We start from the raw sequence: 144,179 nt of genomic DNA on the forward strand, positions 1-144,179 counted from the left end.
GCCTGTACACTGTGGTCTTTTTGCTTAACACCGCGTGTGCTGCACAGTTCTGTGCTGCCGTTGCACGTGAGTTTATCATCCTGAGCTGGTCTTGCGCTGCTTCGTGGGAACGCGCAATATCAATTGCTCTTTCAAGTGTTAGATCGGCGCCTTGATTTAACAGTTTCTCTCTGACTTTTGGGGAGTTCGTTGCAAAGACTATGCGGTCCCGTACCATTTCGTCACTATTCGTATATCCACAGTCTTTCACAAGCAGTTTAAGCTCCGTGACGAAGTGCTCAAACGATTCATGTTCCCCCTGTATATTTCCCTGTATTTTTTCATGAAACTTGTACCTCGCGAAGATCGGGTTGGCTTTTGGCATGACGTACTCCTCAAACTTATCATAATATGACTGCAGTTTTTTCGATTCATCTGCTGACAATGTCCATGTATTATAAACATCACGTCCCTTTTCGCCTACCCACAGGAGCAGATAGCTGCACATGGTCTCTTCGGCCTTGTCGTGCAGCGGCCCGGCGAACATGAGCTGCACATGCTGACGAAATCTCCGCCATGCATCCGGCAAGTTTACAGAGTCCCAGTCCATTTTCGGCGTAGGAACCCCCGACGAATCCATCTTGCCACAATCAATAAAGTTCTGACACCATGTATTGTTCTTGTGTAGTCACTCAAAATAGTGTCGTACAAAGAAATAACTCAGAGCTCACACATACACGTCTCACTTCAGCTTTTACTCCATCAACCACCGGAACATGTGAGAGCTAACAACCAATCAGCATTCAGAATACCAATTACCACACATGTGGTCTGATAATATTACACAGACAAGTTTTTATATATTTTTATAAATATGATAGCATGACATCAGAGCAAGGTGGCCCACCCTCAGAAACATTTCTAACCGGCATGCATCTCGTGGTGATCACCATTGATCGGTTCTGCGCAGAATTTGCTCATCTCAAACAAGCCTATTCACTCATCCATAATCATTATTTCCCCATTAACATTATTAGGTCCATCAGCATGACGACAAGTTACATGATTCACAGTTACAGTTGCTCTCCACCGACTGCGCTGACCAAAAGCATGATAGGAAACGACTTGCTGACGACACAACAACCGTGACGTAATGATCTCTTTTAAAATGTTTGATTTTAATACCATGATTTTATGTGTATAACTCTAATACCATGATTTTATGTGTATAAATTATCTCTCTGTGGGTTATGTGATTGTTATCATATTTATAAAAATATATAAAAACATGTCTGTAATAAAAATGATTCATACACATCCTTCGAATGGAAATAAATAACAAATACTTTGGGTGTATTGTTCATTATGTTTATTTTCATGTAAAAGCAACAGAACTTAAATTACACCCATTTTATCAGCAAAAAAGCGTGAGTGTGAATCCCGCGATATCCGCCTTTGATCTCGTATCCTCATCCACTACGAGAACAGAGTACTGTCCCTCTTGCCTGCACTTTTTTTCACTCCTCCCCTCACTGCAGCCGCCTACTCTCGCCTACATTTCAGGCGAGGCTAGTAGGCGCATCTCAAACAAGCCTATTGTTTTGAGGAGATTAGCGACCCCTTGTGGCGAAAAAATACAGATTAATTGTGCCTTTAGTAATAATACTATAATCTATAGAAACACTGTATGACTAACAATATCTTAAGCACCAGAACCAGTCCTAAGTTCAGTTAAAATGGCAAATATGCTATGCATTCATACATTACCAAGTTTTAGTTCTATTAAAGTTCATTAAATAGTGCTTTATTATCATAATATCATATTATAATGCTCGATTGTCTGATGTTATAAGGGTGTGTATTATTTAAAAAGCTGTGCCATTTTACCAAGAAATTGTGAGGTTAAAAGGAAAGCACAAGCTTTTGGTTTAATGTGGTTGTGCTTATACTGTTGGACATACGGAAACAGAAAGTGTCCTGGTTCACGCCTCTAAATCTCCGATCAGCAGCGCTCAGAAACGCCGCAAATATTCGGAGCGATCGACGGATTTGTCCCTCATTTAACTAGCCTAAAGATTAAAAAGAGACCAACTAAACAATCGAAATCAAATCGCGATTTTGTGGTGATTTTCTTCAGGTATGTGAGTTTTAACTGAGTCACCTGTGGTTCACTGCCTATAGTTGCAAATTTTTTAACCTTAATGACTGTATTTTGCTCGTCATTAGGGGATTATTTAAGTTTTAGCGTTATTTGTAATTTAAAATGCCTGTTTCTGAATGTTTGTTTCAGTTTTGTTAGTTTCAGTTTTGCTGAAGACGTCACGTGCCTGAACTGTTTAAAGATATTTATTTTCCTAAACGACACGATACGACCATCCTCTATTCCAGCACAAATAAATTATTAAATTAAATTAAATAATTAAATAATATGTAGGTCTATGACTTTTAAAAGGGCTATTGAATATCATTTATGGATATTAAGCAAACATAACAACTGAACTTTTAAGAAGCATCAATCAATAAGCATTTATATGAACTAAGTTTTTTTTTTTTTTATATATATATAAAGCATTTTTATAAAGTAAAAATGCGGCAGCCATCTATGAATGAAGAATGTTAAAATCACACGATCTTTCATTATCATATATTTAATGTTTGTGCTTTGGACATTATTTTTCATGTACCCCTGGTTTCACAGACAAGGCAGTCTAATCCAGTCTAAAATGTATGTTTGAACTGTTTTAACTGTAAACAACTTCCACTGACATATCTTAAGATATATTGTTTTTTTTTTTTTTTCTCAAGATGCACACCAGTAATGTTTATAAAAGCTACTTAAAGGGTTAGTTGTGTGACTAATATATAAATGAAAATTCTGTCATTTATTACTCACCCTCATGTCGTTCCACACCTGTAAGACATTCGTTAATCTTCAGAACACAAATTTAAGATACTTTAGTTGAAATCCGATGACTCAGTGTGGCCTTCATAGGGAGCAATGATAAGAATATCAAAGTGACAAGAATATTTTCGGAACAACAACAACAACAACAAAAATAATAATAAATTGATCTAATTGGGCCTTTAAATGCCCTAATTGAACTTAGGCCTAATTCTGCTTAATCTAAGCCTGTGACACCAGGCCTCATTGTTTTACATAGGTCTGCAATTAAAAACTTGCTAAGTGTTACCAAAATGTAAAATGTTTAGATAGGTTTAACAGCATTAACTTACAATATTCAATTAACATTTCTGTACTTGCTTAAGTCTTGTCTCTGGTAGATTGTCAACAGTTTTTCTGTCGCACTAAAGCCTGTCAGGCTGTTGGGCGCATGAATACATTTACATTTCATTTAGCAAATGCTTTTATCCAAACAAACTTACAAAGACATTGTTTAGAACAGTACAAGGCAAGATCGCAGGCTTCTGGAGGGGATGTAGACTCATAAGAGTGGTTGAAGGCAGGAGGGTGCAGAGCCTGTGGCTGTTCTATATGCAAACATCAATGTCTTGATGTGAGCTGTAACTGTTTGCCAGTGCAGAGAGATAAACAGCGGTGTGACATGAGTGCTCTTGGACTCATTGAAGACCAGTCCTGCTGGTTTAATTGCACATGTTGGAAGTGCATTGCAAATAGAAATGAGAAAAGAGCCTGAACCAGAAGTTGTGCAGCAGTTACGAAGGGCCTGATCCTCCTGATGTTGTGGATTGCAAAGCTGCATCATCAAGATCTTTGAAGGTCAGCTGGTCATTAAAGATTGCCCCAAGATTTCTGAATGAACTTAATGGGATTATCGTTGATGAATGTATGGTGAAACTGCCCTGTATAGTCGAAGTGGCTGGGAAGACAAGAAGCTCTGTCTCTGTCTGCTAGGTTGAGTTGCAGGTGATGTTCTTCAGATGTCCACCACCAGGCATTCAGAGATCCGTGCAGCTACCGTTAGATCATCTGATTAAATTGAAAAGTAGAGTTGTGTGTCATCAGCATAGGTACAACAAACCATATGCCTGTGTGCCATTTGGGACAGGGCAAAAATATCCCAGAAATGGTAGTTGCCGACGACGTCATTTGGAGCTCAAGTCTGGTTTAACACGAAATACTTCTCGATTCATGAAAGGTGCTATTTTTTTCTCACAATGGGACACAAGAGAAATATTAATAAAATAAATCAAATTCATCTCTCTACTGTTATATTTATGACTGTCTTTATTAAGTGTAATATGAGGTCAGTTCTGTTACTGTCAATTGTTCAATTCAAGATTGGATTGTTTGTGTTCAAAAAAGCAAAATAAAAAAAAATAAATAAATAAAAAAACAAATTCATCTCTCATCGTCTCTAAGAGAATATGCACTGTTAATGCAGCGTGCCAAAAGCTTGGCCAGTAATATTTGTAATGTAATAATTGACTGGCATTTGAGTCTTCTTCATCCCCATAACTCTCATGCAAAGTTTGCATATTGTCAAGTCAAGTCAAGTCACCTTTATTAATATAGCGCTTTTTACAATGCAGATTGTGTCAAAGCAGCTTTACATTGATAACTGGTACATAATTTGGCTGCACAGCAGCTCTTAAAGAATAGTGTCAATGCAGGCAGATCAAAGCACTGTTGAATAAATGTCAAGAAAACTGCTGAATATCAAATGTCAAGTCAAATGTCAAGTGTCCCCAACTAAGCAAGCCAAAGGCGACAGCGGCAAGTGATAGCACTAGCTCGCCTTCATGGTTTAAAAAAATATATTTTCAATATTGCAACGTGGAATTTTTCTTTATCACCAGTTGCTCCCAAAATGATGGACATTGATTAACATATCGTCTGTGTCATTTCCCGTGATAATAAAATAAATTATTAAATAAATGAGTAAATAAACAACAAGCAAACTTAAAATTTTTGCTTAATTTCTGAAAACAATTTGCTGATGCAGGTACCTGCAAAATAAATAAATAAATAAATACATACATTTCTTGCCCCCCTAACTGTCAAATGTCGCCCATGCTGATTACCATAATGGTGACTTCAAACCAAACATTCAATTAAACATCAAAATAAACCTCATTTAAAAGTATTTCTGTAAATGTATGACAGAAGTAAAGTCAAACTTTAATCACTTAATTATCTAATTAATTAATTGCAGTTGCTTCAGTGTTACTTTAAAGGGCTAGTTCACCAAAAAATGAAAATAATGTAATTTATTACTCATGCTCATGCCGTTTCACACCCGTAAGACCTTCGTTCATCTTCAGAACACAAATTAAGATATTTTAGTTGAAATCCGATGGCTCTGTTAGGCCTGCATAGGGAGCAATGACATTTCCTCTCTCAAGATCCATTAATATACTAAAAACATATTTAAATCAGTTCATGTGAGTACAGTGGTTCAATATTAATATTATAAAGCGACGAGAATATTTTTGGTTGCCCAAAAAAAAAAAAAAATAACAACCTATTTAGTGATGGCCGATTTCAAAACACTGCTTCAGGAAACATCGGATCATAAATGAATCAGCGTGTCAAATCTGCTGTTCGGAGCGCCAAAGTCATGTGATTTCAGCAGTTTGGCGAGTTTGACACGCGATCCGAATCATGTTTCGATGCGCTGATTCATTATGCTCCGAAGCTTCCTGAAGCAGTGTTTAAAATCGGCCATCACTAAATAAGTCGTTATTTTGTTTATTTTGGCACACCAAAAAGTATTCTCGTCGATTTATAATATTAATATTGAACCACTGTACTCACATGAACTGATTTAGATGTGTTTTTAGTACATTAATGGATCTTGAGAGAGGAAATGTCATTGCTGGCTATGCATGCCTCACTGAGCCAATGGATTTAATCAGAAATATCTTAAAGGTGCCCTAGAATCAAAAATTGAATTTAACTTGGCAGAATTAAATAACAAGAGTTCAGTACATGGAAATGACATACAGTGAGTCTCAAACTCCATTGTTTCCTCCTTCTTATATAAATCTCATTTGTTTAAAAGACCTCCGAAGAACAGGCGAATCTCAACATAACACCGACTGTTACGTAACAGTCGGGATCATTAATATGTACACCCCCAATATTTGCATATGCCAGCCCATGTTCAAGGCATTAGACAAGCCAGTATTAACGTCTGGATCTGCGCACAGCTGAATCATCAGACTAGGTAAGCAAGCAAGAACAATAGCGAAAAATGGCAGATGGAGCAATAATAACTGACATGATCCATGATAACATGATATTTTTAGTGATATTTGTAAATTGTCTTTCTAAATGTTTCGTTAGCATGTTGCTAATGTGCTGTTAAATGTGGTTAAAGTTACCATCGTTTCTTACTGTATTCACGGAGACAAGAGAGCCGTCGCTATTTTCATTTATAAACACTTGCAGTCTGTATAATGCATAAACACAACTTCATTTTTTATAAATCTCTCCAACAGTGTGTAATGTTAGCTTTAGCCACAGAGCACAGCCTCAAACTCATTCAGAATCAAATGTAAACATCCAAATAAATACTATACTTACGCGATTAGACATGCTGCATGATGAACACTTTGTAACATCCATTTTGAGGGTTATATTAGCTGTGTAAACTTTGTTTATGCTGTTGAAGGCAAGCGCGAGCTCCGGGGGCGGGGAGCATGAGGAATTAAAGGGGCCGCAGCCTAAATCAGCGCATATTTAATGATGCCTCAAAATAGGCAGTTAAAAAAATGAATTAAAACAAACCTATGGTGTATTTTGAGCTGAAACTTCACAGACACATTCAGGGGACACCTTAGACTTATATTACATCTTTTGAAAACACATTCTACGGCACCTTTAATTTGTGTTCTGAAGATGAACGAAGGTTTTACGGGGGGTGGAACGACATGAGGGTGAGTAATAAATTACGTTATTTTCATTTTTGGGTGAACTAACCCTTTAACACTCAATATCTTAACACAGTTTGGACCTATATAGACATTGAGTACTGTTCATTTAACACTGAGCATTTTGCTATGTACTACATCTCTACAATGTTCTCCCTTGGATTAATTAGCAATTTTTTTGAAGAGGATTTTGCTGTGCAGAATGTTGAGTTAATAAAAATCAAAGGTCCCAGTTTTTAAACATTATTAAATTTAAATTAATTTGGTTTAAAAACTTAAAAACTTTTTTAAAACAGAAATTTGATATTTGAGCACTTGGTCACATGTGAGACCCACTGTGATCCCACTCCAATGACCAAACCAAAAGAACACTTAATAGTGCACCTAAACTGTTGTGTCCTCTCTCTCTGTCTGTGTGTTCATGCAGTGAAATGGCAGAAGCCAGCATTTCAGTGGATCAGGATCAGTTCACTTGTCCAGTGTGTCTGGATCTCCTGAAGGATCCAGTTGCGATTCCCTGTGGACACAGTTACTGTATGAGCTGCATCACTGACTGCTGGAATCAGGAGGATCAGAAGAGAATCTACAGATGTCCATTATGCAAACAGACCTTCACACCAAGACCAGTTTTAGGTAGGAATGTGGTGTTTGCTGAGATGGTGGAGAAACTGAAGAAGACGAGACTCCAAGCTCCTGCTGCTCTTCCAGCTGCTCCTGCAGTTCCTCACACTGGATCTGGAGATGTTCAGTGTGACTCCTGCACTGGAAGAAAACAGAAAGCAGTGAAGTCGTGTCTGGAGTGCCGAAGCTCTTACTGTCAAAATCACCTTGAACATCATGAGAATCTCTTCAGAAGTAATAGACACAATCTGATGGACGCCACTGGACGACTGCAGGAGATGATCTGTCCTCAACATGATAAAATGCGGGAAATTTACTGCCGTACTGACCTTCGGTGTATCTGTACACTGTGTTTGGTGGATGAACACAAAAATCATGACACTGTATCAACTGCAGCAGAACGGAAAGAGAAACAGGTACTGCTTCATACTGAATCTCAGTGACCATCTGTCCTCATCTGTTAAGTGATTTTTCTGTTCTGAAACTGAATTTATTTTTCATTTCTTTCAATTTTCATTTGTATTATGATCAAATAAATGCAGCTATGTTACAAAGCTAGCTTACAATTTTTTTTTTCCAAAAACATTTATTCAATTAATCATTTCTGTCTTCTGCAGATACATTTTGAGGAGATACAGAGAAACATCCAGAAGAGAATCCAGCAGAGAGAGAAAGATCTTCAGCAGCTGAGAGAGGCTGTGGCGTCTCATAAGGTGAGTTTGGAGAAGAAGTTTGAGTCTCAGTTTGGACTTTCCTCCAGTGCTGGAGCTCTTCTAGTCCCACTGAAGCCACTGTGTGATTGTGATGTGTGTAACAGCGCTCTGCACAGACCGCAGTGGAGGACAGTGAGAGGATCTTCACTGAGCTCATCCGCTCCATTGAGAGACGTCGCTCTGAGGTGATTCAGCTGATCAGAGATCAGGAACGAGCTGCAGTGAGTCGAGCTGAAGAACGACTGGAGCAACTGGAGCAGGAGATCGATGATCTGAGGAGGAGAGACGCTGAGATGAAGCAGCTTTCACAAACACAGGATCATGTTCATTTCCTCCAGGTAACACAGATCTTCTCAAACACTGAGGACTTTAACAAGCTTCTGGAATTACAGGGAGTTTGTGTTTTTGTGTCTGTAGAGTTTGTCGTCTGTCTCTCTCTCTGGATCTACAGACGGCTTCACTGTCAGTTCTCATCTGTCTTTTGATGAAGTAGTGAAATCTGTCTCTCAGCTCAGAGACAAACTGCTGCAGTTCTGCAGTGAGGAGACAGAAAAGATATCTGGAAGAGGTACTTTTATAGGGATTAGGTTATTCTCATTTATGAAATACAAATTTAGTTTATTTTTCTTCTTGATGCAGATGTGTGTTTGTTGTCTGTAGTAAAAACCGTCCAGGTCATTCTGGCTCATGAATATCAGACCAGAGAAGAGTTTCTACAATGTGAGTTGCTATGAAAACACACACAAATCTAAAATCCAGTCTAGCGGGAGAGTTTGACTGGTTTACACTAAACAAATGCTGTCATGCAGTTCAAGAATTATTTTTACTTAACTATGTGCATTTAAAACACATAGTCTGCAACAAATAAATAATTTAAAAAAATCATGAACAAAGTTTATTATAGATTAGTTGCATCTGAAGAACTGTTTTGTGAGTTCCAGACATTGATTTCTCATTAAATTAAAAAAGTACTATCAATAATTTTTTTTGCCTATATACAGACAATTGGGGCTAATATTGTTTGGATCACAATTTTCCTCAAAATATTTTGTTATGCAGAGGAAAAGTCAAACAGGTTTGGAGGTGTTTAATTGAGTTTATGTGCATGCCATTCAAACTGAGAGAGCAACAGAAAGTGGAAATGCCATAATTTCAACTAAAACACTAAATCATATTTCACATTTGTAACCCAGGAAATGCTATTTTTAACATGAACAAATAACTGTAAAATGACAGCAACACATTACTATTGTAATAGGAGGTAAAATACTTTTACCTGTTAAATAATTACTTTATACCTGCATGTTTAGCATTGATTTGTTGCAGCCCTAAATTAAATACTATATACATTTTAGCAAAAAAATTAACTATAATAGACCCACTAAAGTGTTCTATTAATGAAGTAAGTTCATGAATGATTGTGTTTTTCTCCATCAGATTCCCATCTGTTGACTCTGGATCTGAACTCAGTAAATTATCGTATCTGTCTGTTTGAGGAAAACACTGTGATCACTTACGCTGACACACGTCTGCCATATCCTGATCATCCAGACAGATTTGATTATTGGGGGCAGGCGATGTGTAGAGAGAGTGTGACTGGACGCTGTTACTGGGAGGTGGAGTGGAGTGGCAGAGGAGAGACATCAGGAGTGGATATATCAGTGGCATATAAGAGCATCAGGAGGAAGGGACGAGATCCTAAGATTGATGCTGGACGTAATAATCAGTCCTGGAGATTGTACTGCACTCCTTACTATTGCTCATTCTGGCACAATAACATCGAGACTGAACTCCCTGCAGTGTCCAGCCGTAAAATAGGAGTGTATGTGGATCACAGCACAGGGATTTTGTCCTTCTACAGCGTCACAGACACAATGAACCTCATCCACAGAGTCCAGACCACATTCACTCAGCCGCTCTATGCCATGTTTGGACCATATTATAACACAAGGGTGAAGCTGTGTCAAATGACAAATTAAATCAGACATTCTGTGTATTATTTTGTCTTATTTCACGGCTCTGTGGAATACTTGATTCTGATTGGTCAGTGGCACCATCCAGTGGTGTGTTATTCCCTGACAACAACCGCTAAAAACAGTTAACACAGGCTCATCCGGGTTACTGAAGTATGCAGCTTTATATGCTTGCTAGGAACGGTTCCCATTCATTTCGACCTATGTCGGACAGACCGATGTATAGGAATCTCGCTAGAGAGGCCAATCTCCTTTGAGTGTAACAAAAAAGAGCCAATGCACATTGGCATGCAATCATATGTTGCAGCTGCTTGCCTCGCAGCACGGGTATTTAATGAGCAGCAGGTGCATTGCATCTTCAGCTTTTTGCTTCGAAGCTGAACATATATGTCTGTTTCTACAAGCAAGTGTCTTCTAAGATGAGTCCAGCTCTTCATACTGCTCTTTTTCTCAGTGCAGGTGAACAGCATAGCAGCGGGGTCAAGTTTTCTCTTTCTTTTTTCTTTTTTTTTTCTTTTTTTTCCTAGCTGTTTTCACGGCTGGTAAGAGCAGCGTCTACAAAGAGAGGACCATCTCAGTCCATCTCACTGGCACATTTGGACCATCAGGCTCGGCTATGCAATTCAATTCGCCCGGCATCCCCCCAAGTTCTGGGGCGTCCACTTCACTGCAGTGAAAGCTGTCGATGCCCATGTCTTGCATGAGGAGATCGCGGTCCTACTGGTTAAGGACACGATAGAGCTGGTCCCTCCAGATGATATGAAGTCAGGGTTCTACAGTCCCTACTTCATCGTATCCAAGAAAAGAGGTGGGTTACAACCAATCATGGATGGGCGAGTTTTGAATCGGAGCCTCCACAAGCTACCAAAATGCTCACGCAGAAACGCATTTTCAAGTGCATCGAGGGTCAAGCATATCAGTACAAGGTCCTACCCTTCGTTCTTCACGAAAGTCCTGGAGGGAGCCCTTGTTCCCATGAAAGAACAGGGTGTTCGCATCCTCAACTATCTCAATGACTGGCTTAGTCTAGCTCAGTCGCGGGATCAGTTGTGCGAACACAGGGACCTGTTGCTCAGTCACTTCAGCCAGTTGGGCCTTCAGGTCAACTGTATGCAGTATCAGGGTTATGGACGGGCCCGCAACTGCATTGGCACATCAACTGCCTCGAGTTGCTAACAGTATGCCTTGCCCTGAGCCACCTGAAAGGGCCCTTACAGGGCAAGCATGTGCTGGTCCGCACAGACAACACTGCAACTGTTGCATACATCAACCGTCAAGGTGGTCTACGCTCCTGTCTTATGTCGCAACTCGCCCGTCATCTCCTCCTTTGGAGTCAGAAGCATTTATGGTCGCCCCGGCCTGGCTATGTGCCCAAGGTTCCTACCACTTCCTTCAGGGACCAGGTAGTGAGCCTGCAAGCACTGCCCCCCGGAGGAGGCAGACCCAGCCCTGACTTTGCTCAGTCCAGTTCACACTTTGCGACTGTACATAGACAGAACTCAGCCTCAGGACCTCAGATCAGCTCTTTGTCTGTTATGGAGGCCAGCAGAAAGGAAAGGCTGTCTCCAAGCAGAGGATGGCCCACTGGATAGGGGACGCCATCGTCTTGGCTTACCAAGCACAAGGCATGCCCTGTCTGTTCAGGTTGCATGCTCACTCTACATGCAACTCTACGGCCTCCTGGGCGCTGGCTCGTGGCGCTTTGCTGACAGACATTTGTAGAGCTGCGGGCTGGGCGACACCTAACACGTTCACTAGATTCTATAGCCTTTGTGTCAAGCCGGTCTCCTCCCGTGTTCTCACCTCAGGTCAGAGGCACGGAGAGGCCTAGGCTTAGTGTCGGCTTGCTGCGCTTACATATGGTTATTACTCCAGAGAGTCCCTACAAGGCATACCTGTACTCCGTTGCATCCTTGAGAACCTGATTTAGGTTGGGTACCATATTTGTGACCCTACAGTGATCCCATATGTGTAGTTCCATGGTTGCTCCTAAATGAAGCTTATGTCTTTCCGTCTGGGAGAACCCACCTCTCATCAGTTTGGAGTCACCCCAGTACTTCCATATGTAGTACAGCCCTACGTGGTTAGTCCATATGTTCTTCTCCACATAACTTCTTTAGGGAAGGATGTGGCTTCCGTAGCATTCCTTTCCCAGCGAAAGGGTACGCTTTCCCAGTGTTATCAAATAGTCTCACTGAATGAGATTTTCGGGAGCAGCAGTGATTGACACTCTATTTGTTAGCCCTGTCCCACCTTCCTTAGGCAAGGGGGTTCAGGTGGCTTACAACAGAACGCTGGAAGGGGGCAGCCCCTGTGGCGCTTTGGTAGGGATTCCTATTCGTCAGTCTGTCCGACGTATGTCGAACGTGACTGACTGAATGGGAATGTCTCAGTTACATAGGTAACCCTCGTTCCCCGAAGGATGGAACAGAGAGGTACATCCCTTTGCCACAGTCACTGTACCCCACTGATGCTGCCGCCTATCCTGTTCGGCTCCTCAGCGAAAACCTGAAGATACAACATACCTGCTGCTCATTAAATACCCACACTGCGAGGTGAGCAGCTGTGGCATATGGTTGCATGCCAATGTGCATAGGCTCATTTTAGTTGCACTGAAAGCAGATTGGCCTCTCTAGCGAGATTCCTATTTGTCAGTCTATTCAACATACATCTCCGTTCCCTCCAACAGGGAATGAGGGTACCTATGTAACCAAGATGTTTTTCCTCATGGAAGTTTTGCCTTTGGTGAGCTAATAAAATATTACAAAGCAGTCAAATTTTGTGTAGTTATTTAATTATGTCATCCGGTATTGCTCTCTCCTTTCATACAAACACAGCTTCTACCATTTTGTTACTATTGTTTTGTTCACTGTAATGGATTAAGATAATTATTTATTTTTTAATTATTTATTAAGATAAATATTAATTATTTATGTGGCAAAATGCTGTGTAATATGCTGTATGACTGTACCGTATCTCTTAAATGTGTTTCTGTCTAGTTTGAACTTGCCGCAAGAGCAACTGCTCTCACCGTGGATGTGGACTCAGATCAATATTTTGTGTCTAATTATTTACTTATGTGGCAAGTAGCCTTGTAATAAGTGGGATAATAAGCCGTATAATAAGCGTCGCTTCACATCGGGGTCCTGATCACCCTCTCAAGGTTTATTCTGAGATAACAACCGAATGGATGTACTTCATGGATGTACATTATCCCTTAATTATAACGTGATTAAACAGTACTAGTAAAAAATTATGGGGCTTATTTTCGCATCAAAAAATTCCACCAGTGTATGTGTAATAATCACAGATCTAATAAATGTAAGATTTCTTATTAAATGAGTATAATAATGGCTGTATAAGAGCACCCCATGAAAATTCTTGATAATGAATGTTGAAAATGTGTGGAAATTTGTTGTGAATTTGTCATGCACACTCAGCCCTTGAAGAGGATGTTTGTGTGCATTTTGAGCACCTTTGAGGAATTTCACTCTCGTCTGGCCCTTTTTTCGAGGGACTTGGGCTGGCCATCTGTGTCTCACGGTTTAGCCCGCTTACCCCTCATGTGACAAGTTTTTGGATGTTATGTCCCTCGGCACGGCGAGATTAGATATGCTTCGGAAACACAAGAATCTCGAGCCCCTTTGCGGTCGTCTCGATGAAAATTTCCTGTCGAAACATAACTGTCCATCTTGTATGTGCCTTCCTTTTTACCCAGATCTTCACAATGAGGTGTGGAGATCTTAGAGAAAGTCATATTCTGCCTGCATCCATGCTTCATACTGGATCTCAGTGAGTGACAGTTCATGTCATTTCTCTCATTTGTTAATGATTTTTATTTCAATCAGAGAAACTGATATATATATAATTAACATTTTTATATTTTCTAAGTTTTCTATTTTCTATCAAAACATAAGAGACTTCTTTCAAAAACATAAACAATTTCTTATCCACCCCAAAGTTTTGAATTAAAGTGTATTATTAATCATATTTTTTGGTTTTCTGCAGAGACATTTTGAGGAAACACAGAGAAACACCCAGAAGAGAATCCAGCAGCGAGAGAAAGATCTTCAGCAGCTGAGAGAGGCTGTGGCGTCTCATAAGGTGAGTTTGGAGAAGAAGAGAAGTTCGAGTCTCAGTTTGGACTTTCCTTCTAGTCCCACTGAAGTCACTGTGTGATTGTGATGTGTGTATCGCTCTGCACAGATGCATCATTTAATGTTTGAAATGGATGAGTACAAACTAATAGAAATGCTGAAAAATGTAGATGTGTGATTTATGTCTTTCTTTAGTGGAATTTGATGAAATGGAGACATTTCCACTTTGACGTGTTCACATAGCCTACCTAATGCTTTGTCAATGTATCCTCACGGCAGCTACATTGTCTGCTTGCTGCTGCTGCTGCATAAACAGAAACTGCATATTCACTAGCTGCTTAAATGCTAATTAATTCACTATGCATTAAATACAGTCTCACTAAACAGAATTGAATCAACACTGAGTTAACCATGCATATGTTACAGTGCTGGTGTGTGGGAGAGATGAAGCGTACACAGAGATCCACAATGATGGGTTTTAACACTCTGAGGTCTGAGGTATTGCCGGCGATACCACCGCGTTTTTTTTCTTACCAGTGTGAAAGAGACTCAAAATACTCTGTCGATGTTGCACATACAATTAAGAGTTATACACCATTTTAATCTGTGGAATATATTCTTTTATTTGTGTACATTCAGAGTAAAAACAAAATGTTGTGCTTTTTGTAAAATAAAGAAAACAAACATGATGCGTGATCTCTCGTCTCCCTCTGAAGGAAGTCCAATCTGATAGTTTTCTGAAAATGAACTGTAACTTAGTGAATACTAATCACAAAAAAATTACACTTATGTCTAAATAAACGTTGAGATGTCAGGTTTTAAATCGTGTAAGTCAAATCGAAAACAAATATTCTCTGTTTATGTAATCTGTATGAAAAGAGAGCCATGTCAGAAGTCCGTGATTCAGCTCATTATCCGCTAATGCGGCCACGCCCACGGAGGACCGCTATTCAGAGTCAAATTCAATCAATACATGCATACATCATCTCAATCGTGTATTTATTGTCTTCAAAAGTGTTTTGAATAGCCATAGTTAGCGATCTCTGGCCTCTGTTAGTTCCTTGATTGTCACATGATATGCCATGATTGTCACGGGTGCACACAAGAACAAGATGGTAGATCCAAGCGCAGCATTAGTGTTTATTGGGCAATCCAAAGTCGTAGTCCAGAGAACAGGCAAGGGTCAAAATCCAAATAACAGTCCACAAAAAAACAACAAGTCAGGAGTACAAAAGTGCACGTAACAAATACAACAAACCACAACCAAGGACAGAAACAACTGAGACTAATTAGACAGACACTGATGAACAAACACAAAACAGCTGGGTGCGATGACAATGAGATAATGAGTCCAGGGAAGTGAGTATTGGGTAATGTAGTCCAAGGGGTGAAAACAAGAGTCCAGGATGGAGTGCCCTCTAGTGGCTGACTAGGGCACTCTCACTAGTGATCATGACAATGATATAACAAATATAGAATAAATATTACTCCTCTGTATAGAAAATTGATATAAACATATGAGAATTCATCAATATTTCCAAATGTGAATGCTTACACCAGTGTAACTGGTAAACTTTGGTGCCCATTGAAGTCTACTATAAGGAGAGTAATCCTGGAACGTTTTCATCAAAAACATTAATTTCTTTTCGACTGAAGAAAGAAAGACATGGATATCTTGGATGACATGGGGGTGAGTAAATTATCAGGAAAAGTTTATTTAAAAGTGGACTAATCCTTTAATCCATATCACACTGACTAAACTAATAACACAAATAATTAGACACATTTTTATGATATACAGTGTGTGTAATCATACACAGAGCAGAGTGGAAAAAGTAAGTGAACCCTTGAATTTAGAAACAAAAGCTGGATATTTTCAAAGTGCTCATAAACGTATTCGTGTCACTGTGTATCCAAAGTGTTATTTTCTCCTGCATGATAATAAAAAAGTTTGTTCCAGTAACAACCATTAAATGCACTTTCGGTTCTGCTGATTCTCTAAACACACTTTTATTGCATGCAAAATCATATATATGCAAATGTGATTCGTATCTAATGTTATTTAATTTACATGTACAGCATTCACCCTCCTCATGTTCATATATTTTTCACATATTTCTTGCTCCATAATGTTTTGTTTTTGTTTTGTTTTTCCTTTATGTGATTACATAACTGCTTACATTCTTAATTATTCAGCTCAGAAACATTTTGCTTAGTTTTGTTTCGCCAAGAACACAGAAGATAAAATAAATTCTGAAAAAATACATGAGATGTAATAGTGTACTGTATATACTATAAAATATGAGGTATCAGCAAGTTAAAAGTAAAGCACATGTTTGAATTAATGAACTTATTTTGAATGAACTTTGTAACTTTGATTTACTGTAGATCAAATGACTTTAAGGAAGCAGAAATTGTAAGACTCCACGCCTCTATATTTAAAGATCTGTAACGATTAGAAAAGCTGCAGATACTTTCAGATTGATCAACAGATCTTTTGTTCTCTATTCAACTAAAGAGTAGGCACTGACTGTGGTGATGTTCTCTAGATACAGGTGAGTTCAGAGTCTGACATGCTGTGGTGTTAATATGACTCTTTATGAAGGGTTTATTAGATTTTTAATCTTATTCTGAATGTCTTATTTCATTTACGATTTTCTGACCAAAAGTAAACAGAAAAAATGGCTATTAAAATATAGAATGTAAATACACTAAATGTTTCCTTTGACAGAATTATGTTTTAATAAAATTATTTTTTGTCATTAATTACAACTTTTAGAGCTGCTGTAAACATTTTCTAAAGAAAATCAGAAAGCACAAGCTTTTGTATCAGGTAGTTGTTGTGATCAGATGTTGTTACACAGCAGATGTTTTCCAGATCTTTAGCAAACATTTTACAGATGTACCTGTGCTATCTAGATACTTTATCGATACACTACCTAGATAGTACAGGTACATCTGTAAAATGTTTGCTAAAGATCTGGAAATCTGGAAAACATCTGCTGTGTAACAACATCTGATAAACATCTTAGAAAGAGCAGTTTTACTTACATTCTAAACCACAAACATCTTACAGACATCTTATAAATGTCTATTTGACATCTGACAGATGTAAATGCAGATATCAAATAGACGTCTCTGAGATGTTTGTGTGCTATCAGGGTAAATACAATGGTAGAAGATGTAAATAGAAAATAGAGACCTCGAAATAGGACATACGTCTGATAATCTACATGTTATTATCATTGCCATTAACACAGGAAAAATGTGTAGTTAACAGACACTTTGCATATGCAAACAAAATTGCATTTGTTACATTATTTATTATAAGAGCTGATAATAAATAATTATTTATTTTTAATTGGAGATGCACATCGGAGTCGATAGCCATATGCCCTATTTTCATATAAAACCAAATCATCCACACATAAGATGAAGTCGACAGAAGCTCAAGTATCTTTCATGAAGCCCATTTTCATTTAGTATACAGATGTTACTTTAATTTATGGAGGAAACAAACCAAATTCTCCTCAGATTTTCTGATGAAGAAGTATACCGCCATATAAAATGCCATATAATCGCCTAAATCGGATTTGTGTTAATGAAAACTGTTCAAACTTGCACGCTTCATTCGAAAAAGTCTTTTATTTAATGGAGGTTGCATCACGGAAGTGTAAAATGAACTAAGGTCAGTAATGATGAACAAAGATTAATTTTAACTGCCATTATAATATTCTTTATGATATGTGTCATAAAGAATGACACATCTGATCCATATTCTGAGATTACTGAGTTCTACAGGTGAGTTCGAAGTCTGATTGTGACATTTGTGAGTCACCTGTGTTTTCCCAGCTGTCATTTTATGATTATTTTGCTCTGTATTGAAAGTGAAAGTGACATGTGAAGGCCAAGTTTACTCTAAATAAAATCAACTTTACTCTAAATAAATTGCATTTTTAAATTGAATTTTAATTATTCCTTCTCAATTTCTGCAAGTTATTAAATGTAACACATTCCATACTTTTTGAATGGGTCTCAACAATATATATATATATATATATATATATATATATATATATTTTTTTTTTTTTTTTTTTTTTTTTTTTTTTACAAATTATCTATCTAATAAAGTATCTATTGCAATATTACTACCTGTTACATGTACAATCTGTTTCTGGACTTGAGTTGCCACTAGTTTCCATGACTACTGATCACCCTCATTATCACCACCAGCTGTGTTCAATCACCCACCTCGTTTGTCTATGTATATAAGCCCTGTGTTTTCAGTCCAGTGTTGTCCAGTATCGTTCATGTGTAGTGTGGTTGTCTCCACATTTTACCTGTCTATGGATTACCTTCGTTGTGGATTTATTAAAGAGAGTTATACTTCTATTCTCCTCGCCGTGCGCGTTTATGCTCACAACCAGCTATTGTAACATTATCGCTGTTGTTGTTTAGAGCTTAAAAATATAAAAGTCACCTCAGATCATAACCAAACTGAACAAGTTCTGATCAAACATTTCTATTTATGTTTGTTCTGCTTTAATTTAAATCCTATTAAAACCTATTAAAACTAAGCAATCATGTTTCCACATCTTGGGAATACACAGCCCTGAATATATACTGTATATGTAAAGGCCTATTCAGACATCTAGTGGCTACAGTTTGGTATTACAGACTATTTTTTAGTCCTTTGATAAAGTGTTTTCGTAGCTTGAAGGCAGAGTTTGCACTGTACAACCATGTTGTTTGCATTTTCTTCTTTGAAAACAAAATAGCAGCAAAATGTCCATGAATTTAAAACATTTTTCCCCCTGGGCAGCATCGTTTCCACTAGCAGCAGTGATTCAATTCTGATTACGTAACGCCGTTACATGTATTCCGTTACTCCAAAACCCTGGCTGTGGTGCCCGGGGAGACACATATCATACCATTCAAACTCTCTAACCATTAGGCCATGACGGTTCCAAGGTTTCTTTAAGATTCGAATTTTTCAATATTTGGCACAATTTTTATGGCGTTTTAGAGTCTCATGTTAGAAAATGTTTGGAACACTAAATAGAGCACTTATAAACAAATCAATTGTGTGCTCTGTGTGTTCATATAGTGAAATGGCAGGAGCCAGTATTTCAGTGAATCAGGATCAGTTCACTTGTCCAGCGTGTCTGGATCTACTGAAGGATCCAGTGACTATTCCCTGTGGACACAATTACTGTATGAGATGCATTACAGACATCTGGAATCAGGAGGATCAGAAGAGAATCTACAGATGTCCATTATGCAAACAGACCTTCACACCAAAACCTGTTTTAGGTAGGAATGTGGTGATTGCTGAAATGGTGGAGAAACTGAAGAAGACGAGACTCCAAGCTACTTCTCCTGCACTGAACATTTCCACTAGATCTGGAGATGTTCAGTGTGACTCCTGCACTGGAAGAAAACAGAAAGCAGTGAAGTCGTGTCTGGAGTGTCGAAGCTCTTACTGTCAAAATCACCTTAAACAGCATGAGAATCTCTTCAGTAAAAGACACAATCTGATGGACGCCACTAGACGACTGCAGGAGATGATCTGCCCTCAACATGATAAAATGCTGGAAATTTACTGCCATACTGACCAGCGGTGTATCTGTGTGCTGTGTTTGATGGATGAACACAAAGATCATGACACTGTATCAACTGCAGCAGAACGGAAAGAAAAACAGGTACTGCTATAACAGTATAATGCAGCTTCTCTCATTTATTTTGTATTTTTTAGGTATGCACCGATAATTCTTTATATTTGAAAGATACATTGGCTGATAAATCTAAATCCAAATTTTGATATACTTTCAGAGCCTGATAACAAAAAAAAAGATTAATAAATCTTATAAGCAACATAGTGTGGCCCAGATCCGATTAATAAATCTTATAAGCCACATCTGGACCAGATGTGGGCCAGATCTGGGCCAACATTATGTTCCTGTCAGGGTAGTTAATGTGAATCTCAACATTTTCCAAGACATTTTTAAGATCGAAAGTTGTATATGTTAACATTAGTTAACACACTGTGAACTAACATGAACACACATATTTTATTAACTAACATTAACAAAGGTTATTGCTCTCTGTTAGTTCATGCTAGTTAATGCATTAACAAATAAGATACCAAAAAAATCACAATAAAAGTGCCAGTTATTAATAATAATGCCTCAATGTATTTGAAAAAAAAAAACTTTTTTAATATTACAGTAATAGTAAACATCTTTAATATTAAGCTACTTTTTCAAATAACATCATTGCTGTTTGAGCTGCATGTGCTGAAGCTGAGGCTGAATGAACACCCGTAAACTGAAGCGCTTTGCTAGAAGGTTAGTTAACGGTTGCTGAATCATGGCAACTAAACCCAAAGAATTTACAACATTTTATTACAATAGTACATACAATTATAATGTTATATATGCAATCCCAATCATAGTTATTATTGTTTTGCATTGCTGTTTGAGTGTGTGAGATTCATACACTGTAGGTGTATGAAAAGGTACGGTGCTGTCACTGGGGCTGTATACCTAAGGTACAAAGACAAAAAGGTACTAACATGTACCTTTAAGGTAGAAATATGCACTTTTAAAGTACTAATATGTACCTTTAAGGTACTAATATGCACCATTTAGGGGTAAGTAAGGTACAGAGATGTACCTTTTCACTTTTGTACCTTAGGGTACAGCCCCAGTGACAGCACCGTACCTTTTTTTCTGACAGTGTATGCTGATTCTTGAAATCTGTGTGTTTCTAAATGGAGTTGTTCAAAGTGTTTTTTTTTTTTTTTTTTTTTTTTATATCAGAACAACTTTAAAAAATCATTATGATTATATTGAAAATGCCAGATCTTAAGTTGTAGAATCACAGGGCTGCAGTAATCAGTAATGTAAATCTGCCGCAGAGATTAGGCTTTAAATGAGATCAGTGATTCATCACATGATGATTGTCAAAACATAACCAACAACACATTATTTCTTGTCTTGTATGGCTGTTATAACTCAGTTACAGCAACCAGACACAAATCTAATGTTAAAAAGTCAAGAGTCAAGAGCCCAACTACAACAAACACTGATCACCATAATGGTGACTAACATTTGACTCTTTCTTTAAAAATTCACAATATAGATGATTTTATTGTTTTTTGACCAAAAGCAGCCTTGATAAGCATAAGACACTTCTTTCAAAAACATTTAAAAGTCTTATGGACAAAAAAAAAAAAAAAAAACTTTAGTGTTGACTTTTGTTTTCTGCAGAGACATTTGGAGGAGAAACAGAGAAAATTCCAGCAGAGAATCCAGCAGAAAGAGAAAGATCTTCAGCAGCTGAGAGAGGCTGTGGCATCTCATAAGGTGAGTTTGGAGAAGAAGAGAAGTTTGAGTCTCAGTTTGGACTTTCCTCCAGTGCTGGAGCTCTTCTAGTCCTACTGAAGCCACTGTGTGATTGTGATGTGTGTAACAGCGCTCTGCACAGACCGCAGTGGAGGACAGTGAGAGGATCTTCACTGAGCTCATCCGCTCCATTGAGAGACGTCGCTCTGAGGTGATTCAGCTGATCAGAGATCAGGAACGAGCTGCAGTGAGTCGAGCAGAAGGACTCTTGGAGCAAATAGAGCAGGAGATCAATGATCTGAGGAGGAGAGACACTGAGATGAAGCAGCTTTTAGAGATAGATGATCATTTTCATTTCCTTCAGGTAACACAGATCCTCTCAAACATTGAGGTTTTAACCAGCTTCTGCAATTACAGAGAGTTTTTGTTTTTGTCTTTGCATTTGTAGAGTTTGCCATCTGTCTCTGGATTAACAGGCTTGGCTCTCAATTCTCATCTGTCTTTTGATGCTATAGTGAAAACTATGTTTCAGCTCAGAGACAAATTGCACCAGTTCTCCAGAGAGACTATAGAAAACATATCTGGAAGAGGTAAATACAAATTTATTCTCAGAAATGAATTCAGCACTATTCATTAAATATATAAATAGATCAATTACTTTGTGAGAATTAAACTGCAGATGTATTTTGGTTTCTGTAGTGAAAACCATCCAGGTCATTGGCACTCCTGAATATCAGACCAGAAAGGAGTTTATACGATGTGAGTTACTAAAAACACACACACACACACACACACACACACACACACACACACACACACACTATATATAGTATATATACAGTGGGTACGAAAAGTATTCAGACCCCCTTAATTTTTTCACTCTTTGTTATATTGCAGCCATTTGCTAAAATCATTTAAGTACATTTTTTCCTCATTAATGTACACACAGCACCCCATATTGACAGAAAAACACATTGTTGACATTTTTGCAGATTTATTAAAAAAGAAAAACTGAAATATCACATGGTCCTAAGTATTCAGACCCTTTGCTCAGTATTTAGTAGAAGCACCCTTTTGATCTAATACAGCCATGAGTCTTTTTGGGAAAGATGCAAGTTTTTCACACCTGGATTTGGGGATCCTCTGCCATTCCTCCTTGCAGATCCTCTCCAGGTTGGATGGCAAACGTTGGTGGACAGCCATTTTTAGGTCTCTCCAGAGATGCTCAATTGGGTTTAAGTCAGGGCTCTGGCTGGGCCATTCAAGAACAGTCACGGAGTTGTTGTGAAGCCACTCCTTCGTTATTTTAGCTGTGTGCTTAGGGTCATTGTCTTGTTGGAAGGTAAACCTTCGGCCCAGTCTGAGGTCCTGAGCACTCTGGAGAAGGTTTTCATCCAGGATATCCCATGTACTCGTCCAGCATCCCATCTTTCCCTCGATTGCAACCAGTCGTCCCGTCCCTGCAGCTGAAAAACACCCCCACAGCATGATGCTGCCACCACCATGCTTCACTGTTGGGGCTGTATTGGACAGGTTGATGAGCAGTGCCTGGTTTTCTCCACATATACCGCTTAGAATTAAGGCCAAAAAGTTCTATCTTGGTCTCATCAGACCAGAGAATCTTATTTCTCACCATCTTAGCAAACTCCATTCAGGTGCTTTTTTCATGTGTCTTGCACTGAGGAGAGGCTTCCGTCGGGCCACTCTGCCATAAAGCCCCGACTGGTAGGAGGGCTGCAGTGATGGTTGACTTTCTACAACTTTCTCCCATCTCCCGACTGCATCTCTGGAGCTCAGCCACAGTGATCTTTGGGTTCTTCTTTACCTCTCTCACCAAGGCTCTTCTCCCCAGATAGCTCAGTTTGGCCGGATGGCCAGCTCTAGGAAGGGTTCTGGTCATCCCAAACATCTTTCCATTTAAGGATTATGGAGGCCACTGTGCTCTTAGGAACCTTAAGTGCAGCAGAAATTTTTTTGTAACCTTGGCCAGATCTGTGCCTTGCCACAATTCTGTCTCTGAGCTCTTCAGGCAGTTCCTTTGACCTCATGATTCTCATTTGCTCTGACATGCACTGTGAGCTGTAAGGTCTTATATAGACAGGTGTGTGGCTTTCCTAATCAAGTCCAATCAGTATAATCAAACACAGCTGGACTCAAATGAAGGTGTAGAACCATCTCAAGGATGATCAGAAGAAATGGACAGCACCTGAGTTAAATATATGAGTGTCACAGCAAAGGGTCTGAATACTTAGGACCATGTGATATTTCAGGTTTTCTTTTTTAATAAATCTGCAAAAATGTCAACAATTCTATGTTTTTCTGTCAATATGGGGTGCTGTGTGTACATTAATGAGGAAAAAAATGAACTTAAATGATTTTAGCAAATGGCTGCAATATAACAAAGAGTGAAACAATTTAAGGGGGTCTGAAATACTTTCCGTACCCACAGTATATATATATACACATGCAGTTTTATAATGGTTAATGTGTTATATTAATGATGGAAAGGTCATTATCGACTATGTGTTTATCTCCATCAGATTCCCGTCTGTTGACTCTGGACCCAAACTCAGCAAATAATTAGGCTCCATCTTATCTGAGGGAAACACAGTGATCACTGTCGCTGACACAGATCAGGGTTATCCTGATCATCCAGCCAGATTTGATCATTGGTGGCAGGCGTTGTGCAGAGAGAGTGTGACTGGACGCTGTTACTGGGAGGTGGAGTGGAGTGGAGATGGGAGATTAGGAGCAGCTATAGCAGTTGCATATAAGACCATCAGGAGGAAGGGAGAGAGTAATGAGATTTTAGCTGGATGTAACAATCAGTCCTGGAGATTGTACTGCACTCCCACTTTCTGCTCATTCACACACAATAACATTGAGACCGTCCTTCCTGTAGTCAATGTCTCCAGTAGAATAGGAGTGTATGTGGATCACAGTGGAGGGATTTTGTCCTTCTACAGCATCTCAGACACAATGAGCCTCATCCACAGAGTCCAGACCACATTCACTCAGCCGCTCTATGCTGCATTTGGATTTAATAGAAACTCAACAGTGAAACTGTGTCGTCTAACCAAGTAAATTATATTTTCTAATTAAAAAAAACAAAAAACTACTGAATGTGTAATAATCACAAGTTTATTACAGTTTCACATTAAATTAGTATAATGGCTGTAAAATCTGAGAATGAATGATAATGAAACTGATAAGATTGTAAATGTTGGATTTCTGTATTTAGTGATAAATTTCGGTCTGATCTTAATTCAACTTACAGTTGCAGACAAACACAATCTGACTTAACACTTAAAAACAAAATACTTTATGCACAAATATATGTACTTTTCACATTTGTATTAATACAGTGAGTATCCTAATCATTCACAGTGCATGATGGAGAAAGTAAGGGTATTTTCAAAGGGTTCACAAACATATTCATGCCTCTGTATATCAAAAGCATTGTCTTCTGCATTTCCATAATATATACAATTCACACTGTCAAAAATAAAATATGCATATGTGATTAATATTACATCTAATGTGGTATTATAGGTCAGGCTCCTCATCTTCATATATATTTTCTGTGGATTTTCCTGCTTTATGTGATTTTCATGACTGCTCACATTCTTATTGACATGGGCAGGTTCAGCTCAGAGACAACATTCTGCTCAGTTCTCTTTTGGTGCCCGCAGCTGTATGGCTGTGCAAACTATGAGTGATATGAGTGATTTAAGCAGTAACTTTCAAAAATTCAGCTACTGCTATGCTGAGTCGTGTGAATAAGCGGACATCCATCTAGCACATGTTCACACTGAAATGGTTTCTGTGACTGCCCATGCAGTTGTTCAGTTATTTTCCTATGTGAACATAGGCAAGATGGGTGTCTTTGACCATTCGGTTGCTTTTTGCCGTTTTCAGGGTTAAAAGCATTTTAATGTGTCTACAGATGCCTTCATTCTGGTCAGGTGTATCATTTTGGCCTGAAGAGTCTTACATAAGTAGCCTATGTACTAGTTCCATGAATGCGAAATATTCAAGAAAATCAAAACTAAAAACAAGAGAAACAAGAAAATCATGTAAACGCCTCCTTGATTATGTCTAAACTGGGTGTATAACTAATAACACGCATATAATGGTACATTTCACACTTTCTGTTTAACTTTACTGTGTACTTTAGATCAGGCAACTCTTACGGGAAGCAGAAAGTGTCCATCAGGCCTCTTAATCACCGATCAATGCTTGGAAACGCCAGAAAAAGATGCATAGATCATCATTGGTCATAATTTAACTAAATATAATTGAACCAACAAAACAAACAAAAAAACAACAACAGCTAAACACTCACAGAAATCAATTCACAGAATGATTTTCTCCAGACACAGGTGAGTTCAGAGTCCAACTGAGTAACTGTTAGTTCACAGCTGAGATTTTTGGCTGCATTGTGCAGTTTATTGACAGTTTATACAAGTTTTACTGCCATTTTTATGACTTTTTAGACTTATCATTCTGAATGTTTGCTTTAGTTGTGTTAGTTTCAGTTTTGCTTAGTTGAACAAGCAGAAGTAAACAGAAAAATGTTTTATTATTGACCTGTCCAACAGCGCCATCTAGCGTAGAGGTCAAAAACACAGCATCACAATGGAACACAAGCGCCTGTAAACAGGAGATGGTCCTCACTGCAGAACATGAGATCCAGGAGGCGAGGTTGGATCCAGATCCAACTCCTCTCACTTTAAATATGAGAAGCATCTCGCTGCGGTGGACATCCGACCCGGCCCACATCCAAGTGTGACGTCAGAAGCCAGGCCAATGCCACCCTGCAACCGATTCTTAAGATTTTATTGGTCATCACAGTATTGATTGTCTACACCAAACATTGATTCCTAAACCTATTTGTCTCCACCCCCTGGATCTGGATCCAACCTTGCCCCCAGGATCTCGTGTACTGCAGTGAGGAGCTACTGGTAAACAACCTTGTGACCACATAGGGATCGACACGGCTGTTGTAACATTGTGTGAATAGTTTTCTCTGACCTTAGTTAAAGACATCTCCAACATCTCAACTAGCAGGATTATTCTGTTTTTGAACCCTTTCAGTTAAACTCAACGTGCATTCAACTAACAATATGATTTCCTTTATCAGTGAAGCGCAATTAAAAACATAATAGTAATGTTTTAACCTATGACTTTAAATAAATATGTTTTTATAATGTTGCAGAAATGTTGTTATCATGTACCTTATGGATAAAAAAGGACATTAGGTCATAATAGGTCTTATACAATTTACTTTTAGCCATTTCATTCTATTTTCAGTGATCTCAAAACACAGAGGAGACCAAGACAAGTGTGTCGACTTTATCCAGCCTTAATCTAAAAAAAGCTAAAATATTTAGCTGGAAACGAAAGTGCATTTCTGAGAAACTCCACATCAACACAAGCACAATTATTTATTTCCTTTTGCCGACTTGATTTTCTGCTGCTTGTCTGCATTACTGGAATATTCTTTGACCTTTTTTCCCGGACCTCATCTAACCACATTTTTAAACCCCTTCAGGGTTGATGCTTTTGCTACTTAATTTGGTTAATTTAACTGTAGGAGAGCTGATTATTTTTCCAAATACTGCTTGTTGATATTGGGAAAGTTTAATTCTTACAGAATTACAATTAGAGCGAACAAATTTGGTTTGAGTTAATCACGATCAATTTAGGGAATTTAAACCTTTCAGCTAACAAACTTTCATTCATTTAGTCACCTTTCAATCAATTAATTATGAAAACCAGTGACACATCTTTATTATGCTCACATACTGCATCAGCTATCATTAAAAAAAAAAAAAAACACTGTATGCCTTACAGTAAGTCACTCCCTACAGAAAAACCTGTTTCTCAAGCATGTTAATCAGGAGGATATATAAACACTCCACTTCAACTGTCAAACTGCAGTGTGTATCAATCTCTGTCTGTGAGTTCATACAGCGAAATGTCAGAAAGCCAGTATTTCTGTGGATCAGGATCAGTTCAGATGTCCAGTGTGTCTGGATCTACTGAAGGATCCAGTGACGATTCCCTGTGGACACAGTTACTGTATGAGCTGCATCACTGACTGCTGGAATCAGGAGGATCAGAAGAGAATCTACAGATGTCCATTATGCAAACAGGCCTTCACTCCAAGACCAGTTTTAGGTAGGAATGTGGTGTTTGCTGAGATGGTGGAGAAACTGAAGAAGACGAGACTCCAATCTGCTGCTCCTGCTCCTCCTCCTGTTCCTGCTCGTCGTCGTCATCCTCACACTGGATCTGGAGATGTTCAGTGTGACTCCTGCACTGGAAGAAAACAGAAAGCAGTGAAGTCGTGTCTGGAGTGTCGAAGCTCTTACTGTCAAAATCACCTTGAACAGCATGAGAATCTCTTCAGAGGTAATAGACACAATCTGATGGACGCCACTGGACGACTGCAGGACATGATCTGTCCTCGACATGATAAAATGCGGGAAATTTACTGCCGTACTGACCAGCGGTGTATCTGTATGCTGTGTTTGGTGGATGAACACAAAAATCATGACACTGTATCAACTGCAGAAGCGAGGACAGAGAAACAGGTACTGCTTCATACTGGATCTCATAAGAGATGACAGTTCATGTCATTTCTCTAATTTGTCATGTGATTTTCATTTCAATCATAGAAACTGATATAATTAACTCAGTAAAATTGTAAATTTTTTCTATTTTCTAAGTTTTCTATTTTCTATCAAAACATAAGAAGACTTCTTTCAAAAACATAAAAAAATTCTTATCCACCCCAGAGTTTTGGATGATAGTGTAGTATTAATCATATTTTTGTTTTTCTGCAGAGACATTTTGAGGAGAAACAGAGAAACATCCAGCAAGATAATCCAGCAGAGAGAGAAAGATCTTCAGCAGCTGAGAGAGGCTGTGGCGTCTCATAAGGTGAGTTTGGAGAAGAAGAGAAGTTTGAGTCTCAGTTTGGACTTTCCTCCAGTGCTGGAGCTCTTCTAGTCCCACTGAAGCCACTGTGTGATTGTGATGTGTGTAACAGCGCTCTGCACAGACCGCAGTGGAGGACAGTGAGAGGATCTTCACTGAGCTCATCCGCTCCATTGAGAGACGTCGCTCTGAGGTGATTCAGCTGATCAGAGATCAGGAACGAGCTGCAGTGAGTCGAGCTGAAGAACGACTGGAGCGACTGGAGCAAGGAGATCAATGATCTGAGGAAGGAGAGACGCTGAGATGAAGCAGCTTTCACAAACACAGGATCATGTTCATTTTCCTCCAGGTAACACAGATCTTATCAAACACTGAGGACTTTAACAAGCTTCTGGAATTACAGGGAGTTTGTGTTTTTGTGTCTGTAGAGTTTGGCGTCTCTCTCTCTCTCTGGATCTACAGACGGCTTCACTATCAGTTCTCATCTGTCCTTTGATGAAGTAGTGAAATCTGTCTCTCAACTCAGAGACAAACTGCTGCAGTTCTGCAGCGAGGAGACAGAAAAGATATCTGGAAGAGGTAAATACTAATTTATTATCAGAAAGGAGTTCAGCACCAATTTTTAAATTTTAGTGTTGTCAATCAATCAAAAAATAAGAAAAAGAAAAAAGAAAATATCACAAATGTTTCTGTAATTAATCACAAATAATTGCAACATTAAACCCATTTTAATAAATGTCAAATACTACAGAAACTAAATAAACTCAATGTAAAATAACCCTGCACAGTCTTCACTATATAAATTAAATATACAAACCCGATTCCAAAAAAGTTGGGACACTGTACAAATTGTGAATAAAAACAGAATGCAATGATGTGGAAGTTTCAAATTTCAATATTTTATTCAGAATACAACATAGATGACATATCAAATGTTTAAAATGAGAAAATGTATCATTTTAAGGGAAAAATAAGTTGATTTTAAATTTCATGGCATCAACACATCTCAAAAAAGTTGGGACATGGCCATGTTTACCACTGTGTGGCATCAACTCTTCTTTTTATAACAATCTGCAAACGTCTGGGGACTGAGGAGACACGTTGCTCAAGTTTACTGGTAAACAGCATTGTGACAACCAGGGATCGACACGGCTGTTGTAACATTGTGTGAATAGTTTTCTCTGACCTCAGTTAAAGACATCTCCAACATCTCAGCTAGCAGGATTATTCTGTTTTTGAACCCTTTCATTAAACTCAATGCATTAACTAACAATGTGATTTCCTTTATCAGTGAAGCGCAATTAAAAACATAATAGTAATGTTTTAACCTATGACTTTAAATAAATATGTTTTGTTGCAGAAACGATGTTATCATGTACCTTATGGATAAAAAAGGACATTAGGTCATAATAGGTCTTATACATTTTACTTTTAGCATTTCATTCTATTTTCAGTGATCTCAAAACACAGAGGAGACCAAGACAAGTGTGTCGACTTTATCCAGCCTTAATCTAAAAAAAGCTAAAATATTTAGCTGGAAACGAAAGTGCATTTCTGAGAAACTCCACATCAACACAAGCACAATTATTTATTTCCTTTTGCCGACTTGATTTTCTGCTGCTTGTCTGCATTACTGGAATATTCTTTGACCTTTTTTCCCGGACCTCATCTAACCACATTTTTAAACCCCTTCAGGGTTGATGCTTTTGCTACTTAATTTGGTTAATTTAACTGTAGGAGAGCTGATTATTTTTCCAAATACTGCTTGTTGATATTGGGAAAGTTTAATTCTTACAGAATTACAATTAGAGCGAACAAATTTGGTTTGTTCGACTGAGGAGACACCTTGCTCAAGTTTAGGAATAGGAATGTTGTCCCATTCTTGTCTAATACAGGCTTCTAGTTGTTCAACTGTCTTAGGTCTTCTTTGTCGCATCTTCCTCTTTATGTGCGCCAAATGTTTTCTGTGGGTGAAAGATCTGATGCAGCCTGGCCATTTCAGTACCCGGTCCTTCTTCTACACAGCCATGATGTTGTAATTGATGCATTGTGGTCTGGCATGTCATGTTGAAAATGCAAGGTCTTCCCTGAAAGAGACGACATCTGATGGGAGCATATGTTGTTCTAAACTTGGATATACTTTCAGCATTGATGGTGCCTTTCCAGATGTGTAAGCTGTCCATGTCACACGCACTCATGCAACCCCATACCATCAGAGATGCAGGCTTCTGAACTGAGCGCTGATAACAACTTGGGTTGTCCTTCTCCTCTTTAGTCCGGATGACATGGCATCCCAGTTTTCCAAAAAGAACTTTTGATTTGTCTGACCACAGAACAAGTTTGATTTGTCTGACCACAGAACAGTTTTCCACTTTGCCACAGTCTATTTTAAATGAGCCTTGGCCCAGAGAAAACGCCTGCGCTTCTGGATCATGTTTAGTTATGGCTTCTTTTTTGACCTATAGAGTTTTAGCTGGCAACGGCGAATGGCACGGTGGATTGTGTTCACCGACAATGTTTTTTGGAAGTATTCCTGAGCCCATGTTGTGATTTCCATTACAGTAGCATTCCTGTATGTGATGCGGTGCCGTCTAAGGGCCCGAAGATCACGGGCATCCAGTATGGTTTTCCGGCCTTGACCCTTACGCACAGAGATTGTTCCAGATTCTCTGAATCTTTGGATGATATTAATTGGGGGAATTGGTGATCCTCTGCCCATCTTGACTTCTGAGAGACACTGCCAGACTGAGAGGCTCTTTTTATACCCAATCATGTTGCCAATTGACCTAATAAGTTGCAAATTGGTCCTCCAGCTGTTCCTTATATGTACATTTAACTTTTCCGGCCTCTTAGTGCTACCTGTCCCAACTTTTTTGGAATGTATAGCTCTCATGAAATTCAAAATGAGCCAATATTTGGCATGACATTTCAAAATGTCTCACTTTCAACATTTGATATGTTATCTATATTTTATTGTGAATAAAATATAAGTTTATGAGATTTGTAAATTATTGCATTCCTTTTTTATTCACAATTTGTACAGTGTCCCAACTTTTTTGGAATCGGGTTTGTAGATTAATCCTTATTAAAGCTACAAAAGTTATTCACTCAAAAACAGTAATTGATTTTTTCTTTTTCTTTTTGGGCCTGTTTACACTGGGTCACTCAATGCATTGTCTCTGATCAGATATAACTATCTGATTTGTTAAACCTGTTCCATTTACACTTAGCCATATAAATGTGTCTCCACAATCTTCAATTCCAGCACTGTATGTAAATTCAACAAAGTTTACATCATTGAAAGCATCAGATGTTTACTTATAGTTCATTTGTCTGTCGATGGTCTACGGTAGCTGCTACGGTAGCTGTTCCGTGTTTCCTGGTTTCCCTGTGTTTTTTACTGTAGGGAAACACCCAATTAATTAATCAAAAGTGTAACTAGATTACATTTTTAAGAACTGGATTAACCGTAAATGATTAAGAATCAATATTTTAATACTTTATCAATATATTAAATATATTTATTCGTCCACCAATACTGTAAGGAAAAACACAGGAAGTAAAATTAGCTCAAATGAAATAATTTGTAGGGAATTATAAAGAGTTGTTTAGTTTAGGACTGAGCAACTGAGTCATCCAGCGTTCATTTGCTCGAGCCGTAATAAGCTCTTGTAGCGGATATGAATATCCAACAATCGTGAAAATACTGATTAGAGCACGGTAACTTTAAGATCGACATTTTAAGACATTAAATTTTAGAAGCACATAATACAAGACACTTTCCTTTAAAATCTATAAGAGACTTTATTTATTCTAACACAAACTAATCTAACACAAACGCACACATACATACACACATTCATTCATATGTGTTGCAGTAAGAAAGGAAATGAGAGAGAAAGAGTTTTAAGAGAGAGAGAGTGAGTGATATGATGAACATAATTCCTAGCAATGCACTTCAAAGACCTGAACGAACCATGAATCATTCATTTAAATGCACCAGTTCAGTTTTAATCTGGGGTACTTGCTTTAGTCGACTTTAAATGTGAATTTCCCTCGTCGGCGTGCAGAGAAGGGTTTTCCAACTCGATGATTTGTCGCAGGGTCTTAAAGGTCCATGTTGTGTAGTCTATGGGTAGAACCCAATCACGTTTGAGCTTGCTAGAAAATTAAGGAAGTCTATTTGTCGCTGGAGTTAAAGTTGAAGCGGAAAAACTTAGAACATGAGACTTTCAGTAGAAATGAAAATTAAGTAAAAGAAAAGAAAAGTGAGTGAAAGTTGGATGGCTTGAATGAGCTGCTTGTCTGTTCTTCTTGTTACTCCATAGTTCTTGGTTCTTGTCTTTTCGTTTGTCTTCTTGACTAGTCTCTCTTGCAATATGACTATTTAAACTTTGTTGTTTGTCACACCTCAGAGGAGTTTTGGCTAATCAGATATCGTCCTGTTTCAAAAGGGTTTTTCTCTGCCCCCAATCATGAATAGGTGTTACTTCCTGTCTCTGCTTTAGCAGAGAGTGCCATTTTAACATAATTTCTATTAAATTAAATATGATACGTTTTAAACAGATTTCATTTAAGTCAGGATTTAGAAAAGGGGAAAGAATTAAATCAATTCCAAATAAGGCATACTTTCAGTCAGTCATTCAAGAGTTATCACATTTACATGAATTGTGGGTGTTCTAAGGCAAAACTGGTTACAGGTAGTACTTGTGGACACATGATGTAACATGTATGCAGTTAAAAGATGATTGATAAGTCCATTTAAAATTGTTTGGAACACTTTTGATGCAGTTTTAGTTGTAGAACAGTCTTGAGTGTTTTTTTTTTTTTTTTTTCTGTGCAGTTCAGTCCCTTAGAGAAACAAAAGGGCCTGCAGTGTTTCTCTGTCTTTTGATCTGGTGAACAAAGACTCTTTATCTTCTAGGTGACCATTTGCTGTCACAAATAGCTGAGTTTGTCACTTCTCTTTCTGTCAGGAAACATGAATATCGTAAAAAGTAATAAGCATTGGTTTTCTCTGTAGATGGCTGGAGCCGGAACTTCAATTCTGAATTAGAATTATGTTTTGAAAGAATCATCTGAATTATTCATTTGTCTGGTTCGTCCACAGTTCCTACATTACATTATTTTTTTTTTAAATTAATAGTAGAAATGAATTTTTGACAGCCCTTATAAATATAAAAATGTTGTATGTTCAACTGCCTCTCAATGTCAGAATTAAATAGCAAATGTGTTTTGTTGTCCATAGTGAAAACCATCCAGGTCATTTTGGCCCCTGAATATCAGACCAGAGAGGAGTTTCTACAGTGTGAGTAACTACGAAAACACACACAAGCCTAAAATCCAGTCTAGTGGAAGAGTTTCATTTCAAATAAGTTAAAATCTGTACAATGGTGCACTTGATGAATTCATTACACAAAAGTTATTTGTGACTTGCAAAATACATTGTCAACCAGACAATAACACATCTTCAGTCATGATTTTGGACTTATTTTAATTATTTTAATTACTTAAAATGCAATTTATCATTTTCATTTTGATAGAATATATATGAAATGAAATTTAGGGTTTTACATTTTACATTAACTATATTTCATGCTTTTAATACAAGTTATGTAATTTTAACATGAACAAATAACTGTATTTAAAGCATATAGGCAAAATAAATGACAGTAACACATTATTATGTTAATAAGAAGTAAAATGTTACCTCCGCCCCAATATTTAGCATAGATTTTTTTACAGCCATAAAATAAATTATTTTTGATTGGTTGAAATGGATTTAAGTTTCATGGATGATTTTACCTTTTTTTTTTTGTAAAGGCCAAATTTATCATTATAAAACAATGATAGACCCACTAATGTTTTATATTGATTATGGAAGTTCATAAAAGATTGATTATGCATTTACCTCCCTCAGATTCTACTCTACTGACTCTGGATCCAAACTCAGTGAATAACAGGCTGCGTCTGTCAGGGGGAAACACAGTGATCACTGTTGCTGACACAAATCAGCGCTATCCTGATCATCCAGACAGATTTGATTGTTGGGGACAGGTGCTGTGTAGAGAGAGTGTAACTGGACGCTGTTACTGGGAGGTGGAGTGGAGTGGAGATGGGAGATCAGGAGTGGGTATATCAGTGACATATAAGAGCATCAGGAGGAAAGGAAATAGTAATGAGAGTGTATCCGGGTGTAACGATCAGTCCTGGAAATTGTTCTGCTCTCCAGACTATTGCTCATTCTGGCACAATAACATTGAGACTAAACTCCCTGTAGTGTCCAGCTGTAGAATAGGAGTGTATGTGGATCACAGCGCAGGGATTTTGTCCTTCTACAGCGTCTCAGACACAATGAGCCTCATCCACAGAGTCCAGACCACATTCACTCAGCCGCTATATGCTGTGTTTGGATTTGATATGCACTCAACAGTGAAACTGTGTCGTCTGACCAATTAAATTATATAGAGATTCTACTGATTATTTTATCATATTCACTACTATTATAACTTTTAAGTTAAATTGTACTGATTATTTTGTCATATCAAATTTTGAATCAGTATGAGTAAGATTTCATGGGTCTTATTTTAATAAATAAAAAACTTCTACACAGTGGAATGTATGATAATAAAATAAAGGTAACACTTTTTAGGGTCTTTTAACTAGTCGCTTATTAGCATGCATACTACTAGAATATTGTCTGTTTATTAGTACTTACTTATTAAACACATTCATGTCTTATTCTGCAAGACCTTATTCTACATTCTTAATCGTACCCAAAACCTAAATTTAACAACTACCTTACTATTATTAAGCAGTAATTTAGGAGTTTATTGAGGGAAAAATCAATAATAGTTTATATGTGTTCCCTATACTACAGTGTTACCAAAATGAAATTTATTATCAGATGAATTTAATAATTAGCGTAGTATAATATAATGAATGTTGAGTTTGATGTATCTCTTGTTTGACTGTCGACAAATCTCTCAATGAGATATTTTTAATAAATACAGTGGCAAGAATTGTTTTCTTGTGAAGTTTGTTAACCCCGTGATTTCTGCATTGCTCATCACATATGTGGTTTGATCTTGATTTAGTCAAGCACAATATGACCAAACTAATAACAGAAAATGTTATTTTTCACATTTTTATTATATACTTCAAGTAATCATTCATGGTGCATGGTTGAGAAAGTATGGGAGCCCTTGAATTTAGTATAAAACAAACAAACAAACAAACCTCCCAGCTAACACACGACGTAACAGTTACGTAATGTATTCGTACTTTTTGGTAATTTCATGACTTACTAACTGACAACGTAACTACGACGTCGCATGCCAGTAATTTCATTACCTTCAGATTACCATCTCACAACGTCGTCAGTACGACCCCTAACGTATAAGATTACCAAGGACGTTCCAGATACGTACTCTATTCGTAATATATCGGTAATTCCATGACTTACTAGTAACGTAACTACAACGTTGTATGCCCGTATATTATTACCATCAAATTACCATCTCACAACGTCGTCAGTACGACCCCCTAACGTTATAAGATTACCAAGGACGTTCCAGATACGTACTCTATTCGTAATATATTGGTAATTCCATGACTTACTAGTAACGTAACTACAACGTTGTATGCCCGTAATATTATTACCATCAAATTACCATATCACAACGTTGTCAGTAACTCCTAACGTTATAAGAAAACCAAGGACGTTCCAGATACGTACTCTATTCGTAATATAATGGTCATTCCATGACTTACTGGCAACGTTACAGCAACGATCATGTGCTGGTAATTTCATTACCATCATTTACGCGTTCTTTATATGTTATTATTACCAGAATTTGCCATTTAAAATGTGTAATTAACGTCAGACACAAGACTGAAATTCCCCTAAGAAAAAAAAAATTGCTTTTATATATAGTGACGTGAATACAGCGCGCGCCTCCACAAATGGAGTGCGCGCCGCACGCACAGTATGTTGACAAGAGAGTAAAGTTTTTTTCTGAGAGAAGAATTATTTTTCCGAGGTGATAACGAATAAATGGCTTTTATAAAAATGTATAAAGTTAACTTTGGAAAGATGCAAAACCTTTTTTTATTGTTATGTTTACGTTAGTGCTGGTGGCCGTTAGAGTTGCCATGGCAACCGGGAAAACATTCAAGCTGCTGGAGAGGACGGCGTCGACGTTTCTCCGTGTTTCTCGTCAGTTTTATAGCAATGTTCAACAACTGCGTCAGATTGGTTAAGTAACATTATCCACAGTCTACCTTAAGTACTTTATGTTAATATTTTTACCTCTGTGATTGATCGTCTGAATATATGTTGGCAAAATGGTACGATAGCATATGTTTTTAATGATACTGAGTGCAAAACGTCTTGAATGCTTTTATTTTATGTTTCGCTGTAGGCGATATGTTTTTATTTATAGTTTGGGTGTATTCATTATTTTTATTTGGATTTTGTTCATGTTCTGCATGTTTTTCAAAATGGAATTCATTTTGACTCACATTCATTGTTCACAGCTGTTGGAATAGCAGTTTGGGCAAATGAGGACTAAATTAGGTTAAACTACTGCATGTCCGCCCATAGAAAATAAATAATATAAAAATTACAACTGATTACCAATACACAACCAATGATACACAACGTTGCCACGACGTCGCAGTTACTAACTCAACGTCACAAAGTTACGTTGTGGCAACGTATCCGGGAATTTCTCTTGACAACTTAACTAGTTACGTCGCCACGACGAAAGTTTGGTCACCAATTACGTTGAAGTTACGTAACAGTCACGTATTTTGGTTAGCTGGGCTGGGTATTCCAACAAACACATTTTTGCCAATGTATATTAAAAAGCACCATCTTCTCCTGCATGATCATAATACACACATTTCACACTCATTTTGCTTTCGCTAACTCTTGTGTTTGTTCAAACGAAATTGTACTTGGATGATAAGATTGTTTTGATGCTCAATTAAATGCGTTTTGTTAAATTACACGTCCAGTTCTGTTTATTCTGACCCCTTTTTTATTACATGAAAATCAATATGCATATGTGATTCATATTACATTTAATGGGTAAATATGAGGTATCAGAAAGTTAAAATGGAAGCACAGATCAGGTGACTACGGGAAGCAGGAAGTTTCTGACTTCACAGCCTCTTCTCTCGATTATACGTCTCTTACTTTAGCTCTCTTCTCACCGACCAGAAGCGCCTGGAAACGCCAAAACACCTTCAGATCATGGACATCTTTTTCCTTATTCAAAGAGTCAAACAACAACAACAACAACAACAACTGGATAAACTCTCGCACGGCTGTTTGTGGTGATTTCCTGCAGATACAGGTGAGTTCAGAGTACACTGGGCTTTAATATGACTGCGTTTTGCTCTTTATTGAGTTTGTTCAAGTTTTTATGAGTTTTAGGGTCTCTTTTTTAATGTTAAGTTGTGTTAATTTCTGTTTTAATGAATCGAACAAACCGAAAGTAAACAGAAAAATGACCATCTCATCTGACATACTAGCTGTGTCCCAATTCAGGGTCCGCGCACTTCGAAGTGCATGAAAGGGGTGGGGTTTTGGAGTGGAGGGTTGCCAGGTCTGCGCAACAAAACCATCCCAAAAGTAGTGTAATCACAGCACAAGTGTAAAAGTATCCCAATCCCAGACATGGCAACAATAGCCGAGCGCCGTTACATGGCTATCGGCTGTGTGACAGACAGCTGACAGTTGACGTTTATGTGTGCATTTTAAAGTTTATGACTTTCATTGGGTTTTGACATGCTTCACTGCCGGCGACGACGGGACACTGAACCAAAATATGTATGGTTAAACTATGTAATGTTAGTTTTATATCATTAGCAACTAGTTAACCTTGTTTGCTTTTTATGTTAAATTATGTTAACTGTGAAAATATATAGCCTACATTCATATTTATGACGCAATTGTTAGCCTATTTTTACAAAAACTGTTTCTACGGGGCCATAATGTAACATAGAAGGTAATGGAGCCCTTTATACATTGTTGTGTATCTTTAGAAATAAATAATGGACAAATGGAGTCTTTAAACGCCTCAGATGTATAGTTATTCGCTGTCAAAGTGACGCCAAAATGAATGGGAGTCAATGGGATGCTAACGCAAGTGAAGTTCTGCTACAAGATGGCGGCACGCGGCCGACTTCAACTTCCGGTCGACTTCCTTGGGCACTGCTCAAGACCAGTGTTGGGGAAAGTTACTTTTAAAAGTAATGCATTACAATATTGCGTTACTCCCTAAAAAAGTAACTAATTGCGTTACTTCGTTACTTTTTATGAAAAGTAATGCGTTACTTTACTTTTGCGTTACTTTTTCTCACCAGGGCTGGGCTTGCTTGTTTGTTTGTTTTTTAATAACAACAAAAACGTTCTATTTTGGCAAAAAGGCCCTTTCACACCAAAAGTGAAATCAATAAGCCTTAGGCTGAAGGAAAAGCATATTTACACCTGTACAGTAGAGGGCGCAGCTCAAACAAACCTTTCAGATGTGCTGCCGTTCTGGATTTAAGAAGAATAGGATACAGGAGAAGGAAGTTCTAGTTCTTATTTCTAAATCTAATCTAAAGTATTTTTGCTTATTAGTATGGTTGAATTGAAGGTCAGCAGCAAAGACATTGGTTAATAATTTAGATTAAATACATAAAGTATATTTGTGTAATTTAATATAGTATTATTACAGGTTTGCAAAAATTCTGAGATTACATTTCACTGTTTTTATTCATTTTGAGGAATACTAAATGTTGGCGTGCAAGTGAGATGAGTAAATGCATGTTCACATTTAGTCTAGAACTACAATAACCACCATTGCTTACACAGCGCACACAATATCTCTGCACTGTATTCCTCTCAACATGGGGACAACATATCAGTCAATAAATGTGAAAAAGTAACTTGCGTTACTTATTTGAAAAAGTAACGTAGATATTTTGTTGTAAATTGAAAAAGTAATGCGTTACTTTACTAGTTACTTGAAAAAGTAATCTGATTACGTAACTCAAGTTACTTGTAATGCGTTACCCCCAACACTGCTCAAGACACTTCGCGGTCTACACTATCCCACAGTTCATTGCGCGCCAGTGACGACAGGAGTTCTGTGTGAATTCACATAAATGTAAGCAATGCCCCGTGTTCACCAATATCAAAATCAAACTGTAATATCTGGTTTTCATAAATACAATATTTGTCTCTGAGATGGAGTGCAGTTGAATAAAATCCTAAAGTAGCCTACTGTATTTTAATTTCAGACTTAAATACAGAATAAATGTATAAATATGAATGTATATATTTTCACAGTTAACATAAATTTAACATCATTTAATATAAAAAAAAACAAACAAGGTTAACTATTGCAAATGATATAAAACTAACATTACATAGTTTAACCATACATATTTTGGTCCAGTGTCCCGTCGTCGCCGGCAGTGAAGCATGTCAAAACCCAATGAAAGTCATAAACTTTAAAATGCACACATAAACGTCAACTGTCAGCTGTCTGTCACACAGCCGATAGCCATGTAACGATGCTCGGCTCATTGTTGCCATGTCTGGGATTGGGATACTTTTACACTTGTGCTGTGATTACACTACTTTTGGGATGGTTTTGTTGCGCAGACCTGGCAACCCTCCACTCCAAAACCCCCACCCCTTTCATGCACTTCGAAGTGCGCGGACCCTGAATTGGGACACAGCTACTGAATCAGGACAACGCGTAGGCTACTTTAACTTTGGTATTCATTATTATTAACAGAAAAGTTCAGCCCCTTTTATTAAATGAATAAAACGCTCTCGATATTTAGACAATCACACTTTTTGATAATTGAAATTTTGTTTTCCATAGTGAAAACTGTCCAGGTCATTCTGGCTCCTGAATATCAGACCAGAGAGGAGTTTCTACAATGTGAGTTACATGAAAACACACACAAGTCTAAAATCCAGTCTAGTGGAAGAGTTTGACTGTTTTAATGCATTAATGAAAATAATCATAAACTAATTTTATTATTAATTAGTTGCATCTTTGTGCAGTGACACTTTAGTACTTGGGTAAAGTTGGTTTTATATTCGCACATTCGGACTTCTGATAAATTCAGACTTTCCAATAAATGTGCAATAAATTAATGTTTGCGAATTTTAAGCAGCTACATGATATTGACAACCAACGATTGTCAACTTACAACATTTTTCACAGTCGATCAAAATAGGCAAGTATTGTTTTAATGGCATATTTACTTGTGAATGTCCAATGAAGTGTGATTAACAAGGCTTTTGAATACGAATGTCCGAATGTGTGAATATAAAACCAACTTTACCCAAGTCACATAAGTGATGGCATTTAAAAAAAAACACATGTAGCCAGACATTTTATATAGCAGCAAGCAAGTTGACATTAAGCTTGGGTTGAAATAGATTGCAGTTTTATTGATGCATTGATGCATTTTATTAGATGTACTCTCATTATTTGCTTATAATCACATTGATGGCTCAACTGGACTGAAAAGTTTCTGGTTCAGTTTCTGAACACGGAGACCGACACATATGTTGAAATATGTTGAATGTACCTTTGCACTCTGAATGTATGAATCAGAGTGCAAAGGTCAGAGTTCATACAGTATAAACAGATCTTTAAGAATGGGATTCATTCAGATTGATGTTTGCGTGTAAAAAAAAAATAAACAATTATGCATTTATCTTCATTAGATTTCCACCTGTTGACTCTGGATCCGAACTCAGTGAATAATTGGCTTCGTCTGTCTGACGGAAACACAGCAATCGCTTTCGCTGATACATATCAGCCGTATCCTGATCATCCAGACAGATTTGATTGTTGGACCGAGGCGCTGTGTGTGGAGAGTGTGATTGGACGCTGTTACTGGGAGGTGGAGTGGAGTGGAGATAGGAGATTAGGAGTGGATATATCCGTGACATATAAGAGCATCAGCAGGAAGGAAGAAGGTCCTCCGAGTGCAGCTGGACGTAATGATCAGTCCTGGTGTTTGTTCTGCTCTCCAGACTATTGCTCATTCTGGCACAATAACATTGAGACTGAACTTCCTGTAGTGTCCAGCAGTTTAATAGGAGTGTATGTGGATCACAGCGCAGGGATTTTGTCCTTCTACAGCGTCTCAGACACAATGAGACTCATGCACAGAGTCCAGACCACATTCACTCAGCCGCTCTATGCCATGCTTGGATTAGAAAATAATACAACAGCAAAACTATGTCGTCTGACTAATTAACTCACACAACAGTCTCATGATGAATCATTATCAGTGTCATAGATGTCATAGGCCTTATTTTCTAATCAGAAAAAAAACACTACTGAACACTTGATCACAGATATAATACGAGTTAAATTTCTCATCAGATGAGTAGCTATGGCTGTACTTGAAATGTACAGATTTAAAGTATGTACAGATTTTTTTGGTATTATAATTTATTTGTAATATATGGTCTGACACTTGATAACAGATGCTTTTTTGATGCTCCAACAATGCGATTCATTTAATCTTTAATTTTTATAATTATTTGATTTATAATTTTAATAATGATCATGTTAATCTAGAATCAGAGCTGTCAGAATTATAAAGACTATATAGACTATACCACTTTGACAAATTATGTTTGAAATAACTATTATTGCTTCTTACATCAACATCGAGTAGATCTATTCATGTTTTTAATTGTCTGTATCCTAAAATAAACATTAGGCCTATGTGGTTAAAACACTAAACAGTTGTTATATAGCCTAGTCTATGACAAGCGCTGAGCGCATCCGTCACTGGCTAAGCAAGTCGGAATCTCGTAATTACGGTAATTCCGACAGCACGTGAACTCACCTTGATGCCATAAGCGTGACGCGTCGGGTTGATCACCGATCGATCAGCTGCGCGTGGAAACGACACACACACACACACCTACACACCTTCAGATCGATTTACGAGGATCATTTGTCCTTTACTCAACTAAAAGGTCAAACAAAAACGAATAAACGCTCGCCGAAATCACAAAAAGCGCTGTTTGTGGTGATTTTCTCTAGACAGGTGAGTTCAAAGTCCGACTGGATAGTGAGTTCACAGAGTTAAAATGACCGTGTTTTGTTTTTTATTATCTAAGTTTTAGTGATTAGATTATTAAAGTTTTGGTGCTAGTTTTACGATTTTTAGAGTCTCATTCTAGTTTCGGGTTTTCTAACTTAACGCAGTAGTAGCTAAACACAGGCCTAGCTGTCGAAATGTTTCATTTGACAGTATTACGGTTTTGATGGAAATTATTTCACTAATTAAAACATTTAGAGCTACATTACTGCTCAGAAAGCAGGTCAAATCAGTCAAACGTGTTTTTCTTAAAATTAAAAAGTTTGGCTGCAGGTATTATTGAGATATTGGACTTGGGTAAAGTTGGTTTTATATTCGCACATTCGGACTTCTGATAAATTCAGACTTTCCAATAAATGTGCAGTAAATTAATGTTTGCGAATTTTAAGCAGCGACATGATATTGACAACCAACGATTGTCAACTTATAACAATTTTTCACAGTCGATCAAAATAGGCAAGTATTGTTTTAATGGCATATTTACTTGTGAATGTCCACTGAATGTCCAATGTAGTGTGATTAACAAGGCTATTGAATACGGATGTCCGAATGTGCGAATATAAAACCAACTTTACCCAAGTAGATATTGGAGCGTTAATGAAAACTGCCCAAACTCACTCTTTATATGTAAAGGCTTTTTATCTATCGAAGAATATATATATAATATATACACACACACACACACACTACCGTTCAAAAGTTTGGGATCTGTAAGATTTTTAATGTTTTTGAAAGAAGTTTCGTCTGCTCACCAAGGCTACATTTATTTAATTAAAAATACAGTAATAACAGTAATATTGTGAAATATTATTACAATTTAAAATAACTTTTCTATTTTAATATATTTTAAAATATATTTTATTCCTGTAAAGCTGAATTTTCAGCATTATTACTCCAGTCTTCAGTGTCACATGATCCTTCAGAAATCATTCTGATATGATTTGCTGCTCAAGAAACATTTCTGATTATTATCAATTTTGAAAACAGTTGTGTACTTTTATCTGAAATACAAAGTAACATTACTTTGTAACATTATAAACTACCGTTCAAAAGTTTGGGGTCAGTAAGAATTTTTATTTTTTTTAAAAGAAATTAAAGAAATATTTTTTTATTCAGCAAGGATGCATTAAATCATTCAAAAGTGACAGTAAAGACATTTATAATGTTACAAAAGATTAGATTTCAGATAAACACTGTTCTTTTGAACTTTCTATTCGTCAAATAATCCTGAAAAAAAAATATTGTACACAAATATTTTGTACAATTGTACACATTAAATGTTTCTTGAGCAGCAGATCAGCATATTAGAATGATTTCTGAAGGATCATGTGACACTGAAGACTGGAGTAATGATGCTGAAAATACAACTTTGCCATCACAGGAATAAATTACTTTGTAAAATATATTCAAATAGAAAAACAGTTTTTTTTTTTTTAAAAATTGTAATAATATTTCAAAATATTCCTGTTTTTACTGTAGTTTTAATTAAATAAATGCAGCCTTGGTGAGCAGACGAAACTTCTTTTAAAAACATTAAAAATCTTACAGATCCCAAACTTTTGAACGATAGTGTGTATATATATATATATATATATATATATATATAGTACCATAATTTTAGGAATTTGCTAAAAAAAAAAAAAAAAAGTGTCTGAGAGTTCAGTGAACCTTGCCGGACGCATAACCTGAGATTGCTGAGTTCAACATGTTCCTGGGTCAACATTTTTCTTGATCCTGGAACAACATTCAAATCAACCAATCAGATTTGAGGGACAAGTTTACAGATTATGTCAAGTTTAGGCTTAAACTCATGAATTAGTGCTTCTACATCAGTGTTATTCATCTATCATTCCCCTCTGATTTCTGGGATAACTTATGGGCAGGGGTAGGAATAGGGTTAAGACTAAATTTTCAAACTAGAATGTTGTTCTAGGATCAACAAAATATGTTGACCCAGGAACACATCTAACTCAGCAATATCAGGACATGCTTGACGGACATAATAGTTGCTTTAATTGGGGCTGTTCTTTTCTTGTCACAGTCATTTACGAGTGATATGTATATTTTAAATTTTAAATGGCACAATTTGGCAAAGTGGTTTGTATCAGTGTATTACTGTCGGTCGTTTAACAGTAATCAACAGACAGATGTTAAACGTTTGGATAATACCCTATATTACCTTACACACATTTACTCTTAAAATTGAAGCATCAAGCTGTAATTCGCACTCAGCTTCTGTGAGCAGTAAATACTTTGATTGGTCATCTCAGTCTTTTTGACATGGATTAGCACTATTAGACCACTAAGATGGAAATTTAAATTTTTAATTATTTTTTTGTCATCCTAATAACATTCAGGGCATTGCCAAGCAGTGTCAAGAGTATCAAATATTGGGGACATGTCCTTCTCAGTGTCTATAGATATTAGTGTGTTAATGCAAACAGCATAGCGCCAACTAAACGCTTGCTGAAATCAGACAAGCAGAAGGCGCTGTGGTGATTTTGTCCAGATACATGTGGGTGAGACTGACCGAGTCACCTGTGAGTCACAGCTGTGATATTCTGACTGTTTTGCTCTGTATTGACGGTTTAAGTTTTAGCACCATTTTTATAGCATTTTAGATTTAGAGTCTCATTCTGAATGTTTGGAGCACTAAGTACATTTATAAACTAATCAACTTTTGTGTGCTCTCCCTCTCTCTCTTTGTTAGTTTATGCAGTGAAATGGCAGGAGCCAATATTTCAGTGGATCAGGATCAGTTCACTTGTTCAGTGTGTCTGGATCTCCTGAGGGTTCCAGTGACGATTCCCTGTGGACACAGTTACTGTATGAGCTGCATCACTGACTGCTGGAATCAGGAGGATCAGAAGAGAATCTACAGATGTCCATTATGCAAACAGACCTTCACACCAAGACCAGTTTTAGCTAAGAATGTGGTGATTGCTGAGATGGTGGAGAAACTGAAGAAGATGAGACTCCAATCTGCTCCTGCTGCTCCTCCTGCTGCTCCTCCTGCTGCTCCTCCTGCTGCTCCTCACACTGGATCTGGAGATGTTCAGTGTGACTCCTGCACTGGAAGAAAAAAGAAAGCAGTGAAGTCATGTCTGGAGTGTCGAAGCTCTTACTGTCAAAATCACCTTAAACAGCATGAGAATCTCTTCAGTAAAAGACACAATCTGATGGACGCTACTGGACGACTGCAGGAGATGATCTGTCCTCAACATGATAAAATGCTGGAAATTTACTGCCGTACTGACCAGCGGTGTATCTGTATGCTGTGTTTGGTGGATGAGCACAAAAATCATGACACGGTGTCAACTGCAGCAGAACGGAAAGAGAAACAGGTACTGCTTCATACTGGATCTTCATGTTGTGATTTTTCTATAAATCAGAGAAACTGCTGCAATTAACTTTGTTTTGACAGAAAATAAAAAAGCCATTCATTTACATGATTATATGAACAAATTAATAATATTTCACAATATTACAGTTTTTACTATATTTTTTACTAAATAAAAACAATTTTGAGCATAAAAAAGAATTCTTTCAAAAACATTTTTAAAAAATCTTACTTTTGAACAGTAGTGTAGATTTAATCATATTTCTGATATGATTCTGCAGAGATATTATATGGAAACACAGAGAGAATTCCAGAAGATAATCCAGCAGAGAGAGGAAGATCTTCAGCAGCTGAGAGAGGCTGTGGCGTCTCATAAGGTGAGTTTGGAGAAGAAGAGAAGTTTGAGTCTCAGTTTGGACTTTCCTCCAGTGCTGGAGCTCTTCTAGTCCCACTGAAGCCACTGTGTGATTGTGATGTGTGTAACAGCGCTCTGCACAGACCGCAGTGGAGGACAGTGAGAGGATCTTCACTGAGCTCATCCGCTCCATTGAGAGACGTCGCTCTGAGGTGAAGCAGCTGATCAGAGATCAGGAACGAGCTGCAGTGAGTCGAGCTGAAGAAAGACTGGAGCAACTGGAGAAGGAGATCAATGATCTGAGGAGGAGAGACGCTGAGCTGAAGCAGCTTTCACAAACAAAGGATCACGTTCATTTCCTTCAGGTAACAGAGATCTTCTCAAACACTGAGGATTTTAACAAGCGTCTGGAATTACAGGGAGTTTGTGTTTTTGTGTCTGTAGAGTTTGTCATCTGTCTCTAGATTAACAGCCTTAGCTGTCAGTTCTCATCTGTCTCTTGATGCTGTAGTGAAAACTGGATTTCAACTCAGAGAGGAACTGCAGCAGTTCTTCAGAGAGACTGTAGAAAACATATCTAAAAGAGGTAAATATTTGTAAATATTTATTGCCAGAAATGAGTTGAACACCATATATATATATATATATATATATGTGTGTGTGTGTGTAGTTTAATTTAGTTTCTTTGTGAGGATTAAACTGCAGATGTGTTTTGGTTTTTGTAGTGAAAACCATCCAGCACATTGGCACTCCTGAATATCAGACCAGAGAGGAGTTTCTACAATGTGAGTTACAATGAAAAACATCTTGGTTATGTATGTAACCTTGAAGGAGGGAATGGAGATGTACGTCAGAAGTGAACCGAAAAATTGGGATATTGCTAAAGAGCCCTCTCACCTTCGAGTGTAACTAAATGAGCCAATGGAATTGGCGTGCGATATTTGCATACCGCGCACTGCCCCCGCAAGGCGGGTATAAATACAGAAGCGAATGCAGTCGCACTCTGTTTTTCGATGAGGAGACAACTTGAGTTGGATGCTCCAGCCTGGCACAGGGGGAGACACATCTGACAGGAACAGCAGACCGTGCTCTGCCAAGGGAAAGACACAGGCTCGCCGTAGGGAGTTTAACCATGGACAATACACATATGGGACTGCTAACGTGAAGGGGTCACAACATATGGCACCCAGCCAAACATCAACATCAGAGACAGATAGTTGGCCTGGCAACAGACACTCCGCAATGTCCGAGCCACGGGGGGTGGCGGAGGAACTCAACAGGGTTCGCCAGACGGGAACACACTGGAGCAATCGATGCACATATCTGGCCCAGGTGGCGGGAGTGGCATAGCAAGCCGACACTAGAACGGGTCCTTCACGTTACTGGCTACTGGAAGCGAGTACACAGGAAGATACCGGTTCAACATGAAGGCTATAGAATCTAGCAAACGTATTAGGTGTCGCCCAGCCCGCAGCTCTACATATATCTGTCAGCGAGGCACCATGCGGCTGCACCCAGGAAGAGGCCACTCCTCTAGTGGAGTGGGCTTTCAACCCAAGCGGGCAAGGCACGCCTTGGGACTGATAAGCCAAGGCGGACAAGGCGGATTTAGTCTCCACTTCAACGTATAGAGGTTCCTCTATGTGTCTACATCCGACTGGGGGAAATCACTTAGAATCTCCGCGTCCCATTCAGGGACCAGACATGAAGATTCCAAAGGTCTGGATGCGGGTGCCATAGGGTGCCCCATCTCTGAGTCAGAAGGTCCTTCCTCAGAGGAATGGACGAAGGAGGTGCTATCGCGAGGAGCGTCAGTTCTGGAAAGCAGGTCAGAGTGGGCCAATACGGAGCCACTAGCAAGACCTGCTCCTCGTCCTCCCTGACTTTGCATAGTAGCTGTGCGAGTAGGCTCACTGGGGGAATCGCATATTTGCGTAGACCCTGGGGCCAGCTGTGTGCCAGTGAATCCGTGCCGAGAGTACCCTCGGTCAGGAAATGGAACAACTGGCAATGGGCTGTGTCCGGAGAGGCAAACAGATCTATCTGTGTGGCTCCGAAATGCTGCCAGATCAGCTGGACCACCTGGGGATGGAGTCTCCATTCGCTTGGAAGCAGAGGCTGCTGTGAGAGCTTGTTGGTTGCACGGTTGAGCATGCCTGGGATGTGAATGGCACAAATCGACCTCAGATGCTTCTGACTCCATAGCAGGAGATGGCGGGCAAGTTGCGACATGCGACAGGAGCGTAGACTGCCCTGGTGGTTGATGTACGCAATGGTCGCAGTGCTGCCTGAGTGGATCAGTATATGCTTGTCTGACAGTAGCTCCTTGAAGCAGCCCAGCACAAGATGTAGTGTTAGCAACTCGAGGCAATTGATATGCCAATGCAATTGAGGCTCCGTCCACAGACCCAAAACTGCATCCCGGTTGTACGTGGCTCGACCACAGCATGCCTGGACACTTGTTCCAGGGGAACTCCAGCCCGCAGGAATGAAGGGTCCGACCACTGAGTTAGGGTGTGACGGCAGTTTAGTTATAGAAACACGGAACGTACCACGCTGCAGCGGGGCCGCTGTCCTGCACTTGAGTGAACTCAGGCAGAACTCAGGTGACAGGGCCAGCCCAAAGGGTAGGACTTTGTACTGATATGCCCGACACTCGAACGCAAACCGTAGGAAGGGTCTGTGTCGAGGCAGAATCGAGACATGAAAATACGCGTCCTTCAGGTCAATCACTGCAAATCAATCCTGGGGACGGATGCATTCGAAAATGTGTTTCTGCATAAGCATCTTGAACGGCAGCCTGTGAAAGGTTCATATCGGCTGGAGGGTCCGACTCGATTGCATCCTTCGCCAGGAGGACCGCAATCTCTGCCCGGAGAACAGGTGCATTGTCCAGAGACACGCGAGTGTAGTAGACACCCCTGAAGACCGAGGGACGCCGGGCGAACTGAATCGCATAGCCAAGTCTACGAATGAGCCAGCAGGACAGGCTGGGAAGTGTTAACCAGGCCTCCAGACTCAGAGCCAGCAGGACTAAAGGCACCACAGCGTACCTGGCGTGGGGCAGCGAGGCAGAGTGCTGGGACCCGAGTCGGACGGCATAGCGGCCCGAAGTGGAGTCGGACTCCACAAGGTGTCAGTGTGTATGTGAGATGGCGCAAGAGAGGCGGTCTCGACATCTGCTGGCGAGGCGTAACGTCGCACACTGCCAACCGTGCCGTCTTGGGACCTGGAGGATTGGGAAACAGCTCTTTCTGTGAGGAAGTGGGTGGAACAGAATGAAACAAAATCCCGCCGGCCCTCTTCCGGGGGAGGGAGTGATGCAGGCATTGGCTCCCGAAGAACTGTCTTCCTCTCCTTCAGGTCGCCCGCCTGGCTTGGCTGTGGTCTGAGCGGGCTGGGCGCCGCATCCGCGACCGGCTCCCTGCTGTCTGTTAGGTGGAGGCTGCTGCTTGGCAGACTTGGCAGGGGCGGAGGACGATGCAGGCAGGCGCCCTCAGCAAGGAGCAGACTGAGGAGGTCCGGCCGGTAGTGGGGTGGTGGCAGAAGCCAGGGCAGGATGTGCTTGATTGCATCAGTCTGCTTCTGCGCAGCCGAGAACTGCTGGGCGAAGCTCTCGACCGCATTGCCGAATAGGCCAACCTGTGACAAGGGGGAGTCCAGGAACCGATACTTACCGGTCTCCCTCATGTCGGCCAAGGTCAGCCATAGGTGGCATTGCTGGACCACGAGTGTGGCCATTGCTTGACCAAGGGAGCATACCATTACCTTATTCGCCCGGAAGGCAAGGTCAGTGGCGGCGTGCAGCTCCCCCAGCAGCTCTTGGTCAAGACCAAAATAGGGCATGTCCATGAGCGCCTTGTCCTGATAGACCTGCAGCAGGGCCATGGCATGCAGGGCAGAGGCGGCCTGTCCACAGGCTCTGTAAACCTTCTCTGTAAGACCAGAGGAAAACTTACAGGCCCGGGATGGGAGACGCGGTTCACCACGCCAGTCAGCGGCAGTCGGACACAGTTGCATCGCAATGGCGCACTCGACTGGAGGGATCCCGGCATACCCCTTAGCCTCCCCCAACATCCAGAGTGGTGAAGGTGGACGAGGGACCAGGTCTGCTTCGAACATTAAACGGCGTCCTCCACGACTTGGTCACCTGCTCATGCACCTCCGTGAAAAAAGCGTTGCAAACCAACTGGTCCTTAGCTTCCCTACCAGGGCAGGACGCTAAGGACCAGCGCGGGCCGCCCCGAGAAACCAGTCTTCCAGCTGAGAAGGTTCTGGACGCGGTGGAGAATTTCAGACAAGCTTGGGCAACGCTACGGTCCCGGAGGGAGGCAGCGCAGCCGATTCTTCATTTCCCGAGGACTCCAGCTCACCTTCCGATGCCGCAATCGACATCTGTTCGTCCGCAGAGAAAACGGCCGAACGGGGCATAGGGGAGGGGACCCCCGCTCCCTGAGAACCAAGGAACGAGAGTCTAGACCTCAACACTGAGATAGTCATTTTCCCGCCGTGAGAACATGAGGTATCCACAAAAGCTGCATCAGCATGGTGAACACCCAGGCATGTGACACAGTGATTGTCAAGTCAAGTCAAGTCACCTTTATTTATATAGCGCTTTTTACAATGCAAATTGTGTCAAAGCAGCTTTACATTGATAACTGGTACATAATTTTGGCTGCACAGCAGCTTTTAAAGAATAGTGTCAATGCAGGCAGATCAAAGCACTGTTGAATAAATGTCAAGAATACTGTTGAATATCAAATGTCAAGTCAAATGTCAAGTGTCCCCAACTAAGCAAGCCAAAGGTGACAGCGGCAAGGAACCCAAACTCCAACAGGTGACATCAGGTGGCAAACAAGTGGCAAATAGGTGTTAAAATGGAGAAAAAAAACCTTGGGAGAAACCAGGCTTAGTCGGGGGGGGGGGCAGTTCTCCTCTGGCGAACAGTGCTTTGTTACGAATCAGGTTGCTATCATAAGTCTGATAGGATCGCAACAATCAAAGTATTTATTTCAGTTCCATCCAGTTGAGGATGGTATTCATCACACCGGTATGGATGGTTTGTTGAGGAACTGCTACTGGCTGTCGTGTTGATGAGGCCTTCACAATGGATGATCTAGTTGACTAGATCTCTGCTGATACTTCAGGGCTGCGTTGTGGTCGTGTCCAGTTGAGGATCGTATTCATCACGCTGGTATGGACGGTCTGTTGAGGAACTGTGGCACTGGCTGTCGTGTCGATGAGGCCTTCACAATGGATAATCTAGTTGACTTGATCTCTGCTGATACTTCAGGGCTGCGCTGTGGTCGTGTCATGGCGCCGGTCCTTGGTCTCAGCTGGATACGGCCCGGATCTGGATTGTGACCATCAGCGGGGACCAGGGAACGACCGTATCTAGTAACACACAGACGGAATGACATATTGAAAAAGACACAAGTGTCCATCTGTGAAGCTCTTGTAGAAGGGGGGAAAAACAGCTCTTTGTTTTTTTGTACTGAAGCACACAGGGATCAGCTGCGGTGTGACTGCAGGTACACACTGATCGCCTAACAGTCACACACACAAAGGAGCCGGCCCAAATTGCACACCAACTGGCAAACAGTTTGCCTGAAAAAAAAATGTAGTTAAGAGCTCTGTTTAGCTCGCGGCTTTGCTGTAGGGTGCCTTAACACCAGTACAGATTCACAAGAGGCTTTTCAAAGGCTTGAACAGTACACTCAGAAGTCAATAGCAGGAACACCATTTGGCTCCGAAGTGAAAGACAAAGTGCGACTGCATCCTCTTCTGTATTTATACCCGCTTTTTGGATATTGCATGGCAATTCCATTGGCTCGTTTAGTTACACTCAAAGGTGACACGTCTCTCTAGCGATATCCCAATTCGTCGGTTCACTTCTGACATACGTCATACGTGACTGACTGAAAGGGAACACAAGTCTAAAATCCAGTCTAGTGGGAGAGTTTGACTGTTTTATGTAACGTATGTTTGCACAGACGTATCATTCAGGCAGAGATCACCAGAGAAAGAAAGTGCAATAATATTGAGCAAAACATTAAATTGAACAAAAATTGAACAAAAATAATCTTACATGAACCATATTTGGCATTTGCAACACATGCTATTTTATCATGAATAGGTATGTAAATCTTTTAGCCAACAGAAAAAAAAAAAAAAAATTACAGTGTAATTTGGCATACAGTGTAAACACAGTGTAATGTTTATAGGTGGTGTCTACATTAAATGCTTAGTTTATACCTGTTTTGCACGTTCAGCATTCAGATTCATACATTTCCATTTTTTCATAACATTTAATTTGCAAGATGTAGAATAAGATGTAAAGTAAGGCATTTTTAGTTTTTTTTTTTTTATCAGAATAATCAGTTGTTAAAATTCTTACTGATTGGTATGGATTGAAGTTTCATATGTGTTAGAGACACATTTTATCATTATAAAATGATAATAGTTTTACATATTTTTTTATTTTATATACACTGCAAAAAATGCTGTTCTTACTTAGAATTTTTGTCTTGTTTCCAGTCTAAATATCATTTTCTTGACAAGTATAAATTATTTTCTTGTTTTCAGGAAAAATAAGTCAAAATTAAGTGAGTTTTTCCTTAAAACAAGCAAAATAATCTGCCAGTGGGGTAAGTAAAATAATCTTATCTCAAACCAAAAATAAGATATATAATCTTGTTTTCAGTTTGGACTAAGATTATTTTACTTACCCCACTGGCAGATTATATTGTTTGTTTTAAGGAAAAACTCACTTAATTTTGACTTTTTTTTCCTAAAGACAAGACAATAATTTATACTTGTCAAGAAAATGCTTCTTGATCTAAGAATTTTTAGATATTTAGACTGGAAACAAGACAAAAATTCTAAGTAAGCTCAGCATTTATTGCAGTGTATGATTTAATACATATTTTATAATGGTTAATGTGGTATATAATTGATGGAATGTCATGAATGAATATGTTTATCTCCATCAGATTCCCGTCTGTTGACTCTGGATATGAACTCAGTGAATAACAAGCTCCGTGTGTCTGAGGGAAACGCAGTGATCACTGTCACTGACACAGATCAGGGTTATCCTGATCATCCAGACAGATTTGATTCTTGGAATCAGGCATTGTGTGTGGAGAGAGTGACTGGACGCTGTTACTGGGAGGTGGAGTGGAGTGGTAAAGGGACATTAGGTGTGGCTATTGCAGTTGCATACAAGACCATCAGGAGGAAGGGAGAGAGTAATGAGATTTTAGCTGGATGTAACAATCAGTCCTGGAGATTGTACTGTTCTCCCACTTTCTGCTCATTCTTTTACAATAACATTGAGACCGTCCTTCCTGTAGTCAATGTCTCCAGTAGAATAGGAGTGTATGTGGATCACAGCGCAGGGATTTTGTCCTTCTACAGCGTCTCAGACACAATGAGCCTCATCCACAGAGTCCAGACCACATTCACTCAGCCGCTCTATGCCATGTTTGGATTTGGTGGGTACTCAATGGTGAAACTGTGCTGTCTAACCAAGTAAATTATATAGAGGTTGTATAGAATAATGTGTCATATCACATAATGAATCAGTACCAGTAAGATGTCATGAGTCCTATTTTCTTTTTAAAAATGCCACTAGTGAATGTGCAATAATCACAGTTCTATTAAGAGTAAAATTTCACATTAAATCAGTATAATAATGACTGTAAGAGCTGATAATGAATGCTGAAAATTGGTCTTTTCTTGAAATTTGATGCAAAGCTTCTTTGACTGTCAAAAGTAGCTTTCAAATCTCCCAATAAAATATTTTTTTTTGTGGTAAGAATAAGTTTGTAAATACCTGGGCCCTCATTTATCAATGGTGCGTACGGACAGATTTGTGCGTAATGAGTGCCTAAGAACAGTTTCACTCAAAGTGTGGGATTCACCAACTTGTACTTGTACGTAGAAATGTGTGTAAATATAAGCACACCTCTGAGCATGCTTACGCAGAGAATCTAACGCAGAGAAAAATGTTTGTCTCAGTGCAGTGGCTTATCTTGCATTATTCAAAGACTTGCCAAACAATGAGCTCCGCAGAGAGCTCGTTTTCCAAGATCGTTGATCGATGCCATTATTGTGGTGAGGAAAAAACATAATTATGTGATTTTTAAAGGGAAGGTTTGTCACTATATATCAGGGGTGTCCAAACTCGGTCCTGGAGGGCCACTGTCCAGCAGAGTTTAGCTCCAACTTGCCTCAACACACCTGCTTGGAGGTTTCTAGCCTATAGTAAGGCCTTGATTAGCTAGTTCAGGTGTGTTTAATTAGGGTTAGAGCTAAACTCTGCAGGACAGTGGCCCTCCAGGAGCAGGATTGGACACCCCTGCTATATATGGTTCATTGGAGGCATTTCCAATGACCGTTGCTAATGACCGTGAATGTGAACGAGCATGGTACTTACACACGTGTGATTTATTAACAATGATTGCTTACTCATGTGCTTAAGAACTGCGTGCGCACGTTTGATAAATATGGGTTTTCTTGTACTTAGGCACATTCTAAATTTCATTCTGTTGTACAGGTCCTTCTCAAAAAATTCATTTCAAAGTTCATTCAAAGTTCATTATTTTCATAATGTAATGATAAAAATTAAACTTTCATATATTTTAGATTCATTGCACACCAACTGAAATATTTCAGGTCTTTTATTGTTTTAATACTGATGATTTTGGCATACAGCTCATGAAAACCCAAAATTTCAAAATCTGAAAAAATTAGCATATCATGAAAAGGTTCTCTAAACGAGCTATTAAAGGCAGGGTAGGTAAGAAATTTTGTTCCAAATTTGTTTAAACTTTCTATATATATACATGCATAATTAAAATGTAAGAACTCTGATAAAAAGAGTATAAAAATCGAGTGACTCTAGACCGTTTAATCTGTATTAAACACAGCTCATTATTTCCATCCGGGACGAAACATAGGATTGGCTTAGGCGGCTGTCACTCTCTCGCAACCATGGCAACCACCCTTTTGCCACACATGACCTGCCCACTTGCGCGCGCACGTTTGATTTGGGGAATCCAAGAGGCACGGATCCTAGGAATACCAAAACAATGGCAGAGAAACAGCAAGCTAAATTCACAGTATCGGCCTATGCAGTTAGTGAAGGCAAACCAGGCAAAAAAAGGAAGACAGTAACAGTACAAGAAAAGGCAATGAACAAAAAGTCTTTGGATAAACAAAGAAATAAAACGCGAGTTAATATCGGCGTGGCTTTCCAGCGATGGCGAGAACTGAGGGAACTCAAGGGGCTGAAAAGTGACTCCTTGATGGCTTTATTTCTGCTGGACAGGTAAATCTTTCTTTTTGTATTTTGATCATACATATTTTTTTGTTTATTTTTTCATGAAGCATGTGTCATTAGCACACGTAGCTGCGTAATATAGCTAACATAACATTACTTAGCGAGCCGTAGTAGAGACGATAAATAATGATAGCTATAGTGTTGAATTGTGCATAATTTTACCCTCTGTCTAAGTCTTTTACCATGTTCACCTGCAAGTTTACCTGCACGTTTTTTTCGCCTTTGTTTTGTTTTTATATTCTCTACCTATGTTTACTGATGTCTTTATCTTGTATCTGTGTGTGTCGTACACACTTTGTTGTATGTGTGTGTTATTATTTTGTGTCTGCAATGCAGTTGTGAGTTGATATTTGAGTGTATGTTACTCTGTTGATCTGTAGAACAACGTATATGTTATGAATCTTACACGAAATTCATCTTCATCACAGTGTAAATGATGGTAATGGAAAAACGTGTATCATGCAACCTGTTTTTAGCTTTGCCTTATAGATAACTAGCTCGTTAGCGAATCAAAAAATATATATTTTAAACTTTACCAATATCAATATGCTAGCTTGATAGTGAGTACTAAAATACATCTTGTTTGTTTATCTTCATAATTTTAAAGTTATTTTTATTACATGTGATTCTGACATGATGTCACTACATGCACTGTGCTCCTTCCTCTCCGCTCGTCTCAGGTAAATAATGCGTCTTCCAGCTCAGTGGTCGGAGTCACACGTTCATGCGTTTTGGGGGCGTGGCTTTGGAAGGAGCCCAGAAGGGAGGGGGTGGAGTGAATGGAAATAATGAGCTGTCTTTAAAACAGTCGTGAGAGGTCTACAGACACTCGATTTTTATACTTTCTTTTTCAGAGTACTTACATTTTTAATTATGTATTGATATATAAATAAAGTTTAAACAAATTTTGAAAAAAAGTTTTTTATACATTTTTTTGCCTACCCTGCCTTTAACCTAATCATCTGAATCAACTAATTAACTCTAAACACCTGCAAAAGATTCCTGAGGCTTTTAAAAACTCCCAGCCTGGTTCATTACTCAAAACCGCAATCATGGGTAAGACTGCCGACCTGACTGCTGTCCAGAAGGCCATCATTGACACCCTCAAGCGAGAGGGTAAGACAAAGAAAGAAATTTCTGAATGAATAGGCTGTTCCCAGAGTGCTGTATCAAGGCACCTCAGTGGGAAGTCTGTGGGAAGGAAAAAGTGTGGCAAAAAACGCTGCACAACGAGAAGAGGTGACCGGACCCTGAGGAAGATTGTGGAGAAGGACCGATTCCAGACCTTGGGGGACCTGCGGAAGCAGTGGACTGAGTCTGGAGTAGAAACATCCAGAGCCACCGTGCACAGGCGTGTGCAGGAAATGGGCTACAGGTGCCGCATTCTCCAGGTCAAGCCACTTTTGAACCAGAAACAGCGGCAGAAGCGCCTGACCTGGGCTACAGAGAAGCAGCACTGGACTGTTGCTCAGTGGTCCAAAGTACTTCGGAAATCAAGGTGCCAGAGTCTGGAGGAAGACTGGGGAGAAGGAAATGCCAAAATGCCTGAAGTCCAGTGTCAAGTACCCACAGTCAGTGATGGTCTGGGGTGCCATGTCAGCTGCTGGTGTTGGTCCACTGTGTTTTATCAAGGGCAGGGTCAATGCAGCTAGCTATCAGGAGATTTTGGAGCACTTCATGCTTCCATCTGCTGAAAAGCTTTATGAAGATTTAGTTTTTTCAGCACGACCTGGCACCTGCTCACAGTGCCAAAACCACTGGTAAATAGTTTACTGACCATGGTATTACTGTGCTCAATTGGCCTGCCAACTCTCCTGACCTGAACCCCATAGAGAATCTGTGGGATATTGTGAAGAGAAAGTTGAGAGACGCAAGACCCAACACTCTGGATGAGCTTAAGGCTGCTATCGAAGCATCCTGGGCCTCCATAACACCTCAGCAGTGCCACAGGCTGATTGCCTCCATGCCACGCCGCATTGAAGCAGTCATTTCTGCAAGGATTCCCGACCAAGTATTGAGTGCATAACTGAACATAATTATTTGAAGGTTGACTTTTTTTGTATTAAAAACACTTTTCTTTTATTGGTCGGATGAAATATGCTAATTTTTTGAGATTTTTTGGGAATTTTGGGAATCTAAAATATATGAAAGTTTAATTTTTATCATTACATTATGAAAATAATGAACTTTTATCACAATATGCTAATTTTTTGAGAAGGACCTGTATTTGTTATCCCCCTCAACCTCCAATCAATCATATACACCTCTCTGTAATCCTTAACTGCATCAAAAATTTAGTCTTACCTTGGATTGAGAGCGTTGTATGACGATCAAAGGTTTCAAGGTGGAGTCCACACCAGCTCAGTCAGGGTCCGGTGCTCTTGAGGCTCGATGGAGTAAATTAATTACAGGTTCAGATAATAGTTTTATGTAAAAGTAATTTCATTCTGAGACTTGTTTAGAGAGGTTTACGAATTGCCAAATACAATGGCTTCGGTTTAATAACAACATACAGAATAAAAATTACAAAGAACATAAAAACGAGTAAAGTCTTTACCCCAGGTGTGGCAAACTTCTGTTGTACAACTTCCAATATACAGGTCCTTCACTTTTTCCTTCCCACAGACTTCCCACTGAGGTGCCTTGATACAGCACTCTGGGAACAGCCTATTCGTTCAGAAATTTCTTTCTGTGTCTTACCCTCTCGCTTGAGGGTGTCAATGATGGCCTTCTGGACAGCAGTCAGGTCGGCAGTCTTACCTATGATTGCGGTTTTGAGTAATGAACCAGGCTGGGAGTTTTTAAAAGCCTCAGGAATCTTTTGCAGGTGTTTAGAGTTAATTAGTTGATTCAGATGATTAGGTTAATAGCTTGTTTAGAGAACCTTTTCATGATATGCTAATTTTTTGAGATAGGAATTTTGGGTTTTCATGAGCTGTATGCCAAAATCATCAGTATTAAAACAATAAAAGACCGGAAATATTTCAGTTGGTGTGCAATGAATCTAAAATATATGAAAGTTTAATTTTTATCATTACATAATTGAAAATAATGAACTTTTATCACAATATGCTAATTTTTTGAGAAGGACCTGTATATAGTCTGAACACATCCTTTTCCTGACATGAATCATCTCCTTGTATGTCAAAGTATAAGATACACAGGTCATCTACAGGCTATGCGACTTTTAACACTTTTTACTAACTTGAACTTCATGACCTTCACACTGGCTATTTTTTTAACAATTTTAGTTCTGCAAAAAGGCATACAGCTTGCTTAGCTCGCATTAAAAAACACACATATTGGTTAGCTTGCGGTAAAGGTATACGTCTTGGTCCATACCAGTTCCTCTTAATACTTCTCGTTTCAGCAACCGAAACACCCATAGTGGTTAGCTTGGTTAGTACTAGTTCCCCTTAAGGCTTCTTGCTCAGCAATTAAAGCATACATTGTGGTTAGCTTTCCTTAACACTTCTAAAAAATGAAAAATAAAGCATACATCTTGGCCAGTTTGCATTTTAACCTTTTTGGCCTTTACACACAATATTCAGACTCAACCGGCACTGAAGCTTTTGTATTCAAAGCTTCAACCTCGTTTGTAGTCTGTTCCAGGTCACACATAAAAGTATTCAACATACATGATTGTTTAATAAGCATAATCAATTTCAAATTAATTCTTTGCTGCTGTCTTAGTAATTTAAGCATCTCTTTGGCCTTCGGGTCCATCTTCATTCCTTCCACTTTCGTGGTTCTTCTCCTCTTTCTTGACCTGTTTCTTCTTGATTTCATCTTGTTCTGTTTGTAAACCTTGAGTAATCAAATTAACCATATCAACTCAAAGTTCTTCCTGATGTACTGATACTTTTGATAGGAATTTTTCAGTACAGTCCATATTCATTGGAGCCGTCTCCACAACACCCTCTCCTGGACTGTAATCAAAATTCCTCTTGTAAAATCGCCTATAATTGATACCCTATCTTCCTTACATTTCATCAAAAACACCTTCCAATTTTTTCACTTTTTCAATATATACATCAAAAAAGTTTCTCCTGTTTTTAATATACGTAACTTCATAAAAAATTTTCATTACCCTTCTATTGTTTGGATCTGGGTTTCTGGGTAATTCATGTATAAAGCAATCCCTGGTCCCGTCATCATCTACAAAACTCCTCAGCACCCTCCTGGAGAACCAGACCCTCTCGACAGATTCAGGAACCGTCTTGGCTCTGTTAAGAAACTGTGCAAGGGTCTCCCAGGTTCTCACACCTGTCGTCTCCTGGGTCAGCACTGCAGGAATCTATAAAACATTCAGGATTTCTTAAACAGGGCGAGGCCAAAGACCCCAGAATTCGCAACATAATTGTGTTTAACAAATTCTTTCCCATTCCAAACTTCCCAAGTTTTTTGCACCAGATGATCAACTGTTTGAAATACATATTCTTTCCTACCATTCCATGGGTTTGATCTGATGTGCTACCTGGAATTCCCAATTTCAAAAACCATAGAATGAGATATCATCCACTTTCGCTTGAACCCAGTGAACCCAGCTTTCTTGAGTCTATAAATGGACATTACAGGCACTAAATACAGATATTTTATACCTAAATACCAAATACATAATCCTGTGCTTGAAAGTAGGTTTTTTACTAAGAGCATGTAACTGTACAGACGTACCATAGTCTTAATTTGACCCGTATAATCATTTTAACTGTTAAGTTTATTGCCTACTGTACAATTGCCTATATACCAGTCCATCAGACCAGTCTCTTTAGCCTACTTCCCAGGAAATCTACAGAATACCAATCAGGTGATGTCTTGTGCTTCAGGAGAGCCTTTAGTGCGGGCTGTTAAACTAAACTCTGCTGGTCGTGTCCCTGCAGGAACTGAATTCTATAGCCATGCTTACACCTTTTTCACCAGTTGCTTTAATAAAGTAATTAGTTATAGTAACTGTACTTCTCACAAATATTAACTGAGTTAGTAACTGAGTTACTTCATTATAAAAGTAACTAATTACCAGAGAAAGTAACTATTGCATTACTTTTTAATTTTCTTTTTTCAAATATGTCAAATAACATGGATGCCCCAATATGTCACAGTTTCACTCTGTTTTGGACTTTGTTTTCCTGCCTGCACCATTTCCCGCCACTAGGTCGTTATCATGGTTGTTGATTTAGTAATCACTGTCAGCTGCATGTCATCATCACCTCATTTGCACTCATACTTAAGTCCCTTGTTTCTCTTCACCCTTGTTGGGTATCGTCCGTGTATACATGTGTGTTAAGCTCTTGTTTGCATTTACCTTTGGCTTTACTAAAGATTGCCTTCTCTCTTCATCTTCTTGTTCATATTTGATATTCAACACATTGTGAGTGACAGTATTAAATATGTTAAATGAATGAAATGGACACTAAATAGAATAAAATATTATAAAACATTTACGCTAATCTACACTATTTTAATGTTGCTGTGGGACAATGTGTGAGACACCTATCAAATTCAATATATTTTTGTAAATATTAGTGGAACAATAAAACTCAGTAGATGGTTTAGAACTTTTAATATTTATTGCACAGACCACAACTGGCTAACAAATAAGTCTAAAAATAAATTATGTTTGGTCCTACTTGACTTATGATCCGCTCTTGTTCACAAAATGAAATTTCTGTACTGTACTGTTGGTAGCCATCAAATAAAACGTATTTAGTTTCATATTTATGTTTAAATAGGCCTATTATAATTTTTTTTTTATTTAATCTATTTGATAATGAAAAGTGAACAGCATTAGTAAGATAAGAGGACACATCATAAGATAAGCAATATATCATCTCGCGATAAACGTGACACGCTGGATCGAAAATATATGAAATAAGTTTTTCTAGTCGACTAGTAGTTATTCATTTAAGCCATTAGTTGACTAATCACATTTATATTCATTTAATTTCTTAAATACTGGAGAGAATAAACTAATAATGAGCGTTTATGTAATATAGGCTATGCACTCAAGAGCACGCATAAAGCTTGCCATAAAGAAACGGCAAAAGTAATGATTATGACAAAAAACAGCAAGGAGACATTTTAATAGCTTATTAATAAAGTAATGTTGTATAAATAAAATGCATTGAATATTACAACACTCAATATGTTACATGCATCTAAGGCATGCATGTAACATACTGAGTGTTGTAATATTCATTTAGTTTATGTGTGTTTTTTCAGTATAGTCTATACAGCAGAACTGTAAATAAATTCTTGAGAAGCATCAGGAAACTGATATACCACTGCCGTGAACCTCCCACGGCCATATTTGAGAGACACTGCTCTTTCCAGTAAGGGAATGCTCCACAGCAGCTACATCAATGTTTGGGGCAGAGTCTAGTACAAGACCATTGTATTTCTGTATCTCCTGGAGAAGGAGCTTTTTTTCTTCTGCCAGCTTCCTTCGAAGGCGGTGGCGAAAGAGGTTTGTGACTGTTCAATAAGAAAAAATTATATTGCTCCCAAAATGTGAAAGCAAAACTGCAGTAATTGAAAACTGAAGTATAATTGTAAAATTATAATTTTCATCAAAAATAATAAACAGGTAACTCAAAGGTCTAGTGTGTAACATTTAGGGTGATCTATTGGCAAGAATGGAATATATATATATATATATATATATATATAATAATTATTAATAGTATTACTTTATGTACACACTTTATGTAGTTACTTTTTAAAAAATAAATAAATAAAAAGTATAATAATACTATTAAAATTTAAAATAAAAAAAAAAGTGTTAAAAATACATTTTATAGTACATTTAAAAATACAATGCCAATATTTACTTGTTTTCTTTTTTATATGGATTTTCAACAATTTCAAACCTAAAATCACAAAGCTTTTTTGGTGGGTTGCCAGGAAGTAAGTATATACACTGCCAGTTATAGCCCTGCCAAGTGAAGCGTGTCAGTGAATGCAACAGTTTTGCATTTTGCTCTGAAACGAGCATTCAGTTACAAAAGGAAATCTTATACAGTATTACAATTAGTCTATCTAAAATGGTGATTGTGAGAGGTGAGGGGAGCTGGTTGCAATCTACAACCTCACTGCTAGATACCACTAAATTCTACAGACTGGACAATTAAAGAACAGAATTCAATGATTGAGCTTAACTGCTACAGCGTTATATGCTAATTCTATGTATTTGTTGGTGGAGTAGGATGCATACAGTAGCTTGATTTCATCAATCTATTATATTATATAGTTATACCATTCTGGCGGTAGAGAGTTTGCTTCCGCTGCCTCACACTAAGGTAAAGGCCCTCAATTGACTGCTGAAGTCCTCTGTGTGTGGTGCCTCGAGTGGCATGAGATGTATCTGGTTAAGAGTGAAAACAAATTCACTGTTAAAACAACACAGAACTGTTTCAGTGTTTGAATTTATACATAAAACTCATTTTAATCCAACTTCACTGAACTTGGTATGTGCATTTCCTGCAGGGAAACTGGAATATAAAATAAACCAAACATATATATATATATGTGGCATAACATTGGATGGTGGTCTTTGGTGGCAGGTGGTGTCACCAACTGTTGTAAACCATCGATGATCTCAAACTTAAAATTTCAAATAGTAGTGAAAAAGGACATTTGTTGTTTCTTTTATCTGCTCATGCTTACCATCAGCTGCCCATTCCTTCACATCAGAGAGCCACTGTGACACCAATTCATCTGTGCAGTGTAGCTCTGTTTTGAGTTCAGCTAGCCTTGCAGTCTCATCCTGGAGTCTCAGACAAGTCTGATAAACAGTGTTAATAATACAATAATCAGGATAAAAACTTGCCACGTGCACACAACAAAAGGACACACAAAACAATTATTAGTAGACTTACCTTCACATATCTTGTGGAAAGTGCCTGATGTAGAGAGAGACTTTTTTTTGTGGTTCCACCCCATTGCATGCAAAGTAACCATGTCCACCCGTGCTGTTGAAAGCAAATAATGAGGTTATGATGCTTAATCTAATAAAAGTATGTAGGAATTTTGCAAACACTCTGATCGCCTGCTTTGGACATATATTTGGTAGTCAGGGCACAACGTGACAGGTAGCTGTTCACTTGCTCCACCTCCTCTCCGGCTGTTGTTCCTGCTCCTTCCTGGTTCCTACCACTCCATTTAATCTGTTAGTAAAGGGTGGAAGAAATTCAAATCAATTCAAGTCAGTTTTATTTATATATCCCCAATATCACAAATTGCCTCAAAGGTGATGCAAATATATTATACATACCTCACACTTTGTAGCATGGGCTCGAGCATGCATTATGCTGAGGAAGGGTTTCATCTCGGTGAGCTCCTGAAGGGCAGGAAGGACTCAAGCAGCTTTCTCCAAGTATGGCCAGTATTTGCAAGCCACATCCATAGCAAAGAATTTTGCCTTGGCTGGCATGAGCTCCTTCTGAAGATACAGAGGGTAGGCAAATATCTCCCCCCTGTACATATTAAGGGCTTTCAGAAGGAACCCATGGCGACACACAGCAACCTCCATCCCCTCTTCATCCAATTTGAAAGCCCTCCTTGAAGTCTCCCTCGCTGCTGTCCACTGGGAGTCCCCACATGTGCCTCTTCCCTGTGTCTATGACACACATAACAAACACAACAAATCAAATAAAAGCAATGGTGTCTTACCATATATAGCATTTATTCTCTCAATTTGATTTTAGAGTAGTTGGTAGGCAGAAGTAGTTGAAGTGGGGAAGAAATCAAGGTCGGATACATATGGTTATTTTTTTAACAACTATTTTGTCAAGTTAAGATTAAAACTTGCATTTCTCACTACTTTCTGTATGGTGTCTACAGATGTAGACACCGCACTGTCTTCAGCCACAAAGAGCCCTTCAAAAAAACCAGGATCATCAGAGCTGAGGAAGAAAGAAAAATAGAGAATCCATCCATAACATATATAAAGTAAATAAATCAATCAATAAAAAGACTGAAACAAAAACCACCTTGTGTTTCGTTGAAAGCGATACAGCTTCCTGTTCCCATCGGCGGAAACAGCCAACAGTTCCGGTGTGCAGGCTGGGCAGGTGAAAGGAGCACTACAGCAGAGCTGGTCTTCTTCAAAAGAAGCGTAGGAGAACTCCAAGAAGCTCCGCTGCAGTGCATCGCCGTTGATATGTCCAGACTGGAAGATATATAGAAAGAAATAGTATTTGTGATGTTGTCTGCTTATGGAAAGACATGTTATAAGTAATAACAGTAATAATTACACTTACTCTTCCTCCACACTTAGTCCGATGCTCCAGCAGCTTTGCAAAGGCTTGTCTGGAGAATCCTGGAGCGATGACCTTGAGCTCCTGAAAGGAGCTCAGGAGGTCCAGTGTATACAGCGTTGAATTGCTGACAGAGGCTGGCCAATATCCACTCTTAAGGAGGTTCTTTCGAATCAGGAGTCCACTGCTGCTGGCATGTTTGACATTCATATAGTGGCTGATGCAAGTCAAAACGCCCTTGGAACAAAAAAAGTAAATTTAAAAAAATAATAAATACACATTTACCACATACTTTATTTTACAACAGTTAGTTTATTCTGCACATTGTGAACGGTTGAGAGACATTGCTTAAGTTCCTATAATCCCAGTATAGCACTCATACTGTACTTCTTGAGAAGTCTCACACCAACATTGTTTACATTTGTCTAATTCACCAAATACCAAACAGCTGTGTCGAATGGACTTCAACCTGGAAGCATGCAATGGATGTTACTGCTTTGCAACAGCTAACTATTTTTTTGTTTGCAGAGGACAAAAATAAAAAGATGTCTGTCTTTGTTCATCAAATCTAAAATAGAAATCTAAATAGTGTATTGTTTTTACCATTGATGGTAATCAAAATAACTGGTTTGCCTGGTAATACAGTGAAGTTTGTGCCTTCACAGGAGCAGTCTGGCACCTTCACAGTTGGCAAAATGCAAGCTGGCAAAAAGAATGAAAACCACTAATTAAGATGATCTGTAACTGGCTGCTGACACACATGAACAGCAAAATTAGGACTTTCATGAGAACGTACCTTGCTCATGGGTGCAATATCCACCATCTCCTTTAATGATGCATGAGGTTGGAGGAATGGCTTTAAAAAACCCATGAATCACACTTTCCCCACAGTCCCCACAGAACCAATACTCAGGAAGACACTCTCTGCACCTACAGAGAAAATAATAAAAAAAAAACATTCTAATATAATACATTATTTCAGGTGAATAATTTATTTCAAATTTACTTTGATTAGTTCTGATTTGATTTTATAGGACAGTAGCTCAGTGTTTAGCACTATCACCTCACAGCACAAAGATCCTTCATTTACTTTTCTCATTAATGTGGTTTTCATCTGGGTATCCAAGTTTTCTATCATTCCACAAGACATTCATCTTAGCTTATAAAGCATGCCACTGAGCATTAATTCTCAGCAAACCGACCCTGGGTAATTAAAGTTTAATATTATTGAAAACCAATCAAATAACAGAAGGCTCGTGGCAAAGGCAACACGAGGGATGACCAACAGCCTCCTTTGCGAAAAGTCATCGTAGGCGGTATGGTCTTGCCTCTTTCCAGCGCTCTGAGGCTTTCTGCTGCCGAAAAGACCATGATGAAGCAGAGCTTTTGAGGCTCAGCAGAAGGACATGATGCCAAAATGTTTGAGAGCCTCTCCATATTTTTCTCTTTAAAGAAAATACAAAATAAAGCTGTAAAGGGCGATTTACTAACATAAACTTTCATAATTCAGTATCAAACTGGACCAAATCTTTACTACATTGTGTTCTTAATCCATCTACTGCACTGTCAGTTTTGTCTAAGGGTTTTGTCTTTATTTACTTTAATTTTACATGAATTTTAGATTTAAACTTAAATTCATCACTGTTATTCACCAAATTCCTCTTGAGGATTCAGTATTTCTGAGGGAACCTCCACACTGGATGACAGGGAACACTCAACCGGGGGGGGTGTGACTGTGAAACACAGAAGAATAACAACAGGTTAGGCTATAACTGCATTCATGTTCTTTCTTTTTTTTTTTTTCAACCTACTGTATATACTGAACAATTTTTGAAATCAGACATATTTCTGTTAAGTACTTGGTAATGTCTTCTATAATAGTGCCACAAAAAGGTTTATGAACTTTTTAATGTCTTTTTGGATATTGGAGTATTTTAAATTCTCAACAATCAATTAAAGTGTTCTAATTTCAGTTGGTCCACCATTTACGTAGTAAATTCCAACAAACGTCAAATAATTCACATATAACCTGTAGCTGAGGCTTGGCGTTGCCCTCCTCGCCTTCCCCTCGGCTTGCCACGACCCTTTTAGAGGTCTGTGGAGGGTCTCCTCCAGAGCCTGCACGTTTCCTCTCCAAAGGTGCTCTCTGTGTGTTGGAGTGAATATTTCTTGTAAGACTGATGTTGTTAAATGTACTGGAATCATAAGAAATGTAACTAGTGAAAAGAAAAACACAACAGTGTGTTAGTAAGGTGTTAACGGCTTGAATGAGCCTTGGCATAGAAGTCTCTGTAACTCAGGGGGATCGAGCTCCATTCTTCCAAAATATATTCCCTCATTTACATATGCCACAGAGCATGATAGGATGTTAACTGCATCATGCAATATACCTGTCTGAAATCTAATACACTCATCCTTCCACATTCATTATGTTTTTACTTCAATTTGTCCCCCCACCTGTATGTTATGTATGTATAAAATGATTGAGGTGTATAAAACTCTAACCCTGGCTTTAGCTAGAACGTGGTCATGTTTCAGTTCAAGAGCCATGCGTCTCCCCTCTTGGTAATGGGGGTCCTGTGAGTCAAGGATATGTCTGGTGGCCATTGCAACACTGACAGATACAGACAGACAGACTGACAGAGACAAAGTAGACAAAGACAGAAAGAGAGGAAAAATTGAGAAATAGAGAAACTGAGATAGATAACAGTATTTAATATAGATTGAAGAGATGGATAGAAATATAGATGGACAGAGAGGTTGTGAGAGATAGAGATAGAAAATGATGAAGATAGATAGAGGTTGGCTCTTAAAAGTGCCTTTGGGTTTTGGGAATCAGGTGTATCTATAGGGTGAAGGTGAAGTTTGACAGGATCTGCAGGGAGAACAGAAAATGTTAATTATATAGTGAAGGCTAGATATGTTGAAAAAAGGTGTAAAATGTGTACCCCGATAGTGAGAGATATATTTTTATGAAAATTGGTATTTTTTTTTTCTTAAAATAAATCAATAAAATTCACGTTTTTCCCATTTTCTGTATGACTGCACAAAAGGCGCGTCTTTTTTCTTCTTTTTTTACTGTTAATATGGAAACCAATGGTTAATTCGTTGCTCTAACACGTAACATGTAAACCATGTGAGTCTAATGGCAAAGAAAAGCATCAATTATAACATTTAAACAAGTTTGATCATTACATTCAAGTCTCGTGGCTTACCTGGAAAGTGGTTCGAGCGCAATGACGGAGAATTCACGGCCTGCAGAAATCACCCAATCGCGAAGCGGACTGGCTCCGTCTCCATAGCAAAGGATGCTGAGGCTCACGGGTAATGCGGGCGTCCACTAATTAATTAAATTTATTTTTTATTTTATTTTAATTTAACTAATAACCACAACTAATCCCCCGTTCTTACAATAGAAGGAGAATCAAATAAAACTGATGGTCATGAACATCGTATTGCTGAATTATCAAGCACACTTTCGTGTTTATGTGTTGAAAGAAAGATGAGGATATCATTAAAAGAGAATCGGCGGTGGGTCATCAGGTAGTTTTAGCTGACGTCTTCAACATAGTAAAAGTAGATAAGGCTCAGGGGTATATTTAGTTACTGTCCGATTGACACAAATAGATGGAAAAACGGCATTCTCAGAAAGAAACCGTAGCACAAGGTTATAGCCTACAGATATAAAGCAATAAACACAAGGATAAAATCTCCTGGTTAAATGTTGAGTAACTTGTAATGTTGTAGTGCTTAAGTTTAATGAAACAATGAGAAAAAACAATGCACTCGTAAGATAAAAGGCATAGATGGGACAAAGAGAAATAATGAGCAAGGAAACAGGGTGGATTCTAATGTCCAAAAAAATGTAAATCACGATCCAAGGAATGAATCAGATCTGCACTTCATGGTAAATAAAATTGATTTTGTGGCATTCATTTGTGCTGTAATAAATGGTACAACACAAGTAGAGAGGAAGTCGGATAAACTAAAGATTATTGTAGAATGTGCTAATAAATTCCTAAAGGTAACAGGAGTTTCAGCTGAGGAAGTCCATGGGATTTTAAAAACAAAAGAAGGAAATGCTGCTTTGGATATGACTCAGAGTAATGATAATTAGTTGTATAATGTCCTTCCTACTACTACATTGGAATGCTAGGAGCTTAATAGCAAATGGGCAAGAATTTAAAAAATATATAACAGAGATGGGAAAAACACCTGACATCATGTGTATTCAAGAGACGTGGTTAAATAGCTCCTTGGATTTTAAGATCAATGGATATGTAATAGAGAGGAAGGATAGAGGAAATGGAAGAGGTGGAGGGTGTGCAACATTTATTAAAGAAGGAATAGCATATAAAAGAATATATGGAAATAGTAATGCAGAGTATGTAAATATAACAATAATGGGAATACAAGAGGTAATCAGAATTACACAATTTTTATAATCCATGTAAAGAATTAAGTAATAATACATTAGAAGAAGTAATGGGTGATACACAGGGTAAGATTATTATATGTGGGGATTTTAATGCTCACAATGGATTATGGGGAAGCAAAAAGACAGATAATAATGGGGAAATAGTAGATAGTTTTATAGAAGAACATTCACTGGTGTGTTTGAATGATGGTAAACCAACAAGGGTGGATATAATGACAGGTGGCACCTCTTGTTTAGATCTAACTATAGTGTCAGCAGCTTTAGCTGGAAAGTGCACTTGGACAGTATGTAAAGATAATATGGGTAGTGATCATTGGCCAGTAGTATGTGAAATTCAAAAATCAGTACAAAAGCAAAATATTAGTCAATGTGTATGGGGATTTAAACAGGCAAGATGGAAAGAATTCCATATGATGTGTGAAGAAAACTTCAAAAAAATAAAATTAGAAGGAACTGTTGAGGAGGAATATAGTAAGATAGTAGGAGAAATTATTTATGCAGCAAAACAATATATACCTTTAATAAGAAGCAATGGAAAGAAAAAGAAAAATGTACCGTGGTGGACTGAAGAGTGCACAGTGGCAATAAGAGAGAGGAATAAGGCATTTCGATGTTTAAAAAGGTTAATAACTCAAGATACAATTGTAGATTATCAGAAGAAAAGGGCAGTTGCAAGAAGGGTAATTAAAAATGCAAAAAGAAAGGCCTGGCAGGAGTTTTGCAATACAATTGGGAGAGAGACTGGTATGCATGTGGTGTGGAGAATGATTAGGAAAATGAATGGTATTAATAGTTATAAGGAGATCCCAGTAATTGAAGAAGAAGGGGAAATGAATGTTACAAATAAGGAAAAGACAGAAGTCTTAGCTAAAACCTTTGCTAAAATTCACAGTATTGAAAATTTGGATGAGAAGTTTTTAAAAAGAAGACAAGAAATAAGTAAAGTATATAAGAATGTTCATACAAAAAAACAAGGAGTTGATAACATTATTGGATGAATTTTTTAATAGTTTTGAGTTAAAAATAGCCATTAATAATTCAAAGAATACAACACCAGGGAGAGACATGATCAGTTATAGTATGTTAAAAAATTTTACCAGAGGTGGCCTTTAAAGCAATATTGGATCTTTATAACCATATATGGAGTGAAGGCATATTACCCAAAGATTGGAAAAGTGCAATAGTGATACCAATAGTGAAACCAGGGAAAGATGCAACAAAAGCTAATAGTTATAGACCAATTGCCCTTACGTCGACATTATGTAAAGTAATGGAGAAAATGATAGTAAGAAGGTTGAGTTATTTTTTAGAGAAAAAAGAGATATTAACATCAGATCAGAGTGGTTTTAGGAAAAAGAGGTCTACAATGGATGCTCTAATTTTATTTGAAAATGATGTTAAAAAAGCTCTTTTAATGAAAGAATATTTGATTGCTGTTTTCTTTGACATTGAAAAAGCATATGATACTCTATGGAGGGAAGGATTGTTAATTAAGCTAAATAAAATTGGAGTAGGGGGGAGAATGTATAATTGGATATTAGATTTCCTGTTTGAACGCACTTTTCAAGTAAGAATAGGGGAAGAAATGTCTACATCTTATGATATTCTGAATGGGACCCCACAAGGAAGTGTAATCAGTCCAATTTTGTTTAATTTAATGATTAATGATATATTTGGAAAAATAAATCCTAACATTGGAAAGGCATTGTATGCAGATGATGGAGCAGTATGGAAAAGAGGTAGGAATCTAAGGAGTATAGTAAAAGGAATACAGGAAGCAATACATGAAGTTGAAAGATGGTCAGTAGACTGGGGATTAAAGTTTTCAGTATCAAAGACTCAATATATGATTTTTACAAAGAAGAAGAAGATGGAACAAATTACACTGAAATTATATGATCAACCATTAGAAAGAGTTTCAGAATTCAAATATCTTGGACTAATCTTTGATGGAAAATTAACATGGAAGAGACATATTAAGAAAATTGAAAATAAATGTAAAGGTATAATAAATTGCATGGTAGCAATATCCAAGTATGAATGGGGAGCAAGCAAGAGATCATTATTGCATGTATATCAAGCATTAATTCGCTCTAGTATAGATTATGGATGTATAGTGTATGGGGCTGGATCTAAATTAGAGATGAAGAAATTGGAAAATATTCAATCTAAAGCACTTAGAATCTGTTGTGGGGCAATAAGATCAACCCCTTTAGATGCCATCAGGGTCGAAATGGGGGAGATGCCATTAGATTTGAGAAGAGAGAAAATTTCTTTGATGTATTGGGTTAATCTACAGGGAAGTGAAAGAAATCACCATACACGAACAGTTTTAAAAGATTGCTGGGAATATAAAAAAAATGGAGGAAATAGTTTTGGATGGAAATATGAGCAATGGGTCAAGGAGTGTGACCTGAAGGATGAAGTTATCTGTCCTAATATACCACTACATGGTGTATCAGTATGGAATATTACTGAACCTGTTGTTGAAATGAGATTATTAGATGCCCGGGAAAAAGAAGAAGGGTATAGTAATAGTTTTGAAATCAGTGGTTTTATGAGAGAAACATTTTATTCTTTTATACAGATTTATACAGATGGATCTAAGGACCCAGTGAGTCAGAAAGTGGGTATAGGAGTGTATATTCCCAGATTTAAATCACAAATAATCTTAAGATTAAGTGATAAATTATCTGTATATTCTACAGAATTAAGTGCTATAATAGTAGGATTGCAGTAGGTTGAACAGGTTAAGCCAAATAGGGTTGTAATTTGCTCAGACTCTTCATCAGCTCTCAAAAGTATAATGTCAACAAGAACTGATAGAGAAGACCTGTTGGTGGAAATTTATACATTATTATACAGACTGAAAGCAGAGGGTATAGTAGTATATTTCTGTTGGGTACCAGCACACATAGGGATAGTAGGGAATGAAAAGGCTGATCAATTAGCAAAAGAAGCATTAAAGAAAAACTTGGTGGATATTAAGGTACCCCTGGGAAGAAGTGAGGTAAAATCAGTGATAAATAAGGAAATAATAAAACTGTGGCAACAAAGGTGGGAAAATAGTAGTACAGGCAGATGGTATTATAATATTGAAAAATCAGTAAGGAAAAATGGACAGTTTTATGGAAGACATAGAAAGGAAGAAGTTATGATATCAAGATTAAGGTTTGGACATACAGGATTAAAGTCAACACTTGCAATAATGGGGAAGCATGAAAATGGTATGTGTGATGCGTGTGATGTATTAGAAACAATAGAGCATGTGTTTTTTAAGTGTAATAAATATCATGATGAGCGTAATAGTCTTTTCAGCAACATAAAGAATAAAACAGTGAGTGTAGCTGACCTATTGGGAAAGGGTTTGAGAGATAATCAGGTATATATGGCGGTTTTAATCTTTTTTAAAGTGTACAGGATTAGAGCATAGGATATAGATGTAGTAATGCTCTCATCCATCTCAGAGAGTGAGGAGCCTACTGTGGAAGCTGGAGGAGCTGAACACGCAGCGCCAGTTAAAGCATGGGATCTGATCCTTTGGGGGTGGGTGGGGCAATTAAATAAAAATTATACAGATACATCACCCATGCAAGTAAATAAGTTATACAGTAGGTGGCGGTAATACTCCAAAGGAGTGAATGGCCATATAAGAAGAAGAAGAAGAAGAAGAAGGTCACGCCTCTCCCGGACTGAGCACTGGAGTAGACCGCTGCGGGAAACCAACCCTCTCCACTGAGTTTGTATTGCGTGAAGCTGCCTTCTTGTTATTTATTTCAATACTGAGGTTCAGTTTTATTTTGATTTTAGAAAATAAACATAATTTCTCATCTAACAGATCAGTTGTTTCTTATTTTCTCTGGCATGTCTCTCAGGTGTTGAGGACTAGTGCCTCTTGCATCGTCGTTAGAGAACACATTTTAGAGAACACTGACTGCTGTCCAAACGTGATATGAGTTACAGCACCAGGACTGAATCAACCGACATTAGAAGGGGTTTTCCAATCCGTGCGCTCAGATTTCGCAACGTACCTCGGTTTTTAAATCCGTTCCCACAAATTCATAATCCGTGCGCACGCTTTCACAATCCGTTCCCACGGTTTTGTAAAAACTGCCGGATTTGTGGCCCCGCTCCAATCTTTGCCGGCAGATTCAACCAGGCCACCTATTTAGGTGCGGGATGCAATAAACTTATTTTACTTTATTTTACAAAATGGAGAATTTCCTGAACTTCCATTCAGAATTCATTTGAGAATTTCCGTTATTTTTATCTTTTAAAGTCCATTTTGGGTAAAAAGTTTAGTATAATAAAACCACCAAAACAAGTCTTCATGTTAAGACTGAATAGTACACAAACATTTCAACACAAACACGAATTCTTAAACTGTTCCCTCGGTTTAATAAATCGTGCCCACGGATTAATAAACCGTACCCACGAATTTCCAATCCGTGCGCTCAGATTTTGCAAACCGTACCCTCGGTTTTTAAATCCGTTCCCACAAATTCATAATCCGTGCGCACGCTTTCACAATCCGTTCCCACGGTTTTGTAAAAACTGTACTCACGGATTCATTTTAGAAGAAGAACATAGTATAGGCCTACTTTACTACAGTAAACTGTAGTGTATATTGTAGAAAACTTAGTTCAATATTGGGTAAAGTAATTGTTTATATTACTATAGTTGTTATATTATCACAGCAACTATAGAATTACCACGATAAATTAATTCAGGTACTTCACTATATATGATTAAAAAACACTATAGTATTTACTATAAATTACTATAGTATTTTTTTCACCTGGGCCAGGTACGTGTTAACGAATCTTATTGTTTTATTGTGTATTCATCAAATTATATTAACTGCAGTGATTCTCTAGCCTATAGCAACGGGTAGCGGAATACAACGATTTTATAAGAATTATGTGCTTCAAAATCTTGTGTTTATTTGTGATAATCTTAGCACTTTATTATTATCGCCCAATAAACCTGGCATTGTGTATTATGACTGACTTTTAATTTCTTTGTTCCTCTTTTCTTCGAAATGCAACAATAGGCTAATAATAATAACAACAACAACTATTATTATAATTTATTGTATTTATTATTTAAATGTATTTTTTTATTAATTATTTTTATTCATTCATTATTTTTTATTATTTATGACTATAAATGAGTGCACTTAAGACAGTATGTTTATCATAAAATAATTAATGAATGCTTTATTTAAAAAAAAAAAAAAGAAAAAAAAAACTTTTTACAGTTTTAGAAATGTTTGTGTACTATTCAGTCTTAACATGAAGACTTGTTTTGGTGGTTTTATTATACTAAGCTTTTTACCCAAAATGGACTTTAAAAGATAAAATAACGGAAGTTCTCAAATGAATTCTGAATGGAAGTTCAGGAAATTCTCCATTTTGTAAAATAAAGTAAAATAAAGTTTATTGCATCCCGCACCTAAATAGGTGGCCTGGTTGAATCTGCCGGCAAAGATTGGAGGCGGGGCCACAAATCCGGCAGTTTTTACAAAACCGTGGGAACGGATTGTGAAAGCGTGCGCACGGATTATGAATTTGTGGGAACGGATTTAAAAACCGAGGGTACGGGTTTGCGAAATCTGAGCGCACGGATTGGAAATTCGTGGGTACGGTTTATTAATCCGTGGGCACGATTTGTTAAACCGAGGGAACAGTTTAAGAATCCGTGAGCACGGTTTATAAACTGAGGGAACGGATTGCAAAACCGTCGGCACGGATTGTTTTTTTTTCTCCTATGGGTGACGTGCGGGGCTCCGTAGTTGTGAGACTGGGTTGTCACACACCTATGCGACAACACAAACAAATAGTTCACGCACGTGAGACACTCATGATTACTAGAACTACACCTCCCATAAGCCACTGCTTCATTTACGTCAATCCATTACATAACATACTCATTCACAAAAAACTTCAAAGACTTACCACAAGTCGAAAACACGTTGCAGGTTCACGAGAAAGAAAAGAGCACACTAAAAAACAATTATTCACAAATTTTGCTGAATAGGTTCACCTCCATGAACTGAGACACTCCAGCTCCTACCTGAAAGAAATCACTAACTAATTCCTATCTAGTCTTCAAGGATGTACCGGGCTCGGGGCAGCATTAAACTCAGTGAGGATCAGTCAAACTGAAAGTCCCCCCGACAGAGATTTACATCTCCACCCAGAATAACCCTCCAAAATAAAAAAAGGCAAAATAATAAACAAAACAACAAGTGTTCCGTCGGAAGGATTGTATACACAACCCAGCTGGATACACTCTTCCTAACCAGAGTTCTCATTCAAAAAGCTGACCATTCACAAAAATAGTTACTCACCAACATTTCCCACTCCAAAGGATCCAATTTATGTCATGGCCAGCTCGTTCTTGACCGTAACATAAAAGGATCACACAAACAAATGAGTTCTTTGAAATGCCATTTTGTTTATTACAAAATTGTCGGTTCCAAACAAAATAGCACAATGTCTAGGGGATTAAATAAACCAAAAGAAAATAAGAATCCAGTGGGTTGGAAAAAAACAAAAATGAAAGCAGGTTGGAGCAAATGACTTCTCTGGAGAAACGTGTTCTACCAGAGGAAGTACTGTTGAGTAGATCAGCCAGATATTTATACTCTCCACCCATAAATTATCCAATTGGACATTTACGTCACATCCAAATGCCACACTGCCACCACCAGGTGACGAAAGAAAAGACAGGGTCGTAACACTTTCAAAAGGGGAAAGGCCGGCATTTAAGGGAACATTTATAAAAAAAAAATCTACGTACTTACCTTAATTGTGGTTTCCTGTCATTCCTTCAGCAATTACCCTCTCTACCTCCATAGTCGAACATAGGAATCTTCTGATTTTCCTAATTGGTCCATAAAAATGAAGAACTGAATTATAAGTAATATAACCTGTTACACAAGCTTCTGGAATAACAGCGAGTTTGTGGTTTTGTGTCTGTAGAGTTTGTCGTCTTTCTCTCTCTCTGGATCTACAGACCGCTTTACTGTCAGTTCTCATCTGTCTTTTGATGAAGTAGTGAAATCTGTCTCTCAGCTCAGAGACAAACTGCAGCAGTTCTGCAGCGAGGAGACAGAAAAGATATCTGGAAGAGGTAAATATTCATTTATTCTCAGAAAGGAGTTCAGCACCATTCATTGAATATATAAATAGTTGAATTTAATTTCATGAGAATTGAACTGCAGATGTGTCCACAGCAAAAACCATCCAGGTCATTCTGACTCCTGAATATCAGACCAGAGAGGAGTTTCTACAATGTGAGTTACAGATCTAAAATGAACCAATTTTACACCAAATCAATGGCATGATTTTGTTCAAAACTTTTTTTTGTGTGTGTGTGTGTGTATTTAAAATACATGGGCTGCAACAAATAAATGATAAAGTCAGTAATCAAAATAATTATAAATACATTTTACTATGGATTAGTTGCATCTGTGCACAGTGACATCATTGACAGCACTTGACAGTAGTAAAAAACACATTTGGCTACTTTGAAATTCAACGTTTTGTGAGAAAAGGCATTTTGCAACTGTGAGCTAATTGACATTAAATTTTCAAGGGAAAGTTCAAGGGAACACAAAAAAAGATGTTTTGAAAAATGTTTTTTTTTTTGTTGTTTTTTTGATGAGTAATGAGTGCAAATGTATGTCATTTAGATGGAGAGCAAAAAAGAGAAAGTGCATTAATTTTTACTTGCACTATTGATTTTTATAGAATATTTGTTGATGAGCATAAAATGTAGGTTTTGAACCTACTAAATTAAATCTTATTTGTCCTTAAAGGGATAGTTCACCCAAAAATGAAAATTTGATGTTTATCTGCTTACCCCCAGCGCATCCAAGATGTAGGTGACTTTGTTTTTTCAGTAGACCACAAATGATGATTTTTAACTTAAACCGTTGCCGTCTGTCAGTCAAATAATGCTAGTGGATGGGAACTTCTACTATAAGAGTAAAAACAACTGGCATAGACAAGTCCAAATTAAACCCTGCGGCTCGTGAGGTAAAAAATGATATAAATACTGTTCGGTTTCTCGCACAAACCGATCGTTTCGTGTCTTAGGACATCAATGTGTCGTCACGAGCCGCAGGGTTTAATTTGGATTTGTCTATGCCAGTTTTATTTACTCTTATAGTAGAAGTTCCCATCCACTAGCATTATTTGACTGACAGACGGCAACGGTTTAAGTTAAAAATCATCATTTGTGGTCTACTGAAAAAACAAAGTCACCTACATCTTGGATGCGCTGGGGGTAAGCAGATAAACATCAAATTTTCATTTTTGGGTGAACTATCCCCTTTAACACAAGTACTCAAGTAATGTTTTATTAACATGTAACTAAAATGGGTTGTCTTTAGCCTGAAGAAAAAAAAAAATGGGAAAAAATCATAGTAACACATTGCTATGTTTATAGGCTTACTGTGTTACCTGTTGAATAATTAGTTTAAACCATGTTTTGGACACAATATTTAGCATATTTTTTTGTAAATGAAGTTCTTCTTAACGGATTCAGATAGATTGAAGTTGCATTGATGATTTTACCAGCCACAGACATTTAAAAATTCAAACTTTAGCTGGGTCTGTTATCATTTTATAATAATAAAGTCATGTGTGTGCTTCTCTCTTTTAGATTCCTGTCTGTTGACTCTGGATCTGAACTCAGTGAATAATTGGCTCCGTCTGTCTGAGGGAAACACATTGATCGCTTGCTCTGACAAACTCCAGCGTTATCCTGATCATCCAGACAGATCAAATTTTGATTGGGGGCAGGTGATGTGTAGAGAGAGTGTGACTGGACGCTGTTACTGGGAGGTGGAGTGGAGCGGCAGTAATGCGATATCAGAGGTGGATATATCAGTGACGTATAAGAGCATCAGCAGGAAGGGAAATGGTCTTGAAAGTGTAGCTGGGTGTAACGATCAGTCCTGGAGTTTGTTCTGCACTCCTGACGGTTACTCATTCTGGCACAATAACATTGAGACTGTCCTTCCTGTAGTCAATGTCTCCAGTACAATAGGAGTGTATGTGGATCACAGCGCAGGGATTTTGTCCTTCTACAGCGTCTCAGACACAATGAGCCTCATCCACAGAGTCCAGACCACATTCACTCAGCCGCTCTATGCCATGTTTGGACTACAAAAACACACAACAGCGATACTCTGTCGTCTGACCAATTAACACACATCTACAGATTGTTTTGCATGTCTCATGATGAATCAGTAAGATGACAAACACAGCCTGTCTAAACTAATAACACAAATGATTGTACATTTTGTGTACATACATTTCTGTAAAAACCCCCCCCAAAAAACCTACGTATACTGCAAAAAAAACATGTTCACTTAACAGTTACAGTTAAGTTTAATTTACTTTACATATTAAGTATGTTCAACTTGTCAAATTATTTGTCAAGTTATTTGAGCTTATAAATAACTTTATGAAAGTAAGGTGAACTTTAGGTTTTCACTTTTTACTTTAAGTTATTTATTTTTTTTTTTTCACTCAAGTTTTTGAGTAGGCTATTCATTTCCACTCAGTCATGTTTTGGTTGGCAACCTTTTTCATTCCCATTTACATTAATTTCTACTGCAAATAATATAATATTATTATAATAATATAATAAATAATAATATAATACAAATAATAATAGTACCCTAAATTATCGTTCCATGTCTGTATGGAAGACGACTCACTCCCTGAAACTGCGATGATTGACACTGTGGTAACCATAGCAACGTTCTGGTGTATCGCGTGTTTATCCTATTCTGACCATGTAATATTACAGTGACCAAAGACGTTTAACTAAAGCACAGACAAGGCGTCGTGTTTTATTTATGCTTGTAACAGCTGCATCACAGAGCGGGCTCATGCAGTGTTGCCATGTCCTCTTATTATAAGCTTTTTTTGGGCTTGTTGTTTAAGCTTGGCTCATAAAGCTATCAAGTTAAAGGGTTAGTTAAAGAGAAGGATGTAAAGACATTGTTAAAATAGTCTATTTGACTACAGTTGTTCAACTTTAATGTTATGAAGCAACAAGAATACTATTTGTATAAAACATTACTGATGTGCATCTTGAGACAAAACAATGGCTTCATAAACAGCACACTAATGTTCTCATTTAAGAGATAGATCTAGATTCAACAGTAGGAGAGATCAATATATCAAAGAAAATACAGAAATGATCAGATAGCGCTACATCCTTAATGACAATGGATGAAATGTTTAGACCCTTACTGATAATTAAATCTAAAGTATGTCATGGACCCACTGTACAAAAGTATTCAAAACTGTTATGATTTCTTTTGCCATACTGAATTCTACATTATCTATGTGGATGTTAAAGTCCCCAGTAATAGCAAAATAGTCAAACTCTTAAACAGTAAGGGTACTGTTTAAATGCACAGTTACCTGAAAAATATAAATATTTTTACAGTTATCCCTCTGCATGAGGAAGATCCATTTAGATCCGCTCTGACGGAAAACAAAGTTGAGTTAGCCCTGGTGGCTACATATTCTGACTGACTCTTTCATCCAGATAGGGGTATTGTCAGAATAGTGTAGGTTGCAGTAAAGAGGAGGCTTTCACGGACTTAACATAACAATAAGAACGGACAGGGAGTGCAGGGTGTGCAGTGGAAATATCAAAATCATTGAAGTTGAAAAAAATAAGTAAAAAAAAAATATTGAAACATTTATCTTTCTGTCTGTCTGTTTATCCATTTGACATTATAGCCTATATCTATTCTTGTAATATTGGGTTACAAAAATTATGGATTAAAGTGAGGTTAAAATACAACAGTCTATAAAGTTGATGCTGTGTGACCCATTATGGAGGATGATTATTGCATTATGTAATGGCTTTGTGAAACGTTAGCAACTAAAATAAATGGAAAACCCTTAATCATGGTGTTTGCATAGGCTATTTGGCATTATTTCATACTGTAGCCAATACTAGTGTGCTACAGTTTTTTACAAGGTTTAATACTGATTATGTCCTGCTGATCATTGGTTTTGTGTTGTACTGAATGCAGTATTCTGCCAGTAAATCTGCCTGCTGTGTAATGTTTTCATTCATTTGAGCAGATGATACATTGTTGCAGCCCCGCCCTCACTAAAGCTCTCCTCTTATTGACTGCGGTCATTTATTACAGGCAACTGTCTATGCTGAATCATTCACGCAGGCACTCAGGCAGAAGTTTCATATAAGAAATATAGTGAAGAATTAAGTGTGAGACCACCATAAACTCTTTAAAGTCATTTACACACAAACTGACCAGCAAACGCAACTTTCGGACACAATCTTTATTTTTTTGGGATATCAAAGGCAGTAAAGGATACATCTATGCTGCCTTCAAAAATTGATCTGATGAAGGCATTTCATGAGACAGAAAGTGAAGCTATCATTGGATTCGGACATGACTTAATGCCTTCCTACCTTGAAATGTGTTCCCCATAGGAACAGTTTTTTCACGTAGCGCTTGTGTACAACAGTAGCCCTACTTCATCTGAGTTTCCATCTATGCCAGAAGTGCAGACACAGAGATTGAGAATGCTGCAGTCTCCTAAATGTCACATGATTTACTGGAAACCAGCTGCCTACAGATACCCTCTGATTGGCTGAAATCTAGAGTCGTAAGTGTTTAAGACCACTGCGTAGTGTACCATATAGCAAACGAACACAGCGTTCTTTCATCTGTCATCGGACGCACATCTTATGTGATATTCAGCACAGAACTTTCATTTGCTGTTTGGAATCCAGATTCACTTCAGGTTTGTCAGAATTTTCTTTATTTCATTTAGAGGAGTGTGTAACAGGGTGAGTACCTCTAAACGTCTTCTAAATATGCAGTGTTGGTTCTGGGAACGTAAAAAAAAGTGTGTTTTCTGGACATTAGATGAACGTGTTTTAAAAGGTATGATGTTCTTGAAACATGTTTGGTTGAAAATGTTTAGTTTGAAGTCACCACCATGGTGATTAGTTTTTGCTTTAGTTGAGCTCTTGACTTTTGTTAAGTTGCATCTTTTTCAGCAATTGCAGGTGTTTTCAGAAACATTTTTGCATTGATAAAGCAGATCAACATTTCTGTTTTAATGGCCAAATGACTACATTAACACTAGAACCGCCAGGGATCACTGTATACCTAAAACCGCCATGCGGGTAAATTTTACCTGCACACATTACACCTGTTTTTATATGGCTAAAGAACAAGAACACACTTGCGTGAATATATTTATAATTTGTGAAAAAATGAATTTAAACACTTCAGCGGTAAGGCTACTTGTTTACGATTTGCATATTGAGGAAGCAATAATAAAATGCGTCGCATAGCCTAATTAAAAATTGACAGATTTGGGAAAAAAATCTACTTCAAAGTGTTTTGTTCTGCGAAATCTATTCAAGAATATTAGGCTATATCCGTCACTTAATTCCTTAATGTCGTTCAGTGAGACGATGAGGAACTGAGAGAAAGACGGAAACTGTGCTGAAAATGTTCTGGCGTTTTAGGTTAAATTGGACACAAAAATAAAGCACCGATCTATTGAGTGTTATTTAACTGTCGCATACATACAAACAAGTGAAGTTAATAAACGTAATTTCGGGAGGAGTACGCCCATCTAATCTTTCAATTAATACCAAGGTATAAAACCAGCATCCTACCTCTTCCTGTTGTTAGTTCTTTTGGCATCCCTCCTCCTCCCCTTCTCCTCCTTTTGTACTTATTTTGCCAGTTATAGGGGGGCAATCGGAGCTCGAGTAGGATATTCTTTCCGAGCCCCTCTATAGCAGACAGCAAGCCAAATCTGTTTACCACTTACGCTAAGATTATATGGGCACACGAACTCGTGAAACATAAATAAATGAATACAAATCTTTTATTAGATAATATCTAATAAAATAAGTGTGTGAATGGTAACCAGATTAAGAACACAGAAGTTGTACTTGGTGAAATCACTAGGATTCTGACACACAAGTTGTTTTTTTCCTGACATTTTCAAAAAATGTGTATGTTTTTGCAATTTGTGTTTGTGTTTTGCAGCAGGCGGTAGTTTTTCTTTTTCTTTTTCAAAAGGTTCCTAAAGGGTGCTTATTGGTACCTTAAATATACAAAAGTTTACCTTTTGAAAAGCTACCACCCCACTGACAGCTGTGAAATGAGGATTGTGGGTAATGAGTAGTACACAAGCTATTGCAGAAGTGGAGAAAAAAGTGGGGGATGAATGAAGTGCCTTTATGAATCATTTATAGATTAGATCCCTTTATTCTGAATGATTTTAAAGGCATGTAGTGCACATAAAAATGTTGACCAGATTCACTTATAGATTGTGTTTTGCAGTGAGCAGAAGTTCAGATAATGATCGGCCACACAGTAAGTCAGATGGACAGAAAAGTTTGAGACTTAGAGAGATTTATAGATTTGATAAGCTAGTTTTTATTTATTATTTTTTTCAGCATTGTTGCAGGTTTACTAAAGAACACTGAATTATTTTGCTGTTTACAATGAAACATCAATACACATGGTTTTAAGAGCATCAGTGTAACTTATATACCTTTGACCAAGTATGATTTTACAGACCAGTTTCTTTACACTTTTCCAGTCTTTGAAATTTTTTTTTAATGATTACCAAACAAAAACTGCATATTCCAGCACAGGGCGCACATAGATGGAAACCAGTTCAGGGTCGCAGACGCAAACACCAAATTTCTTTAGTCGACGGAGAGCAAAAAGCTTTCTATTGGCTGAGGGTCAACATGTGACCATGAGGTTAGTTGGGGAGCCCACCTCTGAGCAATTGTCATGTCGTCCACATATTTCCACTGGTCTAATTCATCCTGAAGATCACTGTTAATCATTGCTAGGAATATTATAGGCCCTATGTTCCCTGTGCAACTCCACGTGGGGTATTCCCATTCTAAAAACATCCTTGATATCTCACTCTTTGACGACGGTTGGTCATATAACTACAAAGCCATGTAATAAGGCCAGGTCTCACTCCGAGATCAAGAAGGCACTGTACTGCTCTTGTATGTCAGTGTCAAAATCAGTGGTAATTAATGTGCACGCTGAACCCGACAAATCACTGGCCTTATACACAAAATCCAGTAGACTAACCAGATTATCAGATGCTTAATGGATAAACTGTGACTGTTCATTATTCAACTGCAAGATTATTGCTGTCACGGCTGTTTATTTCAGTTCAGAAACTCTTAAAGGATTAGTTCACTTTCAAATGAAAATTACCCCAAGCTATCCTAGGTGTATATGACTTTCTTCTGAGAAATATTAATAAATATCCAGACACATCCAAGCTTTATAATGGCAGTGATAGGGATCAACGAGTGTAAGCTGAAGAAAGTGTCTCCATCCACATCCATCCATCATAAACATGTACTCCACACGGCTCTGGGGAGTTAATAAAGGCCGTCTGAAGTGAAGTGATGCATTTAAGAAGTTATGAAGTAATATCTAGCTTCTGTCAGACCGCCTTCCCTGTGATCTTCTTTTGGCAAATAAATACTGCTTGCTATTAGATCCTCTCTTCTTGGAACCAAACCATGACTTCTGCATTTAAAGAAATGTAACAATTATTTTACAGCACATATGAAATTATTTTCAAATGTGTATTGAGTCAATATATTGGACATCATTGAGTCTCTCTCAGGTTTGCCAAGGTCTCGTCATGATCCAGTTATGATATTGTGTTGTAATATGATTTATAGTGTGTGATGCTAGTATTATTAAAGCAAAATCAGTGAGAGTTAAATCATATTTAGTTCAGGATTTTAGTATATTAGACAACTTTGTCATCTAAACAGTGTTGTCAGTGTAGTCAGAAAACAGTGAAATGATCAAGTTATAGTAAATCACACAAAACCTGTTTCTCAGGCATGTGATCATGAAGACATATAAACACTTCAGTTAGAAGAAGGAACTTGACTGTCAAACTGCAGTGTGTATCATCTCTCTTTCTGTGTGTTTATAAGGAGAAATGGCAGAAGCCAGTATTTCAGTGGATCAGGACGAGTTCAACTGTCCAGTGTGTCTGGATCTCCTAAAGGATCCAGTGACGATTCCCTGTGGACACAGTTACTGTATGAGCTGCATCACTGACTACTGGAATCAGGAGGATCAGAAGAGAATCTACAGATGTCCATTATGCAAACAGACCTTCACACCAAGACCAGTTTTATGTAAGAATGTGGTGATTGCTGAGATGGTGGAGAAATTGAAGAAGACGAGAATCCAATCTGCTGCTCCTGCAGTTCCTCACACTGGATCTGGAGATGATCAGTGTGACTCCTGCACTGGAAGAAAACAGAAAGCAGTGAAGTCGTGTCTGGAGTGTCGAAGCTCTTACTGTCAAAATCACCTTGAACATCATGAGAATCTCTTCAGTAAAAGACACAATCTGATGGACGCCACTGGACGACTGCAGGACATGATCTGTCCTCGACATGATAAAATGCTGGAAATTTACTGCCGTACTGACCAGCGGTGTATCTGTATTCTGTGTTTGGTGGATGAACACAAAAATCATGACACTGTATCAATTGCAGCAACGAGGAAAGAGAAACAGGTACTGCTTCATACTGGATCTCAGTGACAGTTCATGTTGTTTCTCTCCACTTTCATTATGTGTTTTTCTCTCAATCAAGGAAACTGATGTGATTAAATATATTCACTCTTGTGTAGCATTTCTCAGATGTATTATTATTTTTGTTTTCTGCAGAGACATTTTGAGGAAACACAGAGAAAGATCCAGAAGATAATCCAGCAGAAAGAGAAAGATCTTCAGCAGCTGAGAGAGGCTGTGGCGTCTCATAAGGTGAGTTTGGAGAAGAAGAGAAGTTTGAGTCTCAGTTTGGACTTTCCTCCAGTGCTGGAGCTCTTCTAGTCCCACTGAAGCCACTGTGTGATTGTGATGTGTGTAACAGCGCTCTGCACAGACCGCAGTGGAGGACAGTGAGAGGATCTTCACTGAGCTCATCCGCTCCATTGAGAGACGTCGCTCTGAGGTGAAGCAGCTGATCAGAGATCAGGAGCGAGCTGCAGTGAGTCGAGCTGAAGAACGTCTGGAGCGACTGGAGCAGGAGATCGATGATCTGAGGAGGAGAGACGCTGAGATGAAGCAGCTTTCACAAACACAGGATCATGTTCATTTCCTCCAGGTAACACAGATCTTCTCAAACACTGAGGACTTTAACAAGCTTCTGGAATTACAGGGAGTTTGTGTTTTTGTCTTTGTGTCTGTAGAGTTTGTCGTCTGTCTCTCTCTCTAGATTTACAGACGGCTTCACTGTCAGTTCTCATCTGTCTTTTGATGAAGTAGTGAAATCTGTCTCTCAGCTCAGAGACAAACTGCTGCAGTTCTGCAGTGAGGAGACAGAAAAGATATCTGGAAGAGGTAAATACTCATTTATTCTCAGAAATGTGTTCAGCTCCGTTCATTAAATATATAAATAGTTTAATTTCTTCATGAGAATTAAACTGCAGATGTGTTTTTTTGTCTGTAGTGAAAAGCGTCCAGGTCATTCTGGCTCCTGAATATCAGACCAGAGAGGAGTTTCTACAATGTGAGTTACTCTGAAAACACACACAAGTCTAAAATCCAGTCTAGTGGAAGAGTTTGACTGTTTTGTATGAAAATAAATGGCATTATTCAGTTCAAGAATGGTTTTACTTAAAATAAATGGTCTGTGACAAACTAAATGAAAATAATTATAAACAGATGCTTTATAGTTTATAGCTGTATCTGTGACACTTTACAGTATTGAAAAACACATTTGGTCACTGAGAAATGGAAAGTTTTGTGAGTGCAGACATTTTGATATTAAACTTCAAATTCTTTGGAAGGGAATTTCTTTCTTCAGTGAAACACAAATGTAGGTATTATGTCTTCGTGTTTTAGTCCATACAATGAAAGTCAATGTTTAACCCCAATGCTCTGCATAATAAGCACTTTTATGTTCCACAAATGAAAGAAAGTTATAATTTGACAGCAAATGATGAAATGATGACAGAATTTACAGTTTGGTGTGAAATATTTCATTAATAGAGCAACAAAGAGAGCTCATGCAATATGTTTAACTAAAAATATTCATTTTGATAGAATATTTGTTGTAATTTTCATTTTTGTATTAATCTCCATCAGATTCCCTTCTGTTGACTCTGGATCCAAACTCAGTGAATAAATGGCTCCATCTGTCTGAGGGAAACACAGCAATCACTGTCTCTGACACATGTCTGCCATATCCTGATCATCCAGACAGATTTGATCATTGGTGGCAGGCGATGTGTAGAGAGAGTGTGACTGGACGCTGTTACTGGGAGGTGGAGTGGAGCGGCAGAGGAGAGAGATCAGGAGTGGACATATCAGTGGCATATAAGAGCATCAGGAGGAAGGGACGTGATCCTGAGATTGATGCTGGACGTAATAATCAGTCCTGGAGATTGTACTGTACTCCCTCTAGTTGTTCATTCTGTCACAATAACATTGAGACTGAACTCTCTTTTGTGTCCAGCCGTAGAATAGGAGTGTATGTGGATCACAGCGCAGGGATTTTGTCCTTCTACAGTGTCTCAGACACAATGAGCCTCATCCACAGAGTCCAGACCACATTCACTCAGCCGCTCTATGCCATGTTTGGACCATATTTTAACACATTTGTGAAACTGTGTCAAGTGACCAAGTAAATCAGATATTCTATGTATTATTTTGTCTTATAACATGATTAAACAGTACTAGTAAAAAATCACGGGGCTTATTTTGTCATCAAAAATTCCACCAGTGTATGTGCAATAATCACAGATATAATAAGAGTAAGATTTCTCATTAAATACGTATAATAATGGCTGTATAAGAGATGATAATGAATTAAAAAAAAAAAAAATGTGTGGAAATTTGCCATTTTGTTGAAATTTGATTAAACTTTTGATTGACTGTAAGAAGTAGGTTACAGATCTCCCAATTAAATATTTATAAAAAATAAAATGCATTGATTACTCATTGATTATTAACTTGGCTGATTACACTAGTGCAGGGGTCATCAACTATATTTGTCCAAGGGCCAGAATTTTTCACTGCAGACACTGTAAGGTAGCCTGGTAATACCAGACTCTGCTACTTCACTTTGCTTCGTAGACAGAGTCTGGAATGGCATAATAGAGAAGTGTTTTCTCTCTCGCTAGGGGGCGCTTGTCTGAAGTTTAAAATCATTGGTTACCCGTAAGCCAATCAGATACGTTTAGTTATGACGCATGTTATGCGCCTGTACAGCCGCATCGAAGCACAGACATCATGCATCGAACTCAAATCTGTTTAAAGATTTAAAGACTTAAAATGTTTATCAAACACTCTTCTTGTTCTGGCTTCAGTTTGAAAAAGAGTTGAATGTTCTCCATAACAGAGCGAATTGCATCCCGTGTCTCGTTTCCCATTTCCACGGTCGTTTCGGTTTTCGATTTCTCTAACCTACAATGTAAAACTCGGCGCTTAGCATCTACGTCACGGCTCTCAGCCCGCCCTCTGTTCGTTGATTGGCCCGGCTGTTTCCAGACCGGTGGCAAACAGAAAGCTCAGACGCTGTATCAGACTGAGTACAGAAGCGAAATGAAATTGAGCGGAAGTAGGAAGTCTGACGTAGTCAGGCTAACTGTAAGGGCCAGATACTCGTAATATAAAATAAAATTCGAATTGTATCCTAATATGTTATTATTTGACATACTAATTCTAATTCCAAATTTATGTTATTTTTTACATATTACCTGTACTGCAGCAAGCCACCAGGGGGCGATAGCGATATTTTAGGCTTCATACTTGTGAGGCTGTCAAGCTGTCCATCACTGTCACGCAATTGTGCGCAAATCCCAGGCAAGGAAAATTTTGACATTTGTGAAAAAATGAGCACGTGAAACAATAAAAGATGTTCAATGAGAGAACGCGTTTATCGTCATTCTTGACTGAAGGCAGGCTATGGCAGCTACTTTTCAGAAGGCTTTTTGTTTCGTTAGATTTAAAAATAAAAAACGGTTCTCATTCCCCCTTGAATAAGGCCGGCGACACACTGGCTGCGTGAGCGTCTCAGCTGCGTGGCGTGTCCGTTTTTATTTCGGCTCCCATATTTAACAGGTTGGAGTTTGCACACTGAGACACGCGTCTCAGGCGCGCTCGAGCCACGCAGAAAACGCGTGCATGCTAGAAATAGAACCGACGCGTGTAGAACCAACGGGAGTGTTCTCTGGCTAGAGCGCAGAACAGCGGAGTTTGTGCATGTCTGAGCTTGTGTTTTGTTGCTTTGACATTGTGGAAAATAGAATAATAGAAACAAAATGTATTAGCATTTTTACCCGTTCTTATCAATCTAAATTAATCTCGTTTTTAATTTAACTTAATTTCGTTTTTCTTTATTTAAATTTCTGTGTCAATTTGTTAGTCAGAAAAATATTAGACTACCTTAAAAGTATTGCTTAATTTAACAGACCTGTGTGTGTGCGTTTTATATCACTAGTGCAGTGTCCGTTCTCGGAGCATAAGCCCTGCCCGCATGAGGTGCGGCGCTTCTCGCTCGCGCTGCTCTAACTGTAGTTTACTAAAAGTTTATTAATTCTGAATGTGTCGCGTCTCGCGTGTCCATCTATATTGCACCAAATGCGACACTGCACTCGCTTGTGAAGTCGATTGGATGAACGGTTCTCGAAATAATAAAAATGCAAACGGACATACAGACACAGATTCCTGCCTTTATTAGAGAGAAAAATATGTTCAGCCCCTCTCTCCGAAGCTTCGAATAGTCGATGTTCATCAAAAAATGGTATTCGGACCAGCCCTAAACTTTTTCCTCTTACAAGGCTATTCCTGAATTCAGTATTATTCTGGGGGCCGGATGGAAATCTCTGGCAGGCCGGATTTGGCCCACGGGCCGCCAGTTGACGTTGCATGATTTATGCCTTTGCCAGAATACAAACTTTCTCATTATTTCTTTCAAAACAGCTTCACTACGACACATTATACCCAGAGTTATGACTCCCTGTGCTGGGGCTGCTTCCTATTCAATAGTCAGTTTGCAGCACCACACCACTCTTGTTCATGCAGATGCATTCTGGGATTGTTCTGTAGAAGTCTGTTCCCCCTACACTAGTGAAACTGATTAATCTGTTTCTGAAATATCTAAAGAAAATGTCAGTGGAGAAGACAGTGTAGATTCAGTTAAGGTCCAAGGATATTCAATACCAGTAAACCAATTCAGAGGAAAATAGAAGCATTATGATTGAAGCTCATATGAAACTCACATCCCATTATCTCTGTAGGGAAGGTGTGCTAGTTCTTAGGTTAACTTGGTCATCGCCATGGAGTGTCGGTAAGGACACGGAGACAGGAAGTCCAGTTAGGTTACTTTAATGTTCTTCAAGTTCACAGGTTACATTGGTATACAATGTTGAGCATGGTTGTGTATAGTTGTAAGTGTGGTCTAAACAAAGGAAAGGAAAAATAAAATTACATAAATTAAGTGATTTGGAACAAACAGGATAAGATTATCACGTGTAAACTATCAGATAACATCATTAGATGTAAACTGTAAGCAGTACTGTAATGCAATATATATATATATATATATATATATATACACACATACATACATACATACACACACACACATGTATAATGTGCATCCTTAAGCATATAAGCTTTCGAAACTGAACAGCATATAAATGAATGTATACATTAAGTATAAGTTTGGCAAAATAACCACACTTCTGAATTAACTACTCTTTAAATTAGGCGGAAATATCTCACAATCGCATTAATGACTTGAATTATTATCATTCTAAATACACATATTTGGTTTAGAGTGCTTAATGTTTACATAAACGATCGCTAATGCAGACCGCGGGTCTTCCGCGCATCCGTCTACTTTTATAAACAACTCGACAAATAATCTTAATCAACATTAACAACACTATACAAGATGAATAAACACTTACTTTTGGTCATTAACGCACACAACTTCGACAGGAATGAGCAGAAAAGCAACACAGGAACCATCTCTTTCTGACTGAGCAAAAACTAAACTAACGGTTCTATTTGAACAGTCACCCTACAATGCGGTGGTTTGATTGGCTGTCCCTTCGCGTGATCAGTGCATGATAACTATGGTGGCCTGGATGCTTGTTAACCTGAATGGCTAAAAGTGTCCAGGAGATGGCGCAGTTGACTTTCCTCTTCTACAATCTCCAGTATCTTTTATCTTTGTAATCTATAGTTTGTGATCTTTGCTTGGTCTTAAACCTGAAGTGTTTTATGACCCAGGAAACCACAAATGTTGTCCTTTTATATTATTGTCGAGAATTGATCACTCCTGATTATTTATCTGCATGTTTTGATCACATGCTAAAAATTTTTTGTTGTTTTAAGAAATGGTGCATCATTCAGACACATATCACAAACATTTACATTTATTCATTCAGCAGACGCTTTTATCTAAAGCGACTTACAAATGAAGAGAGCAGAAGCAATTGAACCATCAATTGGGCAACAATATGCAAGTAGTCCCAGTTGGTCTTTACTGTATGTCTATTTTTTTTTTTTTTAAATAGACATACAGTAAAGTAATTGTTGGAGAACATCATTAAACGACTTGAAGAAGTAAGAGCATACATTGATGACATAATTTGGGGATCTTTGCTTCAAGAGCATAATAACAGACTGACCAAAGTGCTGCAGAAAATCAAATCGAGTGAAACTAAACAAAAACAAATGTCAGTTTGGTGTGCAAGAACTTGTGTTTCTTGGAGATAAACTGTCCAGTCAAGGGATACAGCCAGACAGTGAGAAGATCAATGCCTAGAAATGAAAAGTCCCACAGACAGCAGTTGAAATTAGCATTGACCTCTGCGCCCATATTGCAATTCTTTGTCCACAGATGCCTCCAAGAATGGTCTTGGTGCAGTTTTATTGCAAGCTGATGACGAGATCTGGAAGACGGTAGCATAAGCAAGCAGATCCATGGCTGATTCTGAGTGTCAATATGCACAAATCGAGAAAGAGTGCTTAGGATTAGTCTTTGGGATGGAGACATTTCATAACTATGTACAGTATACGGTCTTCCCACCTTCACTGCAGAAACTGATCATCGTCCACTAATTGCAATAGTAAAAAAGAATCTGAATGAAATGACACCAAGGATTCAAAGACTAATGATGAAATTGCAGAGTTACGATTTTGATCTGGTGTATACGCCTGGCTAATACTTAGTGCTGGCAGATACCCTCTCAAGCACCCATAAGAAACAGTGAGAGTTCAACAGAAGGAGATGTTGAGATTCATGTGAACTTGGTAAGTACTGTGTCAGAGGCAGAGCCAGAGTTTGTAAGGTTCCTGTGTCAGATGCAAAGTCAAAGCAAATAGCAGAGGAAACCAAAAAAGACACTGAATTGCAAGCTGTGATTGACAACATGGATAGTGGATGGCTGATGGGTTCATCTCCAAAATACAGTGACATCAGAGGTGATCTATGTGTTGTGGATGGAATTCTCCTGAAACAAAACAGAATCGTCGTTCCACATGTGGAACAAAGCTTGAGACAAGATGTGTAGAAAAATTAAAGAGGAGAGCGAGAGACAGTCTTCTGGCCTGGAATAAACAAAGACATTGAAAATCTGGTGAGACAGTGTGACACGTGTCAGAAATTCAGAAATAAGCAAATCAAAGAGCCAATGATAATTCCGGACTTACCAACATCACCCTGGGAGAAGGTTGGAATGGATCTCTTCCATCTGAAAGGCAATAATTATCTAGTGCTGATCGACTACTACTCAAATGACCCTGAATTGGCTTTACTATCTAGCATGTCCACAAAGTGCGTAATTACACATGCAAAGTCAATTTTTGCAATTTTTGAAAGAAAAACAAAAGTTCTTCTATGACAGGACTGCAAAACATCTGCAACCACTGGTGATGGATGACGTTGTCAAAATCAGAAGTGATGAGAACTAGAGCAAAAAAGCTACAGTTTTTCAAAAAGTAGCTCCAAGATCTTATACTGTGAAAACAGATGATGGACAAATCCTCAGACGTAACAGACGTGATCTGCTAAAGACTGAGAAAGAAGTGAAAGACTTTAATCAAAGCAATGCTCTGTCTGATTCAACTGCCTTGTCCAAAACAACTGACTGCAAAACTGATTCGCACACAGACACTCAAACATCAAACAGTCACACTTAGAAGATCTGCAAGACACATTAAAAGACCTGATAGATTGAACCTGTAAGAAATAGCTTTAAATACAGCAGTGAGGAGTTTAGTTTAGTTTGTAAGTTGTATTAACTGTTTAATAAGTGCAAGTTTAAATGTGCTGTATAATAACATTAAGTTTATTTTTCAATGTTTTCTTTAAAAAAAAAGGGGGATGTGATGATATCAGATTGTTGTTTCTTAAGAAAGCCAATAGATGGCACTGTGTTAAGTGTTATGTGTGGAGTATCATACAAGTAATATAAAAAGAAGAAGCTTAACACATGTTCAACTAAGAAATAAAAGACAGACATGTTGTGTCTGCACTGAAGACTTTTTATTAACATTACCAAACAAAACACAGTATGTGTGTGGCTGTCAATAAAACTGAAGTCAGAATAGTTTTATCATATATTTAAAAGTTTTACGACATTCTTTACACATTATTTGTAGTGATTCTCTACAATACAAATGCTTACAAAACCATATTAAAGAAAAACTCTTGCATTTTGTAGATTCTTCTACTAGAATTTGAGTTGTTTTCTGACCAGATCACATGATTGTTTTCCATTAATATTTCATACATTTACATAGATATAATAGTGTGTAACATTTTTATATGAGAAAATCACCTCAAAATCAAAAGAAAGCCATGACATGCATTTACAAAAATAAAGCATTTTAGGATCAGGATGTTTTTGCATTGTGACATTATTTACATTACAGAATCTGGACATTTTCCTTTATGAGACTTTTTGCTTCCCATTATTCACATTTGTTGATACATGATTATTAAAGCTTTCCAAAATAAAAATGGAAGTTGTAAAATTAGGATTGAGTGAATGGATAGACCAAAAACAATATTATAAAGCAGCATCTAACATCTATAATAACGATCAATTTCATTTATAACACATAAAACATAAAATACGGCTGCACAAATAATATTATTTACAGCTGTAAGTCACTTCCAGATATTGACAGCTGACATGGATCAGAGTTTGAAGCACTTAGTTGACAAGATGTCTTCTCAATGCACCTTATAAAGTAAAAACAAAGGGAACAAAGATTATTATTTATTACCGTCAACATAGCTTGTATAAAGCTAAAGAATGTCAAGATTAATAATTCAATTAAACTTTAAAATGTAGGATGAAAATTGTACATGATAAAAAAAAAAATGGCTTACTTATAAACATGTAAAAGTCACGTCCAGGTATTTATAAGTTCCAACACAAGGATCAGAGAAATGTGAGTTTGATGCAGAAACAGCACATCTCGTTTTTTTATGGCACCTGATTCATGGACAGAAAATAATAATTACGCAAGAATAGCTTTAATGTACCATAGACATAAGAATGACATTTTCCTTGCTCTTGTAAAATACATAAAATGAAATGTAAACATTTTACTGTCAATCTTACAGAGAGGAAACTATATTGGTGACTGGTGCTCTGCAGTTCGTATTTGAGATCTGAGAAGCTGGAAGCCCATAAGAACATGTTATGCGATCGCTCCGTCCATAGGTGGCTCTAATAATCCTTATTGTTCCCCGACCTGATACATGTAAAAACAAAGAAAATTGTGGTAAAGTTTAAGATCACACGGGTGAAATTCTCTTCCACTGCTTCATGACTCTCTCATTCTGTCCTGTTTAGACAGAGAAATATAACTATAAATTACTCACGACAGCTGAGGGTCCCACTTTCTCTTTCACAGATCACAAATGCATCTATACCTGCAGAGGGGAAACATACAAGATGATATATTTACAATTACTTGAAATAAAATAATGTAGATCTGTACTTGAAAATGTTTAATCGATTGCCGTTCTTACCATGTTGGCACAGGATCAGCAGCACTGAAAATCAAAGTCAAACAGAAACAAACTGAAACACTGAATTGAACAGTTGAAATCATGTCAGTTGAGTCGATTGTAAATCATTACTTACAAAGGATCCCGCTTAGCTTTAGCGTCAGCATGTTGAAGGTGTGAACCAAAGGGAAACTCAGGAAATCTCTTGAGGAGGAACATGGGAGCATGGTTTTTATAGCAGACACAGACGCATTATCATTTGTTTATTGTAGATAACCAATGCGGAAATGGGAGTTTATAATTTCAGAAATTTCAAAACAAGCAAACTGTTTTTTTGTTGTTGTTGTTGTTGTTGTTTTTTGTGATGGTTGTTCTTGAGTCTCTTGTTTGTTCTTGACAGTTAAACTGAGCTCTGTTCTTCAGAAAAAATCTCCAGGTCCCAAAAATTCTTCAGTTTTCCACCATCTTTTGCATTTTTGAAGCCTTTACAACATTGACTGAATGATTTTGAGATCCATCTTTTCACACTGAGGACAACTGAGGGACTCAAACTCAACTATTAAAAAAAGTTCAAACATTCACTGATGCTCCTGAAGGAAACACGACGCATTAAGAGTCGGGGGTGAAAACTTTTGAACAGGATGAAGATGTCACAATTTTTCTTATTGTGTTTAAATATCATTTTTTTTCATTTAGTACTGCCCTTCTGAAGCAACAGAATATACTTGCATGTTTCCCAGAAGACAAATTAAATACAATTTACTTTGATATTTGAATTCAAAAGTTTTTGTGCTAACATTTTGGGAACATTACTAAAGACCAAGTAACTCTGAATGACATTAATGTTACAGGATAAATGTTTTTTATCATTTTGAGTCCGGGTCGCATTGATTATTTATGCCAGTATACAAACTTTCTCATTATTACTTTCAAATCAGCTTCACTACGACACATTATACCCAGAGTTATGACTCCCTGTGCTGAAACTGCTTCCTATTCAATAGTCAGTTTGCAGCACCACACCACTCTTGTTCATGCAGATGCATTCTGAGATTGTTCTGTAGAAGCCTTTCTGAAGAAAATGTCAGTGAAGAAGATATAGTGTAGATTCAGTTAAAATCCTGAATATTCAATACCAGTAAACCAATTCAGAGGAAAATAAAAGTATTATTGTTGAAGCTCATATGAAACTCTCTTTTATCTTTGTTATCTATAGTTTGTGATCTTTGCTTAGTCTTAAACCTGAAGTGTTTTATGACCCAGGAAACCACAAATGTTATGTCCTTTATAGTATTGTCGAGAATTGAGCACTCCTGATTATTTATCTGCATGTTTTGATCACATGCAACTTACAAATGAAGAGAATAATAGAAGCAATTGAATTAACAATAGGTCAACAATATGCAAGTGCAAGTATTAGTCCCAGTTGGTCTAGCACAGTACACGTGGCAAGATTTGTTTTCTTAAATGGACATAAAGTAAAGTAATTGTTGACATAAAAAAATGCATCTTCAGCAATTTCTCAAAAATGGCTTAAGATTCAGAAGCTCAGGTTTGCTACCCAAATATTGAGCTAAGTTCAAACAAGAGAAACCAGTGACTAAAGAGATACAACTGTGTACAGATCAGAGCAAAGAAGAACTTAGGTTTTATTACATACACAGACTTATCATTTGTTTACTGTAGATAACCAATGCGCAAATGGGAGTTTATAATCTCGAGCTTTATAAATCCAGATGAAGCAATAAAATGAACTAAATTAGGAAATGGTGACAAATAAGCTAATCATTTTTTTGTTGATTGTTAACTTGGCTGATTGCACTAGCGATTTTCTTTTCATGATGTCTTTTCATATTGCACCCTATTTTACTGCTTTGTTTTGATCAAATGTTCAGTCACCTTCATGACCCTAATGAGAGTCCTGAAAATTTCCGGAAAAGTTGCTCCTGTTGTGGGATCACAAATAATGTTTTTGTGCTGACATTATTGGAACATTACTAAAGACCAAGTAACTCTGAATTACATTCTATTAATGTTACTGGAGGAACATTTTTTTTTATAACTTTGAGTCCGGGTCACATTGATTATTTATGCCTTTGCCAGAATACAAACTTTCTCATTATTATTTTTTTCAAAACATCATCAAAACACATTCAGTTAAGGTCCAAGTATATTCAGTAAACCAATTCAGAGGAAAATAGAGGCATTATGATTGAAACTCATCTGAAACTCCTATTATCCTATTATCTTTTTTTTATCTATAGTTTGTGATCTTTGCTTGGTCTTAAACCTGAAGTGTTTTATGACCCAGGAAACCTCAAACGTTATGTCCTTTATATTATTGTCGAGAATTGAGCACTCCTTATTATTTATCTGCATGTTTTGATCACATGCTAAAAAATAGCTTTAATAAATGGTGCGTCATTCAGACACGCATATCAAACATTTACATTTAATCATTCAGTAGACGCTTTTATCTAAAGCGACTTACAAATGAAGAGAACAATAGAAACAACTGAATTGACAATATGCAAGTACAGTACTAGTCCTAGTTAATCTAGCACAGTACACGTGGCAAGATTGTTTTTGGACAAATAGAAAAGTAAGTGTTGACATAAAAAATGCCTCAGATGCTCAGGTTGAGATGGGTAACTCATTCCACCATGGAACAGTTCAGGTCCATGTCAGGGATTTTGTGCCACTTTTGGATGGCACCATAAGGCGCCGTTCACTTGCAGAACTCAAGCTTCTGGAGGGCACATAAGTCTGAAGTAGTGATTTTAGGTATAGTGGTGCAGAGCCAGTGGTTGTTCTGTAGGCAAACATTAGTGCTTTGAATTTGACGTGAACTGATGAAGAGAGGCAGGGATGTGCACAGACATTTTGGGGGGCAGGGGCTCAAGTGGAAAAAAGGGCACTTCACATAATTATTTATTTAAAAAATAATAAACCCTTAAATATATTAAAGGTGCTGTAGAATGTCTTTTTAAAAGATGTAATATAAGTCTAAGGTGTCCCCTGAATGTGTCTGTGAAGTTTCAGCTCAAAATACCCCATAGATTTTTTTTTAAATTATTTTTTTAACTGCCTATTTTGGGGCATCATTAAATATGAGCCGATTTACGCTGCGGCCCCTTTAAATGCTCACGCTCCCCGCCTATGGAGCTCGCGCTTGCCTTAAACAGCATAAACAAAGTTCACACAGCTAATATAACCCTCAAAATTCATCTTTACAAGATGTTCGTCATGTAGCATGTCTAATCGCATAAGTATAGTATTTATTTGGATGTTTACATTTGATTCTGAATGAGTTTGATGGTGCTCCATGGCTAAAGCTAACATTACACACAGTTGGAGAGATTTATAAAGAATGAAGTTGTGTTTATGAATTATACAGACTGCAAGTGTTTAATAATGAAAATAGCGACAGTAAGAAACGATGGTAAGAAACAATGGTAACTTTAATCACATTTAACAGTACATTAGCAACATGCTAATGAAACATTTAGAAAGACAATTTACAAAAATCTCTGAAAATATCATGATATCATGGATCATGTCAGTTATTATTGCTCCATCTGCCATTTTTCGCTATTGTCCTTGCTTGCTTACCTAGTCTGATGATTCAGCTGTGCACAGATCCAGACGTCCTGCCCTTGTCTAATGCCTTGAACATGAGCTGGCACATGCAAATATTGGGGGTGTACATATTAATGATCCCGACTGTTACGTAACAGTCGGTGTTATGTTGAGATTCGCCTGTTCTTCAGAGGTCTTTTAAACAAATGAGATTTATATAAGGAGGAGGAAACAATGGAGTTTGAGACTCACTGTATGTCATTTCCATGTACTGAACTCTTGTTATTTAACTGTGCCAAGATAAATTCAATTTTCAATTCTAGGGCACCTTTAAGACAACTCTGACTTCCTTACCAATTTATTTGAATTCCCTCAGACTCACGCAATTGTTTTATTCTTGATTTCTACAAAATAATCAGTTCACACAGAGACCATGTTCTTCTTTAATATTCACTAGGTTTATCACAAGAGCAAAGGAAATTATGCCACAATGCATGTTTTCTACACTACTATTTTCAAGTAGCTATATATTTAGAATAAATGACTGCACCAAGGAGAGGGACATAGTTTCACTAATAATTTGTTTATTTTGCACAAATCAGTAAATCGTTTTAATTCCTTTGGTGTTATTGTAGTGGACAATTTTAAGATTTTGGTCCATTTTTGCTGTCTTTCACTCTAATGGAAAGAAAACTTAACTCTAATCCCACATATTTAGATGGTGTTTGTTTTAAGCCTACTACCCTCTGTCTGTTTGCATCTGTAGATTTCTTCTAAATTAACCAAAACAAGCTAATCTGCATATTTAAACACATCAAGAGGTTTTTTTTCCCCTGAAATGTTATAAATACATTATATATTATAACAAATGCCTGCAGAGGACGGCAAAAGCCTGGTGATTTTTGTTGTTACACAACACAGCACAGCACGATCAAATCCACGTTTAAAGCTAACCACCATAATTAAAACACACATATATATATATATATATATATATATATGTATGTATATTATATTTATTATTATTATATTATATATTGTGCATAGCACATTAAAATAATTGAAATTATTATATGACATAAATTACATTAGTATCAAATAAGGCAGATGCGTTGCTGGTGGTCAAACTATTAACGCGGCGTTAAACATATAAATAAATCTCACCCTTAAATAGTTTTCACAATAGTTTCACAAATTTCACATGTTTGTGAACATATATAGGCTGCCTGAAAGAAATGCACGGGATGAATCCATAGGGCTTTTTTTCTTTTTCGCTTCTCATCACAAAGACAGCAGTTGTATTTTCCCGGGAATAGTTGGCACAAGTTTTCAGCCAGCAGCAAACATGAGGTGGGGCGGGGCGCGTGTGCGGGAATGAGTGGCGTGTCACGGAGGGAGGGCAGCTGAACTCGACAAAGCCGACCTAATATATGGTTTTTATTATTTTTTTTAATTATTATTTATTCAGTAAATATATTTTTGACAGGGAAGCTGTGCGCAAACAGAAATATTTATTCTTTTTTTTTTTTTTTTTTTTTTAAAAAGCATCCCAGAAAAAAAGGGCACTTTCTCTTGAGGAAGAAAAAGGGCAGGGGCTCAAGCCCCCTTTTATGTCTATGTGCACGTGCCTGAAGAGAGGTGTGACGTGTGCTCTCTTTGGCTTGGATCTGTTGCAGAGGCTTGGCAGTGCATGCTGGAAGACCTAAGAGAGCATTACAATAGTCCAGTCTGGATAGACCAAGAGCTTGGACAATGAGTTGTGTAGCTTGCTCCAATAGGAAGGGCCCGATCCTCCTAATAATGTATAAGGCAAATCTGCAGTTCTAGCAATGAATTTGGGATTTTGCTGGGCACCAACTCTGCCACTAATATTCAAATCCCATGTATACATTGTTTTTTGAGCTTAATTTAGTGTCTACTGTGTGTACTATTACCTACCATTAGCCTTTACCATTTACCTGAGAACATCAAATCACTGATTTATACATTAACCTGTAAGAACACACACATTATTGTCCTCATTATTGTCCTCAGTTAATTTTCACTTTCACTTATTCTTTTCTTGAGAAGAATAAGTGATTTCCGGTTCAACGCTGCTGCCTGCTGTCTGACTTACGCTCGGAGCTTCGTGGAGTTTATCCTAAATCCTTCTCTTTATTCCTATTCACATAATATAACTTTCTTGTTTTTCACTAACGTTAGATTACTTAACCTATTGCATAGTATTACTAAACGGAACGATTTATTACTAGTAATCTACCAGCGAAATCACCTAGTGTCAGCCATAGCCCGCTAGCCTGCTAGCTACCGTCTATTTTTTCCTCTAAACTAACCTTCCTTGTCGATCTAATGGCGGATTTATCCGATGTATGTTATTCTGATCTGACCTCGCCAGATCGGGAAGCTGTGGAGACTTTGCTGCCCGGCATTCAGAGATCCACCGTGAGGTACAGCGTCCCGCACATCACCCTTGCCCCAGGCAAGCGACCGAGACATCCAGCTAGCGAGTCCCGTGAGCGATGCAGTTTCTCGGACGGCGTACAAAAACACGGTCAGTCATGTCCGACGATTATCATGTGTACTAAATGCAACATGTACAGCTTAGCTCTTTCTGTCAGCAGTGAGACTTACACATGTGATAAATGCAGGGATATTGTCAGGCTGACAGAGAGAATCTCAGAATTAGAGACACGCATCCAAACTTTAATCGAGGATAGTGAGAATGAAAGGGCCTTAGTTACTGCTTTGGATGCGACTAGCCTAGTAAACACTGCACATTCGGTTCCGGTTGTAGAAGCCACGCAGCAGGCTAACTGGGTGACTGTGAGGCGGCATAGTGGCAAGAACAAACACCACTCTTCCGTTCCGATTAGAACATCAAACAGGTTCTCCCCACTCAGTGACGCACCCACTGAGAATCCTGTTGAAAGTGCCCTAGTTATTGGCGATTCTATTACACGGAACGTGAAAATAGAGACACCAGCCACCATAGTCACATGTTTGCCGGGGGCCAGAGCACCTGACATCAAAGCAAATTTAAAAGTGCTGGCTAATGCTAAACGTAAATATTCTAAAATCATTATCCACGTCGGCACAAATGATGTTCGACTTCGCCAGTCGGAGATCACTAAAACTAACATTAAAGAGGTGTGTGAACTCGCAAATTCAATGTCAGCAGAAGTAATTTGTTCTGGCCCTCTTCCTGTTCGTCGGAGTGATGAGATAGTTAGCAGGTTATCATCACTCAATGGCTGGCTGTCTAAGTGGTGTCCGCAGAATAATATAGGTTTCATAGATAATTGGAAAAGCTTTTGGGGCAGACCTGATCTGTTGAAAAGAGATGGTATTCATCCATCCCGGGATGGTGCTGCTCTTCTATCTAGAAATTTGGCAAATAGTCTTAGAGCTGAAACATGACAAACCAGGGCCCAGATCAGGACGCAGACAAACTGGCTAAACCGACCGTCTGCTAGCCGCCTCACGTCACAGAACTCAGATAATTCACAGCACATAGAAACTCTTTCACCTAGATATTATCACATAGAGACTGTGTCTGTACCTCGAACTAGTAAAAACAAAAAACTTCCGAAACCTTTTAAGGGTAAAAATTTAATTGATGTTCAAAAAATGAAAATCACAGATAAATCAGATAAACAAATGATAAAGATTGGGTTACTGAATATTAGATCTATTTCTTCAAAAGCACTTATTGTAAATGAAATTATCACAGACAATAAACTAGACTTGCTGTGTTTGACAGAAACCTGGCTAAAACCAGACGATTACATTATTTTAAATGAATCTAGTCCTCAAGGTTATGACTATCGACACAATCCTCGACAGAAAGGCAAAGGGGGAGGTGTTGCTGTAATTTATAGTAATATATTCAGAATCATTCAAAAGAATTTCAAATCTAATTCCTTTGAAGTGATGGTGCTTTATGTAACATTATGTAAGTTGACATTTGTGCTGGCTACTGTATACAGGCCACCAGGGCACCATACTGACTTTATCAAAGAATTTGCTGATTTTCTATCAGAGTTAGTACTGGCTGCGGATAAAGTCCTTGTTGTTGGTGATTTTAATGTCCATGTAGATAATAATAAAGACGCATTTGGATTGGCATTTGCAGACATTTTAAACTCTATTGGAGTTAGACAACACGTGTCAGGACCCACTCATCGTCGTAATCATACCTTAGATCTAATACTGTCGCATGGAATTGATATTGATGCTGTTGAAATTCTACCGCAGAGCGATGACATATCAGATCATTATTTAGTCTCGTGTATAATACAATTAGCCAAGGCTACAAAACCACCACCCAGCCATAAATATGGTAGAACCATCACTTCTACCACTAAAGATTGCTTTATAAATAATCTCCCGAGCAGTTTCATCGCCTTAGTATACCTGACAACTTAGAAGAACTCGATGCTGCAACAGAAACTATTGGCTCTCTCTTTTCCAGCACATTAGATGCAGTCGCTCCTTTACGTCTAAAGAAGATTAAGGAAACTAATCCAACGCCGTGGTATAATGAGCACACTCGGGCTCTAAAACGAGCTGTGAGAAAAGCTGAACGTAGTTGGAAGAAAACAAAACTAGAAGTTTTTCGCCTTTCGTGGAAAGAAAAAATGATTGAGTACAGAACGGCTATAAGAAATGCTAGATCTACTTATTTTTCAAATCTCTTAATAGAAAACAAACATAATCCTAGGTACTTATTTGACACAGTGGCTAAATTAACTAGAAACAGAGATTCAACTGCTGACATTTCCAAAGAGCACAGCAGTAATGACTTTATGAACTTCTTTACTTGCAAGATTGACAATATTAGAGAGAAAATTATAAACATGCAACCGTCTACAGTTTCGTTTCAGACAGTGCACTGTAGTGTCCCTGAGGTAAAACTAGAATCATTCGCCGCTATAGGAGAGGAAGAATTATCTAAACTTATCAAATCATCAAAATCAACAACATGTATGTTAGACCCAATGCCGACTAAACTACTGAAAGAAATGCTTCCAGAGGTCGTAGGTCCACTTCTTGATATAATTAATTCATCCTTAACTCTAGGATACGTGCCAAAAACTTTTAAGCAGGCTATTATTAAACCTCTTATTAAAAAACCTCAATTAGATCCGAGATATTTAGTAAATTACAGGCCAATCTCGAATCTACCTTTTCTGTCAAAGATACTAGAAAAGGCAGTTTCAACACAACTGTGCTCCTTTTTAGAAAGAAATGGAATCTGTGAAGATTTCCAGTCAGGATTTAGACCATACCATAGTACTGAGACTGCTCTCGTTAGAGTTACAAACGATCTACTCTTATCATCCGATCGTGGCTGTATTTCTCTATTAGTGTTATTAGATCTCAGTGCTGCTTTTGACACTATCGATCACAACATTCTTTTAAAAAGACTTGAAAACTATATTGGCATTAGTGGAATTGCTTTGGCATGGTTCAAATCTTACTTATCTGACCGTTATCAGTCTGTAGTAGTTAATGAAGAGATGTCGTATCGATCACAAGTTCAATATGGAGTACCACAAGGCTCAGTACTAGGACCGTTGCTTTTCACTCTGTACATGCTGCCCTTAGGAGAGATAATTAGGAAGCATGGTGTTAGTTTTCATTGCTACGCTGACGATACTCAGCTCTATATTTCCTCGCGCCCTGACGAAACCTACAAATTCACAAAACTAACAGAATGCATAGCTGACATTAAAAACTGGATGACAAGAAATTTCTTATTATTAAATTCAGAAAAAACTGATATCCTAATCTTTGGACCAAAAACTTCCTCACGTAAAAACCTTGAATACTCTCTAACGCTTGACGGGTGCTCCGTTAAATCTTCGTCCTCAGTTAGGAACCTGGGTGTGCTCTTTGATACCAATCTTTCATTTGAAAGTCATGTTTCTAGTATCTGTAAAACCGCCTTCTTCCATCTAAAAAATATATCTAAATTACGACATATGCTCTCAATGACAAATGCGGAACAGTTGGTTCATGCATTCATGACCTCAAGACTAGATTACTGTAACGCTCTACTGGGTGGTTGTTCTGCTCGGCTTTTAAACAGACTACAGTTGGTCCAAAATGCGGCAGCTAGAGTTCTTACTAGAACCAGAAAGTATGACCATATTAGCCCAGTTCTGTCAACATTACATTGGCTCCCTATTAAACATCGTATAGATTTTAAAATCTTGCTACTTACTTATAAAGCTCTAAATGGTTTAGCTCCCCAATATCTAAGCGAGCTCTTGGTGCATTATAGTCCTTCACGTCTATTGCGATCTCAGAATTCAGGCCAGTTGATAATACCCAGAATATCAAAATCAACTGAAGGCGGCAGATCCTTTTCCTATTTAGCACCTAAACTCTGGAACAATCTTCCTAGCATTGTTCGGGAAGCAGACACACTCTGTCAGTTTAAATCTAGACTAAAAACGCATCTCTTTGCTCTTGCATACACATAACACATTATCAATACAGTGACATTTTTCAAATCCGTTAAAGCATTGTTACGCTGCAATAATTAGGTCGGCCGGAACCGAGAACATTTCCTATAACACTAGATATACCTGTACATCAGAATAAGAATGGCATCTACGCTAATATCTGTCTCTCTGCTTATCCTGAGGTTTGCCGGGTGCTGGATCCAGGCCGTATCCAGATCAGATGGAGAACCTGTGTCTGGACCTGACTACAACGTAGCCCAGGAGACAATGGGCTACAGATCCAGTTCTGGCTGCATCTATAATTCAGATTTTTAATCCCCGTATCCGCTTACATATATTTATATATAATCTATTTTTAATCTCTATAATAAAAATGTATAATTCAGATTTTGATCTCCATATCCAATTACATATATTATATATATCTTCCAAGGGGTTTTTTCCCTCCTAGGACTTTTTTCCCAGTGTTAACACGCTGGGTTTTTCTCCTAGGGGGTTTTTTCCACCCCTGGGAGTCAGCCGACATTGGCTTAATGTAGCACCATCTTGTATATGTTACATATTACCACGCTTGCTTGTACAGCTTATTTATAACCACTTCTCTTTTTTCTGTGCTTCTAACATGTAAAGCTGCTTTGAAACAATTACCAATTGTAAAAAGCGCTATATAAATAAATTTGACTTGACTTGACTTGACTTGAGGTTTATTCATATTCCTATAAAATAAACATCTCTTAGCATGTAAATAAAGAAGCTCCTAATGAAGCACATGAGGTTGTGTAAAGGCTTGTAACAATCAAATTGATAACAATAGCTTTAAAGCCATGTCAGTGGTTAGTAAATGAGTATTAATTAACATTGAAAAAATTGATGATAATTCTGTTGAAATTGGATGCAACTTTTGTTCTGGTATTAATTTAACTTACAATTGTAGACAAACACAACACACATAACTTTCAATTATTTGTTGGGTTAATTAATGAAATATATATTATATATGTTTTGCATACTGTATATGTTTCCATACATTTAGTGGACTTAAATTATTTTACTTTGGATTACTTTGAATTTATGTCTGAAAATACTATGAATAAAGGAATAAATAAAGGAAAAGAAACCAAGACAGATGTTTTCACTCCATCACAGATCTTCTTCTTCACCACCAGGAGGCACTAGCAGCTGTGTATCCCATATATCAAGCACAAACACATTTCCATCCCTTTCATCACGATCTTAGTCACCCTCTGCACTTCATCTCCCAGAATCCTTCCTGGTCCACACATTCTAAAATTATCACAGCTGTCTGTCCAACCCAGTATCACGCCAAAGCATCTAATACACATGCTGGTCCACTAGAGGATGTGTGTAAGTGTCACGATTTGCCTTCTAGGCCTGAAAATGACACGCATATATGAAGGTGAAGTACCAGCAAGGAGGCGATAATTTCCTTAATGTCAACAACTTCCCACAGAATAGTGCATTTTCCAAAAATCCTCGCTTCTGATTCGGTCCGGTTGGATAATGTAAACCATAATATTTCTTCAGGTGCGGAAATGTTCTGTTTTTTATAGTATTGTCGAGAATTGAGCACTCCTGATTATTTATCTGCATGTTTTGATCACATGCGACTTACAAATGAAGAGAACAATAAAAAAGCAACTGAATTAACAATAGGTCAACAATATGCAAGCACAAGTACTAGTCCCAGTTAGTCTAGCACAGTACACGTGGCAAGATTTGTTTTCTTAAATGGACATATAGTAAAGTAATTGTTGACATAAAAGATGCACCTTCAACAGTTTCTTGAAAATAGCCAAAGACTCAGAAGCTCAGGTTGAGATGGGGAACCATGGAACAGTTCAGGTCCATGAGACGGGTTTTGTGCCTCTTTGGGAGCTTCTGGTGGACACATAAGTCTGAAGTAGTGAGTTTAGGTATAGTGGTGCAGAGCCAGTGTTTGATCTGTAGGCAATCATTAAAGCCTTGAATTTGATGTGAACTGATAAAGAGAGGAAGAAATTTTCCACAGAGCGATGGAGAACATCATTAAACGACTTGAAGGAGTAAGAGCATACATTGATGACATCATTTGGGGATCTTCGCTTCAGGAGCATAATAACAGACTGACCAAAGTGCTGCAGAAAATCAAATCGAGTGAACTGAAACTAAACAAAACAAATGACAGTTTGGTGTGCAAGAACTTTTGTTTCTTGGAGATAAACTGTCAAGTCAAGGGATACAGCCAGACGGCGAAAAGAGATAAATGCCATTCTAGAAATGAAAAGTCCCACAGACAGAAAAGAAGTACAGCACATGATGGGTATGGTGAACTACATAGGAAAGTTCATTCTGTATCTTTCAATTAAATTCAAAAGCTTTATTGTCCAGCCCCACAGGGGTCAAAAATTGTCTTCAAACAAGGCTCAACAAAACAGAACACACAACATTAATTTAAAACTTCACAACAACAACTCATCATAAAATCCTATTTAAAATAACAATGTCTGTTGGAACGAAGGTTTTCCTATACTTAGCCTTTTTAATCAAGGGTACTTTGTACCGTCTACCTGATGGAAGTACTGGAAATGAACTATAAAGGGGATAAGTATCTGCCAAAATAGTGGAAGCCACCAGAGGTCTCCATTTCACCATTAACTTTTCCATCGCACAGATGCAGTCACTTCACTCTGGACTCCATTTCCCACAATCAAGTGTTTGACCCTCTGCCCGACTACGCTTATCCTCATCCTTAATAAAGCCTGCACGTGGATCTCCAACTCCGTTGTCCCGTCCCATATGTTACAATAATCCTTAAAAGTTTGTTCTTGCATTTAACAGAAAGGGAATTAAACCAGGAAACAGTGTTAAAAGTGAGCACAGACTCAATGAGAGATTTATACACAACTATCAAAATGTCTTTTTCAATATTAAAACTTCTCAAATTTCCTCAGTAGGCCTAGACGTTGGTAAGCCTTCTTAAAAAGATTGTCTGAATGCTTTCCAAAAGTAAACTAGGAGTCAATCAATCTACAATCGATCTTTCTGCAAAATCATCATGCCTACAAGAACTCCTATAAAAGACAACAGACTTTGTGTGGACAGATGAAAATGAGACTGAATGGAGTTGAAATTACTGTTGACCTCTGCGCCCATATTGCAATTCTTTGATTCAACTAAGAAAACCAAAGTGTCCACAGATGCCTCCAAGAATGGTCTTGGTTCAGTTTTATTGCAAGCTGATGACGAGATCTGGAAGACAGTAGCGTATGCAAGCAGATCCATGACTGATTCTGAGTGTCGATATGCACAAATCGAGAAAGAGTGCTTGGGATTAGTCTTTGGACTGGAGAAATTTCATAACTATGTATACTATCGTTCAAAAGTTTGGGATCGGTAAGATTTTTAATGTTTTTGAAAGAAGTTTCGTCTGCTCACCAAGGCTACATTTATTTAATTAAAAATACAGTAAAAACAGTAATATTTTGAAATATTATTACAATTTAAAATAACTGTTTTCTATTTGAATATATTTTACAAAGTAATTTATTCCAGTCTTCAGTGTCACATGATCCTTCAGAAATCATTCTAATATGCTGATTTGCTGCTCAATAAACATTTATGATTATTTTCAATGTTGAAAACAGTTGTGTACTTTTTTTTTCAGGATTCCTTGATGAATAGAAAGTTCAAAAGAACAGCATTTATCTGAAATACAAAGCTTCTGTAGCATTATACACTACTGTTCAAAAGTTTGGGGTCAGTAAGAATTTTTATTTTTATTTTTTTGAAAAGAAATTAAAGAAATGAATACTTTTATTCAACAGGGATGCATTAAATCAATCAAAAGTGGCAGTAAAGACATTTATAATGTTACAAAAGATTATATTTCAAATAAATGCTGTTCTTTTGAACTTTCTATTCATCAAATAATCCTGAAAAAAAATATTGTACACAAATATTTTGTACAATTGTACACATTAAATGTTTCTTGAGCAGCAGATCAGCATATTAGAATGATTTCTGAAGGATCATGTGACACTGAAGACTGGAGTAATGATGCTGAAAATTCAGTTTTGATCACAGAAATAAATTACTTTGTAAAATATATTCAAATAGAAAACAGTTATTTTAAATTGTAATAATATTTCACAATATTACTGATTTTACTGTATTTTTAATTAAATAAATGCAGCCTTGGTGAGCAGAAGAGACTTCTTTTAAAAACATTAAAAATCTTACCGATCCAAAACTTTTGAACGGTAGTGTATATGGTCTTCCCACCTTCACTGCAGAAACTGATCATCATCCACTAATTGCAATAGTAAAAAAGAATCTGAATGAAATGACACCAAGGATTCAAAGACTAATGATGAAATTGCAGAGTTACGATCTCGATTTGGTGTATACGCCTGGCTAATACTTAGTGCTGGCAGATACCCTCTCAAGCACCCATAAGAAACAGTGAGAGTTCAACAGAAGAGATTCATGTGAACTTGGTATGTACTGCATTTCCTGTGTCAGATGCAAAGTCAAAGCAAATAGCAGAGGAAACCAAAAAAGACACTGAATTGCAAGCTGTGATTGACAACATGGATAGTGGATGGCTGATGGGTTCATCTCCAAAATACAGTGACATCAGAGGTGATCTACTTGTTGTGAATGGAATTCTCCTGATTCCTGAAACAAAAACAGAATCGTCATTCTACAAAGCTTGAGACGAGACGTGTAGGAAAATGTACGAGGAGAGCGAGAGACAGTCTTCTGGCCTGGAATTAACAAAGACATTGAAAATCTGGTGAGACAGTGTGACACGTGTCAGAAATTCAGAAATAAGCAAATCAAAGAGCCAATGATAATTCCAGACTTACCAACATCATCCTGGGAGAAGGTTGGAATGGATCTCTTCCATCTGAAAGGCAATAATTATCTAGTGCTGATCGACTACTACTCAAATTACCCTTGTTACGTGTCTGTTTGTCACTGAGTGTTTACTTATATCGTGTAACATCCACTAGAGGATGTGTGTCAGTGTCACGATTTGCCTTCTAGGCCTGAAAATGACACGCATATATGAAGGTGAAGTACCAGCAAGGGGGCGATAATTTCCTTAATGTCAACAACTTCCCACAGAACAGTGCATTTTCCAAAAATCCCCGCTTCTGATTCGGTCCGGTTGGATAATGTAAACCATAATATTTCTTCAGGTGCGGAAATGTTCTGTTTTTTATAGTATTGTCGAGAATTGAGCACTCCTGATTATTTATCTGCATGTTTTGATCACATGCGACTTACAAATGAAGAGAACAATAAAAAAGCAACTGAATTAACAATAGGTCAACAATGTGCAAGTGCAAGTATTAGTCCCAGTTAGTCTAGCACAGTACACGTGTCAAGATTTGTTTTCTTAAATGGACGTATAGTAAAGTAATTGTTGACATAAAAGATGCACCTTCAACAGTTTCTTGAAAATAGCTAAAGACTCAGAAGCTCAGGTTGAGATGGGGAACCATGGAACAGTTCAGGTCCATGAGAGGGGTTTTGTGCCTCTTTGGGAGCTCCTGGAGGGTGCAGAAGTCTGAAGTAGTGAGTTTAGGTAAAGGATAATTCCAGACTTACCAACATCATCCTGGGAGAAGGTTGGAATGGATCTCTTCCATCTGAAAGGAAATAATTATCTAGTGGTGATCGACTACTACTCAAATTACCTTGTTACGTGTCTGTTTGTCACTGAGTGTTTACTTATATCGTGTAACATTGTTGTGTGGTGCAAAAGTTGTGTGTGAAGTGCTCTCTCTTTCTCTCTTGCTCTCCCCCTGTTGCTCCGTACTAATTGTTGTGAACACAGGTGCAGCTGTTTATGTGGGTGGAGCCGGGAATCGTTCAGTGGATAAAAGCTTGGAGGGAAGACTGCTCGATGAGCTCCCTCTCCTGCTTCCTGTTGTTGTACCAGCCGAGTGTGTGTGACGCTGCTGGATTAGCTTTTAAAGTAAATCCTGGTATGGAGTACAAATTGTTAGCGGTAAGGCCGGTAAATGTTCAATTGCCCTTTCCCATGCAGACCGTTTGTTAGTGGGAGGCCCTTTTTTGTTTCATTACTATTTTCTCCTGTTTATTCTGTTAGACTTGTGTTTTTCTTTTCCAGGGAAGATCTTTAAAAGTAGGTATAACCCCATCTTTTGTTTGTTGTTTTGGCCGACCCACTGACTTGAAGCCATCCTTTTATTTTCTTTATTTAAGAAATAAACAAACTTCCTCTCTGATCTAGAAAATTATGTATAGGGTGGCATGAGGTCTATGAGAGTTGGCAACACCAAAGTAAGCGCCCAAACAATTGCAAACAATTTTTGAGTTTCTGTTATTAACAGAGGTGGGAATGTTTGTGTGTGTTCACCCAGAACACCCTATCAACCACATACTCTAGCAACACCCCAGCAATTGCAGCAAGAGCCTAGCAACCCCCAGAATCTCCTAGCAACCACATATAGCAACACTTTAGCAATCACCCAGAACATCTATATTCTGGCCTAACTGATCAAACTATTTATGATTTTAAACAAGACTTTAAGTTGGCTTTATGACAAGCCAGCATAAATTTGTCTTTCAAACTTTTAATCTAGTTGAAATGAAACAATTCAATATTTTCTTACAACTATAAACACAATCTCAAAACTATGCACCAACTTGTACAAACCTCAAACTTCCAGGTCAAAATAAAACGTTTTAGTCAAAAATGTATTCTTGTCTGACAAAATCAAACTTTGGCCTCAGATGACACACAAAACTTAACAAATACACAGACTACTGCACTGCCCAGTGAACACTAGTGAGATCAATTCATGTAACACTGTAACAAAAATACCGCTTACTGGGATTCAGTAATTATTTTGCAGCTTAATGTCTACTACACTATACAAAAAAACATTTACAGATACAGTAAAATACAGCAGTGATTTTCTTTCTTTTTTTCATTTTACTATTGTAAATTGATCTGGCAGTAGATATGTATGAACTTGGTATGCACCACAATACAGTATACTGTCAATTACAGTAAAACTAAACTCAGCATCCTCTGCACATTTGGCCAAATTTTATTACAGTATATAAGGTACTATAGCAGTGTATTGGTGATCTGACACAAGACAGTCATTTCTCAGTTCTGCAAAATACAGTATAACAAATGGCTACAGAGAAAGTTGACAGTCACAAGTTTGAGGGTGTACAACGTGCTACAGTTTACTGTACATAGTGAAATTTCCCTCATCTAAAGTACTGGTACTGTGTAAGTTTAAAATCCCTGTAAATTATTCATTCAGCTCTCTCTCAGATTTTGACTGGTGTGTGTCATCAGTTTTGCTACCTAATGTAGTCATTGTTAAACGTTTTGAGAAATGTGTCTTTGTTTTGAGAACTGAACGATGGTTTGGGAAACTGGGCCAACTGAATCACTTATAATGTGTTAGCAATCGAGAAAAGCTAAAATACATTTAGATTCTTACCTGACTAGTTTCTGTGATCGGGATCTTCTTGTTGATTTCATGTTACCGTTTCGTCGGATGGCAAAAAGACCTTTATCCATTATGAAAGTGGAGCGGGCGGTCGGTGAATCAGCTCACAAAATACTACGAAAATTCAAGGACTTCTGAGTTAGCCGAGAAGCAGTAATTTTCCGATTCACGAACAAATGGACAACAAATCGTAAGTGAACTTGTCTGCGCTGTTTTTGACTCCCAAAGAACCGGTTCATAAGAGTCATTTGTTAATGAAGCGGACTACACTGGGCGCGCTGCGTGCGCGTGCAACCGTCATGCAGCTTATTGAAAGACGTGTTTTCTTGCCATTAGTTTGCATGAATCTGTCTTTTTTATGTCGTCACATTGAAGCGCCGCTGCTGAAAAGCAGTAGTACTTGAAACACTGTTAACGTTTATATTTTATTCTCTGATAATTTTGGGGTGACAGATGGGGTGGCAAAGCTTTTTCTTAGGGTGGCAGTTGCCACCCCGTGCCACCCCGGTAGATCCGCCCCTGACTCCGGGCGACACGTTACAATGTGTCGCTCTCTATGTTACGACCGAAGGCTGTGTTTGTGGAATTCGTAACACCCTGAAATGGCTTTACTATCTAGCATGTCCACAAAGTGCATAATTACACATGCAAAGTCAATTTTTGCAAGACATGGCATTTCACAGACTGTCATCAGTGACAATGGCCCATGCTTCAGCAGCAAAGAGTGGCAAGAGTTTTCAGTGCAATATGGCTTCAAGCATGTCACTTCTAGATACAATAATCCAGAGTATGCTCAGTCAAATGGCAATGCTGAGAAAGGTGTTCATATTCTCAGGCAACTTCTGAAAAAGGCTGCTGACCGCAAGTCTGATCCATACCTTGCTTTGCTCAATTACAGAACCTCTCCATTAGAGTGTGGTACGGCCCCAGCTGAGACGCTGATGAATCGGAAACTTCGCACTACACTGTCATCTTGTTCAAAACAAAAAAGGCATGTGAAAATGAAGCGGAAACTCAAGCAATTGAAAGAAAAAACAAAAGTACTTCTATAACAGGACTGCACAACATCTGCGACCACTGGTGATGGATGACGTTGTCAGAATCAGAAGTGATGAGAACTGGAGCAAAAAAGCTACAGTTATTCAAGAAGTAGCTCCAAGATCTTATACTGTGAAAACAGATGATGGACAAATCCTCAGACGTAACAGACGTGATCTGCTAAAGACTGAGAAAGAAGTGAAAGACTTTAATCAAAGCAATGCTCTGTCTGATTCAACTGCCTTGTCCAAAACAACTGACTGCAAAACTGATTCGCACACAGACACTCAAACATCAAACAGTCACACTTAGAAGATCTGCAAGACACATTAAAAGACCTGATAGATTGAACCTGTAAGAAATAGCTTTAAATACAGCAGTGAGGAGTTTAGTTTAGTTTGTAAGTTGTATTAACTGTTTAATAAGTGCAAGTTTAAATGTTCTGTATAATAACATGAAGTTTATTTTTCAATGTTTTCTTTAAAGAAAGGGGGATGTGATGATATCAGATTGTTGTTTCTTAAGAAAGCCAATAGATGGCACTGTGTTAAGTGTTATGTGTGGAGTATCATACAAGTAATATAAAAAGAAGAAGCTTAACACATGTTCAACTAAGAAATAAAAGACAGACATGTTGTGTCTGCACTGAAGACTTTTTATTAACATTACCAAACAAAACACAGTATGTGTGTGGCTGTCAATAAAACTGAAGTCAGAATAGTTTTATCATATATTTAAAAGTTTTACGACATTATTTACACATTATTTATAGTGATTCTTTACAATACAAATGCTTACAAAACAGCTTTAAAGAAAATATTAAAGAAAAAACAGTGTTTTCTCACCAGATCGCATGATTGTTTTCCATTAATATATCATACATTTACATAGATATAATAGTGTCTAACATTTTATGAGAGAAAATCCCCTCAAAATCAAAAGAAAGTCATGACATGCATTTACAAAAATAAAGCATTTTAGGATTAGGATGTTTCCCATTATTCACATTTGTTGATACATGATTATTAAAGCTTTCCAAAATAAATATGGAAGTATGAAATTTTAATTTTATTCTGAACCCCATATTTCAATGTATTGTTTCGCTGAGGAGTGAATGGATAGACCAAAAACAATATTATACCAGCATCTAACATCTATAATAGCGAACATTTTCATTTATAACACACAAAACATAAAATACGGCTGGACAAATAATATTATTTACAGCTGTAAGTCACTTCCAGATATTGACAGCTGACATGGATCAGGGTTTGAATCACTTAGTTGACAAGAAGTCTTCACAACACACCTTATAAAGTAAAAACAAAGGGAACAAAGATTATTATTTATTATCTTCAACATAGCTTGTATAAAGTGAAATAATTTTATGATTAATAGGTAAATTAAACTTCAAAATTCAGGATGAAAATTGTACATAATAAACAAATGGCTTACTTCACTGACATTGATAAGTCACATCCAGGTATTTATAAGTTCCAACACAAGGATCAGAGAAATGAATGTTTGATGCAAAAAGAACACATTTCTTTTTTCTATGGCACCTGATTCATGGACAGAAAATAATAAGTACTTAATAGCTTTAATGTACCGAAGATATAAGAATGACATTTTCCTTGCTCTTTTAAAATACATAAAATGAAATGTAAACATTTTACTGTTATCTGTCAATCTTACCGAGAGGAAATTATTTCGGTGACTGGTGCTCTGCAGTTCGTATTTGTGGTGGCAAAAGCTGGAAGCCCATAAGAACATGTTATGCGATCACTCCGTCCGTAGGTGGCTCTAATAACCCTTATTGATCCCGAATCTAATACACGTAAAAGAAAAAAAAAAAAGAAAAAAAGAAAATTGTGGTCTTGAGAATTGTGGTAAAGTTTAAGATCATATGGTGGAAATTCTCTTCCACTGCTTCATGACTCTCTAATTCTGTCCTGTTTAGACAAAGAAATATAACTTAAAAACTACTGAATTACTCACTACATCTGAGGGTCCCAAATCTATGTTCACAGATCACGGATGCATCTATACCTGCAGAGGGGAAACATACAAGATGATATATTACAATTACTTGAAATAAAATAATGTAACCCTAACCCACTTGAACATGTTTAATCAATTGCCGTTCTTACCATGTTGGCACAGGATCAGCAGCACTGAAAATCAAAGTCAAACAGAAACAAACTGAAACACTGAATTGAACAGTTGAAATCATGTCAGTTGAGTCGATTGTAAATCATTACTTACAAAGGATCCCGCTTAGCTTTAGCGTCAGCATGTTGAAGGTGTGAACCAAAGGGAAACTCAGGAAATCTCTTGAGGAGGAACATGGGAGCATGGTTTTTATAGCAGACACAGACGCGTTATCATTTGTTTACTGTAGATAACCAATGCGGAAATGGGAGTTTATTATCTCAGAAATTTCAAAACAAGCAAGATTCTAAAAAAACAAAACTACTTATTTTTCTGATAACAACTGCATGGATTTGCGGCAACATTAAAGCGCTGAATTCCATCAACACCATTATACAGTTGCAAGAAAAAGTATGTGAACCACTAGCAGAATCTGTGCAAATGTGTAAAATTGTAACAAAATAAGAGGGATCATACAAAATGCATGTTATTTTTTATTTAGTAATGTCCTGAGTAAGATATTATACATAAAAGATGTTTACATATAATTCACAAGACAACAAAATAGCTGAATTTATTAAAATGACCCCATTCATAAGTATGTGAACCATTGATTCTCAATACTGTGTGTGGTTACCTGGATGATTTACGACTGTTTTTATGTTTTGTGATGGTTGTTCTTGAGTCTCTTGTTTGTTCTTGACAGTTAAACTGAGCTCTGTTCTTCAGAAAAATCCTCCAGGTCCCAAAAATTCTTCAGTTTTCCACCATCTTTTGCATTTTTGAAGCCTTTACAACAGTGGCTGAATGATTTTGAGATCCATCTTTTCACACTGAGGACAACTGAGGGACTCAAACACAACTATTAGAAAAGGTTCAAACATTCACTGATGCTCCAGAAGGAAACACGATGTATTAAGAGCCGGGGGTGAAAACTTTTGAACAGGATGAAGAGGTCCAAATTTTTCTTATTCCGCTTGAATATCATTTTTTTTTTTTTTCCCCCATTTAGTACTGCCCTTCAGAAGCAACAGAAGATACTTGCATGTTTCCCGGAAGACAAATTAAGTACAGTTTACCTTGATATTTGAATTCAAAAGTTTTCACCCCCCGACTCTTAATGCGTTGTGTTTCCTTCTGGAGCATCAGTGAATGTTTGAACCTTTTTTAATAGTTGAGTTTGAGTCCCTCAATTGTCCTCAGTGTGAACATCACTAAATAAAAAATATTTAGTACATTACTAAATAAAAAATAACATGCATATTGTATTATCTCCCTTATTTTGTTAAAATGATTAACATTTTCATAGATTCTGCAAGTGCTTCACATACTTTTTCTTGCAACTGTATATAAAAAAACTGTATATAAACTGTATAAAAACTGTATATAAAGCTTAAACTCAAGCTTTATAAATTCAGATGTAGCAATACAAATAACTACAGTAAATGAGGAAATGGTGACAAATAGATGATTTATTTTGATTTTCATGATCAAATCGCACCCTATTTTACTGCTTGTTTTGATCAAATGTTCAGTCACCTTCATGACTCAATTGAAAGTCCTGGAAATTTCCATTAAAGTTGCTCCTGTTGTGGGATCACAAATAATGTTTTTGTGCTAACATTTAGGGAACATTACTAAAGACCAAGTAACTCTGAATTACATTCTATTAATGTTACTGGAGGAACATTTTTTTTTTATTTTTTTTTTTTTATCATTTTGAGTCTGGGTCACATTGATTATTTATGCCTTTGCCAGAATACAAACTTCCTCATTATTTCTTTCAAAACAGCATCACTACGACACATTATACCCAGAGTTATGACTCCCTGTGCTGAAACTGCTTCCTATTCAATAGTCATTTTGCAGCACCACACCACTCTTGTTCACGCAGATGCATTCTGGGATCAAGTGAAACTGATGAATCTGTTTCTACAATTTCTGAAGAAAATGTCAGTGGAGAAGATGTAGTGTAGATTCAGTTAAGGTCCAAGGATATTCAATACCAGTAAACCAATTCAGAGGAAAATAGAAGCATTATGATTGAAACTCATATGAAACTCACATCCTATTATCATCTCCAGTATCTTTTATCTTTGTTATCTATAGTTTGTGATCTTTGCTTGGTCTTAAATCTGAAGTGTTTTATGACCCAGGAAACCACAAATGTTACAGTATGTCCTTTTATATTATTGTTGAGAATTGAGCACTCCTGATTATTTATCTTCATGTTTTGATCACGTGCTAAAAAATTGTTGTTGTTTTAAGAAATGGTGCATCATTCAGACACACATCACAAACATTTACATTTGATCATCCAGCAGATGTTTGATCTAAAGCGACTTACAAATGAAGAGAGCAGAAGCAATTGAACCATCAATTGGGCAACAATATGCAAGTAGTCCCAGTTGGTCTAGCACAGTACATGTGCTATGTACTTTTTTTTTTTTTAAATAGACATATCGTAAAGTAATTGTTGGAGAACATCATTAAACAACTTGAAGGAGTAAGAGCATACACTGATGACATCATTTGGGGATCTTTGCTTCAGGAGCATAATAACAGACTGACCAAAGTGCTGCAGAAAATCAGCAAACAAAACAAAAACAGATGTCAGTTTGGTGTGCAAGAACTTTTGTTTCTTGGAGATAAACTGTCCAGTCAAGGGATACAGCCAGACAGTGAGAAGATCAATGCCATTCTAGAAATGAAAAGTCCCACAGACAGCAGTTGAAATTAGCGTTGACCTCTGCGCCCATCTTGCAATTCTTTGTCCACAGATGCCTCCAAGAATGGTTTTGGTGCAGTTTTTTTGCAAGCTGATGACGAGATCTGGAAGACAGTAGCATAAGCAAGCAGATCCATGACTCATTCTGAGTGTCGATATGCACAAATCGAGAAAGAGTGCTTAGGATTAGTCTTTGGGCTGGAGAAATTTCATAACTATGTATACGGTCTTCCCACCTTCACTGCAGAAACTGATAATCGTCCACTAATTGCAATAGTAAAAAATAATCTGAATGAAATGACACCAAGGATTCAAAGACTAATGATGAAATTGCAGTTACGATTTCGATTTGGTGTATACGCCTGGCTAATACTTAGTGCTGGCAGATACCCTCTCAAGCACCCATAAGAAACAGTGAGAGTTCAACAGAAGGAGATGTTGAGATTCATGTGAACATGGTAATTCACATGAATAATTATCTAGTGGTGATCGACTACTACTCAAATTACCCTTGTTACGTGTCTGTTTGTCACTGAGTGTTTACTTATATCGTGTAACATTGTTGTGTGGTGCAAAAGTTGTGTGTGAAGTGCTCTCTCTTTCTCTCTCGCTCTCCCCCTGTTGCTCCGTGCTAATTGTTGTGAACACAGGTGCAGCTGTTTATGTGGGTGGAGCCGGGAATCGTTCAGTGGATAAAAGCTTGGAGGGAAGACTGCTCGATGAGCTCCCTCTCCTGCTTCCTGTTGTTGTACCAGCCGAGTGTGTGTGACGCTGCTGGATTAGCTTTTAAAGTAAATCCTAGTGTGGAGTACAAATTGTGAGCGGTAAAGGCCGGTAAATGTTCAATTGCCCTTTCCCATGCAGACCGTTTGTTAGTGGGAGGCCCTTTTTTGTTTAATTACTATTTTCTCCTGTTTATTCTGTTAGCAGGGAGGTAACACTTGTGTTTTTCTTTTGTTATCTCTTTTCCAGGGAAGATCTTTAAAAGTAGGTATAACCCCATCTTTTGTTTGTTGTTTTGGCCGACCCACTGACTTGAAGCCATCCTTTTATTTTCTTTATTTAAGAAATAAACAAACTTCCTCTCTGATCTAGAAAATTAGTTCCCATTCAGTCGGTCACGTTCGACGTACGTCGGACAGACCGACGAATAGGAATCTCGCCAGAGAGGCCAATCTACTTCGAGTGTAACTAAACGAGCCAATGCACATTGGCATGCAATCATCTGCATCAGCTGCTCGCCTCGCAGCGCGGGTATATAATGAGCAGCAGGTGCGTTGCATCTTCAGCTTTTCGCTTCGGAGCCAAACTACTGAGCAAACACGGTGGTTTCTACGAGCGAGTGTTTGAAGAATGGACTTCAACGAGCCAGCTCTCTCTCTGACTGCTCTTCTCGTCCGGTGCAGGAGGAACAGCACAGCAGCGGGGCCAATGCTTCGGCACTGAGAGAGTTAGTCCTTGAAAGAGCTTACACGAGTAGTTCGCGTCTTTTTAAAGATGTCGTTCTACTTGTGTGCTGCTGGATGCGGTCGTTGCCTGGCGCCTCGGGATGGTCACCAACGCTGTATCGCGTGCTTGGGCTTAAGGCACGCTGAGGCGGCGTTTGTGGACGAGTCATGCACCCATTGTGGGAAGATGACCGTCGCGGAGTTGCGGTCTAGACTCCAGTTCCTGCAAAGGGGCGGAGTCCCGGTGCCGCTGCCTCGTTCCAATCCTCCTCAGAGGGTTGCTTCGGGCGGCGGCACTGGTGACCTGAGGATCACGGTGAGCGCGCTTCCTTCGGGGAACCAACCCCCTAGGAACCCTCATCCCTCCTGCACTCCGCAGCCAGTAGAGCTGCCGGGGGAGCGCGGTGGACCACCCCAGAGGTGTGTACCATCCGTATCCTTCGGAGCTCCCCAAGACGACCGGATGTCGATCGCAGCATCGGAGGGTGAGCCTGACGCTTCTGGGGATGACGATTCGGCGCAGCTGCCTCCCTCGGGAGTGACAACTGTGCCCGATTCAGACCCGGAAATGATGGCTATGCTTTCCCGGGCCGCCAACAGGGTCGGGCTCGTGTGGAATCCTCCACCGTGTCCCGAACCCTCGAGGTTGGACGATTGGTATCTCGGGGTGGCAAGGGCTGGTTCTCAGCCCCCCACCCCAGTGCCTTTCTTCCCGGAGGTGCATGAAGAGCTCACTGGCACGTGGACGGCACCTTTTACTGCCCGAAACCGTGTCGGTGGGTCCTCCTCCCTCACCACCCTTGACGGCGGGGCAGCGAAGGGTTATACGCGCATACCCCCTGTGGAGCGGGGGTAAAGAGCAGTTTCCTCTATCTCCGGGTCCGAAGAGGGCTCGGAGAGCAGTGGGAGAGCAGTGGGAGGGCAAGAACCTCACCACTTTCATCCCCCTCTTCTGTCGCCAGCGGACAGCAGTGAGCAGCAGGCAGTCAAAGCTTCGACTGCTCCCTCTGTCCACCCCTGGAAGCAGGTAAGTGTTGCACAGCGCACTGTGACGCCGCTCCGGGCCTCCCGGGCCGCGTCCCTGCGTTCCACCTCACTGCCCCGCTGCGGGTGCGCCTGTGGTCCCTCTGGTCCCGCTGGTACGGTCTCTGGGAGCCTGGTTAGCGCTCACCAGTCCGTCCCGCTGGCTTGTTCGGACCATCAGGCTCGGCTACGTGATTCAGTTCGCCCGGCGTCCCCCCAGGTTCAGGGGTGTCCACTTCACTGTAGTGAAAGATGTCGATGCCCCTGTCTTGCGCGCGGAGATCGCAGTCCTACTGGCGAAGAATGCGATAGAGCCGGTCCCTCCAGCCGATATGAGGTCAGGGTTCTACAGTCCCTACTTCATTGTACCCAAGAAAAGCGGCGGGTTACGACCGATCCTGGATCTGCGGGTCTTGAATCGGAGCCTTCACAAGCTACCGTTCAAGATGCTCACACAGAAACGCATTTTCGAATGCATCCGTCCCCGGGATTGGTTTGCAGCGATCGACCTGAAGGACGCGTACTGTCATGTCTCGATCCTTCCGTGGCACAGGCCTTTCCTGCGGTTCGCGTTCGAAGGTCAGGCATATCAGTACAGAGTCCTACCCTTCGGGCTGGCCCTGTCTCCCCGCGTCTTCACGAAAGTTGTGGAGGGAGCCCTTGTTCCCATGAGAGAACAGGGTGTTCGCATTCTAGCACAGTCTCGGGATCAGTTGTGCGAACACAGGGATTTGGTGCTCAGTCACCTCAACCAGTTGGGGCTTCAGGTCAACTGGGAAAAGAGCAAACTCACCCCGGTGCAGAGGATCTCTTTTCTCGGTATGGAGTTGGATTCGGTCGAACAGATAGCACGCCTCACAGAGGAACGTGCTCAGTCGGTGTTGAACTCCCTGAATACGTTCAATGGCAGGACAGCGGTCCCACTGAAATTCTTTCAGAGGCTCCTGGGGCATATGGCGGCTGCTGCGGCTGTAACACCGCTCGGTCTGCTTCATATGAGACCGCTTCAGCACTGGCTTCACAGCCGAGTCCCGAGATGGGCGTGGCAACGCGGCACGTTCCGGGTGCCAATCACTCAGGAGTGCCGCCATACCTTCAGTCTGTGGTCGGACCCCTTGTTTCTCCGGGCAGGAGTGCCCCTAGAACAGGTGTCCCGGCATGCTGTGGTGTTCACAGATGCTTCTGCCACCGGCTGGGGTGCCACGTACAACGGGCATGCAGTGTCAGGGGTTTGGACGGGACCCCATCTGCATTGGTACATCAACTGCCTCGAGTTGCTGGCAGTACGTCTTGCTCTGAGCCGCCTCAAAGGCCTGCTACGGGGCAAGCATGTACTGGTCTGTACGGACAACACTGCGACCATTGCGTACATCAACCGTCAAGGTGGTCTACGCTCCCGTTGCATGTCGCAACTCGCCCGCCATCTCCTCCTGTGGAGTCGGAAGCTTCTGAGGTCGCTTCGCGCCATTCATGTCCCCGGTGTGCTCAACCGTGTGGCCGACGAGCTATCACGAGCTGCGCTGCCAGGAGAATGGCGACTCCACCCCCAGGTGGTTCAGCTGATCTGGAGAGAGTTCGGAGAGGCTCAGGTAGACCTGTTTGCCTCACCAGAAACCTCCCACTGCCAGTTGTTTTACTCTCTGACCGGGGGAACACTCGGGACAGACGCACTGGCACACAGCTGGCCAAATATGCGTTTCCCCCAGTGAGCCTACTTGCACAGACTCTGTGCAAAGTCAGGGAGGACGAGGAGCAGGTCTTGCTGATTGCGCCTTACTGGCCCAACCGGACCTGGTTCCCAGAACTCTCACTCCTCGCGACAGCCCCTCCCTGGCCCATTCCTCTGAGGAAGAACCTTCTTTCTCAGAGACGGGGCACTCTTTGGCACCTGCATCCAGACCTCTGGAAACTCCATGTCTGGTCCCTGGATGGGACGCGGAGGTTCTAGGTGACTTACCCCCCGAGGTACTTAACACCATCACTTCGGCTCGTGCACTGTCTACGGGACGTGCTTACGCCTCGAAGTGGAACCTGTTCGTCGAGTGGTGCTCTTCTCGCCGAGAAGACCCCCGAAGATGCTCGATTGGTGTCGTGCTTTCCTTCTTGCAGCAAGGGTTGGAGCGTAGGCTGTCCCCCTCCACCCTCAAAGTCCATTCTGCTGCTATCTCTGCTTACCACGACCACATAGATGGCAAATCTGTTGGTCAGCACAACCTGGTCGTCAGGTTCCTTAGGGGGGCGAGACGGTTAAATCCTCCTCGTCCCCCTCCATACCCTCTTGGGACCTCGCTCTGGTGCTAAGAGCACTTCAGATTGCTCCCTTTGAGCCTTTGCAATCGGCAGACTTAAAGATTCTGTCTATGAAGACTTTGCTGCTGGTTGCATTGGCCTCCATCAAGAGGGTAGGGGACCTGCAGTCATTTTCGTTCGACGAATCGTGCCTTGAGTTCGGGCCGGGTGACAGCCACGTGGTACTGAGACCCCGGCCTGGCTATGTGCCCAAGGTTCCTACCACTCCCTTCAGGGACCAGGTGGTGACCCAGCCCTGGCTTTGCTCTGTCCAGTCCGCGCCTTGCGACTGTACATAGACAGAACTCGAAGCAGCAGGACCTCAGACCAGCTCTTTGTCTGTTACGGAGGCCAGCAGAAGGGAAAGGCTGTCTCCAAGCAGAGGATGGCCCACTGGATAGTGGATGCCATCGCCCTGGCTTACCAAGCTCAGGGCGTGCTCTGCCCGCTCAGGTTGCATGCTCACTCCATGAGAGGTGTAGCATCCTCCTGGGCCCTGGCTCGTGGCGCCTCGCTGACAGACATTTGTAGAGCTGCGGGCTGGGCGACACCTAACACATTCGCTAGATACTATAGCATTCGTGTCGAGCCGGTCTCCTCCCGTGTTCTCGCCTCAGGTCAGAGGCACGGAGAGGCCCCGGCTTAGTGTCGGCTTGCTGCGCTGCGTGCGCTTCTTTGCTCCAGAGAGTCCCTACGGGCAGACCCTGTTGAGTCCTCTGGTTACCCTTCGGCAGCCGACGTGGCGGAGCGTCCGGCGCCAGGCCTATACTCCGTTGCATCCCTTAGAACCGGATTTAGGCTGGGTTCCATGTGTGACCCTACGGGGATCCCATATGGCTTTCTCCACGGCTGCTCCTAAACGAAGCCCGTGTCTTTCCCTCTGGGGGAACCCATCTCTACCGAGTTGGAGTCACCCCAGTTCTTCCATGTGTGCACAGCCCTACAGGGTTAGTCCATATGTTCTTCTCCACATAACTCCTTCAGGGAAGGATGTGGCTTCCGCAGCGTTCCTTTCAAACGAAAGGTTATGCTTTCCCAGCGTTATCCAATAGTCTCACTGAATGGGTTGGGAACAACAGTGATCGACCCTCTCTGTGTGTCAGCCCTGTCCCACCGTCCGCAGGCAAGGGGGTTCAGGTGGCTTACAACAGAGCGCTGGAGGAGGGCAGCTCCTGTGGCGCTTTGGTAGGGATTCCTATTCGCCGGTCTGTCCGACGTACGTCGAACGTGACCGACTGAATGGGAACGTCTCGGTTACAAAGGTAACCCTCGTTCCCTGAAGGAGGGAACGGAGACGTACGTCCCGTCGCCACAGTTGTTGTCCTGCTGTGCTGCCGCCTGCTTAGTTCGGCTCCTCAGCGAAAACCTGAAGATGCAACGCACCTGCTGCTCATTATATACCCGCGCTGCGAGGCGAGCAGCTGATGCAGATGATTGCATGCCAATGTGCATTGGCTCGTTCAGTTACACTCGAAGTAAATTGGCCTCTCTGGCGAGATTCCTATTCGTTGGTCTGTCCGACGTACGTCTCCGTTCCCTCCTTCAGGGAACGAGGGTTACCTTTGTAACCGAGACGTTATAGGGTGGCATGAGGTCTATGAGGGGTGGCAACACCAAAGTAAGCGCCCAACAATTGCAAACAATTTTTGAGTTTCTGTTATTAATAGAGGTGGGAATGTCTGTGTGTGTTTACCCAGAACACCCTATCAACCACATACTCTAGCAACACCCCAGCAATTGCAGCAAGAGCCTAGCAACCCCCCAGAATCTCCTAGCAACCACATATAGCAACACTTTAGCAATCACCCAGAACATCTATATTCTGGCCTAACTGACCAAACTATTTATGTTTTTAAACAAGACTTTAAGTTGGCTTTATGACAAGCCAGCATAAATTTGTCTTTCAAGCTTTTAATCTAGTTGAAATGAAACAATTCAATATTTTCTTACAACTATAAACACAATCTCAAAACTATGCACCAACTTGTACAAACCTCAAACTTCCAGGTCAAAATAAAATGTTTAGTCAAAAACGTATTCTTGTCTGACAAAATCAAACTTTGGCCTCGGTTGACACACAAAACTTAACAAATACACAGACTACTGCACTGCCCAGTGAAGACTAGTGAGATCAATTCATGTAACACTGTAACAAAAATACCGCTTACTGGGATTCAGGAATTATTTTGCAGCTCAATGTCTACTACACTATACAAAAATAAATTTAGAAAGAAAAGCAGTGATTTTCTTTCTTTTTTTCATTTTACTATTGTAAATTGATCTGGCAGTAGTATGAACTTGGTATGCACCACAATACAGTATACTGTCAATTACAGTAAAACTAAACTCAGCATCCTCTGCACATTTGGCCAAATTTTATTACAGTATATAAGGTACTATAGCAGTGTATTGGTGATCTGACACAAGACAGTCATTTCTCAGTTCTGCAAAATACAGTATAACAAATGGCTACAGAGAAAGTTGACAGTCACAAGTTTGAGGGTGTACAGCGTGCTACAGTTTACTGTACATAATGAAATTTCCCTCATCTAAAGTACTGGTACTGTGTAAGTTTAAAACCCCTGTAAATTATTCATTAAGCTCTCTCTCAGATTTTGACTGGTGTGTGTCATCAGTTTTGCTATCTAATGTAGTCATTGTTAAACGTTTTGAGAAATGTGTCTTTGTTTTGAGAACTGAACGAAGTTCAATATGGCTTCAAGCATGTCACTTCTAGATAGTCCAGAGTATGCTCAGTCAAATGGCAATGCTGAGAAAGGTGTTCATATTCTCAGGCAACTTCTGAAAAAGGCTGCTGACAGCAAGTCTGATCCATACCTTGCTTTGCTCAATTACAGAACCTCTCCATTAGAGTGTGGTACGGCTCCAGCTGAGACGCTGATGAATCGGAAACTTTGCACTACATTTTCATCTTGTTCAAAACAAAAAGGGCATGTGAAAATGAAGCAGAAACTCAAGCAATTTAAGGAAAAACAAAAGTTCTTCTATGACAGGACTGCAAAACATCTGCAGCTACTGGTGATGGATGACGTTGTCAGAATCAGAAGTGATGAGAACTGGAGCAAAAAAGCTACAGTTATTCAAGAAGTAGCTCCAAGATCTTATACTGTGAAAACAGATGATGGACAAATCCTCAGACGTAACAAACGTGATCTGCTAAAGACTGAGAAAGAAGTGAAAGACTTTAATCAAAGCAATGCTCTGTCTGATTCAACTGCCTTGTCCAAAACAACTGACTGCAAAACTGATTCGCACACAGACACTCAAACATCAAACAGTCACACTTAGAAGATCTGCAAGACACATTAAAAGACCTGATAGATTGAACCTGGAAGAAATAGCTTTAAATACAGCAGTGAGGAGTTTAGTTTAGTTTGTAAGTTGTATTAACTGTTTATTAAGTGCAAGTTTAAATGTGCTGTATAATAACATGAAGTTTATTTTCCAATGTTTTCTTTAAAGAAAGGGGGATGTGATGATATCAGATTGTTGTTTCTTAAGAAAGCCAATAGATGGCACTGTGTTAAGTGTTATGTGTGGAGTATCATACAAGTAATATAAAAAGAAGAAGCTTAACACATGTTCAACTAAGAAATAAAAGACAGACATGTTGAGACTGCACTGAAGACTTTTTATTAACATTACCAAACAAAACACAGTATGTGTGTGGCTGTCAATAAAACTGAAGTCAGAATAGTTTTATCATATATTTAAAAGTTTTACGACATTATTTACACATTATTTATAGTGATTCTTTACAATACATGATTGTTTTCCATTAATATATCATACATTTACATAGATATAATAGTGTCTAACATTTTATGAGAGAAAATCCCCTCAAAATCAAAAGAAAGTCATGACATGCATTTACAAAAATAAAGCATTTTAGGATTAGGATGTTTCCCATTATTCACATTTGTTGATACATGATTATTAAAGCTTTCCAAAATAAATATGGAAGTATGAAATTTTAATTTTATTCTGAACCCCATATTTCAATGTATTGTTTCGCTGAGGAGTGAATGGATAGACCAAAAACAATATTATAAAGCAGCATCTAACATCTATAATAACGATCATTTTCATTTATAACACATAAAACATAAAATACGGCTGCACAAATAATATTATTTACAGCTGTAAGTCACTTCCAGATATTGACAGCTGACATGGATCAGGGTTTGAAGCACTTAGTTGACAAGAAGTCTTCACAACACACCTTATAAAGTAAAAACAAAGGGAACAAAGATTATTATTTATTATCTTCAACATAGCTTGTATAAAGTGAAATAATTTTATGATTAATAGGTAAATTAAACTTCAAAATTCAGGATGAAAATTGTACATAATAAACAAATGGCTTACTTCACTGACATTGATAAGTCACATCCAGGTATTTATAAGTTCCAACACAAGGATCAGAGAAATGAATGTTTGATGCAAAAAGAACACATTTCTTTTTTCTATGGCACCTGATTCATGGACAGAAAATAATAAGTACTTAATAGCTTTAATGTACCGAAGATATAAGAATGACATTTTCCTTGCTCTTTTAAAATACATAAAATGAAATGTAAACATTTTACTGTTATCTGTCAATCTTACCGAGAGGAAATTATTTCGGTGACTGGTGCTCTGCAGTTCGTATTTGTGGTGGCAAAAGCTGGAAGCCCATAAGAACATGTTATGCGATCACTCCGTCCGTAGGTGGCTCTAATAACCCTTATTGATCCCGAATCTAATACACGTAAAAGAAAAAAAAAAAGAAAAAAAGAAAATTGTGGTCTTGAGAATTGTGGTAAAGTTTAAGATCATATGGTGGAAATTCTCTTCCACTGCTTCATGACTCTCTAATTCTGTCCTGTTTAGACAAAGAAATATAACTTAAAAACTACTGAATTACTCACTACATCTGAGGGTCCCAAATCTATGTTCACAGATCACGGATGCATCTATACCTGCAGAGGGGAAACATACAAGATGATATATTACAATTACTTGAAATAAAATAATGTAACCCTAACCCACTTGAACATGTTTAATCAATTGCCGTTCTTACCATGTTGGCACAGGATCAGCAGCACTGAAAATTAAAGTCAAACAGAAACAAACTGAAACACTGAATTGAACAGTTGAAATCATGTCAGTTGAGTCGATTGTAAATCATTACTTACAAAGGATCCCGCTTAGCTTTAGCGTCAGCATGTTGAAGGTGTGAACCAAAGGGAAACTCAGGAAATCTCTTGAGGAGGAACATGGGAGCATGGTTTTTATAGCAGACACAGACGCGTTATCATTTGTTTACTGTAGATAACCAATGCGGAAATGGGAGTTTATTATCTCAGAAATTTCAAAACAAGCAAGATTCTAAAAAAACAAAACTACTTATTTTTCTGATAACAACTGCATGGATTTGCGGCAACATTAAAGCACTGAATTCCATCAACACCATTATACAGTTGCAAGAAAAAGTATGTGAACCACTAGCAGAATCTGTGCAAATGTGTAAAATTGTAACAAAATAAGAGGGATCATACAAAATGCATGTTATTTTTTATTTAGTACTGTCCTGAGTAAGATATTATACATAAAAGATGTTTACATATAATTCACAAGACAACAAAATAGCTGAATTTATTAAAATGACCCCATTCATAAGTATGTGAACCATTGATTCTCAATACTGTGTGTGGTTACCTGGATGATTTACGACTGTTTTTATGTTTTGTGATGGTTGTTCTTGAGTCTCTTGTTTGTTCTTGACAGTTAAACTGAGCTCTGTTCTTCAGAAAAATCCTCCAGGTCCCAAAAATTCTTCAGTTTTCCACCATCTTTTGCATTTTTGAAGCCTTTACAACAGTGGCTGAATGATTTTGAGATCCATCTTTTCACACTGAGGACAACTGAGGGACTCAAACACAACTATTAGAAAAGGTTCAAACATTCACTGATGCTCCAGAAGGAAACACGATGTATTAAGAGCCGGGGGTGAAAACTTTTGAACAGGATGAAGAGGTCCAAATTTTTCTTATTCCGCTTGAATATCATTTTTTTTTTTTTCCCCCATTTAGTACTGCCCTTCAGAAGCAACAGAAGATACTTGCATGTTTCCCGGAAGACAAATTAAGTACAGTTTACCTTGATATTTGAATTCAAAAGTTTTCACCCCCCGACTCTTAATGCGTTGTGTTTCCTTCTGGAGCATCAGTGAATGTTTGAACCTTTTTTAATAGTTGAGTTTGAGTCCCTCAATTGTCCTCAGTGTGAACATCACTAAATAAAAAATATTTAGTACATTACTAAATAAAAAATAACATGCATTTTGTATTATCTCCCTTATTTTGTTAAAATGATTAACATTTTCATAGATTCTGCAAGTGCTTCACATACTTTTTCTTGCAACTGTATATAAAAAAACTGTATATAAACTGTATAAAAACTGTATATAAAGCTTAAACTCAAGCTTTATAAATTCAGATGTAGCAATACAAATAACTACAGTAAATGAGGAAATGGTGACAAATAGATGATTTATTTTGATTTTCATGATCAAATCGCACCCTATTTTACTGCTTGTTTTGATCAAATGTTCAGTCACCTTCATGACTCAATTGAAAGTCCTGGAAATTTCCATTAAAGTTGCTCCTGTTGTGGGATCACAAATAATGTTTTTGTGCTAACATTTAGGGAACAAAGACCAAGTAACTCTGAATTACATTCTATTAATGTTACTGGAGGAACATTTTTTTTTTTTTTTTTTTTTATCATTTTGAGTCCGGGTCACATTGATTATTTATGCCTTTGCCAGAATACAAACTTTCTCATTATTTCTTTCAAAACAGCATCACTACGACACATTATACCCAGAGTTATGACTCCCTGTGCTGAAACTGCTTCCTATTCAATAGTCATTTTGCAGCACCACACCACTCTTGTTCACACAGATGCATTCTGGGATCAAGTGAAACTGATGAATCTGTTTCTACAATTTCTGAAGAAAATGTCAGTGGAGAAGATGTAGTGTAGATTCAGTTAAGGTCCAAGGATATTCAATACCAGTAAACCAATTCAGAGGAAAATAGAAGCATTATGATTGAAACTCATATGAAACTCACATCCTATTATCATCTCCAGTATCTTTTATCTTTGTTATCTATAGTTTGTGATCTTTGCTTGGTCTTAAATCTGAAGTGTTTTATGACCCAGGAAACCACAAATGTTACAGTATGTCCTTTTATATTATTGTTGAGAATTGAGCACTCCTGATTATTTATCTTCATGTTTTGATCACGTGCTAAAAAATTGTTGTTGTTTTAAGAAATGGTGCATCATTCAGACACACATCACAAACATTTACATTTGATCATCCAGCAGACGTTTGATCTAAAGCGACTTACAAATGAAGAGAACAGAAGCAATTGAACCATCAATTGGGCAACAATATGCAAGTAGTCCCAGTTGGTCTAGCACAGTACATGTGCTATGTACTTTTTTTTTTTTTTAAATAGACATATCGTAAAGTAATTGTTGGAGAACATCATTAAACAACTTGAAGGAGTAAGAGCATACACTGATGACATCATTTGGGGATCTTTGCTTCAGGAGCATAATAACAGACTGACCAAAGTGCTGCAGAAAATCAGCAAACAAAACAAAAACAGATGTCAGTTTGGTGTGCAAGAACTTTTGTTTCTTGGAGATAAACTGTCCAGTCAAGGGATACAGCCAGACAGCGAGAAGATCAATGCCATTCTAGAAATGAAAAGTCCCACAGACAGCAGTTGAAATTAGCGTTGACCTCTGCGCCCATATTGCAATTCTTTGTCCACAGATGCCTCCAAGAATGGTTTTGGTGCAGTTTTATTGCAAGCTGATGACGAGATCTGGAAGACAGTAGCATAAGCAAGCAGATCCATGACTCATTCTGAGTGTCGATATGCACAAATCGAGAAAGAGTGCTTAGGATTAGTCTTTGGGCTGGAGAAATTTCATAACTATGAATACGGTCTTCCCACCTTCACTGCAGAAACTGATAATCGTCCACTAATTGCAATAGTAAAAAATGAAATGATCTGAATGAAATGACACCAAGGATTCAAAGACTAATGATGAAATTGCAGTTACGATTTCGATTTGGTGTATACGCCTGGCTAATACTTAGTGCTGGCAGATACCCTCTCAAGCACCCATAAGAAACAGTGAGAGTTCAAGAGAAGGAGATGTTGAGATTCATGTGAACATGGTAATTCACATGAATAATTATCTAGTGGTGATCGACTACTACTCAAATTACCCTTGTTACGTGTCTGTTTGTCACTGAGTGTTTACTTATATCGTGTAACATTGTTGTGTGGTGCAAAAGTTGTGTGTGAAGTGCTCTCTCTTTCTCTCTCGCTCTCCCCCTGTTGCTCCGTGCTAATTGTTGTGAACACAGGTGCAGCTGTTTATGTGGGTGGAGCCGGGAATCGTTCAGTGGATAAAAGCTTGGAGGGAAGACTGCTCGATGAGCTCCCTCTCCTGCTTCCTGTTGTTGTACCAGCCGAGTGTGTGTGACGCTGCTGGATTAGCTTTAAAGTAAATCCTAGTGTGGAGTACAAATTGTGAGCGGTAAAGGCCGGTAAATGTTCAATTGCCCTTTCCCATGCAGACCGTTTGTTAGTGGGAGGCCCTTTTTTGTTTAATTACTATTTTCTCCTGTTTATTCTGTTAGCAGGGAGGTAACACTTGTGTTTTTTTTTGTTATATCTTTTCCAGGGAAGATCTTTAAAAGTAGGTATAACCCCATCTTTTGTTTGTTGTTTCTTCAGCTTTTCGCTTCGGAGCCGAACTACTGAGCAAACACGGTGGTTTCTACGAGCGAGTGTTTGAAGAATGGACTTCAACGAGCCAGCTCTCTCTCTGACTGCTCTTCTCGTCCGGTGCAGGAGGAACAGCACAGCAGCGGGGCCGATGCTTCGGCACTGAGAGAGTTAGTCCTTGAAAGAGCTTACACGAGTAGTTCGCGTCTTTTTAAAGATGTCGTTCTACTTGTGTGCTGCTGGATGCGGTCGTTGCCTGGCGCCTCGGGATGGTCACCAACGCTGTATCGCGTGCTTGGGCTTAAGGCACGCTGAGGCGGCGTTTGTGGACGAGTCATGCACCCATTGTGGGAAGATGACCGTCGCGGAGTTGCGGTCTAGACTCCAGTTCCTGCAAAGGGGCGGAGTCCCGGTGCCGCTGCCTCGTTCCAATCCTCCTCAGAGGGTTGCTTCGGGCGGCGGCACTGGTGACCTGAGGATCACGGTGAGCGCGCTTCCTTCGGGGAACCAACCCCCTAGGAACCCTCATCCCTCCTGCACTCCGCAGCCAGTAGAGCTGCCAGGGGAGCGCGGTGGACCACCCCAGAGGTGTGTACCATCCGTATCCTTCGGAGCTCCCCAAGACGACCGGATGTCGATCGCTGCATCGGAGGGTGAGCCTGACGCTTCTGGGGATGACGATTCGGCGCAGCTGCCTCCCTCGGGAGTGACAACTGTGCCCGATTCAGACCCGGAAATGATGGCTATGCTTTCCCGGGCCGCCAACAGGGTCGGGCTCGTGTGGAATCCTCCACCGTGTCCCGAACCCTCGAGGTTGGACGATTGGTATCTCGGGGTGGCAAGGGCTGGTTCTCAGCCCCCACCCCAGTGCCTTTCTTCCCGGAGGTGCATGAAGAGCTCACTGGCACGTGGACGGCACCTTTTACTGCCGAAACCGTGTCGGTGGGTCCTCCTCCCTCACCACCCTTGACGGCGGGGCAGCGAAGGGTTATACGCGCATACCCCCTGTGGAGCGGGCCGTTGCTATGCAACTGTGCCCTAACTCCACCTGGCGGGGGGAGCCGTCTCTCCCTTCCCGGGCCTGTAAGCACTCGTCGGATCTTACCGGCAAGGCTTACCAGGCCTGTGGGGAAGCTGCCTCTGCCCTACACGCTATGGCGTTGTTGCAGGTCCATCAGGCCAAGGCACTGAAGGATCTGCACGAGGGTGGCCATGACCCACAAGTTCTTCAGGAACTTTGTGCCGCGACGGACCTCGCGCTTCGTGCGACGAAGGTTACGGCGCGGTCAGTGGGTCGTGCGATGTCCACACTTGTGGTCCAGGAGCGCCATCTCTGGCTGTGTCTCGCGGACATGAGGGATACCGACAAGGTCAGGTTTCTTAATTCCCCCGTGTCCCAGACCGGCCTCTTCGGCGACGCGGTTGAGAACTTTGCCCAACAGTTCTCGACTGTACAGAAGACCCCCGAAGATGCTCGATCGGTGTCGTGCTTTCCTTCTTGCAGCAAGGGTTGGAGCGTAGGCTGTCCCCCTCCACCCTCAAAGTCCATTCTGCTGCTATCTCCGCTTACCACGACCACATAGATGGCAAATCTGTTGGTCAGCACAACCTGGTCATCAGGTTCCTTAGGGGGGCGAGACGGTTAAATCCTCCTCGTCCCCCCTCCATACCCTCTTGGGACCTCGCTCTGGTGCTAAGAGCACTTCAGATTGCTCCCTTTGAGCCTTTGCAATCGGCAGACTTAAAGATTCTGTCTATGAAGACTTTGCTGCTGGTTGCATTGGCCTCCATCAAGAGGGTAGGGGACCTGCAGTCATTTTCGTTCGACGAATCGTGCCTTGAGTTCGGGCCGGGTGACAGCCACGTGGTACTGAGACCCCGGCCTGGCTATGTGCCCAAGGTTCCTACCACTCCCTTCAGGGACCAGGTGGTGACCCAGCCCTGGCTTTGCTCTGTCCAGTCCGCGCCTTGCGACTGTACATAGACAGAACTCGAAGCAGCAGGACCTCAGACCAGCTCTTTGTCTGTTACGGAGGCCAGCAGAAGGGAAAGGCTGTCTCCAAGCAGAGGATGGCCCACTGGATAGTGGATGCCATCGCCCTGGCTTACCAAGCTCAGGGCGTGCTCTGCCCGCTCAGGTTGCATGCTCACTCCATGAGAGGTGTAGCATCCTCCTGGGCGCTGGCTCGTGGCGCCTCGCTGACAGACATTTGTAGAGCTGCGGGCTGGGCGACACCTAACACGTTCGCTAGATACTATAGCATTCGTGTCGAGCCGGTCTCCTCCCGTGTTCTCGCCTCAGGTCAGAGGCACGGAGAGGCCCCGGCTTAGTGTCGGCTTGCTGCGCTGCGTGCGCTTCTTTGCTCCAGAGAGTCCCTACGGGCAGACCCTGTTGAGTCCTCTGGTTACCCTTCGGCAGCCGACGTGGCGGAGCGTCCGGCGCCAGGCCTATACTCCGTTGCATCCCTTAGAACCGGATTTAGGCTGGGTTCCATGTGTGACCCTACGGGGATCCCATATGGCTTTCTCCACGGCTGCTCCTAAACGAAGCCCGTGTCTTTCCCTCTGGGGGAACCCATCTCTACCGAGTTGGAGTCACCCCAGTTCTTCCATGTGTGCACAGCCCTACAGGGTTAGTCCATATGTTCTTCTCCACATAACTCCTTCAGGGAAGGATGTGGCTTCCGCAGCGTTCCTTTCAAACGAAAGGTTATGCTTTCCCAGCGTTATCCAATAGTCTCACTGAATGGGTTGGGAACAACAGTGATCGACCCTCTCTGTGTGTCAGCCCTGTCCCACCGTCCGCAGGCAAGGGGGTTCAGGTGGCTTACAACAGAGCGCTGGAGGAGGGCAGCTCCTGTGGCGCTTTGGTAGGGATTCCTATTCGCCGGTCTGTCCGACGTACGTCGAACGTGACCGACTGAATGGGAACGTCTCGGTTACAAAGGTAACCCTCGTTCCCTGAAGGAGGGAATGGAGATGTACGTCCCGTCGCCACAGTTGTTGTTCTGCTGTGCTGCCGCCTGCTTAGTTCGGCTCCTCAGCGAAAACCTGAAGATGCAACGCACCTGCTGCTCATTATATACCCGCGCTGCGAGGCGAGCAGCTGATGCAGATGATTGCATGCCAATGTGCATTGGCTCGTTCAGTTACACTCGAAGTAAATTGGCCTCTCTGGCAAGATTCCTATTCGTTGGTCTGTCCGACGTACGTCTCCGTTCCCTCCTTCAGGGAACGAGGGTTACCTTTGTAACCGAGACGTTATAGGGTGGCATGAGGTCTATGAGGGGTGGCAACACCAAAGTAAGCGCCCAACAATTGCAAACAATTTTTGAGTTTCTGTTATTAACAGAGGTGGGAATGTCTGTGTGTTTACCCAGAACACCCTATCAACCACATACTCTAGCAACACCCCAGCAATTGCAGCAAGAGCCTAGCAACCCCTCAGAATCTCCTAGCAACCACATATAGCAACACTTTAGCAATCACCCAGAACATCTATATTCTGGCCTAACTGACCAAACTATTTATGTTTTTAAACAAGACTTTAAGTTGGCTTTATGACAAGCCAGCATAAATTTGTCTTTCAAACTTTTAATCTAGTTGAAATGAAACAATTCAATATTTTCTTACAACTATAAACACAATCTCAAAACTATGCACCAACTTGTACAAACCTCAAACTTCCAGGTCAAAATAAAATGTTTAGTCAAAAACGTATTCTTGTCTGACAAAATCAAACTTTGGCCTCGGTTGACACACAAAACTTAACAAATACACAGACTACTGCACTGCCCAGTGAACACTAGTGAGATCAATTCATGTAACACTGTAACAAAAATACCGCTTACTGGGATTCAGGAATTATTTTGCAGCTCAATGTCTACTACACTATACAAAAATAAATTTACAGATACAGTAAAATACAGCAGTGATTTTCTTTCTTTTTTTCATTTTACTATTGTAAATTGATCTGGCAGTAGTATGAACTTGGTATGCACCACAATACAGTATACTGTCAATTACAGTAAAACTAAATTCAGCATCCTCTGCACATTTGGCCAAATTTTATTACAGTATATAAGGTACTATAGCAGTGTATTGGTGATCTGACACAAGTCATTTCTCAGTTCTGCAAAATACAGTATAACAAATGGCTACAGAGAAAGTTGACAGTCACAAGTTTGAGGGTGTACAACGTGCTACAGTTTACTGTACATAATGAAATTTCCCTCATCTAAAGTACTGGTACTGTGTAAGTTTAAAACCCCTGTAAATTATTCATTAAGCTCTCTCTCAGATTTTGACTGGTGTGTGTCATCAGTTTTGCTATCTAATGTAGTCATTGTTAAACGTTTTGAGAAATGTGTCTTTGTTTTGAGAACTGAACGAAGTTCAATTGTCACTTCTGCATGTCACTTCTAGATAGTCCAGAGTATGCTCAGTCAAATGGCAATGCTGAAAAATTCATATTCTCAGGCAACTTCTGAAAAAGGCTGCTGACAGCAAGTCTGATCCATACCTTGCTTTGCTCAATTACAGAACCTCTCCATTAGAGTGTGGTACGGCTCCAGCTGAGACGCTGATGAATCGGAAACTTTCACACTACACATCTTGTTCAAAACAAAAAGGGCATGTGAAAATGAAGCAGAAACTCAAGCAATTTAAAGAAAAAACAAAAGTACTTCTATAACAGGACTGCACAACATCTGCGACCACTGGTGATGGATGACGTTGTCAGAATCAGAAGTGATGAGAACTGGAGCAAAAAAGCTACAGTTATTCAAGAAGTAGCTCCAAGATCTTATACTGTGAAAACAGATGATGGACAAATCCTCAGACGTAACAGACGTGATCTGCTAAAGACTGAGAAAGAAGTGAAAGACTTTGATCAAAGCAATGCTCTGTCTGATTCAACTGCCTTGTCCAAAACAACTGACTGCAAAACTGATTCGCACACAGACACTCAAACATCAAACAGTCACACTTAGAAGATCTGCAAGACACATTAAAAGACCTGATAGACTGAACCTGTAAGAAATAGCTTTAAATACAGCAGTGAGGAGTTTAGTTTAGTTTATAAGTTGTATTAACTGTTTATTAAGTGCAAGTTTAAATGTGCTGTATAATAACATGAAGTTTATTTTCCAATGTTTTCTTTAAAGAAAGGGGGATGTGATGATATCAGATTGTTGTTTCTTAAGAAAGCCAATAGATGGCACTGTGTTAAGTGTTATGTGTGGAGTATCATACAAGTAATATAAAAAGAAGAAGCCTAACACATGTTCAACTAAGAAATAAAAGACAGACATGTTGAGACTGCACTGAAGACTTTTTATTAACATAACCAAACAAAACACAGTATGTGTGTGGCTGTCAATAAAACTGAAGTCAGAATAGTTTTATCGTATATTTAAAAGTTTTACGACATTCTTTACACATTATTTGTAGTGATTCTTTACAATACAAATGGTTACAAAACAGCTTTAAAGAAAATATTAAAGAAAAAACAGTGTTTTCTCACCAGATCACATGATTGTTTTCCATTAATATATCATACATTTACATAGATATAATAGTGTCTAACATTTTTATGAGAGAAAATCACCTCAAAATCAAAAGAAAGTCATGACATGCATTTACAAAAGTAAAGCATTTTAGGATCAGGATGTTTCCATTATTCACATTTGTTGATACATGATTATTAAAGCTTTCCAAAATAAATATGGAAGTTGTAAAATTAGGTTTGTTATGAAATTTTAATTTTATTCTGAACCCCATATTTCAATGTATTGTTTCGCTGAGGAGTGAATGGATAGACCAAAAACAATATTATACCAGCATCTAACATCTATAATAGCGAACATTTTCATTTATAACACATAAAACATAAAATACAGCTGGACAAATAATATTATTTACAGCTGTAAGTCACTTCCAGATATTGACAGCTGACATGGATCAGAGTTTGAAGCACTTAGTTGACAAGAAGTCTTCTCAACACACCTTATAAAGTAAAAACAAAGGGAACAAAGATTATTATTTATTATCTTCAACATAGCATGTATAAAGTGAAATAATTTTATGATTAATAGGTAAATTAAACTTCAAAATTCAGGATGAAAATTGTACATAATAAAACAAATGGCTTACTTCATGTCGGACATTGATAAGTCACATCCAGATATTTATAAGTTCCAACACAAGGATTAGAGAAATGAATGTTTGATGCAGAAACAACACATTTCTTTTTTCTATTGCACCTGATTCATGAAGAGAAAATAATAAGTATGTAAGAACAGCTTTAATGTACCATAGACATAAGAATTACATTTTCCTTGCTCTTGTAAAATACATAAAATGAAATGTAAACATTTTACTGTTATCTGTCAATCTTACCGAGAGGAAACTATACTGGTGACTGGTGCTCTGCAGTTCGTATTTGAGATCTGAGAAGCTGGTTTCCGATAAGCACATGTTGTGTTATCGCTCCGTCCGTAGGTGGCTTCAATAATCCTTATTGATCCAGAATCTGATACACGTTAAAAAACAAAACAAACAACAAAACAAAAAAAAATTGTGGTCTTGAGAATTGTGGTAAAGTTTAAGAAATTCTCTTCCACTGCTTCATGACTCTCTAATTCTGTCCTGTTTAGACAAAGAAATATTAAAACTACTGAATTACTCACTACATCTGAGGATCCCAGATCTTCCTTGACAGATCACGTTTGCATCTATACCTGCAGAGGGGAAACATACAAGATGATATATTACAATTACTTGAAATAAATAATTTAGTTCTGTACTTGAACATGTTTAATCAATTGCCGTTCTTACCATGTTGGCACAGGATCAGCAGCACTGAAAATCAAAATCAAACAGAAACAAACTGAAACACTGAATTGAACAGTTGAAATCATGCCAGTTGAGTCGATTGTAAATCATTACTTACAAAGGATCCCGCTTAGCTTTAGCGTCAGCATGTTGAAGGTGTGAACCAAAGGGAAACTCAGGAAATCTCTTGAGGAGGAACATGGGAGCATGGTTTTTATAGCAGACACAGACGCGTTATCATTTGTTTACTGTAGATAACCAATGCGGAAATGTAAGTTTATTATCTCAGAAATTTCAAAACAAGCTTTATAAATTCAGATGCAGCAATAAAAATAACTACAGTAAATGAGGAAATGGTGACAAATATATGATTTATTTTGTTGATTGTTAACTTGGCTTATTGATTTTCATGATCCTATTTTACTGCTTTGTTTTGATCATATATTCAGTCACCTTCATGATTGACAGTCCTGAATATTTCCAGAAAAGTTGTTCCTGTTGTGGGATCACAAATAATGTTTTTGTGCTAACATTTTGGGAACATTACTAAAGACCAAGTAACTCTGAATTACATTCTATTAATGTTACTGGAGGAACATGTTTTTTTTTTATCATTTTGAGTCCGGGTCACATTGATTATTTATGCCTTTGCCAGAATACAAACTTTCTCATTATTTCTTTCAAATCAGCTTCACTACGACACATTATACCCAGAGTTATGACTCCCTGTGCTGAAACTGCTTCCTATTCAATAGTCATTTTGCAGCACCACACCACTCTTGTTCACGCAGATGCATTCTGGGATCATTCTGTAGAAGTCTGTTCCCCCTATGCTGACGTATGTGTTTCTACAAATTCTGAAGAAAATGTCAGTGGAGAAGATGTTAAAGTCCAGAATATTTAATACCAGTAAACCAATTCAGAGGAAAATAGAAGAATTATGGTTGAAGCTCATATGAAACTCACATCCCATTATCATCTCCAGTATCTTTTATCTTTGTTATCTATAGTTTGGTGATCTTGTTCTTAAACCTGAAGTGTTTTATGACCCAGGAAACCACAAATGTTATGTCCTTTATATTATTGTTGAGTATTGAGCACTCCTGATTATTTATCTGCATGTTTTGATCACGTGCTAAAAAACTGTCGTTGTTTTAAGAAATGGTGCATCATTCAGACACATATCAAGTGAAGCTATCACTTCACTTACTGATCTTCTTCATAACTGGACTAACTCCGAATTGATTTTACTTGGGGACTTAAACTGGGACTGGTCATCAAAACTGTCCGATCCATTCAAGGATATTTGTGACTCTCTTTGTTTGGAGCAATTGATAAACTCTCCAACACGGTTAAACCAAAAAGACCCAAATAAATCTTCATTAGTTGATGTTATTTTAACTAATGCTTCTCATGGATTTTCTGCATCCGGAGTTTTTTGTAATGATGTAAGTGACCATTGTGTTATAGTATGTGTGAGAAATTGTAGGACTCCAAAAAGTAAACCACGTATTATCTTAAGACGTTATTTTAAACGTTTTAATGAACAAGCTTTTTTACAAGATATTTATGATAGTGATTTACATGTGGTTTCATTGATACCTGATGTTGATTTAGCATGGGAGTATTTTAAATGTACATTTTTAAGAATATGTGATAAACATGCTCCTTTTAAAAAATTTAGAGTAAGAGGGAGAGACAACCCCTGGTTTACAGACTTAATTTCTTCACGCATCAAAGAACGTGATGCTGCATGGGTTAAAGCAAAGAAAACAAATAACCATCTGGACTGGGTACATTACAGGACACTAAGAAATAGTTGTACAAAATTGGTAAAAAAATCTAAATGTGATTATTATTTAAATGCGATAAATGAAAATATTAATGATCCCTCTAAATTTTGGAAGTTGTTCAAATCAGTTTCTAGTCTAAAACCCTCTATGAGTTTACCTGATTATTTAAAAGTAAAAGAAAAATTTATGAAAGGGAAAGAAAATATTGTTGAGGTTTTTAATGATTATTTCATTGCTGCGGGTTCAGCCCCTGACCCTAGTCATTTAACGAACGGTATAAGAAACGGGAACGTTGAAGTTGAAACATATCGTTCCACTCAGCTTTTTACATTTAAGCCTATTTTAGTAGCACAAGTTTATAAAGCCCTACTAAATTTAGATTGTAAAAAGGCAACAGGGCCTGATAATATAGAACCTTATTTTTTTTAAAATTGCAGCAGATTTTATAGCAGAACCTATTACTTCTGTTTTTAATTTAAGTTTAAATTCAAATGTAATTCCTTATGTTTGGAAATCAGCCATGGTTCTTCCCTTGTTAAAAGGGGGAGACCCCTATGAATTAGATAACTATCGTCCTATTTCAAGGTTATCAGTTATGGCAAAAGTTTTTTGAGTCTCTTGTAAATAATCAGATTAAACAGTTTTTAACAGAAAATAATATCTTAAATGAGTTTCAATCAGGATTTAGGTCAGCCCATAGTACTGTAACAGCGGCAACACTTGTCACAAATGATATTATTACTTCTCTGGATAATAAAAATTACTGTGCTGCTTTATTTGTTGATCTCTCTAAAGCTTTCGACTCTGTAGATCACAAAATTCTATTAAATAGACTCAGCTGCTTAGGGTGATTCTCACGAAAACTTGGTTTTAAAAATGTTAAGCATGAAAATGTAAAAAATGCTTAAATTTACTTTTTTTTTTTCCAGACATTAGAAACAAAGTCTGGAGTATTTGTGAAAATTAATTAAAAAACTTTTACTTATCATTTAACACTTTTTTTAACATAATTTCGAAAATAAGTCCTAAAAAATCTCATTACCGCAACAGTCTGAAAACATCAACACTGTTAGAAAAATTATTTATCTGAAAGAACGCAGTGTGTCTTAGTTGAAAATTTCACTTCAAAAAAACTAGAAATTAAGAAAGGAGTTCCTCAAGGATCAATTTTAGCACCAATTTTATTTTCACTTTATATAAATGATTTAGGTCGTGAGATAACTATAGCTAAATTGCATTTATACGCTGATGACACAATAATTTATACGGCTGCACAGTCCATGCAGAAAGCCGTAGAGCTATTACAAGATTCCTTCCAGGTATTGCAATCTTCATTGTTAAATTTAAAATTGGTTTTGAATATTAAGAAAACTAAATATATGCTGTTTACTCGCTCTCGTAACAAACTTGTGATTCCACCCATTTTAACTTTGGAAGGGGATTGTGTAGAAAGAGTAAATACTTATAAATACCTGGGCATATGGCTCCATGAAAGGTTGGGTTTTAATATTCATATTGAAAATCTTTTAAAAAAACTCAGGCCCAAATTGGGGTTTCTTTTTCGTTTAAAGAAATGTCTTCCTTTTGGAGCAAAAAAGAGAATTATTCAAAGTTGTTTTCTTTCTGTGCTGGACTATGGCGATGTAATTTATATGCATGCTAATGTATCTACACTAAAAAAATTAGAATGTATATATCATGCTGCAATACGATTTGTAACTAATGCTCCTACACGTACCCATCATTGCATTTTGTTTGACTTGGTTGGCTGGCCCTCCTTGTATCAGAGGAGAAAAATGCATATGTTGATGTTTATTGCCAAAGCTTTAATAGGTAAACTGCCTTTGTATATCTGTAGTCTCTTATCTTATTGTTCTGGTAGTTATAAAACTAGATCGTCTTTTAAATTACTTTTAACAGTGCCTAGATCATACTCTGAGTTTGGTAAAACTGCCTTTTCTTGTTATGCGCCTAGATTGTGGAATGAAATGCAGAATACTTTGCGGCTTGACGTGCTCCCATCTTTAAATATTTTTAAAAATCTTTTGGTGTCTTACCTGAAAGAATCTTGTTCTTGTTTTACTTAACATTTACATATTTTGTTAGTTCTGAGTGCTGGACAGGACCTTTTTTTTTTTTTTTTTTTTTTCTGTGTGTGTGTGTTGGTTTTAAAGTGTTTTTGTGTGAAACTTTGTGTGCTGCCAATTTGGCCAGGACTCCCTGGTAGAAGAGATTTTTATCTCAATGGGATTATTCCTGGTAAAATATGGGATAAATATCACAAACATTTGCATTTAATCATCCAGCAGACGCTTTTATCTAAAGTGACTTACAAATGAAGAGAACAGAAGCAATTGAACCATCAATTGGGCAACAATATGCAAGTGCAAGTACTAGTCCCAGTTGGTCTAGCACAGTACACGTGCTATGTACTTTTTTTCCCTTAAATGGACATATAGAAAAGCAATTGTTGACAAAAAATTGCATCTTCAGCAATTTCTCAAAAAATGGCTAAGCTCAGGTTGAGGTAAAGGTCCATGAGAGGAATGTTGTGCCTCTTTGGGAGCTTCTGGAGGGCGCATAAGTCTGAAGTAGTGAGTTTAGGTAAAGTGGTGCAGAGCCAGTGTTTGTTCTGTAGGCAAACATTAAAGCTTTGAATTTGATGTGAACTGATAAAGAGGTGTGACGTGAGTCTCGTTAAAGACCAGTCTTGCTGCAGCATCCTGGATCTATTGCAGAGGCTTGATAGTGCATGCTGGAAGACCTAAGAGAGCATTACAATAGTCCAGTCTGGATAGACCAAGAGCTTGGACAATGAGTTGTGTAGCTTGCTCCGATAGGAAGGGCCTGATCCTCCTAATGTTGAATAAGGCAAATCTGCAGTTCTAGCAATGTGGTCTGTGAAGTTCAACTGATCATCAATTACAACTCCAAGGTTTCCTGGCTGTCCTGGAAGGAGTTATGGTTGATGAACCTAATCATAATAACAGACTGACCAAAGTGCTGCAGAAAATCAAAGTGACTGAAACTGTTTTGTTTTGTTTATAAGTTGTATTAACTGTTTAATAAGAGCAAGTTTAAATGTGTTATAAAATTAACATTAAGTTTATTTTTCAATGTTTTCTTTAAAGAAATGGGAATGTGATGACATGCCGGTAATCGCATTGACTAATGTCCGCTCAATTAACAACAAACTGGATCAAATATGGCATTTGATTGTGATTTTAGAATGAGTAATCTTCTTTGCCTAACAGAAACTTGGCTAAAAAAAATCAGCCGAATCCTACGTTAAATGGATATACTATCATTAGAGCTGACAGAGTTAAGGAAAAGTCATGCAAGTCGGTTGGAGGTGGTTTATGCATCTTTGTTGACAATAAATGGGCAAAGGACTTTTGAATCAGGGAGAAGATTTGTACCTCGGATTCACTAGGGGGACAGATATAGACAGTAAACTGAGTTTTGTGGATAACACTAATAATATTTTGAAAAAAATGTATGCAATGTCTATTCCTAATACGGAGAATCGGTAGGTTTGGAGTAAGTCAAAACATATTGGACATTGGTAGAGTCAATCATTGGTAGAGAGTGTGCTGACCTATAATTTAACCTCATGGTTATGGGCATCTTAACTGTAAGCAGAAAAATAATCTGGCAAGAGTTACTAATATTGCATTGGCAGACCACAGGTTAAGTTGGGTGAGGTTTACACCTCAAGATGTGTTGGAAAAGTGAAGTGTATATTAAAAGACCCAACTCATCCTCTGTGTGATCAATTTGTTTTATTGCCCTCTGGAAGATGATTTTTAATGCCTAGAGCAAAAACTAATATTGTGTTCCTGCTGCGATAGGATTTATTAATCAAAAAGCTATGTGCTTCAGTATGATGGTTTATTATTATGATGGTGTCTTAGGTGTCTGTATGTGTATTTGGTTTCGCTGGTGTGGTCAAAGACAAATTTCAAACTTGGTTGACAATAAAGATGTATTGGATTGGAAGAAAGCCACT

At 38.7% G+C, this 144,179-nt stretch overlaps 6 protein-coding genes and 5 long non-coding RNA genes across 13 annotated transcripts in view; 4 read left to right on the plus strand and 7 right to left on the minus strand.

Moving 5' to 3' along the window:
- Positions 1 to 10,289, plus strand: part of LOC125270686 (E3 ubiquitin-protein ligase TRIM16-like) — a 25,302-nt gene extending 15,013 nt beyond the window's left edge. The window contains exons 2-7 of the mRNA XM_048194566.1: positions 7,262 to 7,871; positions 8,073 to 8,168; positions 8,273 to 8,506; positions 8,586 to 8,736; positions 8,829 to 8,888; positions 9,606 to 10,289. Of these exons, the coding sequence (XP_048050523.1) occupies positions 7,266 to 7,871; positions 8,073 to 8,168; positions 8,273 to 8,506; positions 8,586 to 8,736; positions 8,829 to 8,888; positions 9,606 to 10,147 (1,689 nt within the window). The 5' untranslated portion in view covers positions 7,262 to 7,265 and the 3' untranslated portion in view covers positions 10,148 to 10,289. The remainder of the gene's footprint in view (positions 1 to 7,261; positions 7,872 to 8,072; positions 8,169 to 8,272; positions 8,507 to 8,585; positions 8,737 to 8,828; positions 8,889 to 9,605) is intronic.
- A 9,048-nt stretch (positions 10,290 to 19,337) lies between these two features.
- Positions 19,338 to 78,741, plus strand: LOC125270650 (tripartite motif-containing protein 16-like). The gene is made up of 6 exons (XM_048194496.1): positions 19,338 to 19,940; positions 21,510 to 21,605; positions 21,715 to 21,948; positions 28,958 to 29,108; positions 76,642 to 76,701; positions 78,075 to 78,741. The coding sequence occupies exons 1-6, from the start codon at positions 19,350 to 19,352 to the stop codon at positions 78,620 to 78,622; spliced, it is 1,680 nt and encodes a 559-aa protein (XP_048050453.1). The 5' UTR covers positions 19,338 to 19,349; the 3' UTR covers positions 78,623 to 78,741.
- LOC125270632 (tripartite motif-containing protein 16-like) lies at positions 37,764 to 54,150 on the plus strand. 2 transcript variants are annotated; one of them, XM_048194452.1, is made up of 8 exons: positions 37,795 to 37,891; positions 40,418 to 40,477; positions 45,382 to 46,015; positions 46,293 to 46,388; positions 46,498 to 46,731; positions 46,811 to 46,952; positions 47,092 to 47,151; positions 53,359 to 54,150. In XM_048194452.1, the coding sequence occupies exons 3-8, from the start codon at positions 45,395 to 45,397 to the stop codon at positions 53,898 to 53,900; spliced, it is 1,695 nt and encodes a 564-aa protein (XP_048050409.1). In that variant the 5' UTR covers positions 37,795 to 37,891; positions 40,418 to 40,477; positions 45,382 to 45,394; the 3' UTR covers positions 53,901 to 54,150. The 2 variants fall into 2 exon arrangements, 1 of the variants encoding a protein (XP_048050409.1); XR_007185397.1 differs by lacking the exons at positions 45,382 to 46,015; positions 46,293 to 46,388; positions 46,498 to 46,731; ... (1 more) ...; positions 47,092 to 47,151; positions 53,359 to 54,150 and adding an exon at positions 41,275 to 41,558 and having other exon boundaries at positions 37,764 to 37,891.
- On the minus strand, positions 58,693 to 63,679 carry LOC125270702. 2 transcript variants are annotated; one of them, XR_007185428.1, is made up of 5 exons: positions 63,584 to 63,679; positions 63,372 to 63,489; positions 62,962 to 63,069; positions 59,800 to 60,006; positions 58,693 to 59,504 (listed from the first exon to the last, which is right to left on the minus strand). It is a non-coding gene; the product is annotated as an uncharacterized LOC125270702 (long non-coding RNA). The 2 variants fall into 2 exon arrangements; XR_007185427.1 differs by having other exon boundaries at positions 58,693 to 59,516.
- Positions 78,742 to 84,394: 5,653 nt separating the features above from the next.
- On the plus strand, positions 84,395 to 87,405 carry LOC125270693 (E3 ubiquitin-protein ligase TRIM16-like). Its single transcript, XM_048194575.1, has 6 exons — positions 84,395 to 85,021; positions 85,175 to 85,270; positions 85,380 to 85,613; positions 85,699 to 85,849; positions 85,959 to 86,018; positions 86,597 to 87,405. The coding sequence occupies exons 1-6, from the start codon at positions 84,434 to 84,436 to the stop codon at positions 87,136 to 87,138; spliced, it is 1,671 nt and encodes a 556-aa protein (XP_048050532.1). The 5' UTR covers positions 84,395 to 84,433; the 3' UTR covers positions 87,139 to 87,405.
- Positions 87,406 to 93,863: 6,458 nt separating this feature from the next.
- On the minus strand, positions 93,864 to 94,238 carry LOC125267738 (L-rhamnose-binding lectin CSL2-like; the record flags this gene model as incomplete). The annotated part of the gene is made up of 2 exons (XM_048189696.1): positions 93,864 to 93,969; positions 94,099 to 94,238. Coding segments are annotated over 2 exons (246 nt in total), but the record flags the coding sequence as incomplete, so codon positions are not given.
- A 121-nt stretch (positions 94,239 to 94,359) lies between these two features.
- On the minus strand, positions 94,360 to 94,743 carry LOC125270709. Its single transcript, XR_007185437.1, has 3 exons — positions 94,627 to 94,743; positions 94,512 to 94,535; positions 94,360 to 94,412 (listed from the first exon to the last, which is right to left on the minus strand). It is a non-coding gene; the product is annotated as an uncharacterized LOC125270709 (long non-coding RNA).
- Positions 94,744 to 113,941: 19,198 nt separating this feature from the next.
- Positions 113,942 to 114,858, minus strand: LOC125270715. The gene is made up of 3 exons (XR_007185438.1): positions 114,778 to 114,858; positions 114,538 to 114,644; positions 113,942 to 114,391 (listed from the first exon to the last, which is right to left on the minus strand). It is a non-coding gene; the product is annotated as an uncharacterized LOC125270715 (long non-coding RNA).
- A 234-nt stretch (positions 114,859 to 115,092) lies between these two features.
- LOC125270730 lies at positions 115,093 to 115,479 on the minus strand. The gene is made up of 3 exons (XR_007185444.1): positions 115,348 to 115,479; positions 115,233 to 115,256; positions 115,093 to 115,131 (listed from the first exon to the last, which is right to left on the minus strand). It is a non-coding gene; the product is annotated as an uncharacterized LOC125270730 (long non-coding RNA).
- A 12,185-nt stretch (positions 115,480 to 127,664) lies between these two features.
- LOC125270722 lies at positions 127,665 to 128,051 on the minus strand. The gene is made up of 3 exons (XR_007185441.1): positions 127,920 to 128,051; positions 127,805 to 127,828; positions 127,665 to 127,703 (listed from the first exon to the last, which is right to left on the minus strand). It is a non-coding gene; the product is annotated as an uncharacterized LOC125270722 (long non-coding RNA).
- A 9,677-nt stretch (positions 128,052 to 137,728) lies between these two features.
- LOC125267870 (rhamnose-binding lectin-like) overlaps positions 137,729 to 144,179 on the minus strand; it is a gene marked incomplete at its 5' end in the record, with an annotated part of 7,774 nt that continues 1,323 nt past the window's right edge. The window contains 4 exons of the mRNA XM_048189935.1: positions 137,729 to 138,075; positions 138,233 to 138,283; positions 138,381 to 138,404; positions 138,496 to 138,619. Coding sequence (XP_048045892.1) covers positions 137,939 to 138,075; positions 138,233 to 138,283; positions 138,381 to 138,404; positions 138,496 to 138,619 — 336 coding nt within the window. The remainder of the gene's footprint in view (positions 138,076 to 138,232; positions 138,284 to 138,380; positions 138,405 to 138,495; positions 138,620 to 144,179) is intronic.

The sequence above is a fragment of the Megalobrama amblycephala genome, linkage group LG1 (genome assembly GCF_018812025.1).
Source record: "Megalobrama amblycephala isolate DHTTF-2021 linkage group LG1, ASM1881202v1, whole genome shotgun sequence".
In the NCBI taxonomy this organism is placed as follows: domain Eukaryota; kingdom Metazoa; phylum Chordata; class Actinopteri; order Cypriniformes; family Xenocyprididae; genus Megalobrama; species Megalobrama amblycephala.

Bases quoted from the DNA above. Each gene is read 5' to 3' on its own strand.
- LOC125270693 (XM_048194575.1), top strand. From the start codon at position 84,434: ATGGCAGAAGCCAGTATTTCAGTGGATCAGGACGAGTTCAACTGTCCA. The intron at 85,022-85,174 runs GTACTGCTTCAT...TGTTTTCTGCAG, and splicing joins CAACGAGGAAAGAGAAACAG to AGACATTTTGAGGAAACACA. The intron at 85,271-85,379 runs GTGAGTTTGGAG...TGTGTGTAACAG, and splicing joins AGGCTGTGGCGTCTCATAAG to CGCTCTGCACAGACCGCAGT.
- LOC125270650 (XM_048194496.1), top strand. From the start codon at position 19,350: ATGGCAGGAGCCAGTATTTCAGTGAATCAGGATCAGTTCACTTGTCCA. The intron at 21,606-21,714 runs GTGAGTTTGGAG...TGTGTGTAACAG, and splicing joins AGGCTGTGGCATCTCATAAG to CGCTCTGCACAGACCGCAGT. The intron at 29,109-76,641 runs GTAAATACTAAT...ATGTGTCCACAG, and splicing joins AGAAAAGATATCTGGAAGAG to CAAAAACCATCCAGGTCATT.
- LOC125270632 (XM_048194452.1), top strand. From the start codon at position 45,395: ATGGCAGGAGCCAATATTTCAGTGGATCAGGATCAGTTCACTTGTTCA. The intron at 46,016-46,292 runs GTACTGCTTCAT...ATGATTCTGCAG, and splicing joins CAGAACGGAAAGAGAAACAG to AGATATTATATGGAAACACA. The intron at 46,953-47,091 runs GTAAATATTTGT...TGGTTTTTGTAG, and splicing joins AGAAAACATATCTAAAAGAG to TGAAAACCATCCAGCACATT.